Genomic DNA, 144179 nt, shown 5'->3' on the forward strand with positions numbered 1-144179 from the left:
AAACTTAATTCTTCAGTTTTTTCTGTTTCTGATATAATAACCGTCAGCTTTTCAGCTTTTATGAACATCTACATGATCAGCAAATCAAATATAGGAAAATAGCTGATTTTCACTGGAAAAATGCAAAATACAGAGGATAATATTATAATAAATGGTGATTAATCACTTAAGAAAAATTAAATATAGAGAAAAAAAATATTTTGGAACTGCCACAAAAGTAGCACTGGGTCTTTATGGATTAAAACAAGCAGTTAATTATTTACATTATGTACACATGCAATTTGTCCCCATAACTGAACCAAATTCTGTGAATGTGTATACATACACAACATGGCAACACACCCACACATTTTTTATTTATGATTTATTTCACTTTCCAGGTCACATTTGTTGGCCACTTGTGCACTTGGAGCCTGTATTTATTTTGTGTTTGATCTATTTTTGGATTGTGATAGGTCCCTGCTGCACTGCTCCAACTGGATTAAGTATTTTGTTTACTTCTACATGGAAGCATAAAGCTACCTGCACACAAAATTCTAAGAAGGAAACTGCAATCTGTATTAAGATATTGGATTTTAAATATGGTTCCTGGTCAAAGTAAACCTGAATTATATCTGTCATCTTTGGTTGTTAGGTAACTATCATACATAACATTTTTTTTGGTAAGATCTTCATATGTTTTAGTTAAAAATGTGAATCTAAAATGTCAATAACAGCTGCCAAATAGAGGGTTAAGGATAAAAGAGTATAACACATTCCCTTAAAAGTGTAAATGTGGCATAAAATGGAAAGACTCGAGTGAATCGGCTCCAAATAAAAAGAAAAATGACAGCATCTTTACTCACAACACGTGCATCATTTCACCACATGTTTGAGGAATGAAATGACAAATATGGAATTTGGATTAATTTAATTCCTGATGAATGCTTTGGCTGTGGATTAAAGAGCAGATTCACCATCAATAAGGAAGCGTTTATTTGGAATATGGCTTAGAAATATTAATGCCTTATGCTTATGAAACTACAAACTTTATTTTTAAGTTCGCCTCAGAAATTGGACAAATGAACCTGAGGGATATTCTTTGTTTTTATGCACGGTGTACTTTACCTAGAAGACTCTTTTTCAGGATTTAAAACAGACATAAATGTCACCAGTTAGTTTCACGCCCTGACATGCCATAAATGTTTGTACATCCTAGTAAAAGTCTACTGAACTCACCGGTAGTGCTGCATTTATTATCCACTGAAAGAAAGAAAGAACAAACTCCTCCTGCTTAAATATTTACATCTCAACATGTATATTTAAGGAGTGCAACAAGTATCATTTATTATCTCTGTAAACCTGAAAAGCACGCTTCATTCAACATCTATGTGGAGTTCAAACACTTCCTGTTTGTTGAGATATTTACAATCCAGTGTTGACTTCACTGCTTGTTGGTTGTTACAGTCTATCTATGGATCCTCTGCCACTTCTTAAAAAGTGAAAACAACTATCTCTCCGTGTAACTCCAAGCAAATCAAGAGCTTGTAGTATCTTGTGAGGTTTTATTGGTAGATTGCATTCATGGAAACTGCATTATGGGCCACCACAGTGAAGTCATTAAGAAGCTTACAGACGTTCTGGCAGATTAGGTTTTTCTCTTCTAATCCTACAGATTACCGATGCACAAGCCTGCTGGCTGAGTGTGCTTCGTCGCGCTGCACAGTTTCTTTACATTGACCATTTCTTTGTTTTTGACGCAGCAGTGGACTGACATAGACACGAAGGAGAGGGAGGTGGTCAAAGTGCAACAGATCTGCAGAAACTTCACAGCTACCGACGGGAAGATAACTTGGATAAAGCCAAGGTTTGGAGATGCATTCAGCCATGGAAAGACTGAAACACAACATGGATGCTGTGTTTTTGTAAATATTATATCATGGAGCTACTTCGTTTTTGCAAAAGGGTATAGGTGGCAGAAGCTGGTTCACAACAGAACATCTTATTTCCAGATTCAGTGAGTGGATCCTAGCTGGACGACGAGGATAGTCTCTATTGGAGACTAATGCAAATGGTGTCCATTGCTCTGCTTAGTGACATGGAGTCAAAGCCATATTGTGAAGAGAATACAGACACCGCAGTGGAGTCGACAGAGGTAAAAGAGGCCATGTCTGAGCTTCCTGACAGAGACAGTCCTACTGAGCAGTCTGCAGAGGAGCAGGAGGAGTTGTCTAAGAGTGGGCAGCCTGAAACAGAAAGCATCACAGGAGAGAATAAAAGCTCCGAGATAAAAAGCTCCTGTGATCCTGAGTGTAATGACACAGAGACAGAATGCAAACCAGAGAGGAAACTGAGGAAAACAAATAGCTGGAAGATGGTGCGATTCCAGGATCCATCAGAGGAAGATGATGTGTCGGAGAGGGACAGCTCAGTGGAGTGTCTGTTTCCACAGTATGTGATGCAGGAGTGGACTTCCCTGACCTTTGAGGAGTTGTTTATGGCAGAAGACTGGCAGGACATTACAGGTAGGATTGAGCAGCAGCAGCACAAACCACATCACTTGTTTCTACATTTACCTAAAAAGAAATCCCTCAGGACCAATAGTCACAAGAATTTGGTCCAGGTTGTTGTGTCTGTGATTGTTTGTGTACATATGTGCCAACAACCAGCAGATTAACCCTCTCCATGACCTTCTCCCATGTCCTCATGCAGAAGACCGGCTGTTGAGGAAGAAGGTTCTGGAGCCAGGTCCCCCCCTGGCACTTCGCCCCACATGGGGTCAAGAGGTGATGGTCAAGATGCAGTCTGTCCTGGAGGACCGCACAGTGGTGGAGAAGGACTGCAAGCTTGTGTTTGTGATTGGAGAGGGAGACGTAACCCAGGTGACAGCTCTTAACCCTTTGACCCCTGTTACAGGCAGGTTTCTCCTGTAGAGTGCAGGTCTTACACTTCATTAGTGACCAAATGAGAAAGTGGTCAGAAGGAAAAGCTGGTTCATATGATGGAAAATGATACAGCTGTAATGTTTTCATGGTTCCTATGCAGTTTGGAAAATTACGGAATTTAATTTGAGTAATTTCCAGGTCTGGAAAAGCACTGAAAAAGAAAGGGCATTATGGAAAGTATGTGTTTTCAGAATATTTGCACGTATTATGTTCATAAAATGTTCCATAAATATAAAATGATCAATAAGCCCAGTAGAATTCCAACAATTAATTGATTAGTTGTTAACTTTTAAATTAATCAACTACTAAATTTTTAGGGGAAAATAATCCATAATTTCAGATTTTTCTACGACTGTAAACTGAAGATCTTTGGGCTGTGGATAGAACAAGATATTTGATATCGTAATCTTTTAGAAACACCAACCAACCTTTTACATCATGATTTGACATTTTGCAGATTAAACAGCTAAGTGATTCATTCTGGCATCGAGAGAAACTGTGTAATGTGCATTTCCTTGGTGTTTAAGACCAGACAGCTATGACCAAAACCTAATCTTTTGGCAATGATTTAACAACATATTGGTATATATGAGGAAGATGTGGTGTGCATGTTAACTTCTGGAAATGTTATCTCTAAAAAAGAATGCAATTTTGAAGTGGGAAATGTGTAGGAACCCTGTGCTTCAGGCAGATTGGAGCATTTAAGTTATCCTTAAATCCACTTTGTGTTATTATGTTTAAAGCTGCAAACCTAAGTCAGTCATTTATAGTGGTTTTTGACCCCTGTAGGCCCTGGAGGAGTGCGTCTTATCCATGCAGAGGGGTGAGATCACATTACTGCTGGCAGATTCACAGTATGCCTATGGACTTCTGGGAAGGTAAGGATTTTCTGCTCATTGTCGTTTAATAGTAAACTTTATGATTCAAGAGCACCATAAAGTGGGTCTGTTCTATTTCTATAAAAGTGGTATCTACGTTCATATTGTCTCAGTAAAAAACCCAGGGCTCTTGTACCTGTTGCTGTGGGGGCAGCCTGGTTATCCAGGGTAGCGAAGTTAATCAACCATAAACAGGAGCAGATGGCTTCTTCCTAACACGCTTCAGAGGCGGCCTATCAATGGTGTGTTTCTAACCTCCCAACCTATGGGACTGCACCATTCATATTACGGCCAGTGGCTTAGGTTTATAACCTTTACACCATTAAAGAGCCAGTATAAACACAGACGAGATTGGTGTGTCACTGACAAAAACCCATTGTTTATGGATTGGTGTTTACTCGAGATAACCTGAACATGTGAGAAGAGACAGTAATGCTCAAGGCTGATATGATTAGACTATGTGGTCTAAATGTTTTTTGTCAAATCTGAGCGAAAGATTGATAGAAAATGTGTCTTATGTGATTTAATTTACTTACCAAACAATGTTCTGTGGTTCTTTTTGGAGATGAAGTAACATGCAGCATATTAAGCAATAAAACAGCAAAATTATGACCATTAACTTAATTGTGAAAGTAAAAGTGCCAATGTTCAAGCATTTTAAACAAGCACACACCCATTAGGACAAATTAAACATTATTACACAATTCTTTAAACACTCAAGCCATTGATGTGTGTGTTCTGTGAGTGGGCAGCTGTTCTCCATGTAGGTGGTGACAAGTGAAAAACAAAGTGTTGTTGATTTAAAAGTTTAATAAAAGCCAAAAATTAAGAGTTAGCCTGCAGCTGCTGTGATATTAAAATGGGCATTCAGCTACATGTCAGGCATATTGTACCATTAAAGAGAGTAGCTGTACGAAGGAGAAACAAACACATCCATGCACCTGAAAATATCATGTGGCGGTAAAAGCTTGTATCCATTTTTACAGGTAGTGGAGTATAGCATAGTCTGTCTGAATATTACAATATAATCTTTTGATAGGTGTTGTGAATGCATAAAAAGCAGTATTTGTTGTACTTGTGCATCTATGTGTTGTGTTTTTGCACCAGTATGTTATGTAGATACTGTCTCTGCCTCCTCTGTCAGTGAGGTCCTGGTTAATTTGGAGCTTTGTGAATTAGATGATGGGATACGGGGTTAGAGGTGTGAGAGATGAGTCTCTGAGGTGTTGTGGAGGGTCTCCCCCTTCCAATGAGGAGATGGAGGCAGAGAAAAGGGAGGGGGGTGGGGGGGGGCAACAGGAGGTTAGTAAATTATTGTTTTGATGCAGGGTTGTGAGCTGTGGAGTCAGATGACAATGACAATTAGAGCTTTGTGCAAACTCTTTAGACACGACTCACTCACTTCCCCATGCACCTCACTTAAATTACTTGATTATTTGATGTGGAATTAACGACATTGCTTAGTAAATTATGTTTCATCTCTATCTAAAGGTGTTCCGGCACAGTTGCATATTAGCAAAACATGTCAATATGTGGTGTTATTTACAAACCTGTCTTTGCACAAATATCAAAAACCTTTCTATTACATATAAAGATCCTGCAAAAGTATTCAATAAAAATAATGAAGAAATACATAAATGACAATCAGCAGTGACAGATATTATGTTTCAAGGTGGTCTTGATAAGCTCAGCATGTCTGTGCTGTCAATTGACAGAGACAATGAGGGAAAAATCTCATTAGCCTCTGTCTGTTTTCCGGCGGACGCATTGATTGAACTCTGTCAGTCGTCTGATGCAAACAGTGTCAGTAAGAGCACTTCACAGTTATTTATCAGAGCGCTGTGGCAAAGCTGGTCAGACAGTATGATTCAACACAGCAGAGTGGAGAGGCTCAGTGTGTGGGTGATGGGAACCTGGGAAATGAGCAGACCTGGAACTCCTCATACAAGGTGGATGTGAGGATAATGAAACTCCTGAAGTCTGGATGTAGCGATATTTGCCTGACTGATTACAACAGACTGGCGTGTCGAGAGCAAATCAATTGTAGAAACACTGACGTTTTTCCTGTGACGTATTAAAACCCTGAGTCAAATGATGAAATATGATCAAAGACCCCTTTGTTGTGCGTGTGCATGCGTCAAAACTGTTCCCCACTGAGATATATACGACATAATCAGAGGCACAGACTGCGTGTCCTCAGTCGCCAGGTCATTATCAGAGAGCAGAGGAAGTTAACATCTGTTGATCTCTGGACAGGCGCAACTCTAACACTCATAAAACCCTCCAGGGGTCGGGCAGTGTGCCTCATCAGCCCTAAAGTCAACAACATTAAGTGTCACCAGCAGCTGCTGGATTTTACTGCAAACATGAGTAAACTTACCAAACAACAAACCATATTAAATGAGGCTGAACTCACTGCTGTGTATAGAGCTCATACATTTCCAGATGTATAATAAACCCGGCACATTTAAAGCATTCTTCAGTGTCTTATAGTGCGCTGTAAGGTTATGTTGATGGGGAGAACATAATCCCTGCTCCTGGCATTGAAAGCGTTTGCATACTTTTACTCCTGGCACATCTGAGAACCTCTGTTACACATGCTGATGTGGAGTTAATTAGACCACTGGGATGTGTCGTAGTTAAATTAATAGTTTAATTCAAGTCCAGATGGACAGTGTCAGTCAGTTAATCTTTCAAGTGTTACATCCAAGGGATTGGGTTTTATTTATAATTACTGTTATTTAGGCTTATTTAGAGAATAAAAATAAACCAGGTTTATATGAAAGTTCATATTGTAAGAAGCATAAGATTTCATTCGCACATAGACTTACAAATATAACAGATAATAAACAGTGTGGAATAAATAATCTTGTTATTTTTTTAACAGATGAGGGTGCATTCATGTATTGCTGCATATTACAGTAGGAGCTGCAAAAATGATATACCATATTATGGACTAAACTGACCTGCTTTGGTTCAGAGGGACACTCTTCAACATCAGGGGATGTAAGTCTACTGTGAGAAGTACTGTGAATTTGTTAAAGAACAGGGAGTTGATGAAAGGAGGTGAGTGTTGAGGTAATAGGGCTTCTTTTACAATATTAGTTTCACTAGAGCAAATACTTGTTCAAGTGAAGTTACATTCAGTCATGCATGAAAAATTAACTCCAAGTCAGTTGTTGGAAGGAAGTACCTGATGTTATTGGAAGACACTAGAATCACCTCTTTTGTCTCTTTGTCAAACTTAAATATTAATTATTGCAGTTTTTAGTCTGATAAATAACTGGAGATGGGTTTGAACTTTTCAGCTCCAAAACCACTTGAACATTATTGCTTTATGAATAGGTATTTGTTCTTTCTTGACTTGGTGGAAAAAATCCAACTTATCTAATGCCTGAAGACATCTTTATCAGCATGGTGAGTTAATGAGCTGCTGGGATTATATTTGATTGCAATATAAACTTTGTTGTGGTGTTTTTCCCAGTGGAAGCATCTGAAGAGAAAAAAGAAAGGGGCCCAGAGTTAAACCCTGTGGAGACCCTTATGGAATAACACCTAATAAATTACCCGCAGACATGCTGAACCGCAACATGCTCGTGGATAATTACTTACTAAAGAGGTACTCTTTAAAGAAATGTTGAGACACTGTGGAGACACAGCAGATAGCTATCACTGGCAGTTTCTGAGGAGAGAAAAACAAACAAGTTCTACTGTGGGAAAAGGCAGAGAGGGAAAGGAATCTCCTTCACTTTGACTCCAGGGGAGGTGGAAGTGATGTGGATCAAGTCACAGTTGTGAGCTGTAGAGCACACAGTCCCAACTGAAAGTAATTGTTTAATAAAATATACGATCAATCTGAGTCTGTATGCAGGTGTTATGTTTGACATAAAGTGTTGAATGTTTGCCCAGAAATGATATATAACACACAATGACTGGTGGACCATCTTCTTGGAAATTTGCTCAAGAGGAATCTTTGTTGACACTCATGAGGAAGTTCGCAAGTGTGTAGAAGCTTTTCCCTGTAGCCTCTGAGGCACACCCACATCCAGCTGAGAGAATACACTTCAGAAAGGTAACAGTGACATTTCTCAGAGCTTAAAGGCGTGTAGACCAAGAGATTCACAGAACAAACTAGCAACATGAGAATGTGTCAACGCTGAGATGTGATCAGTGGACACTTGTAGGCGTAGCAGCCTTGACAACTTGCAGTGACCTATAACACATTCCTATTCTGACTTCCTCGTCAAAACAAGCATATAAAATAAAACACTGTTTAGCACTGCGCTCCTTACTCAAGTCAAAGTACGCATACTTGTGTAAGAACTACTCAGAGAAAAGTCTTAGTACTGATTATACTCTGAAACATGCACATATACTGTACTATTAAAAGTATTTGTACATTTCACAGAATCTTCATTTCACCTCATATCAGTAATGTTGACATGTCAACATGACACGTGTCTCCTGTCTGTTTTGTGTTTTTATGTCTTTTACGCTACAACTGTATTGCTTCGTATGCACTGATCTGTGCACAAATGGGTCATCTTTTCTTAAACATACTGTGAAACAGGTCCTCACTATGATGTAAAATAAAGAATAGTCAATAAGTTCCTTAAACTGCTTTAAAAACAATCAACATATTTGGAAAATGTCAGGATCAGAAAATACAGATATTTGTGTTAAAATATATAGAGCAGTGATTCTCAACCTTTTTTGAACAAACGCCCCCTTATGTCATCATAAGCCTCACACCCCCCCAAAAAATTGCAATTTTGGGGGTGGGTGGATGTTATATCACTCTGTAGGAAACGCCCCCCTCACCTCATCATTATCATCCTTGTCGCCCCCCCAACACCTATCACCCATTTTGAAACAAAGTGTCGGGGGTAGGTGGGTGGGGTGTACAGTAAAGTAAGTAATGCTACAGTTCTCAATCTGGAAGATCGGGGAGGGGTGCAGGAGACATACATTTGCCATTGAGATTGTTATCTGTTATTGCTGGTTGTAGGAAACAAAGGCATTGTGAGGCATAACACTAACGCCCTTCATTTGTGCCTCAGCGCCCCCCTTTCAACTTTCTCCTTCAAAACGCCCCCCAACGGTGTCCCAACACCCCCCGTTGAGAAACACTGATATAGAGGAACAGTTAAAATTCAAGAGAAAATTTAAAATCAGAATAAATGACAGACACGCAGAAAATGCCCTGCTGTTGGTTCGTTTGTTACTGTTATGCCTGTTCTTCCATTTTGTACTTTCATCATTAGCTGTAACATGAAACAGCCAAGAACTGGCAGTTCTGCTTTTCATTAGGTTAGGCGTTTATCTGCAGACAGGTACACTGAGTCACTCACCAGAGAGTTGCACTGCTGTCTGTCAGTTTGAACCACATGAGCCCTCCTCCCTTATGTTTGAGGTATGTAACAATGATGTCCACTCACAGAATATGTGCAGTGGAGTGTCTCTGTGTGCTGTAGGTGGTGTGAGTCACTTTGCAGACCCACCTGGATCAAATGAATAATGTGACCTTTGAGAGCCTCCTTTATGGAAAACAATGAATGTGACTATTCTTCTCCAAATTGGTATTTCCTTACAGAACATAAATAGTTAAGTAAACAAACGCCTCTCCTGTAACTGACCCAGTTAGACAAATGTTTTTGTTTATTTCTTTATTGTCAGTGATGCTTTAACCAGAGAACACCTAGGTTCTTGGCAGCGGGGTCACATGACTTAAACAAGTTTTACCAAAGCTTTTTGGCTGTGTGTGTGTATTTCCCAGGACAAAAAGCTACACTGACGAGAAACCACACCCAGACCTCACGCTCCAGGAGTAGGCCAGCAAGTAGCGACAGCTGTAGCACGCTCCAGATAAGATCAGGCCAACTCTCAATCAGCATGCACTGTTCTGTTGCTGTAACCACTGAATGTAGCTGTGACGAAATAACCCATAGCTGCAATGTATTGTATGAATAAAATCTGAAGAGAAAAGAGTTTTTGTTCTAACTCTGAAAGCTTGATTGGAGGTTGTTTTGTCACCACAGCAGTATTTTAGCACTCAGACCTGTGTTTGAACTGTGCATGTCCCTCATCTAATCTCTCTGGATGTTTACCTTTTTCCCCTGCTGCTCACATACTTATCTCACTCATCAGCACAGCCTTGGTTGTAATATAGCACTACCCTCAGTTATATCTACTTCTGCTTTCTGTAGTTGGAGGGGTATTTAGTGGGACAGTAAATCTACTCAACTAGAAATGTGGCTGTTATTGAATTTCAGGGCAGATAACACAAATATGGCTTAGTGTTGTATGAGCTGGTTTTGTCCAATTACTTCAAAAATTGATTTTTGCAGGTTTTTTTTTTTTTTTTTTTTTTCAACTGGTTTCCTGCTAGTTTGGAAAGCCCTTTTCCGTTTTCACAGTCCACCCCCCCACTTCTTGTGTGCTAAAGGGCAACAGATAACACAAATAGGGCTTAGTGTTGTATGAGCTGGTTTTGTCCAGTTACTTAAAAACACATTTTAGTAGGATTCTTTTTGTTTTGTTTTTTAACTGGTTGGAAAGCCCACTTCCAGTTTCCCAGCCCCCCCACTTCTTGTGTGCTAAAGGGCAACAGGTTTCACCAGAGGCCCTAAATGTGTGATTATTCGCTATATAATTAAAAACCCACAATTGTCCCCATTTACAGCAGTTAAACGTAAGAGTGCTTGGTACAACAATACATAATAGGACATTTGTCAACACAAAATGCACCAGTAGCCTGACACGAACACACAAAGAATAAAAAAACAAAGCCATGACATTTTGTTTTTCAAATTATAGCTTTAACAGGTTCACAGTCAAATACATCTAATTACATGTGTGCAGAATAAACGAACCATTATCGAATGATCATCTAAAAGTGCAGTGCATCATCATTTTCTGCATATTCTCATGTAAATATATATATATATACTCTGGATTTATTCTATTTTATTGCTTTTTGCACTATTGCTTTCTTTATGCTGCTTGCAAAATCTCTTTACCCTGCACTTTATCCTGTTGCTGCCTTAACCAGTGAAATTCCCCATTGTGGGATCAATAAAGTTTAATCTCAACTCATCTTATCTTCTGTTTTGGTGGTGATGCTGTGGTTTAAGGTCACCCACTCTTGTATTAAACCATAACTTTTTTCCCGCTTCCTCTTTTCTTCATAAATGCCTCCTTGATCCTCATTACCCCAGCTTTCTTTAGAAAAAAATATTTTCAGTGAACCTTACATCTGCTGTTTGTATCCTACCTTCATGTCTGACTAGTAATTCTCTTTGGCTGACGTCTAAACATGCTGCCTGTACGGGAACACTGACAACAACACAGTCACGCTCCACTGACATCACCTCTTGTCCGCTTTACCACTTGCTGCGCCGTGTTGTATAACCACAATATTGCGACAGAGTCTGTTTTCCAGAGCGTGGTGTGCAACAGGGACACACGGGATAAGCACATGTGAAATGGCACTACAGCATTACCAGCACCGGCACCTTTCCCACCCATGCCATTGGCTCTATTTAAATCATTCATGCCCCACTGTGCACAAAACACAGACACTAAGGGAAAACAATGGAAAGAGATAGATTAGTAAGGAACTACAAACAATGGACGGCTGCACAAAATTGGTTTCAAAAGTCATGTAATGTGCTTTGATTTACAGACAGGAGTGCAATGTAGTCTTTGTGTCTGTCTGTCTGTCTCAAACGTATCTTTTTAATAGAACCTCTTGAGACTCAGCCATGTATTTTTGTCCACTGTAGGGGATAAGAATTTCACAGCTTTATCTTGATTAACCCATAAAGACCCAAACATCCACCATCAACCAAAAGCATCTACTGATCTAAACTGTTTAAAACCTGTTGATTTACTAATCCTATCAATACATGTAAATAATTGGTGTAAAATACAGTTTGTCATCTTTTCATGGTCATCAGATATGAACCATTTGGACTTTCAGAGCCTCCGTAGTGAACGTGGAAACAGTCATCTTCTACAACATTGATTCACCAGTAAAACCCATGGAGTTGGATCAGTGACAGTGGGTGGAGACACTTGGTTTATCTTCAGTTAATGATAGATTTTCCTGAAAAAGTCATATTTTCCTCAGTTTTCTTTGTTTCTCATATACTAATCCTCAATTTTAATCTGAGTTTTTATGAACATCTATATGATTAATAAATGAAATATAAGAAGATACATGATTTTCTCGGAAAAACATGTGGAAAAAAGGGGGATAAAATTACAATAAATGGTGTTAATCACTTAAGAGTGGTCTACCACAAAAGTAGCACAAGGGTTTTATGGATTAAAAAAAAAAACAAACAAAACATACCATTAAAAAAAAATTCCATAAATGTATCTGAAAAAACTGTTGCATTATACAATTTCCAATCAGGACAGTTTTTGAAAGTAAAAAACCTAACATTTTTATTTTTCTGGAGGCTATCATCTAAGAGCATTTTATTGAAACTAAACTGCTCTTTTTTTTAAGTCTTTACATTATAAAACGATCTCTACACTCCAAACAAAGTGCTCCTCCTCACCACATCAATTAGTCAGTGGTTAAAAACTAGAATCATTCCCAATATGTACCACAGTTATGTAAGCACAACACAATCTACACTATACTTGTACGTATTTTTGTTTTAATCCCTGTTCTCTGTGACGGCAGACATTTCATCCAAGCTTCAATTACGGTTATTCAGAACATCTACAAACAACTTGCCTCTTTAAACCTCTGTTGTATGCGCTAGTTTGTTCCGAACATACCCCAGCCTAAACTCTCATATTTTCTGTCCTAGTGGGTTTGTATTCATAGCTGCTTCCAATCTCCCTTGTCATACCTTTCAAACGCAGACATTGTTTCTGGGATTCATTGACTTCTAGGACCACCCAGTCCCACTCGTCATTTGTGGCACAGAGAAATTGCCTTCTATTACAATTTTGCAATATTGCACAGACACATCAGACTACAAAGAAATGCAAGTTTTCGTGTAACATAAGCTCAAACAGGCTGTCTGGTGAAAGCAGACGCAGAGTTGCCGAGCAACTCATGAACCCACTTGAAGCGTTTTGCTCATTTGTTACTCCAGCAGAATGGAAGCAGATGGGATAGTGGAGCGGCAACCTGTCACATACTGACAATGACACGGTCACATTTGGTGTGTAAATGGACATCATGCAACCATTCAGTTTGTGGCTGGTCTTAATACAGTGTAACAGCTTAAATGTACATTTTGTGTTAGAAGTAAATCAGTCAGTGTATGCATGCGTTGGTTGTGTGTACAGTGATGTAAGGTGATGGGCACTGCCTGAAGGAAGGAGATGTGTGGCAGCGTGACAAGTAGCACTGGTGTGTTTGTGTGTGTGCATGTGTGTGTGTGTGTGTGTGTGTGTGTATTTGGGGATGAAGTGGTACCGTCAGTGGGGACGTGGAGTGTGAGTCATCTCTCTGAGTCTACGTCAGTACTACGTCATTGATCGTCTGCAGCAGTATATCATACACACACACGCACACACCTACACACACACACACACACACACACACACACACACGCCCCTGAAAGACTTCCACTGAAAGTTAACAGCTAGCAGACAATACTGTGACATCCTCATGGCAAAATCATAATCAGATGCAGTGTTTAATCTTAGGGATTAACTGAGATCTCATTATGAATGAAACAGACTCAGTTGTTTGATTCCACTGATGGGATTAGATGCAGTGTTGTCATTCCACACAGTGAAGGACAATACAACTGACCTCATATGCACCTAAAAACTTCATCCTCTGTGAAGCAAAACAGACCTGTTTTTCAATGTCATGAAAAAGAAGGAACAAATTCCTTTGCTTCATTTTGGTTTCAGACTCTCTAAGATGAGCCTGACCTATGCCATTGCCAGTGGCTTTGGTCAACAAAAGTCAAGCCCTTGCTTTTAAGAAACCCTGCGGTTTGACTCATGATTGATGCTTCACATCTCATACCTGTGCAGAGCCATCAAAGGGAGACTAAAGGTTGGTGCTAATGGTCTTCTACATTTGCTTTACTCAGCCAGGCAGCTCCTCCGTGACAACCTGACTAATAAGTCAGGAGTTCAGTGTACTGCTATTGATTCCCAGTCTAGGAGTGGGGGGGTGGGGGTAGAGCTGGCTGTTGCTGAAAGGAAGCTGCTTTATTGGTTAGATTACAGAGCACTTTCACCGGGGCTGTCATATTTCTCATAGACAGTGATATGATAGAGGGACGACAATGAATGATAATGACGGTGGTTTTGTTTGATTTACGCTTCACAACCACAGAAAAGTCAACATGTACACATAATGTATGTGCTTGTAAATTACTCTCCAGATGCAGTATGTCCAACTTTGAAGCTGTGAAGGTCAGGTGCAGATGTACGGGTGCACCATACTATCAGCTGGTGCTTTAAAGTTGCTTGCTCATTTAGTAATCAGTCAGGGAGTGTGATAACCGCTGTCTGTTTTTGTGTGCTCAATGAATTTGCAAAATGATATTGCAGAAATGGTGACATTTTCTCAGTGGGAGTTATCTGGTTGTAACACATGTGTGTGTGACAGCTTGGACTTAAAAGGGAAATTAATTTCTGATCAGTATCTGTTTATGACATTTATTCCCCTCCCAGAATGTCATACATAAAGCAGTGAGCAGCTTGTGTTCACAAACTGCATAATGCTCACAACGCTGTAGCTACACAGGGAGGCAAGCAGCCACTTCCCGCCATGTTTAATACCCAAACCACACTTTCCATAAAAATAAATCTTCTAATCTGAATGCAAATTAAATTGCTCAGTTCAACAGAAAGCATATAATACTCTTCAACTTTCAGGGATTCATTCATTCACGTTGACTGAAGTAGCAGACAGTTATGGAGTATAACAGTGAATGGAGGAGGAGGACTTTCATCTTTCACAGAGCAGGGTTTTTGGCTCATGGTTCAGAATTTGTCCCAACTTAGAGGGCTTTGAAGTTCAACAGTGAAATCCAAAACCGGCAGAGATTCGATTTATATAATAAGTAGACGTAACTGTCTGTGCAAAGAAAGAAGTGTGCTGTCATTGCCGTTAAACGCAGCTTCACATTTACCTCCCGGAGAATCCACTGAAACTAAACCTCAGTCCCCAGGGCTGCATGGGAAATTGCCACCTGACCTCACCGTGTACACCTCTGAGACGTCTGCTTGTTCACCGTGATTGATTATGGATTTAGAGTCAATCCAGGTCAGAGATATCTTTGACAGATCACACAGACGCTGTCATGCTTAATCACATAATGGCCTCTGGTGATACACGTGTCTGTTGCACAGATTGTTCTCATCCACACTTTTCCCTAATGAATACCAAAAGCCTTGAACTTTTTTTTCTCTTTTTTTAGAAATGATTCATCTTAGTGCTGCCACACGTCTGAATCCAAATGTTTGAGAGATTTCAGATTATTGCATAAGGTGGATGTGAAACTCTTCACCTGTGAGACAAAGAAACCATTGTCTGGATTGAAAGAATTGAGCCTTGGAAACTTCATTTATTTATTTATTCATTCATTCACTCACTTAATAATGGGTGCATCTAAAGTCAATACAATTGGCGCTCATGAAGATCTGGAGTTGGTTCCTAAATGGTAGTGATGTTTGATATAACAGATTTCTTTTCCGATCCGATATAGAGTAAAATTCAGGCTGGTATCGGCAATACTGATCCGATACTGATACTTTGTACAAATACACTTAATGTCTAGAAAATCTATTAAAAAAAAATAGTGTATTTCAAATCATAACTAATTAAGAATACAAGACACCAGAGTAATTATTGTTTAATCATTAAGAATTATTATAAAACTGAAAACTTGCATATGTTAACATGAAACATAAACGTACTGAACATGTAACACTTCAACAAAAACATCCAACATTGATACTTTCCCTCATACACACTTACCCAGGCGGAAGAAGAAGTAGTTCCCACCCATTATGTATCTTTTGGACAAGATCCCAATAGTTTCCACTGTGTTTCTGATATACAGTACATTACCTCAAATGACCGAAATATCAAAAGTATCGATATTTTGATTTGTGAATCGATTCTCGAGTGTAAAGATCTGGTATTGGAGATATAGATATTTCAGTATTGATCTGCACATCACTACTAAATGCCTTCAATGGCAACTCATTGCTTCTAATGCATGTGCTATTTGCTAATGCTAAAGCTAATGCTAATGCGAGGTACTGTGTATGTATGAAAATGGGTAAAATGCAGAGACAGACTTTGCCTACAGAGATAATAAAACGAGCTAACTTTTTTTTTCTAAGTGAGTGTATCATTGTGCATGACGGAATTGACTCCCAAAATTCAGTGTCACTGTCATTTACAATCTGTAGCTGACCATGGTGACGTTCCTCTCAGAGATACTATCAAAAGGAGACATGCATTATTAATGGAAAAACTTGGACTGAATTGCACCAACAGGATTTTCCAGTTTGAAACAAATATATTGCATGAGTAATCTTTGATCAGTAGATGATTCTGCACACCAGAGTATAAAAAAACTTTCAAGAGGGGATGCAAACACTGCATCTGTAATACAGACACAAACATCATCAAGATCCCAAATGTTTTAACAGATCAGTAAACACAGTCTTATCATGTGAAGCTGACCTGTAGGAGAGGATAGTACTGTAGAAATGCTTTGGAAAGGATCGAAGGCCAAAACCACTGGAAATTCAGGCCCAGCAAGTTTAAAATTAAAGGATATTTCATAGTTGCATGTAAGTTCTTGCAGCATTACTCCCACAGATACTTTGTTTTTTTGTTTGTTTATTTATTTTGAATATAACATTAAAACCAAACAACAAAAAGATTTCTATAAAAAGAAAGGAGAACATTCAAAAGGGAGTGGGATGAAGTTTAATTTATAATCTCCCGCCCCCTTGCCCCATCCTTCTACCAACCCTAAATAAGATTCCATAAGTAACTCAAAAATCCTACGCATAACAGACTAAATTGTGACTAAGCACAAAACACAAAAATGCTACATGTCAAGGGTAGACTGTCCATTTAGAAACAGCATTTCACATCAAAATACACTCTGATAAACTTTGATTAGAAGACTAGGACAATCAGGCCCTATTTTGCTGAGTATCTTTGTCACACATTGTTTTTGTAGTAGATTGGCTAAAAACACACTGATGGCATATGGTGGAAGTAGTATTTCAGTGGACAGATTTGAAACAATTAAAAAAAAAGGGCAGCTTTAGAGGAAACAGTGGATTTTCAGACACACTTTTATTTGTCATTAGGCTTGAAAATATATCCACTCAGTCAAAATGAAAACGATACGCTATGTGTGTTCAGTACAGAGTAATTCTGATATTAAAAAGCCTTCATTTGCTTTTTTTTCACAGCACTTAATTACCATTTTCCATTCATCCATTATTTGTGCATGTCATTGAGCTGCTGTGCACCTCCTAATGACCCGGGAAATTACTGTACCCTAATTTGGCACATGATGCAAGAACTGCGTCACAGTCCCGACTGTTGACCCGACTGACATTAAATTATGAGTCATCTGTGTTTTAGACAAGTGGGATGAGCAGCGAGTAAAAACAGATACAGGAATGTCTCTTGATGAAACGAACAGTCTTAACTGTTATCACAGAGTCCTAAAAATAACAGCTTTTAAAGGAGTGATATTTTGCTTTGTTAAATGGAATAATGCATTTTAAAACATTTCCCTGTGGTCTATATGCTTGGGTCTGAATTCTTCATTAATTCAACTCAACAGGTCCATCTTTAACCCTATTTCTGAATAATGACACCAAAAAGGTCGTTTTAAGCGCTGGCCCTTTAAATGCAAATAAGCCTCTTCATGTCCCGCCCCCTCCAGGTTGTTGACTGTGCTGCTCTGTCCCGTTCAACCAACAATGGAACATTTTAGGTAATCGGCTCGAAGTTTGGACATATTTCCAGTATGGACTACGACCACTACTGCTGACAAACAACTATGTTTGTCGGAAGTCTTGACCTTACATGTACAAATGTCGTGACGTGACAAGTTATAGACGTAACAAATTAAGAAGGAATTAAAACAAGTCGTAGAAATCCACTCAATTTTTGCCAAAATGAATATAAAGATAGCTTTGCAGCACCTGGAGTACGGTGGCCGACAAGGGTTAAACACCACAACGGTCCAACGCGTCTGTTAGAGAAAAAAACTGCAAGCACAGAAACGATGCAAACTGACAAACTCAAACACAAGTCTAAACAAGGTACAAAAAGAGGAACGTGGTGCAAATGAAAAAATGCACTGCAAGATCATCAATGCTCTGCGAATAAAAAAAACGATGCAAACCATGAAAACATCTGCAAATGAGAAACGCTGCATAATCAGTCACTACAACAGAAGTGCTCCAAACCTGCAGCCAGCCCACATTTATAGACAACAGACTCGTGTCAAATAGAATCAAATAAAAGTCACATTATCATGCTACGCCGTAACTTCAGTTTGTTCCCACTGTAGTTTGAAACAATCAGTCAGATGTTCTCCATCTCTCTCTCTCTCCATCCTGCGTGTCTCTGCATTGAGCTGTTCTGCTGACAGCACCCCCTACAGGTTTGGAGCACTTCCGTTGTAGTGACTGGTTATGCAGCGTTTTTCGTTTGCAGATATTTCCTTGGTTTGAGTCGTTTTGTGCTTTGCATCGTCTCTCTATTTGCAGAGCATTTGATGATTATGCATGTGTTCTTGTGTCTTGCGGCGCATTTTTTGGGCTGTTGCAATGTGTTTGGCCCTTGTCGGCCACCGTACTGGAGGGTTCAAATTCAAACTTTTGAACCATTAGGGTCCAAAAACACAAATAAATGTACCAAAGACTAATAAAAGTGGGTTTACCCAAATATGACCCCTTTAAAGTTAAAGGACACCTAATGTTTATTATGTCCAGGCTGAAAACGGCTGTGTTCAACTGTACATAAAACAGCTGAGAGTGTTTGATCTGCACTCTTCTCTTTTGCTATATTTTAATTGATTATTATTTATGTTTTTTCTGTTTTACTTGTAAGTTTTTAACTTGTCTCTTTTCCATTTTTGTAATTGCCCTAGGTATGAACTGTGCTATACAAATAAATTTGCCTTGCCTAATGTACTGTACTATGGGTGAGATGAGAAACAAAACTGATATAAAAAAAAACAACTGCATTTACAGAAAGATTGCCCAAAGTTCTTGTAATTATTTTCTTTATCCGTACCTTTCAAAGCTTTTTTTTTTTTTTTTTGCTGTGACACATCCTTGCTCCAGTAGATAACTACATTGGGCATTTTCTCTATTTTGCGCTTGCATAATGAAGTTGCGTAATCAAATGATCCTCACAAGTCCCTCAGAAATGGCTCAGCCTCTCCACACCCCTGTTATTAAAAAGCTCCCATGCCCTGCAGGTAGCCCAAGGCTGAGATTGGATTCATTTTAACTGGCTAAGGAAATCTGCCGGCGATTATATGGGGACTTTTGAGGAGCTCAACAACCAGGATGTTGCCAGTAGCTCCTCTTGATCCTCGTCAGCACAGTTTGATTGGGGCATTGCTGCGAGAGGAAACAAAAACAAATAAGAGAGGAAAGCACATGTTCAGGCAGCAGCTGAAAGGCCCATACACAGTCAGCTTCTAGATCTCTGACTGTAATAGGAGGCTGCTTTTCCTGCAAATTAACTAGTATGGCAGGAGGCGAGGAAAAACAGCTGTGACGTCTCACCACTGCCAGGATTAAAGCTAAGCTCCTTTGCACGGCTGTACTGGTGCCGTGTGTCAATCCAGGAGTCAAAACAGACACAACACTATAAACGACAACAGCAGCCGGCCTGCTTTTACTGCTGAAAAAGTAAACAACCTCGCATATCCTATTGGTTTTGGTATTATCATACAAGCTGCACACCACATTTATTATGGTGTATTAGTGTACTATCTGAGGTTGTCACCATAGAAACCAGTGCAAGGTACATTGCTGGCCTTTCCATCCTTTAAAATGGAGAGCATGACGTCAAAGTGACCACTGTTTTTCCTCTGAGGGAGTTTTTCCTTTCATTCAGAGGAGCGAGGGGTCTGCATGACAGATAACAGGGTGAGTCAGCAGCACTATCATACACCTTAATGAGGAAGTTTGCTCAGCCACGACACATGAATCAAATGTATCTGTAATGAATGCAGAACTTCCCATGACACAAGTGGGAAACCATATAACTTCATTCACACACACAGAGAAGGAAAGAACATGCCCTTGGAAACGTCTTCTTATTTAATGTGATCTGTTTAACATTACAATATAAGAAAGTAAAAGATAGCAACGTCTTAGAAATCACTGACAGACAAATGGAGAGTGAATCATTACATAAAGATAAGACATTATTTTTGTGTTTCATAACGTTTTGTCTTGTCTAAGTGCCTCTTTCTAAGGAACTATCACTGGGCATCATCACTGTTTCTGCACTACTGTCTGCTATAAAATAACAACAAAAAAAACATATCAAAGAACAACACGATAGAGCAAGGTGATGGTGAAGACGTGAAGTTACTATGACAATAAAAAATCCCCAGTCTCAACACTTTTTACCAGACACAAACAAACAGATCGATGTGAAATGTCTTCCACTGACATAATAAACATTAATTAAAATGCTACTAGCAACTGAAAATGATGCAGACGATACAGATGCAACTGTGACAGGCGCTAACATGGATGTCTGACTAAAAAATGAACGGGCACAAGATAACAGCTCGAGCACAGACACACCAGTGAATGAATAAATGAATAGTTAGAAAGAGAGGAGTTGCAGTAAAAGACCAGAATCCTGAATTACGTCAGTGGTGACGAGGCAGACCTATAGACATTTGTTCTCATTAAAAATATTAGTATCATTTGTGGATGATGATGTCATAAACTATTCATTATTAACCCTTAAAGACCTGGAACTACTTTTGTGGCAACTTCTAAATGATTTTTGTCTACATCTAAGTCATTTGTCACCATTTCATATAATAGTATACTGTGAATTTTTGTCTTTTTCAGTGAAAATCAAGTATTTTCATATATAAAATTTACGATCATGTAGATGTTCATAAGAGTTCAGAATAAACACAAAAGTCACTATATCAACATTTTTAAAAAAGAGAAAAACTGATTTTTCCTGATATATACTGTATATATACTGAATATAAAAACAAGCATCTAATCAGTTCTGTTTGCCAAACTACATGGGTTTTACTGGTGAACTGTTGTTGTGAAAGATGATGGTCTGAACGGTCAAATAAAGACAAAACTGATGCCACTGAAAAGATGAGAAACTGCATTTTACCTGAATTATTACCCCACCCCCCAAAGTGGAAGAAGGGGGTATTGTTTTTGGTTCAGTTTGTTTGTTTGTTCGTTTCTTTCTTTCTTTGTGGCAGCAAAACTTCTGGTTGAATTCATACCAAATTGGGTTTATAGATTGCCAGTGACATTGAATAGAACTGTTTACATTTTGAGAAAAGTAGGTAAAAGTTCAAATTTTTAAAGAATTTATTAATTATTTTTTCTCCCATTTGTGCAAAATTTCAAATGTCTGTTTTATTTCAATTTACTTCAAACTTGGCACATATACAGAGGCAGTTGATATGCTGACATCAGCACACACATAGACATGATGACATCGATGCCAAAATAAGCTACAACACATGAGAAGGGTGGGGTTTGTTGTGCCTGGAACCACTTGTTCAAAAGTATTAATAAGAATTAGTGGTTGAAAAATAATGAAGCATGTTAGATCAGTAGATGATTATGGTTGCTGGTGGCTGTTTAGGTCTTTGAGGGTGAAAATACATTTAACAGCTGTTTATCTAAACGTCTGTCAGTACATATTGTTAGTCACTGTCTCCATATTGACCTGCAGTAAAAGTTTCTGGAATTGTGGTCAGTTCCACTATACATGGTTGGTTTGACACCTGAGCCTGTCTGTCTGCCTGTCTATCTGTCTGTCTGTCTGCCTCTCTGTCTGTCTGTCTATCTGCCTCTCTGTCTGTCTGTCTATCTGTCTGCCTGCCTGCATGTCTGTCTGTCTGCCTGCCTGCATGTCTGTCTGCCTGCCTGTCTGTATGTCTGTCTGTCAGTCTGTCTGCCTGCCTGTCTATCTGTCTGTCTGTCTATCTGCCTGCCTGCCTGCCTGCCTGCTTGCCTGTCTGTCTGTCTGCCTGTCTGTATGTCTGTCTGTCAGTCTGTCTGCCTGCCTGTCTATCATTCTGCCCGCCAGCATGTCTGTCTGTCTGTCTACCTCTCTGTCTGTCTGTCTGCCTGTCTGTCTGTCTGTCTGTCTACCTCTCTGTCTGTCTGTCTGTCTGCCTGTCTGCCTGTCTGTCTGTCTGTCTGTCTGTCTACCTCTCTGTCTGTCTGTCTGCCTGTCTGTCTGTCTGTCTGTCTGTCTGTCTACCTCTCTGTCTGTCTGTCTGTCTGCCTGTCTGCCTGTCTGTCTGTCTGTCTGTCTGTCTACCTCTCTGTCTGTCTGTCTGTCTGCCTGTCTGTCTGTCTGTCTGCCTGTCTGTCTGTCTGTCTGTCTGTCTGCAATCGCTGAAGCCTTAGTGAATGCCTCTTGTGTTTAACTCTCTCCCTCTGCCTCAGGCTGCTCAAGGCCCTTCTACAGCCTTGAAAAAAAATCTGACTCCATTTTTGTAGCTTTTACTCTGCTCAGGGTCAGGTGACAACTAACCAGGTCATTTCTCTGCAAGATGGTTTAGAAGTCAGATAAGAATGACCTCCTACTCTCCACAAGAAACACTTCTGACATGCAGGAAAACTTCAGACCAACAAATGTCGACTTGAAGTTTCCAACAGTATCATCATAATAGATTTTAGACACACGGGTATGAAGCACAAAAAAACACTAAAAGGCAAAAATAAGACACATATCAACTATTTTAGCCTCTACAGAAATAGGTTGGGTGCGTATGGTTATCTGGCTTCAGGGCACCTGTTTTCCCAGACTGAGAGGCAAGCCAATAGTGCAATAGTGTAATAGACAAACAATTTGATAGCTCTAAACACATCACTATTGGACTGTTGACACTGTCTGACATGGCATTGTAGATCAACTTTCTCAACACTTTTCTCACAACTGGTGCTTCATGTTCCGACCTGTATTTGTTCTGTGTATTGAGTCAAATCTTTGTGAACCCATCATCTTTGAGCGGTGTATCAGGGCTGGTAGAGGGTAGGAGGAGGAGGCAGTGTAGTGCAGCTCAGTTTTAGGATGTGGACTTAGGCTAGAGTTGCAGTTTCAGGTTTCACTGGGATCTTGCAGAGGGATCTTACCCGCAGACCAGCCTCTGCTTCCTGTTTGCGCTAATAAGACCCTGGGGGCTCATTGGCTAAGCTCAGTGCCACATCACACTGGTGTGGCGCTAATCACCGATGACCCACATGACACCGTAAACCTTACAGATCTGTCAGGGCGCTGCTTTCTCAGATTACACTCGACAGCTCGTTGGTCCTGGTCATTTTGTTTAATGCTCATGATGACAACGGTGGAGGTTCAACTGGCAGCTATTCACTTTATGACTCAGTGTTTTAACATCAGCCCTTGGTGGGAGCTCTGTGTTCTGATGACTGATCGCTCATATTAGCTGTTAAAGCTTAATGGCATCTGCTTTGTCTTTGTCAGACAATGTGTGACTGAGATCCCCTCATAAAACAACATATCATTTGGGTTTCATTAAGTTTTGATGTGGCCCATTTAGTCTAAACACTTCACCGGGGCCACTGTACCTGCATGCGTTAATAAGAAATGACTCAAGACTTCTCATCTAATGTGTCTTCACCTGTGTGACTCGCAAGAAGCTAAAAGCAGAAGAACAGCATCAAATAACTGAATAAATATGGGTGTTTTATTTACAGTGTTCACTTTACTGTTTACATTTCATCTACTTATATTGGATGTTTCACATTTCACACCTTTCATGCATGAATTATGAGAACCTTAATCAAATTTTTTTTTTCCCTTAGTGTTTTTATTCCTCTTTAGGCATGAAAATAAGACAATGTGATTGAAATTTTTTTATGAACCTATTTTTCATGGAGTTACAAAAAATCCACTTAGCTGGACACCATGCATTTTAAATTTTTTTTATTTAACATTTATTTAACCTGGTACGTTAGTTGAGAACTGATTCTCATTTACAATAACGACCTGGCCAAGAGGGAGCACACAAACAGAATGAGTAGCAGAACAGGTTGTATGTACAAACAACAGAACATATTAAAAATGACATTTTTGAAGCACAGAAACATGCATTTACTGACATACTGCATGGAATCTATGAAAAAAAAAAAACATTTAGAATGCTGCTGCTGATGTTTTCTCACATTTTAACATATTATAATACTAGTTATTACTCATTCTGATAATATGCAAAAAAAAAAACACTTTGATTTAGTAACAAAAACCGTTAATTACAGTCTAATAACAACTAGCAATTGATTTACATTTAAACATGTTATTGCAGATCAGATTTATCAAGAACAGCAAGGTTACAGTAATTGTATGAATTACAATGTATGAGATGGTGTATAAGTGTCCACTGTGTTGGCTGATTTGCAAATAAAACAATAAAACCATGAATATACAAGAGAACAGCTGTAGAAAAGCTGTCCACTGTAGTGACCACTATGCACGAAAGGGTTAATATAGCCTGACAGTAAAACCTTTCTTTCCAAGTCACTGTAATGAGACATTAAATGGGCTTTTCTATTATTTATACACAGTAAGGTAATTTAAGTCGAAATAGTTCTTGAACGTATCGTCATCCTTCCTAAACTAAATGACAAAAATGACTTTTTGCTTAATTCATCAAATACTCAATTTCTGGTTAAGTTTTTTGTGTTTCCTGAAAAACCTGAAATAAGTTCTTAGGCAATTATTTTAATAATGGTGGTGATAGGCAGATAAGTTAGGATGATATTTTTGGGTAATATATACCCCTTGATTTATTATTTTTCAGGAACAGCTCATGTGTTGTCTCAAACTTTTGTTTTCTTTATTACTGCTTTCTAATTACTTATTCTTTTGCATTTGATGATGCATTTGACATAGATATAGTTCTACTGATTAATTGAGTATTTAATTTTTTCATTTACATTTACATTTATGCATTTGGCAAATGTTTTTTTCCAAAGCGACTGTTTATTTCCTTAGATGAGAAGGAAGTAGTGTAAATGATTTAGTCTGTAAAAATATCAAAGTTCATGAAAGAGGACTGCTTTATTTTTGTCAAACTGTTCTGAAAAAGAAACTACATGACTAACATAAGGACTGTTTGGCTGTATAGAGTTTCTGTGAACAGTTTGTCCAGTAACTTTTGTTGGAGGTGTCTTTCAGAGGTGAATTCATTGTCTTTTTAATCTCAAACCAGGTAATAGTAGGGCACGGTGTGTATACAGGGCATGGTGTGTATTATTGTTACAAGCTGCACAACGTTACATAATATAGTCTTCAGAATATTGTGCAATATTTTCAGATAAGCCTCGGGTGCATACAAGGACAGCAGGTTATTACAGTATGTTCATGTGCTGTACAGACTGTGCCATGAATCATTTGGTGACGGTTTCACATTTTTGGTACACCAGCAAAATGAATTAAATTAGCAGGAACGAAGGGTCAGATCTGTCTCCGTCTGCCAGATGCATGAGGCCTGTTGTAAAGGACTGGCATGAGACAAAAGTACTGTATGTACTTCATAAAATGAATCAGCTGTGTTTTTCTCTGTTGTTTGGATCCCTGTTATTCACAGACACAGATAAGTCTGCTCATCATAAACATGCAGTGGTATGCAAAACAAGCCCACAGTTCTAAACACTGCCATCAAAATAGTTCAAACTGGTTCCTAAAAGAACTCACCCTCCGTCTACCTGTTCATGGCATGGACTGATAACGTCTCTGAACGCCATTTCCTCCTCAGTCCTGAACACAGAGGTCCAGATCAGGTTTCTGAGGCCTCGGCTCAGCTGCAGGTTTCACACCCCCATGTCTCCTGTGACAGTGGACGTGGTCTCCGGAGAGGAGAGGTGAAAGGGTAATCTGATCCCACCTGCTGACACAGCCTCGCAGTAACTGAGGAAACACTAATTCTGTTAGACAGACATAAATTGTGTCATTGACAGTGCCAGTTTGAATAATTCATGACCCAACACAACTCCCAGTACTATCACTTTGCAGCCAACAGTCATTGGGTGCGGTTTGTGGGAAGTTGGACTTCCTTGTCTTGAGGCTTTGCTCCATTAAGTTTGTTAAATACTAAAGTTCATCTTCTAGAGAAAATGTGAAAGATGACTTTATATCAACTTTTTTCTATATTCTAATATTAAAAACAACTTAAAAACAACTTTTTAAACAGAAAAAATGCTCAAAATCTTCTTGATTTTTGTTTTCCTGTTTTTGGGCGGCCATGGCTCAGGAGGTACAGCGGGTTGTCCAATAACTGAGGGGTTGGCAGTTCGAATCCTGCACTGTCCTAGTCATGTCCTGTTGTGTCCTTGAGCAAGACACTTCACCCACCTTGCCTCCAGTGTCACTCACACTGGTGTATGAATGCGTGTGAATGTTCAGAGGGACTGTTTGGTGTGAATTGGCAGCCACACTTCCGTCAGTCTGGGCAGCTGTGGATACAAACGTATTTTACCACCACCAGAGTGGGAATGAGAGGGCCAATGAATAATGGATCAATAATGTAAAGCGCTTTGGGTGCCTTTAAAAGCACTATAGAAATCCAATCCATTATTATTACTATTATTATTATTATTATTTTTCACTCATCAAAAATACACTTTTCCAAATGTATTCAATACTGTCTTACATCCGTCATCCCTTTGCCTCTGTTTCACTCACACCTGTGGAGTCAGAGCTTCCACAGACTGATAATAGACTATTCAATCTAAAAAATAATTTTGTTTTTTTTCTTAAATTCACCATCACTCAGTTCAAGCATAACAATATGAGTCAGTCTAATCCAGTGCTTTTCAACCTTGGGGTCGGGACCCCACATGAGGTCGCCTGGAATTCAAATGGGGTTGTCTGAAATTTTTAGTAACTGATAAAAATAAAAATAAAAACTTACTAATAAACAATATATGGTGAGTTGAGAGAGACAATCACAATCCATAAAAGACATAATAAACTGTGAAGCTGAAACTGAAGCACTGTGGTTCTGTTTATCTTTCAAATGTTCGTTGTGGTCGGTTTCAGATGCTGCAGCTCTTTCATAATTCATAGTTTGAGTTCTTGTTTGTTCAGTATTAATTGTCAGCCTTGTGAATCCAAGCTGGACTGACTGTACATATCCTGACCAAGGAAAGTCAAATTCTCACTTTGTGCAGTAATCTACACCTGGCTTTTCTAGTTTCATCCATAATAATATACATTATATAGCATAAATGTCATCTAAAAATAATGTTTATTTGCAGCATAGTATAGGAAACTATTACATGATCAAAAACAAATTAATTTTAGCAAATTAATTTCAGCTGTTTTGAATGTCTGGGGTCGTCAAATTTGTGATGTTAAAATGGGGTCACGAGCCAAAAAAGGTTGGGAACCACTGGTCTAATCTGCAATATAACAGATAAACTCAATCACAGGTTTCTTATCAGTTCCTGAATTTAACCTTAAAACAGCAAAAAAAAAAAAAAAAAAAAAAAGCTTCATCCTCTTGTTGTTGCATCTGCTGTGGGTATCTTAAACTAAAACTGAATAAATCACTAGGAGGTTGATATCTTGCAAAACTCTCCTAAACATTAAGAAGTGATGATTCAGCACATTTCCAGTTTTATGTCAAGTTTAATCCTTCCCATCAGGATGTTCAAGTGACTAATAGAAACATTTTATTCCACATCAGAGCTGAATACTTGAGGTTTTAGGTCATGAAACCAGGCATTTTTTTATGTTTCAACACAATTTGGAAAAACCCAAAGGTAAACACAGTGTCTGAGAAGTACCAGAGTAGGTGTGTTTTTGATTGTACATTTGTGCTTTTAGTCCTCATCATTGATAGTTCTATTCCACGGCTCCACATTTTGTTCATTTCTGTTTTCCAGACATCAAAAATACAGTTTTCCAAATGTAATCAACAGTCTTGCATCTGTCATCTCTTTGCCTCTGCCTCACACACACCTGTGGAGTCAGAACCTCCGCAGACCGACTGATAATAGACCATTGTGCGCCATGTGGTCACAGGAGTCAGATGATTGAAAATCAAATTAACTTTCCTTCTGAGTGACTCTTGACTAAGCAGAGGCCGTCGCTGGCATACGAGTTCATACCAGTTTCAGATTCTCATTTGCTTAAATGAGCCGGAGTCAGCGTGACGTTGGTAAAGCTGCTGCGTGAGCCGTGGAATAGAACTATCAGCGATGAGAGCGGTGAATAAAAGCAGAAATGTATAATCAAAAACACATCTACTCAGACATTGTGTTTATCTTAACATACAAGAAGAGGTCATGACCTAAAACCTCAAGTATTCAGCACTGATGTGGAATAGAACATTTGTATTAGTCACTTAAACGCCCTGATGGGAAAGATTAAACTTGACATAAAACTGGAAAATAGCTGAATCATCACTTATTGTTTAGGAGAGTTTTCCAAGACATCGACCTCCTGAATGACATTATTTTATTTTTATTTTAAATACCCACAGCAGATGCAACAATATGAACATGAAACATTTTTTGCTGCTTTAACATAAAATTCAATAACCTGGAACTGAATTTAACTGTTATATTGCAGGTACTAGAAATAGACAATGATATGATATTGTTTTGCTTGCACTGAGTGATGGGGAATGTAAGAAAAAATCGAAAAAAATTTTTTAGATTTAATATTCTGTGGAAAATTCCCAAAGGTGCATTGAGGAATGTAAACTGCAATAAAGTGCAAGGGGAGTGAATGTGAATTAGAATAATTTGTTTCTATTTAGATACTGCTTGGTTTGAGCTGTTTTTGCATGAATTCTTTGCCAATTAATGTTTTTATTGTTTTCAACAAAATGATATTGGGTAATCTGAAAACTCATTGAAGAGAAACATTTACAAACTGAGTGGATGTGTAATTTATAACAACATATTTTTCACTAAAATTCTTGAACACTATAAGGACAAAAGTATTCGGACACATTGAATTCAGGTGTTTCTTTTCTAACAGGGGTCTGTGCTACAAAACAATAACGACAAATATTATAATATAATTTTATATTGTGATAAATATCATTGCATCGGTTAGTTTTGTTTAAATTCTTATCTTTGCATCCAAAATGCCTCAGAGATGGTTTTTACTTAACCCATAAAGACCCAGTGCTTTTGTGGCAATTACAAAAATGAATATTTCTCTTTATTATACCTTTCTTGAGTGTTTTAGCACTATGCATTATGATATTAACTTTTGAATTTTGCATTTTTTAAAGAGATAATCAGTCATTTTCCTATATTTAATTTACTGATGGTGTAGCTGTTCATTAAAGCTCTGATTAAAGTTGAAAGTTTAAGGTCAGAAATAGAGAAAACTGAAGAAAAAGTGACTTTTTCAGCAAATATATCATTAACTGAACATAAACCAAGTGTCTCCATCCACTGTCATTGATCCAACTCCATGGGTTTTACTGGTGAATCAATGCTGTAGAAGATGATGGTGTTTCCACGTTCACTACGGAGCCTCTAAAGATCCAAATGGGTCATATCTGATGACCATGAAAAGATGACAAACTGCATTTTACACCAATTATTTACATGTATTGATAGGATTAATGGATCAGCAGGTATTAAACATTTTAGGTCAGTAGATGGTTTTGGTTGCTGGTGGATGTTTGGGTCTTTATGGGTTAATTTCACTCAATATTGATTTTGTTTTACTATGATTTTAAATCTTCTATCACAAAATTTCTAAAATATTTGGTATGCTCTGACTGTTAATAATTTTCAACCTAAACTAACTCTCTTGTATCATCACATCTCACTCAGGAAGAAAACTCTGCCCTTAAACTTTGAGGAAATATTGATGTTAGTATCTCAGATGAGCATGAACAGGACATCCTACAAGCTGTAACCATGATGTATCCTGATATTTTTGTGCATATAGTTTAGATACAGGCATTTACACATAAAAACAGGTATAGTTTGTACATACCGTGAGTTATTCTTATCTCTTGTTGTTGGACTTGGTGATGACCTACTTTGCTGTTTGGACTATGTATTGTCATGATTGCACAACTATTTACCCTAAATAACTGTGATTGATTTTTTAAACTGATCAATGTGTAAATCTGAAGTTTGGAAATGAAGGGTGGCAAAATGGTATGAAAACATACTATATCTACTATATCTGTCCATTTTTGTGCCAGTCCAGAAACTGAACATTTGGTTTTGCTCTGGCTGAAGTTGTAGATACAGTTCTGTGTGCAGGGTTTTAAAGGGCATACTGATGCTTTTGTTGAAACTGACAGTGTTGATTCACTGTCTGATTGATTTACATCATTTATTAAACATCAAAGTGTCCTCCAGAGGATCTTAAAACACATTTGACTCAAGGTTTTACTGCTCAGTGTGCAGTGGTATTGATTATGTGTATTTGTTTGTGTGTTTATGTGCAGGGAGCCTGATATTCCAGCCTGGGCTCCTTTGTTGTCCCAGCTGCAGCTGCTGGACATCAGAGACAAACCAGACCCTCTAACGCTGCCCATAGCAGACCGCATCCGCATCGGCAACCAGAAACGAGAACGAGGAAACTTTCACTTCCAGAGAGAGGAGTACAGCATGGCTGCAAGATCCTACTCTATGTCTCTGGACATGCTAACCACATGCAGCGGAGGTAACCCAACATCTACTGTTTATTTATTTGGAGAAGATATCTCCACATGTTCAACTGTCAGAGAAGATGATCTGAGCAGGAAAAGGGGCAAATGAGATCATGCATGGAGTAGATAGAAATGTCCAAAAAGGAACACACATACACATACACACTTAATCTTACCTCGTAAATATCCTATATTGTCTGTATATGGGCCATTATACCGAACTGGTTCAAATTGCAGCCCCATACTAAAAAACAAGTGCTATCAGTTTGGATTAATCATGATTAAACATCATTAATTTTTAATCTATATTAATCGTGTTTCATTTTGCATGAGCAAACACTCAAGAAAGAAGGGAATATATATGCACTTAACGTGTTTATTAAACACCCGTCAGCAGTTTCAACAAAACAACTTGAAATAACTGTTCCGACTTGTTTTGGTTTTTTTTGTACTCAAATTTCCCATCCAGAGGGCCAACATGCTGTGTATGGGTTGGTTCTGCTGCCTGTCACTACCAGATCAACTGCCCATTTGCACATGCGTGACGCTAACTCTACTTGGACAAAATTCCGCACCGCAGATGGGTAAATTACGATTAATCATGATGATGGATTAATCTGCGTTAACATGTTAATTTTGACAGCCCTATAAAAACACATTTTAAAAAACAATTACATTTTCAGACCCTTGATGTTTATTAATGTCATGTTATAATCTATTTAATCCAAAAGCATTAGCTCAGATATTATTAAATTAAATATATAAAACATCCTCCTTTGTATGTGACTTTGTATTGGGAAGTGGTTGTCCTTCCCTCTCCTAAACTTCAATGGACGAAAATATTATTTAAATGTTTTTTTCTTTTCTTTTTTTTTTTTTTTTTTTTTTTTAACATTTTTCAAAAGTGTTCTTATTTATGTGGCTTTTTTATTCACTTTAAAGAGAAGCTGAAATATTAAAATTGATTTTATGATTTATTATTATTATTTTTTTTTAATTCAAGAAATATATGTCAAACTAAGCTGTTCTATTTTTTTGTCATCACTGAAACAAGATGAGTTATGGTGCATAGGGACAGCCTGTTTTCAACCACATACACTACATTTTCTCTAACATTAAAGACAGACTTCCTCTCTCTAATGGCCACATGGTGAGTATGATGAGAGATATGTACAACAAATAAGGATATATACTGTATATATCCTCATTTGTTGTAAATATCTCTCATCATAGCGGTAGCTTTTGTATATTTCAGTAGTTCTAATAGTACTTAAGCTGGGTATATGTGTATTTAATATGCTATTCTGGAGCTTTTTGCACATACCTAAAGTTTTTTTTTTTTTTAGTATTTTGTGTGTTTTTGCTGCTAAATAGAACAGAGCTGCTAAACTTATCTATTCTATTCTATTCTATTCTATTCTATTCTATTCTATTCTATTCTATTCTATTCTATACACACATGCAGCAGAAAAAATAAATCCCAGTGTTTGTTACTGACCTCAGCTAAAAGTTTTCCTCAGATTGACAAAACAGTTTAGTGCTCCCTACCAGTCTGCCATCGCACTAATCACAGCGTCTCCATGCAGAGCCACATCTATCTGAGCCGAGTGCCCTGATAAATGTTTTTGCTTAATTCTTTTGCATAATCAAAGCTAATCAACTTTCATATTATTTCCACCTTCTTAATCACTTTAATCATTGACGAGGCAGGGTGGGCCCGAGAGGGAAATGTGACTGAACGACTCAGTGAAGAGAAAAACATGAACTGCTTCATAATGTGTCAATGACAGGCGACGGGCGAGTGAACTCACCGGGGCACCGAGGAGAGGGGGTTTATCAGGGCATCGAGATCATGTCATTAGTGGATGGGAAGACGACCACAGACAATAAATGACACACATACACTTTTGGGTCATTTCAGTCCACTTGTGCTTATTTATTTATTTATTTGACAAGATTCAAGGCACATAATCGGACAAATTAGAGATGGTAAATCACTCTAATCGATTAACCTGTAATCACGTGCAACCACATAAACGTTGGAAATGATCACATTGATTCTGCTCCAGGTTTAGCACTAATTATACAGATCAATGTCATAAATAAAGGCTGCACAAATAATCTGCTTAATCGATTACTCATCAACAGGAAATTTAATACGGCACATTTCAGTGATAGTACTTTTTTATTCATCCTGTCTTTTAGCAGTTTTTATCGCTTCGTAGACTGAGCAGCAACCAAATAAAATGATAAAACCTGGGTTAAGCTGCAGCCCTAAATAAATCAGTGAACGCGGTAATGGAATGTAGTTGTATTTTATCAAATCTGAATCATATCGTCGTCAAACCAAGAAGGATTTCAGGTTCAGGTACTTTTTCAGCTTGTAAATGCTCTGGAAAATGATGAAAAATGATCAAATGTTGTCTGTCATTTTCCATAAAATGACTGAATGAATGTTACTGTTTAAGTAATTGTTTGTGATTAATAATTGACTAAATTGTTGTAATGGGAACGGTGTCACTTGTAGTAGTGACATACAGAACAGTCACCTGACTCTTCTTTTCCTTACATCTTTTTGTTAATTATTTATTTTTATGGCTCTGATATAGTTCAGCATTAGGCAGCAGATAAAGAATTATACGGCGAATGAAGCACTAAAAGAGTCAGAGGTTTCCTTCATTAGTTTGTTAAAAGCAACTGAATAATGAGTGTATATCCATCAGAGACAACAGCTTCATATCTGGATGTGTGAACATATGACTTAACCCTTTCATGCATAGTGGTCACTACAGTGGACAGCTGTTCTACAACTGTTCTCTTGTATGTTCATGGGTTTTGTTGTTTTATTTGCATATCAGCTAACACAGTGGACACTTATACACCATCTCATACATTGCAATTCATACAATTACTGTAACTTTGCTATTCTTGATAAATCTGATCTGCAATAACATGTTTAAATGGAAATCAATTGCCAGTTGTTATTAGACTGTAATTAACAGTTTTCTTAAACAAAAAGTTTATTTTTTTGCATGTTACCTCCATGAAATGAGTAATAATTAGTATTAGGGTTTGCTACAATGTGAGAAAACATCAGATTAGCTGCATTAAAAATGTTATTTCATAGTTTTCACACAGTATATCACTTTATGTTATTGTGTTTTAAATACATGATTCTTTGCTTCAAAAATAAACCCATAAGGACCCAGAGTGACTTTTGTGTCATTTCCCAAAGAATTTTTCTCTCTATTTAACCTTTCCTAAGTGATTTATCACCGTTTATTATAATATTATCCTCTGAATTTTGCATTTATTTTCTCAGTGAACATCATCTATTTTTGCTCTGTTTAACTGACTGATCATGTAGATGTTCATAAAAGCTCAGAGTAAAGTCAAAGGTTATTGTATCAAAAAAAAAAAAAAGAAGAAAAAGTATATTTTTCAGTAAAATATAACAATAACTGAACATAAACCCAGTGTCTCCATCCACTGTCATTGATCTAACTCCATGGGTTTTACTGGTGAATCAATGTTGTAGAAGATGACGATGTTTCCACATTCACTACTGAGCCTCTGAATGTCCAATTGGGTCATATCTGATGACCATGAAAACACGACAAACTGTATTTTACACCAATTATTTACATGTATTGATAGGATTAATGGATGAACAGTTTAGATCAGTAGATGCTTTTGGTTGATGGTGGATGTCTGGGCCTTTATAGGTTAAACACATGGTTTCCAGCTGAGTGGACATTTTTGTAACTCCATAAAAAAATAGGTTCATTAAAAAAATTTCAATTGCATTGGTTTTTTCATGCCTAAAGAGGAATAAAAACACTCAGGATAAAAAAAAAAAATCTTGACTAAGGGTCTCATAATTCATCCATCAAAGGGTTAACATGGTGAAAATATTCCATTGATGTTGTTTACAGGTTTTTCCACTGCCACTAAGTGGATAAAAATAATAGAGCTTTACAAAAACTGACACTAAAGTGGAGCAGTGTTTTAATGGAGTCAGCTACTGGAAATGGACCATAACCTTAATAAAAAGAGATGCATCTGCACAGATGTAATCCCTGAGCTGCTGACATTTATCACCCATCATGCTCTGGGCCATCTATACAAATTCCTCTGCTCATTAACTCAGGTCACTGCTATTGTCAGCAGGGCAGTTAGGATTTAATGATGAAACCATGCAGTTGTTACAGTAGAACTGTGATTGAATATCCAGCTGAATAAAAAAACAGACTCCTCGTAATGACACCCAGTGGGAGTTTCTTCTTGGAATTTTTTTTTTTTTTCTGTTTTATTCTGTAGAAACTCCTCTCCAAGATAAGCCAACTTAACCAACCAGCACTCCTCAGTCACAGCTTTGGTGGCTTTGTTGCCCACACAGACTTGAGTTCAAATGAGAAGTCCACAGAGCTTGTGTGTGTCTTTACATACAGATGGTGGCAGCAGCGGCGTGGCGGCAGAGGAGGAGGAGATGCGGGAATACCGGGTGAAGTGTTTGAACAACCTGGCAACGGCTCAACTCAAACTGGAGCAGACGGACGACGCGCTGCACACCAGCAGGGACGTCCTGACCCTGGAGCCAAACAACGTCAAGGCCCTGTTCAGGATGGGGAAGGTGAGGCCTCAACCTGTCACTGGTGGATCACTGAAACACAACGTCACTGTGTCCCTTTGGATCTGTGTCATTCTGAAACTGAAAACTGCAGTCACTGTTCCTGAAGTTACTTTAACCCAGTGTTTTTCAACTCCACATGGGGTCGCCTTGAATTCAAATGGGGTCACCTGAAATTTCTAGTAATTGATAAAAAAAAACCCACCAACTTACCAATAAAAAAAAATATGGTGAGTTGAAAGAGACAATCCCAATGCCAATCCCAAAGACATGACAAACTCTGAAGCTGAAACTGAAGCACTGTGGTACTGTTTATCTTTCAAATGTTCACTGTGGTCAGTTTCAGATGCTGCAGCTCTTTCATAATTCATAGTTTGAGTTATTGTTTGTTCAGTATTAATTGTCAGCCTTGTAAATCCAAGCTGGACTGACTGTACATATCCTGACCAAGGAAAATAAAATTCTCACTTTGTGCAGTAATCTACACCTGGCTTTTCTGCCTCCATCCATAATAATATACATTATATAGACTAAATGTCATTTAAAATTAACATTTATTTGCAACATAGTATAGCAAACTATTACATGATCAAAAACAAATTAATTTTAGCGAAAAAAAAAAAAAAAGGTGTTCGTTTTGAATGTCTGGGGTTGCCAAAAATTTGTGATGTTAAAATGAGGTCACGAACCAAAAAAGGTTGGGAACCACTGCTTTAATATGGGTCTTAGTTGTTATTAATTTGGCTGTCAGAATGTCCCCAAAGCAAAAGCACCTTCTAATCAAAAACGCATCAACTGGTCTAAAATATTCACTAACTGTTCAACTATTTATCCTATCTATACATTGAAATAATTTAGGTTAAATGCAGTTTAACTCTTCATTGTCATCAGATATGACCTATTTGTACGTTCAGAGGCTCTGAAGAAAATGTGGAAATAAAATCATTTTCAGCAACATTGACAATAAAACCCATGTAGTTTGACAAATGATAGTGTTGTAGATACTTCTTTTATAAGTTCCATCTATGACATTTTCTTTTTCTTCAGTTTTCCCTGCTCTGATAGAATAACACTTGAATTATCTCTGAGTTTAATGATCAGTGAATAAAATATGGGACAATACCTGATTTTCACTAAAAAATGCAAAATGCAGAGGATAATATAAAAATAAACAGTGATAAATCACTTAAGAAAGGTTAAACACACACACCCTCACACACACACACACACCCACACACCTACACACACACACACACACACACACACGCACACACACACACACACACACACACACACACACGTATGTATATAAGATAAATTATAATTGTCATAAAAATAGTTCTAAATTGTTAAACAACAAATGGATAATTTACAGTGACTTTCAGTTGGAATCATCAACCCAAAATTTCAGTTGAAAACTATTCAACTGAAATTTTTCTTTAATTTCTTAAAAGACAAAACTTTTATGCTCTAAAAGCACGGAATAAACTGCTGCCACATCCCTCTGTTAGAAAAAATCTGGACATATTCTGGACAATAAAAATAATTTTATTTAACTATATTGCTTTGTGAATATTTGTAGAGTGTTATTATAGATTTGCATACTGTTTGCCTTTTTTGGAAAGGATTTGGATTTTTCAAAACCAGAATCATGCCAATAAATACATTTTAATACATTTAACATATATGTTTTGTATAATGTATTATGTTAAGTTATATGCAATGTTTATTGTGCTATATATGGTATTTATATGCAAACATGGGCCCTTTTTTTGTAGCAAAGCACAATTTTCTTTCACTTATTTTATTGTTTTTTAGGTTAGTTTTGTATTTTTCTTTCCATTTATTTTGTCATTGAAAATTCCAAAAATGTGAACATTTGAGCAAAAAAAACCAAACCTATATTTCATACATTTTCGGACTAGTTGGAGAATCTTTGCCTCAGGCCCCAGAGACTAAGGTCAGCACAATCTGCTCTTTGCATCTGTAGACTCATGAGTCCTCTCACCTGGTAAGTTTTCCACTTTCTCTTTCAGCTCCTGTCAGACAAGGGTGAATACAAAGAGGCGATGGAGGTGCTAAAAAAGGCCTTGAAACTGGAGCCGACCACCAAGGTGAGATTATGTGGGTGATCCTGTCCATCCCTCCACTGAATCCCAACCATCCCTGGCAAACGGACCAAAGGTTACTCTAAAAATACTCTCCCAATATTATTAAAGACACAGGATCGCCCTGTCAATAGAAAACAAATGAAATGAAAGATGAAGTTTTTACTCCAGAAGACAAAAATCAAAGTGTTAGAATTATAGTTTAATACAGAGTTCCAGTATTTGAATCCACATAGTTCAGATACATACACTATTACCCATTAAATTGGAATAACGTTGTTTCAGACATATCCCTCTTTTTATTCTTATTTATACACTTTATCTATGAGAATAAATCACAATAATTTCATGAGAAGTGATATAAATGCAAAACAGTGGGAAACAGTGTAAACAAAACCCGCAAAAAACAAGTGGTGCCAGGGACAACAAACCCCGCCCCTCGCAGGTATTGTAGCTTATTTTGGCATGGGTCCAGCTGATGTCATCATGTCTATGTGTGTGCTGATGTCAGCATATCAATTCCCTCTATATATGTGCCAAGTTTGAAGTAAATTGAAACAAAATGGATGTTTTTATAGACATGTGAAATTTTGCCTATTATAAGTAAATGGGAAAAAAAGACTTTAAAAATTAATTTAAAAAATTTGAACTTTGACCTACTTTTCCCAAAATGTAATCACATCTATTCTGGGTCACTTGCGATCTATAAACCCAATTTGGTATGAATTCAATCAATAGTTTTGCTGCTAGAGTGTTAACAAGGAAACAAACAAACCAAACCAAAAACAATACCCCTTGCATCCCTAAAAAGTGATGTGTGTGTAATATTTCATTGGACACCTTTAGCTTTAACTACTGGACTCATTCACTGTTGCATCATTGATGCCACACAACACTTATGCAGTGGCACAGTATTGCTATATTATTTTACGTCCATAGTTGCATTAATATTTCATTGAGATTTTGAACTGAACTGATGATGGAGGTTCAGTGAAAATGACGTCGGATCATCCCAGAGCAATTCTTTCACAAATTGAACCACTGATGATTCCTTGTATTGTCAAACTGATGGTTATTTCAGAAATGTGAAGCTTCTCACTGCATCAGTTACAGTTAAAGAACCTGTTGCTGTTGAAACATATTAGTCACTGTACTAATTATCAGTGGAAGCATCTAACTATTGGCAACTTTATATTTGTCCAGCCTGAGTATATACTCTATACCAGGGGTGTCAAACATGCAGCGCCCGCCAAAGGGTCCAATCCGGCCCGCCAAAAAAGGGTCCAGTCCGGCCCGCGGGATGATCTTAGATAGTCTAAAAATTACACTGAAGATATAATCAACCAAGAGTGTTGAACTAGTTTTAGTTCAGGTTCCACATACAGACTATTGTGATCTCAAGTAAAATAATAACATAATAACCTATAAATAATGACTCCACATTTTTTTCTTGGTTTAATGTGGAAAAAATATCATGTTATGCCTATGAATAATGACAACTTCAAAATGTTCTCCTTGTTATAGTGCAGAAACTAACATTAAATTATGAAAATATTTACATGAACAAATTATCCTTTAACATTAAAATGACAATAACCTGAAATGTCTCAAGAAAATTGAGTGCAATTTTAACAATATTCTGCTTGTTACTAAATGTTTTGGGCATTTATAGAACTGATCCACAATGCATATGTATAAGTAGAGGCATAATATTGTTAAAATTGCACTTAATTTTGTTAAGAAATTTCAGTTTTTTTCAAATAATTCACATCTTTTTTGTTTGGATAGTTTGTAAATATTTTCAAAATTTAATGTTTTTGATTTTTTTGTTTTGTTTCTTTTGCAATAAAACAAAGAGGAAAAAATAGGAGTTGTCATTATTTATGAGTTATTATGCTATTATTTTTTTGGTCCGGCCCACTTGAGGTTAAATTGGGCTGAATGTGGCATCTGAACTACAATGAGTTTGACACCCCTGCTCTATACTATAAACAAAAAAAACCATAAATAAAATCTAGACTGATGTATATACTCATGGTTTTGTCTAGAGAGCACTTGTTCTATTTGATTTCTCTTACTCAAAAATACACAAGAAAGAGAACAAGGAACAAACAAACAATTGCAAAAATATTTTAAAAATTAAAGTTGCATTCTTAATCCATAGCTTTCACTGCATTTACAGGTTGTATAGATTTATAGAAATAGATTTTATTGTCACCTGCCTCCCCTGAATCATAAAAACCAAAATATTTGTTGTATTGCTTTATAGAAGGGATTCACAAACTTTTTCAGCTCAAAACCCAAAAGAGGAATTTGTCTCCTCAGGGCCCAGACTTCCAAAAATGCATCATGTATTGCCATAAATCTAATTTTTACCCAACTTTTTGCATTCAAAACACCATCTGAAGGTTGCAATTTTTGTCCTTTTCATATGTTTTTACATAATTTTAATCTTATACATCGACATTTAACACTTCCAGCAAATACTTTCTTCTGTTTTAATCAGTAATATGACATATGACATGAATTCACGTGTCATATTATTGTCATGTAAAACATTTCACTGTGCCTGTGATCTGATCAGCAGCTCCATGACCCATTTTGGGCCCCAACCCCAAGTTTGGGAAACACAGCTTTATACAGTAGTTACGAAAACTGCACCATCTGCCAGTGAGGGAGAATAAAGCCTCTGTGCTCAATATACAAGTTCTGGGAGTATTTTATATGTTCATAATTTGCCCGAAGAACAGATGCTCCAGGTTCCACCTCTGCTGAAGGTCTGCTCTGTCTTGTTTTTGTGGTTTGTCTAATTTGCCGAATCCTCCACAGAGGATCTGTCAAACTAAACATCTGGCAGTCTACAGATGTGACCACACTGCTCTGCTTTCTCTGTCGAAAGTTAGAAAAAAATAACTCATACATGAGCTAAATATTGTCACTCTGGAGTCTCAGAAGGTTGTAAAGACAGTGAGTCATCCTCAGAACTGTATAATTAAGAGAACTACTCAAGAGAACGGTCCTTAACAAACTGGACAATAACCTCCGTTTATAAGCGTTATTTTAGCAGATGACTGGATGTGAATAGAGTGAGAGGACGACGCTCCCTTTTGGCTGTTTACGCCACATTGTTGCCAGTACAATGACCTGACCTATAGGGCACGCTGCCACCGTCGCAAATTTGTCTGCTCCTGTCTAGACAAAACGAAAATATCTACTGCTTTTGGTAATTACACCCTTGTCTCAGTGCCGGATAAAATAGGTTGTAGAAACCTGATTCAACCACTCTGTGAGAAAGTTATAACACTGGGATGTGAAGCTAATGACAAAAAAATGTAATTTGTAAGAATGAACAGGAATACTTTAACCCTTTATCAGGCAGGTGACTATTTTTGGTCATTTCTGCTCACATTACAAGCAACAGTTACAGTGAAGACAGTGAGGTAACAATCTCAGGTCTGATGTGGTCTACAGGGTCTGTAAGGTCCACCTCTGCATGAACAGTGAGTGGACCTGCTTTGTTAGGTACCATGAAGTAATGGTACTAATGTAAGGAATGATGTTCAAAGGGAGAATGTGGACAGTTACAATGTTCTAAAAGTGATGTTCTAATGTTTAAAAATACATGTTCCTTTCACATTAGATGTTTTTCTTGTATTTTTTTATATTCACTTATTGGATTTTTAAATTTTTTTTCAACTTATGGGTAAGGAACCAAACATGGTAACTTAATTGACCTTGATTTTCCACATAACGCTAAAAAAATTTGTGAAAAAAAATGTGAAAAATTTTACAAAAGTAATAAAGTCTTATGTCCTCCAAGAACACACTAAGGTTGAAATTTGGGATTTCAGAGTATTTCTATGAGTGTCCTATAAAGGGTTAAACTAATCAAAAGGAAGCATAGAGAAAAAATAAAATGGAGCTTTTTAACATTCAAGCAAATTACATTAGAAGTCATTCATGCTCTCTGTGGGGTTTTAAATTTCAGACCTCTGCTCACATCTGCTGGATGTTTGTAAAACTGCAACTTGACCTTTTTCCTCAACATTAAAAGGTTCAGTTCCCTCTACAGCACAGGTGTCAAACATGCAGCCCGGGGGCCAAAACCGGCCTACCAAAGGTTCCAATCCGGCCCATGGGATGAATTTGCAAAGCGCAAGTTAGGGCATCAAACTCTAAAATAATATCATAATAACCTATAAATAGTGACAACACCAATTTTTTCTCTTTGATTTAGTGCAAAACACATTAAATTATGAAAATGCTTACATTAACAAACTATCCTTTAATAATAAAATATGAATAATCTGAACAAATATGAACAACCTGAGATTTCTAAAGAAAATTAAGCACAATTTTAACAATATTCTGCCTGTTTCTAAAAGTTTTGTGCCTTTGTAGATCTGATTTGTAATGCACATGTATAAATGATAAATCAAGGCATAATATTGATAAAATTGTCCTTATATTTCTTAACAAGTTTCATTTTATTCAGGTTATTCACATCCTTTTTGTTTGGATAGTTTGTAAACGTAAATATTGGTATAATCGAATGTCATTTTTTGCACTAAAACAGTTTGGGGTTGTCATTACTTATTGCCTATCATTTTATTATTTTACTGGTCCAGCCCACTTAAGATTAAATTGGACTGAATGTGGCCCCCCGGAAGAAAATGAGTTTGACACCCCTGCTCTACAGCAAGAGAGTCAAACTCATTTTCTTTCAGGGGCCATATTCAGCCTGATTTGATTTCCAGCGGGCCAGATTAGTAAAATAATAGCATAATAGCCTATAAATAATGACAACTCCAAATTTTTTAGTGCAAAAAATGACATTAAATGATGAAAACAAAAAAAGATGTGAATAACTGGAAAAAATGAAATTTCTGAAGAAAAATAAGTACAATTTTATCAATATTATGCCTCAACTTAGGATTTCTACATGTGTATTACAGATCAGATCTACCAAGGCACAAAATAGGCAGAATATTATTAAAATTGCACTTATTTTTCTTTAGACATTTCAGGTTGTTCATATTTGTTCAGGTTATTGACAATTTATTGTTAAAGTATGTCAGAATTTAATGTTCTTTGCAATATATCAAAGACAAAAATTGGTGTTGCAATTATTTATAGGGATGATGTCATATTATTTTTCTCACATTATCCAAGAAGAAAATGTGGAGTCATTATTTCTAGGTTATTATGCTGTTATTTTCAAGTTTGATGCCCTTGACTGTTAATATCCTTAGGGTAATTTTTGCATTTTGCACTTTGTCAATTCATCTCGTGGGCCAGACTGGAACCTTTGGTGGGCTAGTTTTGGCCCCTGGGCCACATGTTTGACACCTATGCTCTACAGAAAGCCACTTTTGACATTATTTTTCTTTGTAGGCGATCCACATCGAGTTATCGAAACTCGTCAAACGTCAGTCTGGAGGCCAAGCCACCCAGGAATGGAAAGCCAAACCTGCAGACATGTTCGGAGACAACATCACACCTTTTCTGCTTCCATCAAAGAAGAAGTCATCGGTAAGACTTCTCTAAAATATCACTCAAATATGCACGGCTATTGTTATGGCAATAACATCCACACATGGCGGTTTTAACTTTGTCGTATTTGCTGTGCTTTAGGGAATTTCCTGGAAGCTTTTACTGGGAGCTCTGGTGGTGGCCTTGGGCAGCTTAGTGACGTCCGTTATTCTGACGGCAAGAAACTGACCACATCTGCAGGAAGCACTCTGAACACTCTCAACCATTATCATCTTCATCATCTGTAGCATCAGCCTGCCCTTTAGCTATAGTCCAGCACAGAGGAGTTCTCTACTGTGAAGGCATGAGGAGATTTACAAAGACAGGAGACCAAATGATGAAGCGCTGACCCTTGTTTTTTTAGGAGCGTTTCATGATAGAATGTACAGTATTTGTTAAATATTGACCTTAGTTCTGCACTGGAGTGTCTACTGATCGATAAGACAGCTCTTAACAGTAACTCATCCTTCCAGCGTGGTCTGTTTTTGTGTTTTATTTGGAAAAGAGATTACATTCCTTTAAAAAAAAAAAAAAAAAAAGGGTTTGGAAAATGTTCTGTTATCACAGACACTCCAAATAAAAGATGATATGGACCTGGAACTTTCTGAAAGATTAAAACCAAAATCCAAAAAGCAATTTCTGTAAATGAACAATACTATTCTGTGAAATATTTGATCAGTGCTCAAACAGTGACAGTGCTGAAGTTGCTTCTACTGAGGCTTGAATATTAACTGTTATAAAAAACGTTTTTTCCTGTTTGGTTTTTAAAAGCCTGGTCTATATTAAAGACAAAACAAAAACAAAAACAGCATCCCTTATTTTCTTTTCCATTAAAATATTTGGCCAGAATCTAAATTATGGCCTTATAAACTCCATAAAGTTACATTTACTATCAAATAAATAAAAACAGCTCTAGGATAATTACAGAAAAAAGCATTACATACATTAGATATTTGTACATGTGCAAAATTTCAACCTTGATCAGATTTTACATTTATGAAAATATATTGAAGCTTGACATGTTAAATATTTTATGTTAAAACATGTAAGAAAATGTTCTGGCAAGAAAAATCATGCCGTTTGCTACTGAAAGAAAAGCCACTTGGTGTCCTGCATCACTCCACTGTATTCATCGATCCTATTGATCCCAGTGACCTCAGAGTCCACAGCAGCCGTTCAGAGTCTTCATCCGGTTGGTTTGATTCAGTCTGACCTGAGAATTTGACTGGCGCCTCAGTGTGACATTTTTCTTTACTTCTCTGCAGAAAAGGGAAAAAGTCGAAGTGTTGCCATGGTTTGTGAAGAAATAACACTTGAATTTCTCGCTCTCAGTGGCCTCCTACCTCGCTAGATGAAGCACAGCCTCAACAACATTGGTTCCCTCTTTGGCGCTGGTTTCACAGAACAAGGCGCTGTATGCCTGCAAGCAAAGCATCGACATAACTGACTGCACTCAGTTTATTTAGACACCTGGCAGGTCGGCCGTCTGCGTACACATTTTTTCTATCAGTTGGAATAAAACTTCCACACCTTGGCCAACTTCTCCCCGTGTGAACTGCTCACACAGCTTCCCTCTGGAAGCTCATCTCGGAGGTCCACCTTGTTTCCAATAACACACATGGGGATTTTTTCATCGCTTGATTCCTGTGCGAAAATAAAGACGGTGTAAATTTTATCTGTGCTGTTTGGAGGGGTCATGCTTTCATTTTACTATACAACAGAACAAGTGGTGCCAGACAAACCCCGCCCCTCACACGTCTTGTAGCCTATTTTGGCATCGATCCAACTGTCATCATTACACGTGTGCTGATGTCAGCATATCAATTGCCTCTATATATGTGCCAAGTCAGAAGTAGATTGAAACAAAATTAATGTTTTTATAGACATTTGAAATTTTGCCCATTATAAGTAAATGGGAGAAGAAAAAAAGAATTTAGAAATTCATACAATATTTGAACGTTGACCTGCTTTTCCCAAAATGTAACCATATCTAATCTGGGTCACTGGCAATCTATAAACTCAATTTGGTACGAATTAAACCAAAAGTTTTGCTGCTACAGACATATGAAATTTCACCCATTATAAGTAAATGGTGGGAAAAAAAGATTTAAAAAATTTACAGAAAATTGAAACTTTGACCTACTTTTCTCAAAATGTAGTGACATCTATTCTGGCTCACTGGCAATCTAGAAACCCAATTTGGTATGAATTCAACCAATAGTTTTGCTGCTAGAGACACTTGAAATTCCACCCATTATAAGGAAATGGGGAAAAAAAGATTTTAAAAATTCATAAAAAAATTTGAACTTTGACCTACTGTTCCCAAAATGTAATCAGATCTATTCTGGGTCACTGGTAATCCATAAACCCAATTTGGTATGAAATCAACTAAAAGATTTGCTGCTAGAGTGTTAACAGACAAACAAAAAAAAAAATAAAGAAAGACACAAACTGCACCAAAAACAATACCCCTTGCCTCCCCTTCGGGGGGGTGGGGCAAAAATCAAAACCACACTCACCTGAATCTGATCCACCCATGCTCTGACATTTAGGAAACTGCTTTCTGAGGTCACGTCATACAGAAGCAGGACTCCGTGAGCTTTACGGAAATAAGACCTGGCAATGCTGCGAAACCTGAAGACAAGGCAGATGGAAAGAAAAGACCATATTTTTCAGTAATTGCTCTTTTATTCTTTCTTCCTTGAGAGCTTCTGGACATCACTGCTCTACCTTTCCTGCCCAGCTGTGTCCCAGATCTGGAGGCTCGTCTTCTCCCCGTCCACCAGCATCCTCTTTATTTGGAAATCAACCCCTTAGAACCAAAAAAAAAAGCAGATTTAATCATCTGACAGCAAGAATGTATCTGTGTTTTATCAAGTGTGACATGTTTGCTGTGGCACCCACCCAGCGTTGTCTGAATATCTCCTCGGAACTCGTTGAGTGTCAGCCTCAGCAGGAAGCTGGACTTTCCAGCTCCTGCGTCTCCTGCTAAAACCAGACGGTACATCGGAGCAGGTTCCTCATTTTCTTCTATGACAGCGTCTGTTGGCTGTCAGAGGAAAAGGACATAATAAATAAGCAGTTACTAAAGGTGACTGAATGAATGAATGTTTATTTCAGACATATAAAAAGCACAATACACCAAAAAAAGCAAATTAACACAGACAACCAAAAAGAAATGTATACTATTATACAAAAGATAGTGTTAAGATCCCTGACTAACTACTTTTCAGCTGCATCTCAAATACTTTACCCTCATATAACACCCACATGTGTTCATAACCAGGTCATTAGGTCTGTATTTCCCACAATTCCTACGTACATAGGACAGATATACTAAACTTGCTTTACTTTGGGGCCTTTATTTTTCAAAACGATAATGATAAACTACATTTTGAACATACTGCAAGTAGGAATAAAATATAAAGGTGAACAAAAAGAAAAACAAAATCTAATCAAAATGACAAGAAGCCACACAAGGAGAGATACTGAACAAACAAACAAAAAATTATTGATCATATAAAATGGATGAAAATCAAAAGCCACATCACATAAAATGATCTAGTTCTAAATGCAGTGATTTATTAACTTTTTAATTTAAAAAATTAACACCTTGACTCAAGTTCAGTAATTACCATTGTATTTTAGTTGTAAATGTGTTGGTGATATTTAGAAGAGTTTTAAAAAGTACAAAATATCAAAGTCTCACTGTGAATCAATTAATCGCATTTAATGTCAGCCAAATTAGAACCCTGGACCATAAACTGAGTCTTCCTCACTTAGAATAATAGGAGGACTGAGGGTGTTTCACAGAAAAATTGCACAATCGTACTGTGACATTTGACTATTCATTCATTTTTTGTAACCGCTTAATTCTCTGGAGGGTCACAGTGGCTGCAGCTGACCCCACCTGTCACGGCCGAGGTTGGGTACATACTGGACATATTACCAGTTTATCACAGGGCTGACATCTGGGGACGAACAACCATTCAGTCTTAGAATGACCAATTAACCAGAGGATATGAACCCAAGACTGTGAGGTAAGACTAAAAGCTCTGAAAAAGCTTTTAATTGGCCACAATTGAAGCTCAAATCAGGAAATCTTTTTAGTATTGGCTATTTCAATATTTTAAGACGGGGTCTCTGAAGTTGCAACCACTGAATTTGGAGTTTAAAATCATAATGGACAATAGAAAGACAGATGAACAAAAGAGCAAATGTCTGCCAAAGACTGTATTTTACTTAAATCTGCACCATGATAAGATGTGGAAGTGGGTTAAAAAGATCCTAAACTACAGGGATGTCAAACATACAGTCCGTGGGCCAAAACTGGGCCTCCAGAGGTTCTAATCTGGCCTATGGGATGAATTTGCAAAGTGCATAAATTATATTAAAGGTATAATTCAAGAGTGTCAAACTTATTTTAGCCCAGTTTGATCTCAAGTGGGTAAGACCAGTCAAATAATAGACAAATAACCTATAAATAAACAAATAATGGCGACTCAAAATTCCACACTCTAAAACTGTAACACTACTATGCCTGTTATTAAATATTTTTGCCTTCCACTGTGATCTGTAAGTTGTAATGCACGTGTCTAAATGATGAGTTGAGGCCTAATATTGTTAAAATTGCACTTATTTTTCTACGGAAATTTCAAGTTGTTCAGGTTATTGAGAAAAGATAGTTTGTAAATATAACCACTTTCATAATTCAGTTGTACTTCTTTGCACTAAAACAGAGACAAAATCGGAGTTGTCATTATTTAGAGGCTATTATGCTATTTATTTTACTGGTCCAGCCCACTTGATATAAAATTAGGCTGTATGTGTATGTGTTAAAACCTGAGAAACCCTGTGTTTTCTAAAACACTAGCTTGTTTCTTATCGAGCGGTTCAGTTTACTCATTTTACCTTTGAGGAAAAAGCTGACAAACGCCTGCGTATAGATGATCTGATGGAACTCGCTCTGCTCGGAGCCCTTGATACCACAGCTTCAGATTTGATGTCTGACACCTGGAATAATAGAGGAAGTTCAGTTTTAAAGGAGTGATATTTTGCTCTTTTTGTTTTAATGGAATTATACATTTTAAAACATTTCCCTGTGGTCTACATAAACTGTAAATGCTATGCTTGGATCTGAATTCTTCATTAATTCAACTCCACAGGTCCATCTTCAACCCTATTTCAGAATAATGACACCAGAAAGGTCGTTTTGAGCGCTGGCCCTTTAAATGCATTTCCCACCCCACCCCTTTCAGGTTGTTGGCTGTGCTGCTCTGTCCCGTTCAACCACTTGTGCTCATTAATTCAACCAACAACGGAACATTTTAGGCAATCAGCTCAAAGTTTGGACATATTTTCAGTACCGCTGCTGCTGATAAACAATTATGTCGTACCTGGAGAAATGTTCGTCGAAAGTCTTGAACTTACATGTGCAAATGTCGTGATGCAACTAGTTATAGATGCAACAAATTAAGCAGGAATTAAAACAAGTTGTAGAAATCCACTTGATTTTGGCCAAAATTAATGTGAAGATAGCTTTGCAGCACCTGGAGAGTTCAAATTCAAACTTTTTGAACTATTACGGTCTAAATACACAAACAAGTGGTGCCAGGCACAACAAACTCCACCTCTCACACATATTATAGCTTATTTTGGCATTGATCCAGCTGATGTCATCATGTCTATGCATGTGCTGATGTCAGCATATCAATTGCCTCTATACATGTGCCAAGTCTGAAGTAAATAAAACAAAATTGATGTTTTTATAAACATTTGAAATTCCGCCCATTATAAGTAAATGGGGGAAAAAAGATTTTAAAAATTCATAAAAAAATTTGAACTTTGACCTACTTTTCCCAAAATGTAATGACATCTATTCTGGGTCACTGGTAATCTATAAACCCAAACTTAGTATGAATTTAACCAATAGTTTTGCTGCTACAGACATTTGAAATGTCACCCATTATAAGTAAATGGGAGAAAGAAAAGATTTTAAAATTCATAAAAAATTTGAACTTTGACATACTTTTCCCAAAATGTAATCAGATCTATTCTGGGTCAGTGGCTACCTATAAACCAAATTTGGTATGAATTCAACCAATACTTTTGATGCTAGAGTGTTAACAACAAACAAACTGAACCAAAAACAATACCAGGGGTAATAAATGTACCAGACTAATAAAAGTGGGTTTAGCTAAATATGACCCCTTTAAGACCTCCTGTTTTTTCTTTTAAGACTCTGACCGTCATGTGTATTCTGACCTCGACATCGGAGTAACTGCAGTGCACAGTTTCCACTGAGTTCCTACTGTCGTCGCTGTCGTAATCGCTGCCTGAGTTGTCGGCTGTGTCCATGGGCAGAGAGACGCCGCTGTCCAGGTACTTATCAGCCCATGTGGCGACGTGAGAGTAGTTCATCTTACTGGGATCCTGCTCTGAGCTGCACCAAAGCACATACAAACATAAGATGGCTTTAGCTGTGACAATTTAATTCCCCAATATCAATCCACGGACTCACAGAGGTGTGAAAAAACTTCATATACCTGCTGTGGTTGAGTGTGCTCTGTCGAAGGGGTTTCATCCTCCTGGCTGGGATCTCATTTTGGGGAGACAGCTGTGGAACAGATTAGGAATGTCAGGGAGGAAACTTTTTAACACTTCAACTAGTGGAAACAATTTACTGTCAGCGTCTATCTGATGTAGAGCCTGTGGGTATGAGGAAATATGTCACAGCAAACAAGGGACTTACCCGCCTTTTAGCTGCAACCACTTCACCCGCCAACGCAGTGCGCAGCCCGTCATTACTGTCATACAGCTTTTTGTTCATTTCCCTATTAATGTATGCAAGGAAACACAAGGCACAAACATTCACTGTCATGCTTCACAAGCGCAGCTGTAGTAAATGGTCTGTTAACGACTCTGCAGGTGAAAAACAGACTTACTGAAGGATCTGAATCTGATCGGAGTACGACTGGTATTCCATAACCATCCTCCTCAAATCGTCTGTTTCTCTGGGATGTTAGAACTGAACGTTAGATCACACTGTGCGTACATGAGATATGAGCTTCAACATGGTGAGTCATCATTTAGACCAGGAATGTCAAACTCATTTTAGTTCAGGGGCCAAAACACCCAACCTGACCTCGAGTGGGTCTATAGCAGAGTTTCTCAAACTGTGGGGCGGGCCCCCCAGGGATGCGTGAAGACTTTCCGGGGGGGGCATGGGATCACTCCTGGGTGTTTTTTTTTCTTCAGGTTAGCACATGTAGCAGGTAGAACTAATGTTTTTAGTGTTGGAGTACCCTGGACTCATTTTAGGGATGCACAACAAACAAATCTACTGTCATGGTGATCTGTCACTAGACTAAACAAAGAGTTTAGGTTTGGAGAATGGACAAGGATTTGACTGCAAGGTTTCTGTTTTTGCATAGTTTATACAGTTTGCACTTTAATGTTCTGAGATATGCACTGTAAATGGGCTCATTGCAGCCACTGATTGTTATTTGTTACCAAAATTAGTTTGTTGTTCTAAAAAAAGTTACTTTATTGTCATAATCGTAAGATAATTGCACATTTCCTATTTTTATTTGGAAAAATATGGCCTCAGGGAGCAGTCTTGTTTTGTTTATTTGTATTATTCAAGCAAAAATCTAAGTTATTTTTAATTTGCACAACAAATTATTCAAGGAAAGGCAAAAAGTATTTATACAATATTGATGTTTCTTTCAATAAAAGTTGTAATTGCACCATTGTTGCAATGTTGCTGGGGTTGAGGGGGGCCTGGAGATTTTTTGTCCTCCAAAGGGGGGCCCCAAAGAAAAAGATTAAGAGCCACTGGTCTATAGTGAATGAGTGCTGTATGAGTGTTGGCTGTTTTATGTCCTGTTCTGTCACCTGCCTAGGGACTGCAGATGAAAAGTAGTTATTTTTACCATTTCTGGCATATTTACATAGGTGTATTTTTTAAACAACAATGTTCATAAATATGCATGGTCCCTATTAAAGGTAGGGTAGGAGATCGGATCGAGCAAGATACATTTTGAAAATACACAATTCAGAAGTCCAAACCCCTTTCTACAGCCACACCTCCGAAGTACCGGAACATGCAATGCTTGTTCCCGAGGGTTCACGAGCGCTGTGCAGCATCAATTCACCCGGCCCCAGGGGGAGACGGGGAGGGACAAATGGCAGTTGAGTTTGATAGACATATCACCATTCAATCATTTCAAAGAGCCGGTTAAAATGATTGGATGGTGTTTTTTCAGTCCTGTCCGTTCCACAAGTAACTAAAATGTTTTATTTTTGTGTTAGAACATTTAATTAATTGGTTGCAATCGGGGTGTGAAGGAGATTTTAAGCAATATAGTAAAAAATGCTCCAGGAAAACATCTCCTACCCTATCTTTAAATAAACCAATAAATAAATAAAAAATCCCCCCCCAAAAAAAGATTGGTAAAATAGTAGTATAATAACTTAATATGAAATAATGGTAACTTGTTTTTTCTTTTTGTTTTAGTACAAAAACGTATTACATTTTCGAACTATCCTCAAACAAAATGTGAATAACCTGAACTTCCATGAACAACTGGAAATTTCTTAAGAAAAATAATTGCACATTTGACCATATTTCCCCAGGCAATGCAGACACTTAAACAATAATGCACTATACCTCGCTGCTACTTCCCTCCTCATGTGCAATAATATCTATTTATTCACCTAAATACCACCATTTATTTATGCTGTGTTTACGTCTGCCTCAGTGTTGTTAAGTGTTGATAGGTGTGTGTTTTTATTGTCTAGCCACTTTTATTTTGTCTTAGATACTTTTATAGTCTTAGCTGCTTTTAATTGTCTTTATTTTGGATATAGCATATGTTTTCTTTGATGTTAAGCTTGATTTGCACAGACTGGAAGAGCACCTTGAATTTCGTCATGTTGATGCCTTCTGCTAATATGACGACAATAAAGCTTCTTATCTTAAATTATGCCTCAGCCTATTATTTATTCATGTGCATCACAACTTACAGACCACAGTGGATCTACAAATACACAAAATTATTAGTTACAGGCATCTGGAATTGAAAAATATAGAATTTAGCTTTGTGATCAATACAACTTGATTGTCAGTGTCTTTGCAAATTCATCCTGGGGGCCGGATTGAAGCCTTTTTCTGTTCTATGATTTTGACTTTAACTGAAAGCAGATCTTACCTTTGGTGTTGAGTCTTCTGATCTGCATACATGTTCTTCAGTTTATCCAGCTCAGAGTGCAGGATGGCGATGTTTGTTTGTGCTTGTACCAAAGAGGCCCGCAGATGCTCATTTTCCTGATGGAGAGAACATGAATGAATGAATATAACACATACACACATTTGTTTTTGTTTGTTTTTTTAACTCAAAAGAACCACTCCCAGTTTAAGTTACCTGTGACAGATCGCTGATTTGTTCGTTCAGTTTGGAAACCTCCTCTTTGGAACTGTTAACTTCAGACTCCTCTTGGCTCTAAATGTTTAGATGAACAGTGTTTAGATTCTGGGATTAAATTTAAAGACACACACAGCATTAATGGAACAAACCAACCATAATCATTTCATTCCATGGAGACATAGACACAACATTCACTACAAATATGCTTGTATGTAAAGGTTTATATGAGTGTTTTTATGAGTGTTGCTTCTTGTACGACAAAACAATGAAGTAGTTTGTTTTTGGAGCAAAATGCAAACAAGAGATGGGATGTAGTACAACAAAAAAAGTTTGGTATTTTAATTATGGAAGAGGATTAGGGCTCCTGGAAAAAAATAAAACAAAACAAAACAAAACAAACAAACAAAAAACAATTAAAACCCAATATATTTTTTATTATTCTGAGAAAAAAAGTCAGAATTTAGACTCGTTTTCTTAGAATTCTGACTTTAATCTCATAACAATTTAAAAAAAAAAAAAAATTTAAAACAGACAGAATTCTGAGAAAAATGTCAATTCTGATGTTTTTCTCAAAATAACAATTAAAAAAAATATATTGGACTTTTTTTTTTCCAGTGGCACTAGTCCTCTTCTGTACTTGACAGTGTTTAACAATTCATAAGAAAAGAAAAGAAATTAACAAACATCTGCACAGAATACCATTTCTACTCAAAAACTACATGTTGAGGCCATTTTCTGTTATAAATCCTTAGAGGGAAGAGATAATAGTACAAACACTTTAGAACCTCATAAAAGATTCCAGTATTTCCTGATAATTTACTGTCCACTGGATGATAAAACAAGCTGCCCCGTTTCAACAACTACTGGATGGCTTAATGACCAACAGCTTTAAAATGTGACTAAACAGCATCCCCCTGTGGACAAATGGCTTCATAAATATGAACGATGCATTTTTCAGTCCAGTCACTTTAATGAGGTTCTCTGCATCAACATGTGGAGCTGAAAACAGGCCAGACCATTACTCTGTAAGACAGAAAATACATCTGGTGTCTGATTAGAGGGAACTTTTATCCTCACTTTCTGCATCATTCCACCTCTCTCATCTTTGTTTCTGTCATTTCATGTATATATTTAGAAAACATACAAGTAGCCATCACTGCGTATCCAAGTGTGTTTTTCAGTTTTCCTGTACTTTACATTATTCTGCATCTATTTTTTTATAAGCAGGGAGAAAAGAAATATGATCACGACGTCATTTGTGCAGACACATCTGATTGGCACTCTTAGACTATAAGTGAACTGTATGATACAGTAAACACAGGTCATATATAAGCTCCTTAAAGGTCATCTGAAAAAAAAATGGGCTTATCTGGTAGAGCAGGGGTTTCCCAGAGAGTAAAGGCGCAGTATACTATTTTTTTCCAAATGTATTTTAGTTTAGAAGTGTTGTGTGCTGACAAAGGATTCTGATTTCTGTACAGACAAATATCTGGCATCATTTCTGTGGGATTGATGAAATTGTAGCTTTGTTATTGTACTATAATGTAAATGTAGACAGGATCTTTACTTGGAGGTGAACAAGATGATGCAATTCCCTGCTAAATGATACTGATATTAAGTGATACTGAATGACAGAATTGTATTTACACAAGAGACATTTGACAGTTTAAAAGGGTTATTTTTCAAGTCAAAAAAGTCACAGTTTGATGTAAAACTGGGATTTTCATCTCTTTTAACACTTTTTCACCCTCCACATGAAGAACTAGAAGCACTCGGAGAGCGCAGACCTCCGCCAAGGCAGATCAGTGCCCCGGATTTGGATGAAAATTTCAGGGAATGTTGATACTGGCACAAGGAACAAATGATTAAATTTTGGTGGTGATCGGGGGTGGGGGGTGGGGCCACAGGGGCCCACAGATCGGCCTTGGCGGAGGTCTGCGCTCTACGAGTGCTTTTCTAGAAAAGACAGCGCAGACCTCCGCCAAGGCCGATCCGTGGGCCCCCGTAGCCCACCCCCCCACCAAAATTTAATCATTTGTTCCTTGTGCCAGTATCAACATTTCCTGAAATTTCATCCAAATCCGTCCATAACTTTTTGAGTTATCCTGCACACAAACAGACAAACCAATGCTGACAACAACATAACCTCCTTGGTGGAGGTAAAGATAAGTCAGTTGTAGTGTCTCACTCTATATATCATATGTACATATAGACAATAACTATACCTTAATTCTTGCACGTTAAAAACATATGCTTATACCATATCTATTATGACTGGAGTGTATTTTTCTGATCTTAGACTTTATTTGTGTTGTAATGAATTGTTTTGGTTTTTTGTAACCTGCTGCATGACTATAGATGCAATGTAACAGTTACACCACCTCTGGCATATTTACATCGGTATTATATACTATGTTCATTAATGTGCTATGTGCCGTCATTATAAATAAACAAGTGGCGCCAGGCACAACAAACCCCGCCCCTGCACATGTTTTGCCCATTATAAGTAAATGGGAAGAGTTAAAAAAAAAAAAAAAAAAAATCCTAAAACATTTTAACTTTGATCTACCTTTCTCAAAATATAATGACACCTATTCTGGGTCACTGGCAATCTATAAACTAAATATGGTATGAATTGAACCCATAGTTTTGCTGCTAAAGTGTTAACAAACAAAGAAATCAAACCAAAAAAACCCTTGTCTCCCTTCGGGTGGCGGGGTAATACAATGAAATAAACAAGGTGACATACACAAAAGTAATGATCATTTTGGTGCTGGTGACACATATCACATGCTACAAGAGAAGTAGTCCAATAAACTGCACATTTCTTGGCTTGTAAAATTATCTTTTAGTTGACCAAACATCATGTTTAATTATTTTATAAGTAAAAAAAAAATAAATGAATGAATGAATAAATGAATGAATGAACTTTAACTTTACCCGGGATTTTAAAAAAAAACCCAAAACCTTGGAGCATTTCCACCAAACTTTCCCTGAAAAAAGTTCCAAGTAGGGGGTAGGACTTTTCATATTCCACTGAATCCTTGTGGGCGGGGCTATGTGCTGAGGAGCACTGATTGGTGGAACACACTTGCATTATTCTGTTCTAACATTCATCCACTAGAGCCAGTGTGTGGCTGCAAACTAGTTCATTCCATTTGTACAAGCTTCAATTCATTTGTGTTTTGATCACACAGAAAATGGAGTAAAAGAAGAAATGTTACGAGAAGCGGACAGATGTCGAGGTCCATTTATTGAATACATTCTTATTGAGCGTTTAAAGTCACTCTTTTGAGAGTATTTGGCTCCTTCAACTCCCCTGCTATCATCTGTTTGTCCGTCAGAATATGCTGAAAAGAAATTCAGCGGGACTTCAAGTTGCAGATGCTGATTTGAATAAACTTCCAGGAACTTTGTGGTGTAAACACAATCCCCACTGATTACCAGGAATTCTTTAACCCAGGTAAATAAATTCCTGGTAATAAAAGTTTGAGTGAATATTGGTGGAAAAGGTGCTATTATCATCACTATCAGATAACGGTCTCAATTTAAAGCTGGCCCCATCTCCAGATATTATATACTGCAGCTTTAAGCACAAATTTTTTTACAAACGGGATCTTTAATGTTGTACTTCAGTAGTTTTTTGTTTTATTTTCCTGTTGCACAAACATGAACCTACCTTTAATAACCTGTCCAGCGCCGCGTGCAGGTCTGCTACCTCGTTCTTGTGCTTGGTCTGCATGGCCGCCACGATTCCCTCCATTTTCTTTCGCTCCTGCAAACATGAAACCAAAGCAGTCAGAGCGGCAGTGGCCACCGGTTCAGGCCTTGAGCAGGGCTTTCATCTGCCTTTACAGAGGCTCTTTGTGAGCAGTGGAACCTGCTGCCACAACACAAATACGCAGGTAGTGGAGACAAATCACTGAACACTGTACATCTACTCTTCACATCAGTACAATGAAGGGGAACTGTCTGTGAACTGCTACTGATTAAATGCATGTGTTTATACAGATACAGCTACTTGATGCATTTTTTTCCCCACTTTATAGTCAACTATAAACACAACAGATTTCCCACTCACCTCATCTCTCACCCTGTCTTCTGTTCTGGTAAGTTGTTGCTGTATATCATCCTCCAGTTCTGCCAGCTGACTGTTGTTCATCTCCTCAGCTCTGTTACAACAGGGACGTAGGTTTAAGTTTGCCTCAATCAAAGCGCGCTCTTCAACAGGAGTCCCGCAGGTGAATAAAGCCGCTGTTAAAATCAAAACGGGTTCACCTCGCAGCCCTATGTCAGCTGACTTGACTGCAGTTGCGAGCGCTCTGCTTTCGTCAGGCAGAAAAAAGGAGGGACGAGCGTTGAAAAGCAGATTCTACAGGTGAGGTTTCCCAAACACGTCTCACAAAGATTCCCTTTTAATAACAAAGTGGAAGGATCTCAGCGCTCGGTTTACTGAAGCACATGGGGAACGATCCAAGAAGAAAAGAACAGCCACGGAGGCACATTTAACTCGTTCTACTTCCTTGAATATGGAATGTCACCTTTCCTCAGAGTTACTGAAGCACAACGAAACACCTCAGACACAAAACAGAAACGGCTGAAACACACATTTCCTCCTTATGTGCCAGATTGAAATCCAATAGTTAATTCAACTGTGGATCGCTTTACTCATTGAAAGGAAACTATTAGCCTGCCAACAACTTTTAAAGACTCCAGAAAGTGAATCACATAACTAGTAATGGCAGCTGTAGGGCACAAATTACAGGGAATTCTTTCCGGGTTTATTATTGTGTCAAGATTTTCCTGCATGTCACCCTCAAATGCAGCTAATTTAGAGAAATAAGTTAAAAAAAAAACACAATATGAGAAGTGGAGGTTGGGTAACATGATGCAAGATACATACAAGACATACTGCTTTTTTTCATAAGGATCCACCTGTTTTTAATGGGTCTCCAGGGGTAGATTAAAAGACAAGATAATACTGTGATATGGGAATTCATTTTCATTTCACAAACTGGTCCAAAAATGGTCACTTGGATTTAACTAAGCAAACAAGTAAGTAATTAATGCAGAGATTTAGAGCTGCAACCGACTAATCGACTAGGTGTTTGAAGTCAATGCAAAAAGTCCTAATTCAATTAATCGATTCGAATTGATTGAAAGGAGATATTCCATTGCAGTTTTCCTGAACTGAAGCTTCTTTGTGCGTCACAATAAGCGTCCGTGTGAAACACAACAGTGGAACCAATGTTTAACAGCACAGAAATGAAGGAAACAAAGCTTTGATTCAGGAGAATTGTGGTTGAATGATTTGTTTGGATCACTTTGAGTCGATTAATCGGTTGCAGCTCTACTGAGATTTCTCAGATTCAGCTGGAAACCGCTTATTTAACCCTCAGAGATCTAAACAGCCACCAGCGACCAAAAGTGTCTACTGTTATACGATGGGGGGGGCTGAAAAGTTCATTGCCCGACTGAGAAGGAGTTATTGCACAGCACTGAAATGCGTCATACATTTAATTCAACCTTTCCTGATACTAACTGCATGGTGTCCTTCCATATAAACCCACATTGGATAAATAATTTAGGACTTTGAAAAGTAGTGCTACAGACATTTCATGAAAATGCTTGCTTTTCACCCCTCCCTCGTTCTCCCTACCCCTCTTGAATTCAGCTTCCCAGTTTTGCACAGTTGGTAAAGCTGGAGCATCATCCCCTATAGCAACCATGTCAGCATGAATGTCCTTGGGGGCTAACCCCTTTTTCTGCAGACATTTGATAAGACCACGGTGCCACGGATAGTTCTCTGGTTCTACTTTTCAAAGTCCTAAATTATTTATCCAATGTGGGTTTATCTGGAAGGAAACCGTAAAATTAGTATCAGGAGTGGTTGAATTTAATGTATGCCAAGTTTCATTGCTGTGGAATAACTCCTTCTTAGTCAGGCTATGAACTTTTCAGCCCCCCCCACTCGTATAATGTTTAATCACTTCAGAACCACTAACTCTATCAATATGTAAAAATAATTTAGATAAAATGCAGTTTCTCCGCCTTTCAGAGGTATCAGATATGACCCACTGGGACGTTCAGAGGCTCCGTAGCTAACATGGAAACACCGTCATGTTCCGCCACAGTGATTCGCCAGTAAAACCCATGGAGTTTGATATAAATGAGTGGTTATGAGGCTTGTTTTTATGCTCAAACATGATATTACTGAAAAAGAAACTTCTTCCTTCAGTTATAAATTTACTCCAAGCTTTTGTGAACATCTACATGATCAATAAATTCAATAAAGGAACATTTCATTTGATTTCACTGTAAAAAAAAAAAAAAAAAAAAAAAAAAAAAAGCAAAATGCAGAAGAAAATATTATAATAAAAGGTGATTAATTGATTTGGAAAGGTTAAAGGTAGAGGAAAACTCATTTTTAACCACTCATTCTCTCCATAAAATGAAAAGATCAAAGGTAAAAGCTACAATGTTGTTAAAAACTGCTAAGCAAATGATTAGAACCTGGAAGGATAATGTTAGAAAAGAATTTTAAATGATTATGACAGAAGAATTTTGGTAAAATCACAAGTCAGAAAAAAAAAAAAGAGTTTAATAGTGAAAGTATGTTTCTCCACAGAAACAATGTGAGGAAAACTCATGGGTCTAAACAGCTGTATATCCTTAAGGAAACCACAATCAGTGAAGCTAATCAAAAAAAAAAAGTCTTTGTTGTGCTAAAGAGCATAAATATTGGACTGTGTTTCAACGGAAAAAGGTCTGATGAGTCCAGATTGACCCTGTTCCAGAGCGAGTGGCCTAAAACGAATGCAATTATGGACCGGAATAAAAGTGACGTTGCATAAGCTTATCGAAGCGCTGCCACAGTGAATGAGTGCTGTACTCTAAGATAAATGAAATATTAAAGTCCAGGACTTTTTTTGGCCGAGCTGTGGAGAATCAATGTTCTATTCTGTTCCAACAAAGCCACAGAAAATCCAGAGGAGAACACTCGGTGTGTTTTATTCACCCAATAATGAAAACTGAAAGTGAAGCAATTGAACAGATTCTTCAAGTGAAACATTCTCAGTATCAGGCAAATTTAAAGAAGATTTTCCTGAACAAAGAATACACCTTAAAGGAAGAAGGTGTTTCAACACTGGAAAATTAAATCAGTTATGTGGTCGCAAACACATTTTTTCTGAGGTAGTAGTTAGTGGTGAGCGGCTACAATGCTCCTGTTACTGTGTTTCACATTCTGACATCCCCAAGATGCAGCAAAGTGAATTTATTTAACAATGTTTAACATCATAAGAGACAGTAAAAATGAAGTCCAGAAATGTTGAAATGAAATGTTCTTTTTGAGTCTCAATCTTAAAAGTTTGGGAACCCTTACTCTTACTGTAACCTTCCAGGTTTTTGCTGCATGGGCATGTCCTCCAGCCTAACTGTAATCCTGTGCTGCGTTCACTGTCCTCCAGCCTAACTGTAATCCTGTGCTGCATTCACTGTCCTCCAGCCTAACTGTAATCCTGTGCTGCGTTCACTGTCCTCCAGCCTAACTTTAACCTTGTGGTGCGTTCACTGTCCTCCAGCCAAACTTTAACCCTGTGCTGCGTTCACTGTCTTCCAGCTTAACTTCAACCTTGTGCTGCATTCATTGTCCTCCAGCCTAACTGTAATCCTGTGCTGTGTTCACTGTCCTCCAGCCTAACTTTAACCCTGTGTTGCGTTCACTGTCTTCCAGCCTAACTTTAACCCTTTGGTGTGTTCACTGTCCTCAAGCCTAACTTTAACCCTGAGTTGTGTTCACTGTCTTCCAGCCTAACTTCAACCTTGTGCTGCGTTCACTGTCCTCCAGCCTAACTTTAACCCTGTGTTGCGTTCACTGTCTTCCAGCCTAACTTTAACCCTTTGGTGTGTTCACCGTCCTCAAGCCTAACTTTAATCCTGTGTTGCGTTCACTGTCTTCCAGCCTAACTTTAACCCTTTGGTGTGTTCACTGTCCTCCAGCCTAACTTTAACCCTTTGGTGCGTTCACTGTCCCCCAGCCTAACTTAAACCCTGTGGTGCATCCACTGTCCACCAACCTAACTTTAACCCTGTGCTGCGTTCACTGTCCTCCACCCTAACTTCAACCTTGTGCTGCGTTCACTGTCCCCCAGCCTAACTTTAACCCTGTGCTGCATTCACTGTCCTCCAGCCTAACTTTAACCCTGTGGTACATTCACTGTCCTTGAGCCTAACTTTAACCCCGTGCTGCATTCACTGCCCTACAATTTAACTTTTACCCCGTGCTGCGTTCACTGTCCTCTAGCCTAAATTTAACCCCATGCTGAGTTCTTGTAGAACTGTAGTTCCTTTCTTTCTTTTGTATGTTTCTGTGCAAACTACTGGCCCAAAAATCAATAAATGCATTAAACAGTCAAACAGGTCATTCCGTTTTCTGCTGACGGTCATGGGTTTATTCACCGTTAAGTCACTTATCGTCTCAGGAGAAAATCTGTTAACTATTGTCCTAATGTCAGACCATCCTCATTCCCTCCAGTGATGACCACACCTTTGAAACAATAACGTTTCTCTGTGACTTCGTGGTTCACCTGCAGCGTTTCTTACCGTCTCAGACTGGTCTCCAGCTGCTCACACTCCAGTCTGCTGTCCACGCTCTGACTGATCAGAGAGCGGACCAGGTCCTCGTACTGCTGCAGCAGAGTCATGTTTGCAGAGGACTGAATGGACTGGTACAGGTCCTCCAGCTGCTCCCTCAGACTGTGGGAGGAGGAAAAGGAAAGCCATAATCCTCCCAAAAATCTGTCTGATCATACAACTACTAGCTCTCGGACATGGAGGGAATTTGCCTGGAAAAATCTTATAAGATTTTTTATTACACCCAAGTTACAGAGGCATCAGGAATGTTGGAGAGAATGCGGGAAGATGGATGTTGACCATTCTCATGTTTTTTGGAAATGTTCAAAACTTTCGGAATATTGGGAAATAATCTACAATGTCCTATGTCAAGTATTAGGATACACAATTCCAAAGAAACCTGAAATTCTTTATTTATGCAACTTTGGTGATGACACTATACATGAATACGATAAATATTTGGTAAAGGTGATGTTGATAGCTGCAAAAAAATGTATAACAAGGAATTGGGGGAAGATGAACGTACCATCAAAGGATCAATGGATAACTACGATCGAGGACATATTTCTAATGGAAAAACTAACACACACATTGAGACTACAAGAACCGCAAATGAACAAAAAGTGGAAAAAATGGACATTATAGAAGTAAAATAATTGATAAGACTGTGCTACCCAGACTTATTTATGCTGTTGTGTTTTCTTTTTGTTGTTGTTCTTTTAAAACTAATAAAACATAAGTTACAAAAAAAAAAAAATCTGTCTGGAAAACAAGTCCTCAGCTCTGATCATCAACCAAAAACACGGTATAGACATAGAGTGAAAGACTGTTTATTTTGAGTGAGTATTCCCAACTTCTCAAATTATATATTATTTCCTAAAATATAAACTATTTCTGGCATCTGTGGCTTTTTTAAGTTTCTCTGTGTGTGATAAACTATTTAGCCTATTTAGTCCACTGTATATGCAAATGTTGACACTTACCCAAATAAATAACATTCAACCATATTAAGTGCTAATTTAACATGTTTAAAGTAATGAGTAAATGGATCTGTAGACAAATTCTGTAGCTCTATATTGTTTTTCTTTCTTTTATATGTTCTAATGATGCCTGTATTTGGATTTGCAAGTGATTTTTCTTATGTGCTTCCATCTTTTTATCATCTTCTTGTATAAAACGTGCAAATAAACTTCACTAAACTAAACTCAACAGCAGTTTCGGACATCTGTTTGTCAGATCATTTATTTCTTGTTACTAATGAGCTGCTATATTAGATGATTCTCATATTGCATTAAAATAAAACTGGCTATTAGACAGGCTGTTTGTAAAGAGGACATATTTTACACACGAAGTTTCTAAACATATTCAACCCTGAAAACAACAATTTTCCATTTTCTCTGAATAAATAAGTGACTGACAACAAAGTAGACATAAAGTCTCACTTAGTTTCTCAAGTTAAAATAGTAAATCTTCTCTAATATGTGTATTTGTTAGTTTCAGATTAAGGACAAATGAATAATTAGCTTAAAGCGTCATATGTTTTTAATAATCGCTTTAACTGATGGTTTTGCATCTTGACTAAGTTTCACAGTGAATGTCTGTAAACATATTTTCATCCCTTGAGACATACACTATGTTCAGACTGCAGGCAAATGTGGCATATGTGACCTGTATCCGATCTGTTAAAGACAGTTTGAACAGCGCAAATCAGATTTTTTTCAAATCCGACCCAGGCCACTTTCATATGTAGTCCTAAATCTGATATGTATTTGATATTTTGCAATGCGACTTCAGACTGAACCGCCATGTCGCATTTATCCGACCTTTACGTCATTGAAATGGGACAAACGTCACAATTCTGTGTCCTAGGAGGAGGAACGGCGGGAAAAATACATTTACTTCTGTAAACATAGTGTGTGCCTGTGTAGTTATGTATTACGTCAGGACCTCTTTTGCACATGCAGGTCACTTCAGGGTCGCATTCAGTTCATACTCAAAACTGATACAAGTTGCATTTAATGTGTAATATGAATGAGCACCAAAAAAAAAAAAAAAAAAAAAATTGGATTTCACCAAAAAATCCAAATTGTGCATTAAGACCTGCTGTCTCAACATAGCCATAGTTTCAGGTTAATTATGTGGGTGTATCTGTTTCATTTTCATGCAGTCTACAAGAAATCACAACATCACTACATGATTTTCAGATTCCACTGTAGATGTTTTGAGTGTGTGTTCATTTAACTCTTTCGGTGTTGTTATAATGAACACTACATTGCCAAAAGTCACACATGTCCAACCAACATCTGTGAAAGAATGGGTCCACTCTCAGGAGCTCAGTGAATTGAAGCGTGGTACTGGGTTTAGTGGTTCCAGGAGAATGGTACTTGTCTGAGTGCACTGTGTCCAGTTTAACATTTACTGAAGGGGGGATTTATGGAGTGGGATTGATTTTCAAGGGTTGGGTTTGGCCCCTTAACTCCAGTGAAAAGAACTCTTAATACTTCAGCAGACCTAGACATTTTGGACAATTTCCTGCTCCCTGCTTTGTGTGAACAGTTTTGGGACATCCCCTTCCTGTTGGACCTGAGCACCAGTGCATAAAGACATGGATGAGTGTGTTTGGTGTGGCCTGCACAGAGTCCAGACCTCCACCTGATGGAACACCTTTGGACGAATTAGAGTGGAGACTGTGATCCAGACCTTCTCATCCAACATCAGTGTCTGACTTCACAAAAATACGTCTAACACAGGGGTCTCAAATATGCGGCCAAGGGGGCCAAATGCGACCCGCCAAACGTTCCAATCCGGCCCCTGGGATGAATTTACAAAATGCAAAAGTTCCACAGTCAAGGCTGTCGAACTCATTTTAGTTCAGGTTCCACAGACAGATCAATATGATCTCAAATAAAATAGCATAGTAACCAACAAAAAATAATGACTCCATATTTTCTTCTCAGTTTGATGTGAAAAAAAAACAAAAAACATTATGCCGATAAATATTGACAATTTAAAATTTGTCTTTGTTTTAGCGCAAAAAATAACATTAAATTATGAAAATATTTACATTTACTAACTGTCGTGTAACAATAAAATGTGAACAACCTGAACATATATAAACAACCTGAAATGTCTAAAGAAAATTAAGCACAATTTTAACAATTTTCTGCCTGTTATTAAGTGTTTAGTGTCTTTGTAGATCCGATCCATAATGCACACGTAGAAATAATAAGTTGAGGCATAATATTGTTAAAATTGTACTTTTTTTTCTTAAGAAATTTCTTTTTTTTCAGGTTATTCACATCTTTTTTGTTTAGATAGTTTATAAAAGTAAGTATTTTCATAATTTAATGGGGTTCTTTTGCACTAAAACAAAGACAAAAATTTGGAGTTGTCATTATTTATAAGTTATAATGCTATTATTTTACTGGTCTGGCCCACTGGAGATTAAATCGGGCTGAATGTGGCACCGGAAAGAAAATGAGTTTGAGTGCCCTGGTCTAACAGAATGGTTAAAAATTCCCATTAACATACTCCTAAACCTCATGGAAATCTTTCCCAGAAGAGTTGAAGCTGTTAAAGCTGCAAAGTGTGGGTCAACTCTATATTAACCCATAAAAACCCAAACATCCATCGGCAACCAAAATTATTTTCTGATATAATAAATTAAATCACTGTTGATCCACTAATCCTATCAATCCATGTAAATAATTAGTGTAAAATATAGTTTGTCGTCTTTTCATGGTCATCAGATATGACCCATTTGGACGTTCAGAGGCTCTGTAGTGAACATAAAAACACTGTCATCTTCTACAACATTGATTCAACAGTAAAACCTATGGAAGTCGGATCAATGATGATGGATGGACACACTTGGTTTATGTTCAGTTGATGATATATTTTTCTGAAAAAGTCACTTTTTTGGCAGTTAACTCTCAACTTTAATCTGAGCTTTTATGAACTTTTACATGATCAGTGAATTAAATACAGGAAAATACCTGATTTATACTGATAAAATGCAAAATACAGACGATAATATGATAACAAATGGTGACAAATCACTTCAGAAAGGTTAGAAATAGAGACAGTTTCCTTTGGGAACTGGGCCTTTAAGGGTTAATGTGATCTAAAGGTATACTTGGTAACTTCAGCTTTATTATAATTATGAAAAAAAAGCAAATAAAGACCCAAACATCCATCATTGACTAAAAGCATCTACTGATCTAAACTGTCTGTTTATCCACTAATCCTATCAATTCATGTAAATAATTAGTGTAAAATATAGTTTGTCATCTTTTCATGGTCATCAGATATGACCCATTTGGACGTTCAGAGGCTCTGTAGTGAACATAAAAACACCATCATCTTCTACAACATTGACTCTCCAGTAAAACCCATGGAGTTGGATGAATGACAGTACATGAAGACACTTGCTTTATGTTCAGTTAATGATATATTTTACTGAAAAAGTCACTTTTTCTATCATTTTCTCTGTTTTTTTTTTTATATAAACCCCTCAATTTTAATTTGAGTTTTTATGAATATCTACATGATCAATAAATTAAATATAGGAAAATACCTGACTTTCACTTAAGAATACAAAATACAGAGCATAATATAAGAATAAATGTTGATAAATCACTTAAGGAAGGTAAAAAAAATAGTGAAAAATCCATATGGGAACTGCCACAAAAGAAGCACTGGGTCTTTATGGGTTAAACCCCATGGATTAAGAATGTGATGTTATTAAAGATCGTGTGTGTAAAGTCATCTTATGTAGTTACATTTGTAAAGTTTATCTAGTTTATTTCATTATTCTAAGAGGTATTTTTAATATTCTGTGTATCTCTCTTCTTTAGGCAGTGGGTTCTGAATCATTGCCTCTAAGAGCAAATAAACTGTTAACACTACAGTAGTTCAACAAATAAAAAGTCTGGAGTGTTGCTCCTGTTGTCAAGGAGACGGCTCATTGACCACATGACCCAAACTTTGGACAAATCACAGAGCGTCTCGTGGGACAGATGGGACTGTTAAAGCTGAAGTTACCAAGTAAACCTTTAGATCACATTAACCCTTAAAGGCCCAGTTCCCAAATGAAACTGTCTCTATTTCTAACCTTTCTTAAGTGATTTAAGTATTTTGTATTTTATCAGTATAAATGAGGTATTTTCCTGTATTTAAATCACTCATCATGTAGCTGTTCGTAAAATATCAGATTAAAGTTGAGTTATTATATCAAAAACAGAGAAAACTGCCCAAAAAAAAGTGACTTTTTCAGTAAAATCTATCAGTAACTGAACATAAACCAAGCATTTCCATCCACTGTCATTGATCCAACTCCATGGGTTTTACTGATGAATAATGTTATAGAAGATGACGGTGTTTCCACATTCACTACGGAGCCCCAAATGAGTCATATCTGATGACCATGAAAAGATGACAAACTGTATTTTACACCAATTATTTACATGTATTGATAGAATTAGTGGATCAGCAGGTATTAAACAGTTTAGATCAGTAGATGTTTTTGGTCAGTGATGGATGTTTGGGTCTTTATTTGCTTTTTTTTTTTTTGCATAATTATAATAAAAGGCCAGCAAGTTTGGCACATAATCCCCTCATTTTGAAACTGTCCCTTCAGAGGATGAAATGCTGTGGGTTCTCCATAACTGTCACACCTGTAAGAGTAAATGTGACTCTGTGTGTTTATGACTTAACTCTCTTATTGACAGAACCTGCATGACTCAGGCGCTGTAAATTATATGTGAGCATTTGTGTCATGGTTTAAGAGCAACTGAATGTGGAGATGGCTCTATTTCCTCAGGTAAAACCAGATGATCAATGAGGAGGAAAGAAGAAAAATAGCTGAAAAGTTCTTATATATGAGCCTGTGTTGATTTACAATTTTTTCCTCAAATTTTCTGGGGTAAATGCAAGTATGTGAGAACTTTTACAGGCATAAATCACTATTTAATGGAGCTGATAATGACTCAAAGGAATCTGCGCAAAGGTTGGAAAATACTGTTTGTGTTTTAAAGCTTGTTCCATAATTCACTATGCAAACTCCTGTAAATATTTACCTTATTTGGAGAATTTTTAACCCATAAAGACCCAAACATCCAGTGGTGACCAAAATCATTCACTGACATAAAATGTTAAATACCTGTTGATCCACTAATCCTATCCATACATGTAAATAATTGGTGTAAAATGTAGTTTGTCATCTTTTAATGGTCATCAGATATGACATGGAACATGAACGTGGAAACACCATCATCTTCTACAACATTGATTCACCAGTAAAACCCATGGAGTTGGATCAATGACAGTGGATGGAGACACTTGGTTTATGTTCAATTCATGATAGATTTTGCTGAAAAAGTCACTTTTTATTCAGTTTTCTCTAGTTTTGATATAATAATCCTCAACTTTATGCTGAGCTTTTATGAACATCTACTTGATTAGTAAATTAAATGTAGGAAAATACCTGATTTCACTGAAAAAAAAACCCAACACAAAATACAGAAGATAATATTCCAATAAATTGTGATAAATCCCTTAAGGTTAATAGTAAAGGTAAATATGGAGGAAAATTCATTTGGGAGACACTTGGTTTATGTTTAGTTTACAATATATCTTTCGGAAAAAACAATCTTTTTCTTCAGTTTTTTCTGTTTTGGATATAACAATGTTGATGTTTAATGAACATCTACATAATCAGTACATTAAATACAGGAAAATACTTGATTTTCACTTAAAAAAGCTAAATACAGAGCATAATATTAGAGTAAATGATGATTAATCATTTAAGAAAGGTTAAAAAAAGAGAAGAAAAATAATTTGAGAACTGCCACAAAAATAGCACTGGGTCTTTATGGGTTAAATTAGGGGTTGTCAAACTCATTTTAGTTCAGGGGCCAAATTCAGCCAATATGATCTCAAGTGGGCCAGACCAGTAAAATAATAACAGTGAAAAAAGTAAAATTAAATTATGATAATGTTAGCATCTATAAAAATCTGAATAACATCAACAACTGGAAACGTCTTAAGAAAAACAACTGCAATTTTAACAATATAATGCCTCAGATTATCAGTTTATCATTTACACATGTACATAACAACTTAAATTATAATCACAAATACACAAAACATTCAATAACAGGCAGAATATTGGTAAAATTGCATTTACTTATCTTAAGACATTTCAGGCTATTCACATTTTTCATAAAACAAGAGTTTTTTAATATAAACATTTTCATGTAATTTTACTTTTTTTACACTAAAACCAAGAGAAAATTTGCTGTTTTCATAATTTATAGGTTTAATATGATAGTATTTCACTGATCTGACCCACTTGATATCTAATTAGTCTGCATGTGGAATCTGAATTAAAATGATTTTGCCATCCTCAATTGTTAATATCTTCGGTGTCCTTTTTGTATTTCACAAATCCATCCTACGGGCCAGATTGGACCCTTTGGCGGGCCAGTTTTGGTCCCCGGGCCGCATGTTTGACACCTGTGATCTACTTGATTAGTAAATTAAATGTACAAAAATACCTGATTTCAGTGAAAGAAAACACAAAATACAGAAGCTAATATTCCAATAAATTGTGATAAATCCCTTAAGGTAAATAGTAAAGGTAAATATGGAGGAAAATTCATTTGGGAGACACTTGGTGTATGTTTAGTTTACAATATATCTTGCAGAAAAAACAATCTTTCTCTTCAGCTTTCTCTGTTTTGGATGTAACAATGCTGATGTTTAATGAACATCTACATAATCAGTACATTAAATACAGGAAAATACCCGATTTTCACTTAAAATGCTAAATACAGAGCATATTATTAGAGTAAATGATGATTAATCACTTAAGAAAAGTTAAAAATAGAGAAAAAATAATTTGGGAACTGCCACAAAAAGAGCACTGGGTCTTTATGGGTTAAATCACAGGTGTCAAACATGCGGCCTGGGGCCAAAACCGGCCCTCCAAAGGGTCCAATCGGGCCTGTGGGATGAATTTGTGAAATACAAAAATTATACTAAACATATTAACAATCAAGGATTTTAAAATAATTTTAAGTCAATTCAATCTAAAGTGGGTCAGACCAGTAAAATCCAATCATAATAACCAATAAATAATGAAAAACGCAAATTTTTCTCTTTGTTTTAATGTAAGAAAGGAAACATTACACAAAAATATTTACTTTTACAGACTAACCTTCAACAGATATGAACAACCTGAAATGTCTTAAGAGAAGTATGTGGAATTTTACCAGTATTCTGACTGTTACTAAATGTTTTGTGTATTTGTAAATCCACTGTGATCTTTACATTAGAATACACATGTGTAAATAAATACACTAAAGCATAATATTGTTAAAACTGCACTTATTTTTCTTAAGAATTTCCAAGTTATTCATATTTGTTCATGTTATGTTCAAGCACAGTTTGTAAACATTTTCACAATGGAATTATACTTTTTCACTCAAAATCATAGAGAAAACTTTGGAGTTGACATTATTTATCAGTTCTTATGCTATTATTTGTATCCTTTTACAGTTCTGGCCCACTTCATATTATCTTAGGTTGTATGTGGCCCCTGAACTAAAATGAGTTTGACCCCCCTGGGATAAATGGAACTTCATGGAACCAAGTCTAACAGTATTTGCGTAAAAGTACAAGCCTCTGGATATTTAAGAAGGAAAAAAAAAAACCACCTTTATAGGACCAGTTTTCAGTGCAGGATGTGGATTTACCTTCCAGACAGGAGAGATGTCGCGTCTACTCTGCCCACCAACTCTTCCCACGGAAAGCCCTGAACGTGGGCCGACCCCGCACCTAAAGACGCCAGATCCAGAGTCTCTGAAACCTCCTGAAACCTGGAGGAAAACTTGCTGTAGTCGATGTATCCATCTTTACTGGGGTCGAACTTGTCGAAGAGACTTTGGATCTCAGTTTCGGGGACGTTCAGCTCTCGACACACAGCCGTGAAGTCGTCGTACTCGATGGCACCGGATTTGTTGACATCGCAGGCGGAAAACAGTCTCCTCAGGCCGGGTCGTTCCATGGTCGTGCGTAAAATGGCAAACACTGCGCGTAAAAGTCTAAACGGTTAAAATGTAACTCCTCTGACGCACTGTGCGCACTCTGCCTGCCAAAATAAAAGCCTATTAGGTTCAATTAGAGTCTCACGGAGCCTCTGATTGGTCCGGATCGGACTGTGGGCGGGCGTAATCCGGATCAATGGGGCCCAGTGTGTGCATCACTTCCACCTGGGAGTTCCAGCAGAATGTGGCTGCATGCTCGGATGTCATCTGTGCGGGCTGTAAAGCTGGAACACAATAGAAGTGCATCAGATAGGCTTTGTTTGTCTTTAAGGTGTGTGTGTGTGTGTGTGTGTGTGTGTGTGTGTGTGTGTGTGTGTGTGTGTGTGTGTGTGTGTGTGTGTGTGTGTAGCAGTGTGTGAGAGTTTATCAGACACTCCTGGGTTTGCAGTGTGCCTTTCTGACTCCACCCGGAGATTAAAACTGTTAAAAAAAAATACTCCTACTAGGGCTGGGTCTTTCAATCTAAATATCAGTAGTAATACCAAGGTGAGTATCGGTATCGGATTGATACTAGTTTGATGAGATCGATACTTTTGTTGCAGTTTCTCTTCTATAGGTCCAGCACATTGCATGAATTTCCTCACAGAGTTCATGTGAGCGCAGCTTCTTTCCAAATCTCTCTCTTTCTGATGTTCTCTCAGTCCCCCCCCCCCACTCTGCCAGAGTCAGAGCACTGACTGAGAGCAGCCTGTGATGGATGAGGGTCTCTTGCGGAGAGAAAGAGAAGCGCTGTGTGGAACTTATTCACTGCAGCTGACAGGAAGAGTTCCACATGTGATATGTGCAATAAAGTCATTCTCCACTGTGATAACACCACACATTTTAAAGGGGAATTATTTTATTATTTTTATACTCTTAAACTGTTTTATATTGTAGTTAGTTAATAGAAAAAAAACATGTTTATTTGCCTAAAATCTTTGTCCTGTGTTTTATCATAATCAACTAAAGGCAAAATCACAAAATTATTCAATGATCATGACATTTCAAGTATAACGTATCGGTATTGGTATTGGCGATACTAGCCCTGTGTCAGTGGCGGCTGCTCGTCTCTCAGACAAGGAAAGCTCATTGTCAGCTTACATTAAAAAAAAAAAGTCAATTTATTTAAACATAAATTCAGCCCTCTCTTCCTTTTTAAGAAAATGGTCAGTGACCTTATCGTACCAAGTAAACAAGAAAACGTTGAAATTATGTTAAATTGAAACAAGGAAGTACAATGAGTGTTTTATTTACAGTGCAAGAAATGAATAAGTAATTTCATAGTGGTTTCTCTCTCGATTTCACAGCAGAATGCGCAACGGTATTAAACTGAACTGTGTCAGTGAAGGAGTAGATCTCAAAATAGCTGTCAGTCAAATGGGATTCAGCCTTTCAGCTGATCCTCCAATCAGCACATGGAAGCTCAGCGTCCAGCCCAGCCGAGCTCCGCCCACAGCTCCATTCACCCCAAGACGCCGAGCGTCCCGGGGCGGGACAACATTGTGGCATTTATCCAATTACCATCCCGTTTTGAGGCAATGAAAAAAACTGTTAAATCAGTCCCATTGAAGTGCATGGATCTCGAGCGTATTCTGGCAAATGCACTGAGCAGAGATCGTATGAGAAAACAGAGACACGGGAATGTATGAGAACTGAACAACATCGAGTCTGTTGATTTGTGATAAAGCTGATTCTGAACGAACTCGTCTGTGAGATGAACGTGTTCTAACACATTTGTAGTCAATGAATTGTCAACACAACTGTACATATTTGACCATTTAATTTTCATCATTTTAGGGGAAGCCGAGCTTCCCTTGTAGTCTATGAGAAATCGCCTCTGCCCTGTATTTACTTGGTATCAGATCGATACCAAAATTCCCAGTATCGCCCATCCTCAACTCCTAAAGCTCTGAAAATCTGCAAGCACACTCTTCCTGCAGGAAATCATGAGGCATTAAAATAAAAAAGTATCCATTTGATTTTTATTTGGAAAATTAAAATAAAGTGCTTTTTTTATATACAATACAAAAAAGAAAAAAAAAACAGTAGTGATGTATGATACAAAAAATACAGTTCACAATATTTTTACATTGGCAGCTGAATTTACAAAACAATTTTACATAAAAACTCATTAATTACAATACATGTTGACAAGAGTCTGAGCAACCTGTACTGTCACGAAGAGGCCTGGCTATAGTGGTTCAGAAATAGAGCAGACGACGATACTTTAGGTTTCACTGTCAAGTTAGGAGTATTGTGAACCATGAAATAGTTTCGGCTTGTTATCAAATAGAAGCATGATCAGTACCTGCACATTTGACTAAATAACTGCCACTTTATATTTGTTCTGCACTCAGCAAATTTAATGTTCAGATGACAGCCACTTCACCAAAAGCTGCCATTTATTTAATGTGTGTGTGTGGTTGTTTTGTTTTTTGTTTTTTTTTGTTTTTTTTTAATTACACTTTTTTTTGTTTTATAATAACAGTCAAAGCGTGAGTCGTTCATACTGCATGATTGATTATAGCTGACCGGTCTTTAGAAAATTCACACAGAGCCATTGTTGCAGTGCCATTTACAAGAATGTAACATAATACTATACTTATCTATGTTTTAATATCTCAGAGTCAGCCAGTGGTTATTTATGTGCTACACTTTGAGGAATAACGTTAAGTCCCTGACTGAGGTTGAAACAAACGTAACAAAAATAAAATAGAAAAAACACCTCATGGGCACATACTGTACAACGCTGCTGACAGTATTGAATTACATGTATCCACTCCTGTTTCTGAGCGTGGCCAGTCCTTATAGCGTTTGACTCTACAGTACTACTACCTGGTTGGAGGCACGTCTCTTGATTTGTTTCCAAAGGCATGATCCACTTATCCCGAGGCGGATTTGTTATCAAATCCATAACCTGCATTATTCTAAGGCTTTTCAACATCATGTGCAAATCCTATGCATTCTGAGTCGAGCAGTGTGCCTTTCTGTGATTATTGTTTGTAGTGTTTTCAAAGTTCTTGGCTGCATTACAATAATTGTGCCGTACTCAAATAAGACTACAATACCAATATTGTAAGTTCAAGTTTCTCTGACACCCTGATGATAAAGTTTCATAAATTTGACTGATCAATTTTTTTTTTTTTTTTGTGAATATGAAGATGGGAAATTCTGTTAATTACAATGCATAATTCTTGTGTTTATTACTGAATGAACATGGAAATTATTGCTTTTATGGTAGCCTTTACACCATTTAAGCAAGCAGAGGGTTATTCTTCCATTCCTGAACACTCATAATTTTAATAAGCAGAGGTGTATGTTATTAAAATCAGATGATGAATAGATTAAGTGTTTTTTTTTTTTTTCTTTATCTCCCTTTGTAAACAGTTAAAGATAATTAAAATAAAACATCACAGAATGACAGTCTCTGTTAAAGAAACATCTGGACACATAATTATAATAAATATTAATGATCATTTATCATATTGAGATAAATCAGCAGCCCAAAAAAAATAACATTATCATACTGGACCCTCATGTCTTTTCATTTGTTTTAGTGATGCCAGACCTTCAGAGTTTCCCCCAATCCTACTCCATTAATGGCTAAAACTTCTTGCATACTTACAGTTTCAGTGATCGTGTGTGTGTGTGTGTTGGTGGGTGGGTGTGTATTTGCAGTGCCACAGATCCTATAGTAACTAACAGCGCCAACACCTTTGTGCTTACTCAGTGTCGAGGTGAGGTTTTCTCGGTGTTTGCCTCACTTCACATTATTTGCTTTGCATAGACTGCCTATCTCATGAAAAACAGTGTGATAATACCTGGAATGGGCCTTTTCCCTTTATCACATTTGGTGCAAGAAAACCCTTCCACAGAGGATCCACTATTAATACAGATACTGAATAACATCTATGTGTCACCCTGCATAATCATAATTGGTGTTTAGTGACTGAGTGGTAAGAGTTTCTACAATATCTGCCAAGGTGATTCCTCAGTTGTATTTTTCATAAATAATCGTCATTCTTTTTAATCTTAATGTAACTTTTCCTCTCTAAATCGTGTCTCTGTCCTTGCTGTGTTACATTTAATTACTGTGAATGCACTCTGGCTATCTACGCCTGCATGACAGGACATTTTTCCTTACTTGCCACTGAACCGTTGTGAGTGTTCACCTTGCTACAGTACAGTATATAGTGCATAGCCTCAGTGAAGGGTAGGTTCTTACCAGATGACAGAATATGAAAAAAAAAAAAAAACAGCAAACACTGTGTCAGCTGTTAGTGGGAACATGCCTGAACATCACTCTGCATTTCAAAGCATTACCAGTAAATTATATGGACGGACCGAATGGCAACGCTATGAAATTCAACAACTGAATCGTCGAAGCAACTTCTAAGCTTTCCATCCGCGAATGTGAAAGCGTCAAAAGTCTGAAGGCAAACCGAAAATTCAGTTTGCTTCGAATGCACTTGAATAAGAGGGAGTGACAGGAAAATAAAATGAAATGTACATGGACTACAGGGAAAGAACAAAAAGGAAAAAAAAAAGTGCAAAATCTGTGTTATGTTTCTCCACAAAGAGTCAGATACTCCTCTGTTTTTTTTTTTTGTTTTTTTTCTCCCTCTCATAGAGTTTTGTCTTTCTCAGTAAGTGCACTCTTTCCCCCTCGGTTTAAAACAAGTCACTCCACATAACATTAAGTCGGCCTCACACTATAGAGTCCTTAATCTCCGAACCCAGTCTCACTCGTGGCCGTGGGCATGAGGGAGAAATCTCTACATGACTTTCTCTGAAGTTCAGAGGTCTCTTTTCTGTCTCTGAGAAGCTCTTGCTGTTGTCGGGCGATGAGCACTCGTGTGGCGGAGTGCTGCAGATGTAGTTGTCATTAAGGGTCTGGTAGCCCTTATGATCTGACGCAGATGCAGTCACTGTGTTGCCATTGAGCGGTAAGTTCTCTGCAGGTTTCCCCCCTATTCTGGGTTTCTTCTGTTGGATGTTAGGGCATTCTCCCTCCTTGAGCATGGATTTCATGTGGTCGCGGTTCCTGTAGACCACAAATAAAGAGAAAACCACCAGGGAAAACGCCAGCAGGGCACACACCACGATCAGCTCGTTCCAGTAGGTCTTAGTGTTGATCTGCGGCGAGAGGGCCTTCCCAGGTAAAATGATGAACTCCTCCTGGGAGATCTGCGGCGTATGTGAGCGGCCTGTCAGAGTGGTGCTCTCCTGCTTGGCCTCTCCCCTCACGCAGTAGTTCGCCAAAAGCTGCCTGAAGCCTTCTTCCACCGACCAGCACTCGTAGGTTTCCTGCCTGTCAGCCTGAGCTACCACTACGAGCCCCCCCTCCGGACTGGGGTAATGAAAGTGACCTGCACTCTCACTGAATTCCCACTTCCTTTCAGCTAAATTGGAGCGCAGCTTGCAAGGCAGGACTTTGAAGGTGTTGGCTGGTATAATGATCACCTGGCATGAAGACATTCCTGCAGAAAGGAAGAGCAAAGACATAGTTAGTGGTACACGTACAGTCACGGAAAAATTATTACACTATCAAAAGTCATCAGAAAACAATGGTTATGCAATGAAGAACTAACTCCTGTGTGTATCATGTGACTAAAACAGACAGAAAAGAAAACATGGAATGCCTAAAAGCACTGTTTTTGTCAGTACAATGCCATAGCTATTGATGTGAGAACTGAAGTGATTTTGGTTATTATCAAGAAAACATGGAAAATGACTAGATATCAGCTCTGAAAATTAAAATCTTATGAGCTATTTTTGTTGTTATCATTATATTTGTCCAAACAACTGTACCTTTAGTTGTACCAGGCATTAAAATGAACAAGAAATTGGAGAAAACAAGGGTGGTCTAATAATTTTTTCCACAACTATAGTATTATATGAACATTAGCTGCCGGATATACAGGATATGTGCATCTAAACTGATTTTCAACATTTGCGGAGTTCATTTTAACATGTATTTCAGTACTGATTATGGAATTTAATTTAATTTGAGTCACTCCGAATACATATTACATGTACAATAAGTATAAAAACAAAAACAGTATGCTGCTTTTTCTGGTGAAAAGAATAAAAGCTATGTTTTTTTTGCCTGTATGTTTTATTTTTCACGGCATCAAGTTAGAGTGAAAACTGGTAAATAAAATGTGAATTTATAGCTCCATAGTAGAACACTTTGTTTTGTGAAGTGCATTCTGTAGATTTGCACCTAACTCTCTAAAATGCCACCAGGATGGGATGTTTGCACCTTTTCTGTTTCATACAACATTTAAAAAAAAATAGTTAAAGATTTAGTATATAACCATTGACCATTACTGATCAATTGAACGCGCAGCTTTATTGCCCATCATGTCAAATGTTATTATATCATAAAATAGTATCTGCAGGTTTGAGGAAGCTGAATTTCTAACTTTTTAAGATATTTTCCTCCTCTATTATCTTACTAAATAAAAATAACCTATTTTCTAATTTATGGTTAGCCGTCTTCCCATAAGGTGCTTAATTTGTGGTGATTTACATATTTATTATTATTTTAATATTGAAATTGATATTGCTATTTATATTGGACCACTTAATCTATGCTTATTTTGTGTGTCTGTAAGCTCATGGGGTGAGAAGCTCTTGTGTGTCTGTTGTACTGGTTGTGAAGTCTTATGTAATAATTTGTTATATGTTTGTATGTTTTTATGGGGCCCAAGATAAATTTCTACAATGTGGACAATAAAGATCTTTAGTCTCTATTTTTCAAGCCATTTTTGGTCAAATTTAAATTCACAAAACTAACAGTACAACAGGCCTCACAGTTATAGTAAATCTATGAAAAGTGGAGTTTACTTACGTGTAGGTGGAGGTTTAGCAAACCGTGGGCTAGGCACTGTTTTGTTGCAAATAGCTAATGTGTCTGCTTCATCCACATCCTGCTGCATCCTGTTGGTACACATTTAATCAGAAGAGGTAGAATATATTAATGTCAACCTTATCATTGTGTGTTTACAGAAAACTATTTGGATATTATTTCCCTGGGAGGTACATACTTGCTTGATGGAGACTGTCTGATATCCACACACTGCCTCCCGTTCCAGGCACAGTAAGGATCCCTGGAGAGGATGCACTCCCCACAGCTCTGATAATTACTGCAGTTAGCTACTGGGACCTCCACGAGTTCAGAGAAAGAGGAAACATAGAGCCGACCCTGTGGAGGAGAAAAGAGAAAGCAAAGACAGGAAGGAAATGCCCTAAATACAGTTAGTGGGTTACTATTTTCATCCAAAATCTTCCTTGTCTGACCCTGATCTAAATACAGCAAAGTTTGCTTTTCTTTACGTTGGTGAATAGGAATTTATTTAAGCTATGTAACAAAAGAAATGACCAACATTCAAGCTATGAAGCACCTCTAAACTGCTAATAAACTTGTCTCTTTTTACCTTCTCAGAGTCCAGTTCAATGTGTTGCACTGGTTGGGCGTCACGGAAAAGCACCATCTCCTCAATGATGTGCATCTTGTTTTTAACATTAATGGCTTTATGAAGTCTCCCATCATCTGCAAAAAATCCCAAAAAACAGTATTTGATGTTACAAAAAAACCATACCGGTGCATGTTTCCACCTTAATGTTGAGAAAAAGAAGATAAAAGAAGCTGATGGGTGTAAATGGGTGCACTGTGCCCCACCTGTGCCGATGAAGAGCACATTATAGGCCTTCTTCGCTGCCTGGACTCGATGGACGGCGATCTGAGTGTAGCGAACATTACGCTTCAGAAGGAGAGGCTGGCTACGGATCACATTGTCCATCAGGAAGTGGTCTTTGACAAAATTCAGCACCTTGTCCGGCATGTGCAGTGAAGAGGAGATTCCTTCCTCCCTTGCAGCATTGTTTATGCACTGAAAAAGCAACATGCTAATTTTACACAACTGATTTGCATATGTTTACTCACCGCACATGACAACACCATCTACAGCTCTACCTCTTTGTTTTACTGTTTTTTTTTTGGTTTCTACTGATTCCACTCTCATAAGTCTGCTAGGAAATGAAAGTGACAGTCCTGTGTAGGAAGAGAGGTGTGGAGTAACACTAGCTCATTAGATATCTGCTTCAGCCTTGATCTTCAATCAAAAATGAGGGTTGGATCCGGTGGCAGACAGAATCGTATGAAACCCTTCATGTAGCTGACATGACATGCTGTGCGCTGTCATATATGTGTCTCCTGGTTCTCTGGCTAATGGCAGCAGGCAGGTACTCACCGCTCCAGGCCGAGGCTCAGGGACCTGATGGTTGTAGGTGTACCACTGCTGGGTTTCTCTGTTGACCTCTCGGTATCGGCCATTAAACGCCTTCTCAACCTGGTCCATAGTAAAGGAACACACTGCAGAGCTTCCTGAAGCACCCTTGTACCTAATAAGACATAAACAAACACATCAACAACACTGACAGACTGATCAATACAATTTTATCCACATGAGGGGACAATTCAGGGCTACAGCAACAATAATATAACATCTAATAAATATACTGTATATAATAGAGTGGGTAGATGTCTGCAGGTGACACACGCATTTATTTAAAGCTTTTTGAGATAATGTTTGACTCTTCATGACAGCACTTCAGGTAACTATAAATGTAAATTGCTTATATACAATATAATAAGTGGTATATGACATGCTGTTGTGTGGCGGTATAGTTTTTATAACAACGTGATTAAGACACATCTTACATACATCTAGAACTTTCCATTCCCTGCTGTTCTGAAATATTACCATGATAAAAATGTTCACATCAGTGATTGACAATAATCATGATAAATGTCTAAAGGCTGTTTAAAGGTTAATGTTCTTGCTCCTGAATTAGAGTTGAAAAAACAAGATGATTATGTGTAGTTTACAGTGGTTATTTATGGTGAGATCATGGCAAATTATACAAAATAATATTGATTTCCCCAAATTTTATGACAGAAATGTGGATTTTTGACACATTAAAGCTTGATTCACACTTTGGAAAAAAAGAAGTTAAAACAGGATAAATTAATTTAGGTAAAAATGTTTAAGTTAAAATGTTAACAATTAGCATTAGAGCCAATTTGAATAATTTCTTAAGCTATTTCAGTTTAGTAATAACAATGAAAAGAGAGGAGACAGTATCCTTGCACGAATAAAATAAAAATTCAGGTTATTTTATACTAGAAACCAAAAAAGCTGAATAAAGACACAACATTTTAATGGTTTAACTACAAACAAGTAGCTTAATCTGAGTCCTTCTTGTTTTGAGATTCACATGTTTTGTCCTTAACCCATAAGGACCCAGTGTGACGGTTGTGGCAGTTCCCAAATGAATTTTCCTCCATATTTACCTTTACTATTTATCTTAAGCGATTTATCATAATTTATTGGAATATCATCTTCTGTATTTTGTGTTTTTTTTCAGCGCAATCAGGTATTTTTCTACATTTAATTTACTAATCAAATAGATGTTCATAAAAGCTCAGCATTAAGTTGAGGGTTATTATATCAAAACTAGAGAAAACTGAAGAAAAAGTGACTTTTTCACCAAAATATATCATTAACTGAATGTAAACCCAGTGTCTCCATCCACTGTCATTGATCCAACTCCATGGGTTTTACTGGTGAATCAGTGTTGTAGGAGAAGATGGTGTTTCCACATTCACTACAGAGTCTCTGAATGTCCAAATGGGTCATATCTGATGACCATGAAAAAATGACAAACTGTATTTTACACAAACTATTTACATGGATAAGTGGATCAACAGGGATTGAACAGTTTATATCAGTAGATGATTTTGGTAGATGGTGGATGTTTGCGTCTTTATGGGTTAAAATCAATTTAACATTTTGCTCTAAAATAATTCAGATGAATCCCACAAATAAGGAAAACTCTGTAAGATTACTGCAAACCATTATTTTTAAATACTCCAACATTAAAAATCCAATCATTTCCTTGTGAACTAGACTTGTGTGCTATAAGACCTATTGTCATATATATATTTAATGTTTAATTCTTATGTGCTCCGTGTAAAGCATATGTTGAGGTATCACAGCAGTCATTGTTGGTGTCTTGATAAGTCATAAGTTCTCACCACTGAGATGTGAAAACTCCATAAAACACTGTATTCTTCCAGTCCTCGGGGCTTGGAGTCAGCACAAACATGTCCTGGATAATGTTGAAGGGGAAGCCATCATCAGGCAGAGAACACAAGAGCTGGGCCTTCAGGAATGTTGTCCATTTCTTCTGCAGGACCCTCTCTCCTCCCATGTCACCCTGCAACAGAAAAAAAGTAGGTTTGGAGCTGTTTAACATATGGCCAGTAGAGGGCGCACCAACATAAGGCTTACACTGGCTGCTGTGGCAACTAATGCAGATGCTTTTACATGCACTGTTTGATACACAAGTGTGATATAATGGGATCTGACACGGTATGAAATAATAATGAACACAATATGGTATGTTTTTATTACGCTTCACATGTAGCATATCATACGGTTGTGATACCACAGCAGGAAAAGGATTCAGCTATATTTACCTTTTTCATGAGTAATAAGAACAGATAATACACGGTGCCCAAAGGTGGTGCTGTTTGAATTGACATAAATGAAACGCATTAACCTCCTATAGTCAGACCATAATGAGCTAAATCAATTGTGCCAACACAGATTTAGCCTGAGGCGGTGGACTCACAGGTCATTAAAACAATATACATCATCACAAGTGTGTGAGATAAAAAACACTTTGGGAGTTTTAAGGAGGAAATGCTTTTAGATCAAAAAGGTAAAAAGGTTTCCATCTTCACTGACAGGACTATTGGGATTTGATAGCCTTTGGCAGTGGACCTCCTTTACATGCAAACTAATTTGGTTACATAGATTGAACCTGAGGATTCCTGTGCAAATTGAAGCGTTAACGTCTTTAAAGCATATTGTGAAAGTGATGTGTGGACTGGACCCACAGTGTACACATGTGAGTTACAGGACTTATTCTGTGAAGGTGAATATAGAGGTTACCTACATCCAACACGAGCCTTTTCCTTTTTTTTTGTGTCAAGACCTGATATTAAAAGGGAGGATAATCTATAACTCTGACTACGCTGTCGACTTTTATCCATTATTCAAAATTTTAACAAAGATCTGATAAGGTCGGGCTTAGTTGTTAGTAATTTTTTAAGTATACAAAGTAGATGACAAGAGCGATATACTAAATGAGCTAAACATCATACACAAGGCTTCAGCCGGGCTTGCATTAGTATTACATGAATCAGAGGAAACAGCAGCATTGGATAGGGAGGGAAATGACACATGACCACCAGTGAGTTTCTGAAGCAATTACCTACAGTAGTAACCCCAGCAGATAATGAGCAACATACAGTATATTCTCTGGTTCTCCTGGTAGAAACTAGTCTTTAATTTAATTCCATTCTGTGCTTTAACTGATTTCTGAATAATTGAAGCAAATGCATCCTATTCATTAATCCTTTGTAAAAGCATCTCTTTCAAGGGCGGCTCAAAAAGCCACGGACACGGCAGGCAGTAATGGCTTCTTTCTAGGAAACCGAACAACCCTGCAAATGAGAACAAGTTTTGTTGTGTTTGATTTAAGGAAAACATTGTTTATCATTCCATAGCTAGCCTCAATGAATGATCTGTATACTAAACACCTGAAGAGACAACAAAGAAGAAGGCAGCACCAATATAACGAGTCAGATAAAGGCTTTAAAGAGGTTGGGGTAGGATTAGACTGAACATATTCATGCATAATCAGTTAAACTGACGCATCATTGAATTGTTTTTTTTCTTTATATTATATATTACACACACTTAGGCTTTTTACTTTTTATTTTCAGCTCCATATCAAAACACAACAGACTGATATTTTTTTTTCTCTTTTAACTGCTTTATCAGAAATATTGCAAGAACATAAAAAAATAAATAAATAGCAGGCAATGACTGGCTGAAAACCAACCCTGTGATTTAAAGCAGGAGTTCCTGGTTTCCTGAATTAAAGTATGTATGCGGAAGAATGAATGAAGTATGAACAAAAGAATGATACTGGCTCTCTCTTGAGAAACCTAAAAGTTGGCGATTAGCAAGAACATTTAACCAAAGTATGCATTTGCAAGTTTAAAATGATTTTTAAAATCCTCGCTGCCCTCAGACTACAGCTTTAACTTGTCATATTTTGTCTGAGGTGAACATCAAACTGTCAACTGGCGTTTCTCTTTTTCTTTGAACTCTGATAAATGCGATTCTCTTGACACAGAGACAGGCTGAAGTCTGATCTGCAGAGCTTCTTAGTAACCTTAATGATGGTTACAGAACTCAGATGACCCTAAAAGTGTGTATTTTACTTCGAAAGCACAGAGTTAAGCATTTCAGCAGGTGATAATCCCCTTCTGTGCACGGATCTTGTGGTACAGTAATCCTAATTTTTTTTCAGCTGGCTACTGAGCGCTGTCTTAACACAAATATTTGGAGAAACACGATAAGAATTGAGGGACATGAGGGTCTAGAGAAAAAGAATCAAACATAGGGAAATATGCCAGAGGAATGTTTTTCTGTAACTAGAGCTTCAGCGTCACTGCCCAGAAGGACTTTGAGCTATACTCGTCATATTTAAGCTGTAAGCAGCTTTCAGAAAAGAACGTATACGTCTGTACAGCAGCACATACTGTACACAATACGCATGTGAAATGCCCAAAAACAAACAAACCCCCTTTTGGTCTGACAGATTCTTATCACAGGGGAGGGGGCGTCAGGATGTGTTGCTGAGGGGTGAACTGCCCCTTTAGACCGACTATCTGCCTTCAAGCATCACTCACCTTACACACGCGAGCGATACGTGACACAATGGTGTTGTCAAAGAAATCAAACTCCTTTCCCGCTTCACTGAAGAAGAAGTAAATCTTATCATCATCGCCCACAAGGTTGCCCTTAGGCAGGCTCTCCTGTATGTAGGCAGAGCCAACAAAGGCTGGGTCTGGAAAGAAAAGCAACACAAACTTGAGTCCTGACATCCAGGGATTGACAGCCCCATTTTAGCTGTCATGTGCACACCAAAAGGAAAATCTAATTGCAGCAGAAAAACATTTTTTTTTTTTTTTATCTACATTATTATTGTGACAGTGTCCAATATTAGATTCTTCCTTTATTATATCTAGCACAAATGTTTAAGAGTGTCATGATAACTGGTTCTGGCTGATGTATCAGATGAGCAGGTACACCAATTTTATTTTCCTGTAAGTTATGAATTCTTCACATGCTGCCATACTGTAGCAATGCAGAAACAACAGTTGCAGACAGACATTTCCTCTGTTTGAGCTTCTCATACATGTGTAGACAGTGTTTTATCTCACAAAAAACAATTGTTAAAAATGGTTTCTGAAGAGAAGATTTGTAAAAACTCCACGTATATGTCTCCATGTATACAAGGAAAATGAAATTAGATTAAAAACAATAACATCACACTCCAATTTATTTTGGAATGTGCATCTGAAAGGTCAAATATGTCATATCAAATCAAATCAAATATATACATTCATATCGTAGCATATCATAACAAAAGTTAACTCATGACACTTTTTTATTTAGAGCTGGTCTAAACCAGACTCGTAATAAGCCAATTCATGTGTCATTTAGGAGTAAAAGTCACTGGAAAGACACATTTCAGGACATGGTGAAATTTACATAATATAAAAAATATAATTCTATAACCCAAGATAACACTTTCTGAATGTTTGTACCAATGTATAGTTGTTTTTTTGTTGTAGAGTGGAGATGATTTGTAAAAAGAAAGTCATGTGGATAAAAATTGTTTTAAAAGAATGGTGTGGGAAAAATATCCATATTAGTGTGGATAGGGATTAAGTTCTGTTTTAAATTCCAGTTTACACAATAAAATTGATTCCATGCAGTTTCTTTATACTTCATACATTGCATCATATTGTAGAGAACCAAATGAATAATGCAACAAATACAAATTAAACACAATATTCTACTAGAATCTTAGAAAAACAGTGATAACAAGTTGTGTTCATACCACCCAGCACTACTAGTATATGTCATTCTTATTAAATGAAAATATTTTATCAGCTGGTGGACTGTACCTTGAAGCCAGTTCAGGGAGTTTTCTGTTTTGAGAGCAGTTCCTTGGCTTAGAGTCTTGTAAATGATGGGTTCGTTTCCTTGGAAATTACTCACTGTACCAGCGTACAGCTCTCCATCTGCAACACAGTGAAGAGGACCCACATAATCAGTGTTTACCACAAGAAAAATGGGCTTCTGCGTCATAACCACTAATGAAATCCAGAGATTTTGCCCCGATTTGTCTCCATATCAAACATGAGGATCTACTTATGTTATAGGTTCCAGTGATCGTTCTGACAAAGCTTGGTTTTATCAGACCTACCAGCCATGATGGCCGTGGACTTGTACTCAGGGTTGAAAGGGCAGCGGCTTCGGCCATCCTCTGTTACAATTTCACCGTTGTCACTCTTGACGAGGGAGAAATCTACAGTGTTCTGAAGGAAACAAACACACCAGAAAATCTCAGGTTTAAAAGAACACTGCAGCAGGGACCTGCTCTCACAGTGACCGATGTCGGTCCCTCAGTGAAAATGTTCGTCAGTCATTCTGCGGTGAAAGTTGAAGCACAGGTCATCTCAGTATGTTTGTTTTGGGCTGTTCCAACAGGCTTTAAAGCATCAGGAGAAGAGGACTGAAAAAGGGATATGTTCTTCCTATAATCTCATTACATACATTAAATATTTTGATCCATCTCCTCTTCACTGCAGGAGATAATAAAATAATGTACATCATATTATATCTATATGGATAGCATCAGCCAGACTGCTAAGTGGGTTGAGAGGCAGGAAGCAGCCGCACCTTAGATTTCAGACGCTTTTTCTCCAGAATCTAATAAATAAACACCACATATAAATTCATGCACCGGGGGAAATCACCTGGTCTGAAAAAGTGATGTGCGCTGAATGATAAAATAAAGACACAGCCTTTTTTGATTCTCATTAAACAAGACATACGCGGGTTGGGCTGGAGACCACACATCCTGTCGTTGTAAGATATATACACTTACTATGTATGCACAGATGGGGCTGAAGGCATACGTTCCACACACGTACAGATGAGTGCTGTTCATACGAAGTAGAATCTTGATGTAGTTGAAGCAATCAGTCTGTATCAGAAATACAAAGAGCATAAAAACCGTGCACATGTACAAGAATATTTCACTTTCAGTACGAATGCAAAGTAAGACAGTCAATTTTATCTTTATATTTAAAGCTGATCATTACAGGTGGTTTTATTTCTATTTTACAAATAGCTTTATAAAAAGTCAAGACATTAACTGGACAGAAATGACAAATTATGTGCAGAATAAACACAACAGTCTAACTAAAAGTTCCAAAAGATTTAGCTGTTCCACCACTATTTTAAATCACGGTAATATTTCTAATTAAACAGACATTTCTCTTGGTAGTGTTTTTCCTCATGGGCTGAAGCTGAATTAATAATTGTGCCTGTGTGTTTGGATCTTAAAGTGGCAGTGGAGAAGGCTATTAAAAGAAAGTGAGGAATAGGGGATGAGTTTGTCTGAAGGGAAGGGAAAAATCCATTGTTGAAGTGGAAAGTTACAACTTCACAGGAAGTTTCCACGGTTCTGCCCTGGGTCTTTTTCCGAGGCGCCAATGAACAATGGTCAACTTCACCAGCGAGGCAAACCTGCAGTCATGTAAATAATGTTTGAGCCATCTGAGTTTAGCGATGAGCTGTGCAGCTTTTCGCTCACCTTCAGGTCTTTGCCTTTGAAACTGCACTCGTCTCTTTTTCTGTCAGGAGTGCTCCATGTGAGCTGTGGGAAAGAAACACAGTCAGATCCAGTAGGTGTTTTACATTCACTTCAGGGATCATATATTTATATATTTATATTCATATTGTGCCCCTGGGATCCCATTAAAACTACATTCATTTCAACAGAGTATAGTGTATAAGGGACTATAGTTTATGGATATGTATTGGCTCTTACATTTCTTTGTAACTTGACTGCGCTGATATCACTGAGGTTCAGAGCAAAGAGAGTTTCTCGAGCACCGACATACAGCTTGTTGTCTTCTTTACTGAGCAGGAGAGAGGTAAAGTTGAAAACCCCGTCGACTGAGAAACTCCTGGTTGTCCTCTCCTTCGCATCTTGACAGAAACAGATACAAACAAAGAGGAGAAAAAAGGTGTAATTCATTATTTAATCTGTCCATGTTGCATATAAAGTCAATATCCCACAGGGTATTATGACCACTGAAAGCCATTACATGCTGCTGTAGATAGAAAATGCATCAAGGCACTTGACTATGCAAATGAATGCATGCTTTTTTTTTTGAGTGTCACAAAATATAATGTACACCACAGACATTTTGTCTTAATTAGAAACACAAGCACGTTGACTCTCTCCTGACAAGAGTTCGTTTCCGATTTTTGATGAGAACTACACAGCCCAGAAGCCTTTCATGTTTTAATACTGATTAAAACTGATGCTCATGACTTTAAATTCTGCGCATTACTCAAGTCTAACTCATTTGACTTTGCAGGACTGTATACCTGCTGCACTAGATCAGTCTTAAACAGCAAAAATTAAAAAGGAGTAAAAACTGATTACATGAGAGAAGCAAAACCAGAAGAAAAACCGACACAAGAGGGAAACATCTCTTAAAATTTCTGCAGAAAGTACAGAGATTTGCTCCGACCACATTAACACCTCCTTACTGAAGTCAAGGGTTAAATCATCAGCTCTCCAAAACACTGCTCGGATTCGCAGTAACCTGGAGGTCCTTACTCCTGGCCCAGTTTGAGCAGCGTGCCTTAATTGCATGCCAGTATAAACAGAAGGCAGGGAACTGATGGAAACTTAAAGTGGCTGAAGCGTTGATACAGGACCTTTGCCCCTGTAATTTGACGAACGCAGAGTGGAGAAGTGAATAACAGTTGAAAGAACTAATTTTAATACACTGCGGCACTCTTATGTTGTTTTTTAATAATGTGATTTCACATTTGTAAAGCAATGATGTTCTCTATGATTTATTTATTAACCTTAAAAATATAAAAGTCACAGTCAGACGAGGCAATCTGCAATAAAAATAAGGTAATGCATTATTATATTATGGCACAGTTGATTCAGTCTTATTATTGTTAGTAGACCTCACAAGGCAAATTGTACTTTTTTTTTTCATTTAACACACAAGTTTGGTGGATTGGTGCTGGATTAAAAGCATGGATAATAATTACAATCATAGCACTTTTCTGCATAAAACTAATCCAGTCCAGACAGAGAAGGATGTCATTAAGTTATAGTGATAATAAGCACTATACTATGTGGAATGTATCTTGCAGGACTTGTGACCTGATATAACCTCACCTCGGTGGGTAGGTAGAGGAGGTTAAGAGACTTCCTCTCCCCTGGGAAAACAACATGTTAATAGCCGCCCATCGCCACGGCAACAGAGAGCCGTATTGTAGTTAAATCTGTCCGTAAAACCACAGGAGGCTTTGCTCTGCGTACTGTACATGAACCCATCGGGGCTGTTCTCTTTCCTTTTCTCTATCATTGTGGGATAAATGCAGTGCTGCTCTGTGCCGGTACCATTTCTCCACCCCCTCCTCTTTTTTTTCCCCTCCCAAAAGAGCCATGAGCAAGTTTAACTATGATTTACAGAGAGAAAGACAAAGGCCAAAGCCCAAACCAAAACAAAAGCTTTGAAGGATTTTCACAGCGGAGGATATCTACACAATTATTCTCTGGAGTCAGATCAACACTGTCATACTTAGCGACCACAGTTGATGCAGAAAAACAATAGGGCCCCTAATTGAGTATCATTAAAGAGATCCAGGAGGGTTTGCAACTGTACAAAGCTTTAATTTATAATTTCCAGAAAACATTAATCATCAAGCATACACTAGACCTATTCGTTTACAATTTTTCACTCCCTGAGGGGAATAAAACTGAAAAATGATGCATTTGAACACTAAGTTATATTTTATCCATGTTCTTAAGAAATCAAGAGGTCAGTCTTAAAAAAGCAGTTCAGACTGCAGCAAAATACTTAAAGCTAATTAACAGTGGAAAAATCTTTAGCTCTGCCAATAAAGATGTGTTTTTATTTGTGTGTGTCTGCTTGTAGGATAGACATTACAAATGCTGCAGATGAACTTGGATCAAAGCAGAAAAAAAGATGGCGATCGGCCTAGTTTTATGGAGAAGAAATGAAAAGCATTAAAAAGTGCTTAAAACTCATGTAGGACTATGCCAAGAAAAGAAAAGCTCTATGTGTATGTATACAGTATCTCACTGGGAGGATGCAATAATAAATTATAAGCATGCACATTGGGATATGTGATGTCAAACTTGTGCTGGTTCGATGACAAGGTTTCTGTGTAAACTTTTTTACACGTGTTACAGAAATGTAATATATTTTGATATTTGATTTGTCTTTTTTTTGTTTTTGAAGAAAATGGTACAATTTCCACAAGTAGCAACTTGGGAAAATGTGTTGAAGGGAAAATTTCATTCTTTCTGACATTTTATCAAAGAATTGTTAATAAACTATGTACAAACTGTAGTTGTACATTGATAAAATACCCATTAAACACTAAGTAATCTGCAAATAAAGTGACAGCAGTTATGGTGCAGTTGAACCGACTTTCAGGACATGAGTGGAGAGCCACACAGCACTGAGACCACAAAACCAGGATTAGACAACTTGTAGAGGTCAAACCTTGCTCAGACCGTTACCTCAAAACAACATTACAAGCTAATGGGTGCACCCTACTTGAACTTGTCCTCCTTTCCACTAACACCACAGTCTCTTCAAGAACCCCCTCTTTTGTTGTTTGACTGTCTGAGGTTGACTCCCGAGGGGCCATTTCATGACAATGCAGCCCCACAAACATTGTGGTAGTGCATCAGAAAGAGAACCAGACGGATCAGAGGAAGCATTGAGAGGGAGGGAGCAGCTGGTATCTGCTGAAGCCACAGAGACAGTGTCAGAGAGGGCAGCCAAGTGGCCATCATGTCACTGCTGAAGAGATACAACAAACAGTAACACTACACTGCGGAGCATCCTTGCTGCGTTAGGCCACTTGTCTGCTTTAGCTGTCTGGTCTACTTTTACTCTTAAAAGAGAAAAGAAAAGAGCTGATACTCAATACTTTAGAGTGTATCAGTTTACTGGAGAGGCTTTCGGTCTATTTTTATTCATGTGTCAAATGCATATTATTGCACAAAATGACTATTTAGAGGGTAGACTACAAAATGACATGCAAGTGTGTAAGCAGTTAGAGAGAAAAAAATCAGAGCTGGATGTTTCCATAGAGGAAATGAGGGGTCACTAAACTGCTGGTATGGAAATTATATCAACTCTATATTATAGCATTCACAGTAACAAGATCTTAACCTAACTGAATTCTATTTTAGACTGGTGTGGTAGACAGCAACTTGATTATCATCACCATAATCGTCATCATCGTAATCAAAATACTAAATACGATCATTTATTTTTGAAGAATGATGCTCCATTTCTCTGTACCCCACTTGTATGTTTGTTTTATCTGTTCAGGTCTAAAATATCAACATTTAAAAACTTGAATTAACTCCCTTTCAGTTGTTTCTTTCCAGAGACAATTCAGTACTGTTATATATTGTATGTAGCTACTGCTTCCCACAAAAAAAAAAAAAAAAAAAATTAGAATGTATAGAAACTTTTCACACAAACAATTAGGAAATGTGGAAACTGAAACAGATAAAAAAGCAAATTATGTGGATGGAGGGGCATAACAGTGAATAGGGCATTCATTTTTTTGTATTGTGTGTGAATCCATCCTTTCAATATTTGTTCATTTTCACATTATGCAACAAAGACAAGTGGGAATGATGATGGAAACAGTGGGCAAAAAGGGTAATGACCCCCCATGTCCATGTGCAATCATACAATAAAGCTGGAGGGCTGTCACACCTCACTGTATCACTATTACCAGACCTCTGATCCAGAGAGAGCAGCTTTGTCTGCTTCAGAGCACTTCATCCATGACCCTTTTCAGAAGTGCATGAAAGCACACTCAGTAGTTCAACCTCTGGCAGCTGTAAGCAATATGAGATCATTGCCATTATTATGTAATTAAAAGTCATTTCTGCAAATGACACTGCTAAATGGATTGAAATCCTTGCCTAGACAGGCTTGTTAATCTATTTAGAGGGGGAATTAATTATATTGGGCTTAAAGGAATCCTTCTACATTTTTGTAGCTGATTTCCTGATGGGTCTGTGTCCAAAAAAAGTACAAGGATAATTAAAAGCGTGGAACATCCCCTCTGGAGGGGAATTGTAATGTAATTTGTCCTTTGGTGACAGAGATCTAAGTGCCCTCTTTTGTAGGGCAACGGTAGAAGTCTGATTCAATCAATGCTCTCCCTTAAGAGGGGGCTGCCTTTATCAGCTCTTATAGCTGTATGCAAAAAAAATCAGACTATTACATACTTCTTTAAAATCATGTACAGAAGTGCAAGAAATTACAAGCAATCACTGAATGTAGCAACAGAATCTCAGACTCACTATAATGGTCAAAACCTGCTTGGTATGACTTGAATGACTTTGTGTTAACAAACAAGATGAAAAAAAAGGACATAAAAATTCCACGCAGCTCCATATTTTTGAGCTAATATAATATCATAGCAGCCTTTAATTTCATAAAGATTAGTGCTGGTCATGACGCACCAGTAGATGACCTGGAAAGAATGGCATCCCTTCTTTATAGATCATGAGCAAGTAATATTATTGTGATGGGTCATCTTTAAGGGACGTCACATGTCCTATTTCTATTCATCTGACCATAAACATGACCTACATTTCTTAACTTGAAGAAAAAAGGAGGATGCTGGCAAGTAAGCAGGGTCAAATCCACACGAGAAGGTGAATAAATGACACCGGTGTTGTATGATTATTTTTTTAAAAAAATCTATAATAATATTAATCAAGAAACCCGTGACATGAAGATATGTAATGTAACAGCACTTGTCTATGTCTACTGGCTATTAGTGATCTGTAATCGCTGGCAAAACATACAAAATTATCCAAAACAGAAATTCCATCAGAAAAACACTAATCTAAGATGGAAAAAGTAGACGGTAGGTTAGCTGTGAGAAAGAACGTACTGTGACACAATAAAGAGACTCCAGGGGTAAAGATCTCTCTTCTTTGTCTTCATCTGTGCACTGTACTTGTTCAAGGACTTTGCTTAGGACAGAACAGATGACGAACCCTCGTAAATCCAATTGCTTTGTCAAAAAGTGATTAAGACCCTCTGCTGAGAGTGAAGCAATGACCGCCGCAACAGGAAGCCACAGTGCCAACAGGAATCCCATTGGGTCCGTGCCAGAACTCCCACTATAGTGTCGCATTGTGTGGTGACATCCAGACAGAAAACAGGACGCATTGAGCCCTAACTAAATTATCCCCAGTAAATCTAAACTAGCTATTAGGACTGGAGAATGGGTAATTGTGTGGGAGAGTAGACCTGGAAATCTGAAGGACAGAGACCGAAACATCTGGAATGCATTAAGACAACAGGCCAGGAGATTCATTAGACAAGCTGTGAGCCTGCTGCGTGTATTGTTAACTTGCGGAGCTGCGTCTTGTTAGCAGGATATTGTCTCCGCTGCACCATGCTGATGCTGAGATTGGTGGCAATTTTGAACACAGCTTCAGGAGCTTCAGAGGTTGGAGAGTCATATTTTAAATTCTCCAAATACTGCAAGTGCAAGGAAAGCTGAAAAGCCACAAAGTCTGTGCATTACGCATTCTCACAGCAGGGAAGAGCAATAATAGGCTTTGGGGGTTTGAAGCCAATTCATCTGTTTACATTTAAATAAAACACTTTATTAAATCTATTAGGCCTGTAAAAACACTACCTGAAGCTCAGCTCTGACAAATCTTTGATAGGCATCTGTTGGGCAGACAGCAACAAGAGCTGAACCCTCAGTAATCTGAACCAGCTGCTGCTTCATCAGGAACTCACCATGACCCTTTCCTCCAGTGTGAACAAGGCTAAAGCATTAGAAATATTCTGGAGGGACTGTGCTTCCCCTGACAAGTCAAAGTCTACCCTACAGTGGTGACACACACAACTGGGTTGTCCTCGCAAGATTTTGGAAAGTAAAGCGTTTTAACAGGGTCTGTTGAGTTTGATCTATGTCCCAGAAAGAAATATCAGGATTAAGTAATGGCATAGTGAGTGATCACATGTAATTCATTACTCAGTAAAGGTATTAAAGCATCATAAACTCACCACATAAATCCAAGAAAAATCACCAAATATGAAATATTAGTCCAATACAAGGCTATAGATAGATAGATAGATAGATAGATAGATAGATAGAGAGATAGTGTTGTAGGTTACAGAAATATTTTGTACCTTAAAGCCCCCTTTCCATTTTTTAGCTTATTGATAATACTGTAGCTGCACTTATCTTCTTAACCAAATAAATAACTCTTTGCCTCACAAAAATAAATAAAATAAAACAAAATATTAAAGGCTTAGAGTTTTCCATAGCCCAAACTAATGCATATGACACATTCTCTTAAAATCACTTTGTGCACTGATAAATTTTGATTACTATAGTGTATACCGTCAATAGCTACAAGATTAATTACTCAAAACTATGCCATGACTTTCCAATTTTGCAGGCTCCACTGGACGATTCTTTAATGTGCGATTTACTGGAGTGTGATCAAACATTGAAGGACTACTGTTCAGCTATGTGGCACCAACATTATACTGAAAAGCTGTTATCTCACTTGACACTGCTGTCATTCTTAATTACTTGAGAGTGCTTGGTTTAAGTGGTCTAGACACAGCAGCTTTTAAATAATTAATAAAGTTTTACTCCCAGTGAAACTAGGAGCACAGGTCCTAAGCTAAATTCTAGTACAATGGTCCACATCATGATGTGATTGAGGTTGAGCAGATCAACAGGCAAACACAGGCAACGTAAATAGCTCATAGGTGTGTCTTTAATTAGTGTTGTTACACGCTAAGCTATTCAGTCTGGTCTGCATTAAAGCCTGGAACAAAAGCAGAGGGAAAAGCAGATGCAGGCTCGACACTCTGAACCCATGATCCGTCCTGATAGGCGCATAATGAGAACCAGACAAGTGTTCACACCATAACACATACAAATCCCCTTCATTATTCATGGCAGATTACGCTCTTCATTAAAGAAGAGGCAGGAACCAGGGGACAGGGAGATGGAGCAAGACAGGAGGGGAGGGGATGTCGGTCAAATATAACGTTACCAGATAACGAGCAGTGAAGCAAGCTCCTGGTCCGTTTACACCGCTCAGTTAAACCACACATGCTGTCACATTAACTGGCATTCGCATAGGAGAGATCAGGCACCAAACCATGACGAGGCCAGGCGGTTTCTGCTGTGTAAAGTTCAGGTCTCGGTGGCCCACAACTCTGCATTCTGCTTTGATACTGGAAACACAATGTGACAAAGCCCTTCTGTGGGAGGCTGTGAAATGTCAGTGAAGCGGAACAAGTGTGACCAGGCTAAGACAACGTCTAGCACCAGGACCCACTAACCTTAATCAGCAACAATGGAGCCTCACTCAATATCCAAAACAGGTTACTTCAACCAATATACCTTAAAAAATCTCTTCTCATATCCCATGGAATTCCCAATCACTAGATCAGACTCAGTACATAGACCTCGTTGTAAATTTTAAGAGAGAAACCAAGTCAAAATGGGTCATCAGGTCCTGATAAAACACCTCCTTGTTGAGCTTTATAGGGTACTGTAACTACCTCTGTTGTTAAAGCTGTGTTATTTCCTGCATGACCAGGCATGGAAAGGTCAGGCCTTATCAGTGGTTAAAGCCACAGTAACATGACCTCAGTGGATCAATGCAGAACAAGCTGATGACTGGAGCCAAGCATGGTCTGCTCCAATTACTAAAATAGAAAACAATAACATTTTGGTGCTTTGCCTTTGCTGAACTGAGAAACTTTACACATACAGCATATTCTTCTAGGTCTCTGACATGTGGGGCTTTGTATGTTTTATGGTGGTGTTAAACATTGGCTGCACGCCCTAAAAGCAAATCCCTCCATCAGAAGAGGGAGAAGTGTGAACGTGAAGCATCTTTTCAGTGAGTGATTGATGATGTGTGTTGTTGTGAAACGCTCCGCCAGGGTCGAGCTGTGGGCTTTGTTGAAGCTGGCAGGTGAGAGAGATTACCTGTTGCTCAGGAGGTCCAACATGAGGGAAGGTTCAAGCTCAGACAGGTCAGGTGGCTGATCTATTTGAAAGCTCACTCAGCTCAATGTTAACTGAAAATTTCATCCACGTCTATAACAGATCTATCAACACAATCTTCCCTGACATTAAGACTAATGATGCCTGCACATGAGTCATTTAACCGTAGCGCAGTCACTGAAATCTTGCATTGATCTCATGATCCATCACTTTGTTAAATTTTCCATGCAGATACTAAAGCGCATTAAGTGTTTAAATCCAACTTGTCATCCTGAGTGCATTTGAATAATTACATCAGTGATGATAAAATCACTACTTGGCAATAGTGGCTGTGGCTGTACTGTATCTATGAAGAGAGAGTAATCATGCTGCACTGAAACAGCACTATGGGGCTTATTCAACAAACTCCCAACATATTTGAAGGCTGAAATATGAGACGCATACTGTATTTGTTGTATTATTACTGAGCCTATGTCATTCTGCAAGCAATCCAAAAATCACAGATTATATAAGCGCAATACCTTTCAGTGCTTGTGGGAGTGTGTCAGACTGTCCTTGGTAAGTCGCAGCACAATAGGCTCGTTCATTTTGTAATTATGTCTGACCTGTAGGTATTCGACAGAGACACCCTGATGGAGCTGCCATTCACTGCACGGATTTACATGGATTTTAAATCATTCTGCTGTAGACAAACACCATTTCAGCCCATCTAAATCCCTTTTAGCTCTTACAATGGACACATATGAAGTGTATTGATTTGTTTTCAGTGGACCGACTTAATGAACAGGGACGCAACGGGGAATTACATAATCAGCCTTGTGGGAAGCATGTGGGAGGAGAAAACCTAGGTACACTTTGTTCAGATCAACAATATGTAAACAGTTTGACATAAACAGCTGCTGTTTCTGTTGACTGCAAGTATTATACAAATTATGCTTACCCAATCATAGGGAGGATCCACACACTTTTGTTTAAAGTTTTACCTCTGGCCAGCTGTGAGCATGCAACAGCTTGACTACACAGAGCAAAGAAAGTGCCCTGCACACTCTGCCAAGTACTAATGTTCATGTAAAGATTTTCACAAAGCCCCAAGTGGAGCCACAGGCATCCCTAAAGATCACATCACCCTGTGTGAGTGGGACCTTTTTATATCTGCACTTGCTTAACAGGTAACAGCACAATAAGCCTGCTAACCTCAAAACCACTAAATGGATGATGTATACATGTGATGACAGATAAGCTGCAGACTCAAAACTCTATGCAACCTTAAAGAAACACCATGTATAACTTAATACATTACTGTAACAAAGAGGTAGGGAAATCTTACTGTAGGGGAAGGTGAGGCGTGGAGTGACGTCACTTTCTGTGGCAGTTGAATGAATGCAGCCAACAAGAAGGGCAGTGTAGGCTAGGACACAGAGCCAAGCCATACTCATTGTCCACATGCCTCCTCGGGACCGCCAGCCAACTTGCAGTATTTGCCTTTCAGGTTTTTGGAGAATTCATGAAGAGGGTCTTTTAAAGTCGTGTTTATTTTCTCTCTCTTGGTTTTTTTTTCTCCGGCAGCTCCAAGCTCCCTGAATGCAGGGCCTATGCGCTGTTGTGAAGTTATGGCGCTCCTTCAGAGGACACTGAGTTTTGGGTGATGATCTTCTCTCAGAACCAGAAAAGAAAAGACTCCACTGATCAGCCTCCTACACAGCACAGCAGGGTCTCAGCTGTGATCTGTGGAGATGTAGAGAGTGAAGTTTAAATTAGTGCATTGTATTAAGCAAACATAACATGCTAATACCACTCGGCCAGAATGGACAGACAGACAGACAGACAGACAAGAAAACGATTACAATAGGCTACCCCTCGCCCGAAGTTGGCCAAGGGGTAAAAATGACATGGACTTGTGCCGATATGGTCACAAATAAACATCTTCACCATCAAGTCACATTAGAAAACTGTCAACTCAAAAATTAAAAATCTTTCTACTTTACTGATTCTCACTAAATTTCCTTTTTTTTTTCTTTATAGTTAAAACTATTTGTTCAATGATTTATTCCACACAATAAATGGAGGAAATGGTTTCAGAAAACTTTGTAAATTAATTTAAAGCTGCAATGTTTGATAGTTTCTTAGCATTAGTGGGCTAAAATACCTTTCAAGTCAAATCGAGTATTCTGAGAATTAACAATAATGAAGTATTTTAGTTATGATCACCTTTCAATAATCTAAGGACACCTTACAAGGCAAAGTTAAAAACAGCAATAGAGAATAATTTACCAAAACAATAAAGCAGTTATACACAAGCAGTAAAATTAGAACTGATGGGTCAAAATTCTAACCGTTACAGGAGGTTTCGGGCACTTGGAGGTGTTTTCAGACATATATTGGGGTTGAATACATGACTGGCAGCTGTAATTACAGATTTCAGTTCCGATTTCATCATATTTAATTCTTTTGCTCTAGAACATGGCCTGAAACAGAAGCTCAGCAAAGCGGCTTCACTTTTCCACAGCAGTGTGAAACAGCATCAGGTCATCTATACATAGATTGAGTGTTTTGATTTGGGCAGAAAGGAGAGAGCTGCAGAAGGTAGGTGTGTCTTTCCAAGAAACTAAAACACATAATGTTACTGTTTTCAGTTTGTCAGTGATGGAGCTGGAATTACAAAATGTGAAGAAGTTGTACAAGACAAAAGAAAAGTGACTGAGGCTCAGATTGACTGACAACGGATGTGCTACAGTATCACTTTCAGATTCTGTTCATAGGAGTGAGCAACTGATATCAGTGTAGTGAACATTAACAGAATACTACACGAAGGAGCTGTACACTGCAGGGCGTGTTTGTCTGCACACAATGCTCAGGTCAGGTTAATTTGATAGTCTCTGCTCCTGACAAACAAAATAACATTTTCAAAGTCTCAATCTCTGTATCTGAACAGTTTGTACAGTACCTGCTCCAGTGTGGGCTGCACTAAACTGAAAAGAAAGCAGGAATTTCTTGGAAATGTTTGATAAAGCTCAAATACAATGAAAAGGTGTGTCACCCAGATTAATGCTCATATTACAGGAATCACAGGAGTTGTTGTCCCACAGTTTTCGGTTGCTGGACTTTGGATTTACTTGTGAGTCATAATCACTGATGTAAAAAAAACTGTTTTGATTCCCACAGGTTGCACGAAGCTTTGGTCTTGCTTTTTCTGAGCTGTGATAAAAGATTTCTGAAGAAACTGACTTGATTAAATATTAATAAACGCTTACTATTCTCTTTAAATCAATTCTGGTCACTGCTTTTGATTTAAGCTGTTCTTGCTGTTTGAGAGCTAGCCCTGGCATGAATATACCCAAATAAAACCACATGACAACTAATCTACCAATAATGGATTCATGGGGCAATTCACTAATGCATATTAGCTCAATGGAAAAAGATGTGTAGGGAAATTCAATACAGACATCCCAGTTACAACTGCAAACACTCCATTACAGTTGCCACAGGGAACACCTCATTAAAAGAAACCAACAGGAGATTCAGTTTCATGTGAGGGATGGCAATCAATAGCAAAAGGTAGAGAGTGAAGCTATTCTTGGTTTCTATCAAGAGGCTTCTGACTCTTAGTCAATAAACAGTCTGAGCCTACTTCCCAAACACAGACGTCTCCAAATCTGAGCTGGGAAGATGACATTTGGAGGAGCAGGAAGGCAGTGATAAAGGCCAGAGAAGGAGACACAAAGAGAGGTTTTCCTTCTGGAATAATCATGCCTACAGTCTAAAATTCGCATATTGAAAAGGGACAAAATAAGCCTTGAGTGTGTCAGAATCACAAAAGGACTTCATAAAAGAGGGAGCTACAGTAAGAGATCAAAATCTGTCATACTTCTACACCATTAGTACTCTGTCCAGATTTATAAAAGCTATAAAAGGAAAAATAATCAGGAGTGTCTGGATACTAAAGAATGTAGGTCTACAGCAGCGTGACTGTGACTCTTTATGATCCTGATGACAAAAGCAGATGAGGTTATGGAAGGCTTCTGCTTTTAAAACTCCAGGCTGGGTCACTGTCTGAAGTTTTTGGGCAAAGCTCCCCGCCAGGAGCCAACATGATGTCAGTGGACTGTATCCTTTACAGTAATAGACAAGCAGGGTGGCCAAAAGAGCCATTAGCGTCCTTTGTGTGGGACAATTTGAAGTGAGACACCACTTGACCAACACCTACTGAAGCTAACATCAATTCTGGGTTTGTGTGACAGTCAGAAAAAGAGACCCGCATGCATCAAGCTGAATCTGACTGAGGTACGTAGAGGAAGTTCGACTCAGCGTCAGTGAGAGAACAAGGGCCCCTCTGACAGCAAAGAAATCTATATGCAACTCTGCACTTCACTGCTCTCTCCTGCATGATGCATAAACTGAATCATCCCTTTCACTCCCTACACAGACGTGATAGTGTGCTCTGGCTCTAGATGATACTTGCCAAGTTCTATGTCTATGATCTTCTCCTAAATCTAGAGTTCCTTTCGAATATCAGCCCCCAGTTTTACATAATCACTGCATACATCACACTTTTTCCTGAAAATACATACAGCTAGTGATTAATGAACTTAAATCTGTAAACTTTTTGGTTAAAGTGACAATATGTAATAAAATAAAAGTATAAGTAGAGTGTTTAAAATTAAGACCTATGAAGTTCATGAAGACAAAGATGCCAATGTATTGGTATGTATTTCCACACTGATGGTCTGGGGGATTTACCTGGCCACTAGAGGGAGTAGTGAGTCACTCTGCCGGTCTCCCATGGTGTGAAAAACTAATAGCATGGAGCCAAAGTGTCAGTACGACGGCATATTAGTGCCACATAAGACAATAAAGATGCTTGTCAATACGAGAATAAAGGTATAATATTTTGAGAGTTGAGCCATAATATAATAAGAATAAAGTCGTAAAATAATGTTGTACTTTTTTTGAGATTTAAGTCGTAATATTTTGAAAATAAATTCGACAGAGTTTCCAGTTACAAGCAGCAACTTTCACTTCTGTTGGACCTGACGAAACCCAAATAAAAGTATAACCTCACAAAATGTTCCAAGTTCTCCATGATGCAACGGGTGAGTACAACTTTATTCTCCTAAATTATGATATTTTTCCCACCTTTACCGTAATATTATGGCTTTATTCTCGAAATACTATGATTTTAATCTCATAGAAGCACAACATTATTTTCGTTAAATAATGTTTTTTTTAAAAAGTACGGCTTTATTCTCATTATATTATGACTTTATTATTGAAATATTATGACTTTATTCTCGTAGTGACAAGCGTTTTTATTTTCTTATATGGCCCTAATACGCTGTCATATGTCAGTAAGTGATAATATGGGATGAATACTGCAAAGAAACAACTTGAGTTTCGAGTTAATGAAATGACAAAGTGATAAAAGCTGGAAGCAATGTATTGTTTTTACCACTGGATGCAGCTCAAAATGAAAAAATGGAGTTTGATACTGAAATAGCAGCGTTTCTTCTACACGGGTTTGATTAGGTTTATGAAGGTATAACGTTATTATGTGATGTTATGATCTTTGCTAAGTTGCCTTTTGTTGATCCATGGTTCAGACTAAACTCTGACAGTTCTGACCTTGTTTGGACAATTCCAAACAGATCTTTAGTGCAACTATTGACATCACAAAACGTACAGAAAGCAGAGGTGATTTGTGATTTTACAGACCTTAACAGAGCTACAATATGAACTACTAGTTCAGATACAGCGACCAACTATCAAAATAACTGGCTGTAAGTTTTGTCCAAACAAGAAAACTTGATGATTGCACAACATAGATATGGGTACACAATGAGCTTTAAACTTGGGTTGGTGAGTAGTGTTGATTCATTGGAGGTTTTAGTAGTCGTGTGTGTTGTGGTACATAACTTGCTCCTGCTGTTGAGAGTTTGGAATATCAATGAAACAAATACCCCTTTAAAATCAGTTCATATACAGTGAGAACTTCACATATGATAAACGAATTGCAATTTCTGCCAATAAGGTTCTCTCAATGAAAACAATAGCAAAAAAGCCGTATGACGACATCATGGCATGAGATCACTAATCTAATTGTTTTCATCAAAACATAGATGGAAATTTGATTCATTCATATAAATTTTAGGGACAAATTTTTATTTAATTTTAGTGAAACAGCAGAAGTAAAATGAGCTAATATGAGATGTGGCCAAATAAAACAAACCATCATTTCAGCAAATCACCTGAAATAATGAATTTCTCTGAAATCATTACAATATTGGAAGTATTAAGTACAATCTATATACACAAGCCAATAAATATATAATATCAGCCAAGTCAGATTTAGGTATGTCAATATGGAAATGTTACATATTACACCTTTAAAAACTGATTCATTACAGACAGTTGCTGTAAAAGGTGAGTCTGACAACATGAAACTGAAAGATTACCATAACAGGTCCACCTACAATAAAAAGTGGACTTTGGTACAGTAACCTATAAAACAACCTCATAAAAGAGCTATGCAAAATACATAACAGTACAGTATTTCACAAAAGAGGAAGAATATTTTATATCTAACCAAACAGGGAAGTTCCCAGAGCTCTTTACCAGTCATTTCCTGTAATTCAACCCCTGGTTTACAGTCAAACTATAAATTACAACATGGCAAAGTGTGGCCAATGACAGCACTACTTATAAAACTCTGTATTATAAATAGCAGCGCTGCTTACACTGCTGAAACAGGTGGCACCACCATTAGCATTTGCCATTCAAGTAGAGAAGGGTTCAAGGCTCTCTGGATTCCACACACAGACTGTTGACTGGAAAAGTTTGGACACATAAATACGACCTCTTGGTATGCCTGTCATCTCAGAAAGCCACCTGTACACACACATGCGGGCCGCCTACGTCACGCTGCTCGAACAACCCAGGTCAGACGCTCCCTGATGCGGCCTTCAACCTGTGATCAGCACTTCCCCTTGTGCCCCCTCGACACCTCTGCTCTCCTGAAGGGCTTTCAGATGTGTGACGGAGCAGATGTGAGATGTGGAGGATATCATCTGTCAGGAGAGGCTTTAATGGAGGAGCACGCCTGCACATATGGACAGAGTGGCTGATTCACCGGGTGGGCAGTGTGGGAGTGCAGTGTTGACATAGTCTTATACCGGTCCTACTGCCTCTCAGGTTATTTTGCAACTACTCATCCTGATCCAGAGATTTTTATCTATGAGTAAGATGTGACGTCAGAGAAGTTAGTGCACTCAAGTATCGGGCCAGAGTGACTAGTGACCAAGAAGTCACAAGTGTTTCACAATATTCTCACATTGTTCTTATTAAGATAACTAAATTAGTCTTTCCTCTTAAGTGTGACTCGCTCTCTTGGGTAACATTTGGTATATGTGCTTAGGTGAATGAAGAAATACCCAGTTTTTCCTGCTCGACCCATTTTAAGTCCAATCCCCAGACCTGACTAAGAGTAATTAATGACTCATTCATCCCTGAGTGAACCATACAGCAGTAATTATGACCATATGCTATTCCGAAAGACTTTTAATTGCCTAATTAAAGTCTTATTAAACTATTGAACAGAGATAGGGGACATTCTGAACTTAAGGTTCAGGGGAGTTAAATTCATCAAGCTTGCTTAGCCGCTGGGGATTGCGACACATGGTCAGAGGTTGTGAATTTTATCACAAGTGCTGACTTCTTCAAACATCCCAAATTGGAAGCTATCAGGCGCTAAGAATGTATTGATAGATTAATGTAATATATGGCTGTGAAAGTGGATGAGCATATTTCATCACCTCTGTCTTTGAAACCTATACAAGTGCCTAAATCAACCAGGTCTCAGAAGTGAAAATATTTGAAATGATATTCCATTTCGTTCCATTTCCCCTTTGCGCAAATTTCCATAACAGATGTGGAGCCAGCAGAAGCAGCTTGCTGATGAAATGTAAAGTAGCTGTGCAAGGTCTGTCGTCGGGCCTGCTATCACTATCAGCGTCGAAGTGGGTGAAAGAAGACCAGCAGGGGCTCCGCGACAGACAGAAAAGCACATTAATATTGAGAAAGGGAAAAGGACGAAAAGAATCAAATGAAAGGGCAAAGACAACTTTTTTTCTCGTCTACAAGTGGTAATAAGTGAAAATATTCTCATTACTGTTCATCTCCTCAAACTCAAATTTCTTTAATGTTACTTGTATGCAGATTATAATCACTCAAGTGTAACTAATCTCACAAGACAAATAGTAGATTCAATGAGATCCCCACTACTGTATGGGAATCATTTCCCTCTCTTGGCTTTGTGCCCTCTTTTTCCTGGCACTCAAGCTTAATCTCCCAGTCAAAACACATCAGACAGGGTATAAATCAGGATTAAAACTGTTCATGTGCTGTCATTAATAAACTCTTATAACATGTGCACCAAGACCTTCAGGAGAAAGGCTCGTTATTATCTTTCTGTTTGCTCGGTTTTTGTTTTGTTTTTTAGTTTTCAACAATCCAAAGTAAGCTGATCCACTTTTAGAAAGCACCCTTCCCTGTTGATATTGCTTGAAATGACCTATTTCTTTTCTACAGTCTGTTTTGATGTGTTCACACCTTTTGTGGAGGAAGGGAACACCTACATCTTTGAGAGTATTAAATTTTATCACTTGATACTCCTTTCACACTCCATGTGGCAGGCCATTTTAACAAGCAAGTAATCAGTTGTTGGCATTCAGAAACTGCATCTGTAATTAATCTGCACCCAGCTGAAAAAAACACTTCTTTTCTGTGTTAAATTATATATCTTGACATTTGCAGCAATATTAGTGCAAGAAAGAAAATTCTACTACTGCTGCTGCTGCTAGCACCAAAATGGTACAATACTTTAAACAGATGCAAGTTGAATCTCGCAGTCTAATTAGTTGCTGCGACAAAAATCAAGTCACCGCTTTGAGCAGAACTAAATCTCTCAGAACTCGATGCAATCCTGGACATTTGCAAACTGAACAATCAAGGCCTCCTGCTGAAAGAGAAATAGTACCTTCAGGGTGGTCACTGATGAGATGCACATAAGAAGCTGTCTTGGTAATATTTCAGTGTGGAAATATAATTTCTGTTCTCTTTTCCATTACACAATGAGCAGACACTTTGAGTATGGGTAGTAGGTTCACTGACTGCACAGTTCTTTCAAGACAAAACGTTAAAAATACATCAAGGTTCCAGATTTTGTTGGACAATTCTCTAATGATACTAAATTATTAAGTAAGAAAAGTGTATTTTCTAATATATTGCAAAATATCGTACGCTCTGGTACTCTGACCTTTTACCTAACCCCAGTCGACTTGAGATCCAGCTTTAATCTTACTTTACCTCATCTACTGCAAACACACTGACTGGTTCTTATTTTATTAGCATCAGTTGAGGCAAAAAAAAAAGGTTCTAGTGTCACATACAGTAGTCACTCAACAGTAAATCAAGCATCAGATTCAGACAAGTCAAAAAAATATCAAGGGCAGTAAAAGCAACCGATTAGTCACTACTTTATGACAGAAATAAAAATATATGGCACGTGTTTTTCAGTGCTCTGTTTAAGATATCAAGGGTCTGTGTTTTTTATGAGGAGCCTTGGCATCTGACTGACACAGGTGAGGAGCTGTTTCAGCCATGGCTGCTGTAAGTAGGTCAGGCCTGTTGAAACACTCACTCCTACTCTAAATGTCTCCGCTCGTTTGCCGTATAATTGTTTCTGCATTTACTGGAGTGAAATGTTGACCCTGATAGAGTGAGTGCTGATAACGTGCCATCGACCTGGGGGGCTTTATCATGTTCGCTCTTGTTTACCTTCACTAACATGATTTGTTATTATAGATAAGTCTAAGCCACACAACTACAGTATGCAGACATTTAAATACGCTACAGCTTTCCATATCTAAATTATTAGAACATTTCAGAACTAAATAAAAATTTACATATGAGACATTGTTTTTTTATGCACTTTTTAACTGTTGTCTATAAAGTTGGAATAAAATATTTTTAGTTTTTCTCATGAAATGATTGCAACAATGTGATTTATTCTTGATAGATAAACTGTAACTGGGACTCAGTATGCATGCTATCATCACACCTGGTCAAAGGTGAACACTGATGTGTATAAATAAGGAATAAAAAGAGGAATATGTCTGAAATGAAAATGATTCTAACTTTATGGGCAACAGCGTAGTATTTGGACATTTCAGTGAGAAAAAGAAATATGCTCCATTTATATTTCCTGTCCTTGTAAATTCACGGCCCATTCAATCAGCAATGATGCATTGAAATATTTATGCACTTCGAAATTGATTAGGCTGGTGTGGCATCCATGAAAGGCTGTAAACAAAGCGGCGTGGCTGTTCCCCCTTGATGTCCACAGCAAGAAGCTGCACGCATTCCAGTAGCTTAGAGGCTTAGACAGAAGCTCAGGCTATAGGCCATTGGGCAAAGAGCTGAACACATCCATCACTGTGTAAGACCGATAAAAGGCTCAGAATGTCCACTTCTCTACATGCTTATCATTGACACAAACCACAGACCCGCCTTCAGTGCGAGTCAGGAGTTTTTTCGAGTCTGTTAGACACATCGTAGCATTTAAGATGAAGTGAGTAGCATCATGCACAAGGTTAGCCATGTCATACGCTGCTGTAAAATCACACTCTTAGAGTCCAAAGGTTTATTATTAAATGCTTTACTGCACAGAAAATGATCTAACAAAGCCCAACAACAGCCAGAAGCACATTTAATTTCAGGAACGAAAGGTTTTCATGTAAAATATTAATCCACTTCCACAATTAAATGACTCAGGCAGTGGAGAACTGTGTAGGAGTGGTTAAGATGCCATTAATGTTGATGTGACTAGATGCCAAATAAAATGACACATGATGAAAACTAGAGTTGGATGATATGATGGTATCGTGTGACAAAAGAAATGTGTAATATCAGCAGCGATTTGGCAATGCCATTTCTACTTGCAGGATCTTGCATAAGTTTAGTAATCCAGCTACCCTGTGTAAGGTGATATTTGAACTGCTTAGCACTTTAAAAGGAATGAAATTTGCAAATATTGGCCTCATTGTGTTGACAGTAGACTCACAAATTTGCATGCAGTATTATATTTTGACAGTGTCATTGTTCTTAATTCCATTCTCTTGAATTTTTTTTTCCTTTTTGGTTTCTGTTATGTTGTCTCAAATGAGGTGGTTGTTCTATGTAATATAATCTAAAATTATATATGCCTTAATAGAAGATTTTCACCCCATTATCCACCACTAAAACTATACTTAGACATACAAAAGAGCAAAAAAAAACCAAAAAACACAAATAAGAACAGCAGGTTGAAAATGAAATGTAAGACCACCCCAGGGTTTCTGTGTTCATCCATCCAGGATTAATCAGGGACATGTTCACTTTACAATCATCTATTATACAGCCTACCTAATATGACACCTGTGAAAACTGGTTAAATACTGTTCCAGTTACAAGCCATTATATTGATTTATGATGCCTCAAGCCAAAGCAAACAAGTGTCTTCCTTCTTTGGGTTTGGATATGTAGACAACTGTTTCACATGTATTTACAACTCTGCAGTCACATTGTTCATAAAATTCTCTATTAAAACTAGTCATAATTATTGTTATTGTTAGTTATTATTATTATTATTATTATTATTATTATTATTATTATTAATGATTGATTGATGATTTATATATACTGCTCTGTTGTGGGAACTTCAAATCAGCTCAATATAAAAATGTTACACACAGCTGAGTCGCTTCATTTGTCATCCCTAGCTGCCATCCTAATCAGGTTTTTAGAGTTCAGATCATAGCCTCCACATTAGACCACATTATAATATGCTTGTGGGGGTAGCCAGACCCCTTTATGTGGGGTCTGAGAGTGGGGCAGCTGCCCCCCACACGCAATGACCTCACTTAGTAAAGATCAATAGTTAGCTGCACATTCCTTACTCTGAGTCTTCAGGAGTCACTTAGGCATTGGTATCCCAGTCATCTGAGCCATCTTGTGAATCCTTTAGCACACTTATATTTGGGCTAAATTCCAATCATTGATATCCAACATCCTAGACGACCAGATTTGACCTATGAGGGCAGCGTATCAGGGAAACCATACGGGGGAGATGAGCGCTTGTCACTCAAGCGTATTGGCCAAGTTAATGCATTCACTCAAGGGCTAATTTGTCAAACTGGAACTGCTTAGTTCATCACTAATTCTGCATGTTTATACTTTACATTTTTTTTCCTTGGGGCTGTTTTCATTTCCCTTTTCAATCACACTGTACACAGCCTGGCACACAACAAAATTATGGGGCCCACATTGATCCCTAGGCTGGATGATTTAATGGCTGACTGGCTGTTCTATTTAACCAGACAAGCATAATAAGGGGATTAGCAACTTATCAGATGACAGAGTTCAGTGAGCTTGGCTGCAGGTATAAGGGCAGATATCCTATATCACATGATTTGTTAATCACTGAGCAGAAAGTAAATTCAGTCAAGTTTAGCTGGAAATAATAATAAAAAGTGTGACGAATGATCTAGAAAAACTGTATGAAAGATCACCTCAGTTAAGACAGAAATGAGTGTGACCTTCAAAATGATGTTTGTGGTGTTAGAGGTTAATGTACCTCTTTGCTCACAGTGAAAAAGCTGCATTTGTGTGTGTATGAGATCTAATCAGAGTCCTAACACGTTCATACAACGCCCAGGCCCCCACAGCTGGATGTGTGTAGGTGGGAGCTGATGTCATGGAGAGATGGAGGTGAAATGACCTGTTACTAGAAAGCTGAGCCTCTTCATGCTGATATCAGAGCACGTATCAGGTCCGCAGACATCTTCACCTACTTTCTCAACTTAGAGGTAAGGTGCTGACCAGATATTTTACAACAAAACGACTACCTAAAACTGACATTCTGTGCATAATACAGTAAATAATATATATATTAGTTCTCACTTTAATGTCAGCAGATTCAATTTAAGTACAGAAACGCAGACTAGAAATGTTGAACTCTCAGTCACAAACACGTCTTCTGTTTTAGTCTACCAGTCACAAACTTTCCATAAAGCCACAGGGATACTCTGTTTATATCATGTACTTATGTCACTGTGATGTAAGACGTTCACATTATTTATAAACTACAGGATGTACTGTAAGGATGCTAACAAGACAAATGATCATGGCCTGAAAAGAACAGACTTGTTTGTTTGCATCAAAAACTAAACATAAGACAAACAGGCAGTAAGTACATGTTTCTGTACAAACAGCAAATGTAACACTTCTTCACAAAGTACACTTAGTACTACTTAGATAAGAAAGGATGATAGGATTACTGAGACAACTGTGTATCACTGCAAAGTCTTGTTCACTAAAAATATTTACTGGGGTTTCTGGAATTGTTCCAACTGAACAAGCTCTAGTTTATCTATTACATAAAAGGACACTTTATACTTCCTGTAAAACACTTATTTCCTCTGGTAAAGATGGATAAGATGACAAGCATTGTGATATTGGGAAGTATCTATCTACTATCTGTGTCACCTACACCTGAGGGTCACTGGCCACAGTCGTAGAAAACAAAGGAAATGAGCAGTGTTGGTTCACATAAGCTTGAACTGCACCTGTATGCTGAACGGCTTCATCCCCTCCAGATGTCTGGAGGCCTCGCTCGACCTGGAGCCAACACATCTATAACTGTCTCCTCCAGTGCCCAGACTCTGGTGGATAACTGCCAGAACGAAAGCAGAGATGCAGGGATCGGAGCCCTGCAGCCACTCACGCTGCACAAAAAGTGCTGAAAGAGGCCATAAGATGGCTTGTGCTGTGTCTTAATATATCACATCTTCAATCCAATCTGATGAATTATTCAGACGGTGCTATCTACTGTGCCTCTCACCTAAAACATCTGCCCTGCCAGCCTGTCTGCCAGCTCTGGCTTACACTCTGTTCTGCCACAGGAAGCTTTTAGTCTGCTGCTGTCCTGTGGTCTCCTTTCCATTTAAACCTCTTCTCTATCTCTATTCCCATCTCGGACCAGGGGCATAAAGCACAGAGGAAAAGAGATTGTGTTACTGTGTCACGAAAAAATCTGTCTGCACATAGACTGGGAAAAGAAAACAATATATTTTTGCTACAACTGTGCAAATCTCTGTGGTTATGTCAAACAGATACCTAACACGTCGTTAGCTTAAGTCAGATTTTGCGTGCATAAACAAAAAATGTCAGATCTTGCAAATCCTTTGGCTTTGAGACGACCAATATACAGTAAAGAAAATACAAACTGGGGCAGGTGGCACAGTATGCAGACTTCTAAAGTTATAATGGAGAAATGCATTGTTTTATTAGCCTTGACTGAACATGAAGTAACTAAATACCATCATCACTCCTCCTACCTGTCCTCTCTTTCCCACATTTCTCATTCAGAATTTTCTACGAGGATGCCTGACAGAAAACATGTGACCCTCCCTGCACTATTTGTGTCCAAGGTCAGGGAAGCTGTCAGCCAAAAGAATGAAAATAAAGTGTTAACAAGAAGTCAATGTGCATTAAAATCTTGCTGGATCATCCTTTTTAGTAAAGAACAGTATAGTACATTAGTATTTAAAGACAGTACAGGTTGTTTACAGTGAGGCAATTAGATGTCTGTGATGAGAGAATTAGAGCAGGAATGTCTGAAAGGGTCAGCAACACCATTAACAGAGTAAAGGGCACAACCTGGAATGCTCAGAGATATCAAATCACTCTAGTGGGGGAGGGACAAGCTGCTAAACAAGGCTCAGTTGGAGGCTGATTCCATTAATCAGACCTACTCTAGTACCCCTGTCAGGAAGAACACAACTTATCCAACTGCTAACAATAACTCAGCAATAAAAACATTATTATGCTGTGTAACACCTTACAGTTGTCACTTTGCTCTAGTATCACCATATTAGTAATCCACGTAGCCTAAGGGACTAAAATAGAACTTTATAATTAAACATATAACGAAGGAGTAACAGGTGTGAGGTGAAAGGTGATGGAAACACATCCTGACAAGACAAGTTGGCGGTTTTCACACCAGCACATGAGAAACGCTGACAGACGTGTAAACACACTCCACATGGCTTCTCAAAGCTTGTGTATACTTTAAATAAGGCCCTGGAGCATTTCGTATGTACGTGACGTGTTTTGGAGCACATTTCATACGGGTTAAAAGGCTGATCTGAGTGTCTCTGAGACATTCAAGCAAACACAGTGATCTGGCCTTGGTCCATGTCCACAGTCATTTCCCACATCGTGGCACAGTGCTGGACTGGGAATAAACAGAGAAGCCTGCTGTGCTCCCAGAATGCATGTTTGCAGAGTTCCCATCAGTGAGTACACAGTAATAGGACTCCCTGAAGACCCGTATTTAACCTTTGGGTTACAAGTGGCTGGCCACTCAACAGCCCACCCCTCCTGTGCCTCAGCTATTAACCCCTTTGTAACTCATTTTATTCAAAACAAACAAAACATTAAAGATAAATTAACACAAACCTATAAATATATACCGTGTATGTCAGTCATCTTCCAGAATACATGTATTTATTTACATAAATTTTAACCTGTAACTGACCACATGCTGTTATTATTCACATTTTTATGGCCATGACATTTCAACTTATATTTACTTCACCAAAACATATGAAGGAGCAAACAGAATTCTCTGTATCTATCCCTCTCCCTCTATCTAGTTATCTCTCGCTCCCTCTTTCTCTCGCTCTCCCTTTCAACCTGACTATATAAACAGATGAAGAAGGAGGATCAGAGTAGCCTAATGCTGAGAAAATGCCCTTGGGATATGCTGACAAAATGGAAACATGTGCATATGGGGCTAACATAGGGGGATTACGCTGTGATAAAACTGTGATGCAGTATGATTTATTTCTTCTTTGTCTTTTTCCCTCTGAACAGATTTAGTAATCTGCAACAGGTTGCTCACTGCTTTGAGCAGCTTCACAAAACAGAGGCATAATTTTATACTCACTTATATTCCTCCTCAGAAGACTTGATCTGCAACCACATTGCACGAAATAAATGTTCGCTTCATTTTCAGAATATTTAATACTTTCCAGTGAAACTCTGCGACAGTTATATTCAGGGTTTCTTTGCAGTGTGAACAAAGCTTACACATAACAGTCAAAATGCTTATGACATAGTAAAACTTCGGCACATGTCATGAAATATTTTTGTACCCATCTACACAAAATATTAATAAACATGATAAGTCTGGGTTTGAGATATTGGTTTAACAGGCACCGTGCTTTACCAATGAGTCAAAGCTTTTCTGACAGCATCATACAGACAGTTCATTGTCAAGGCCTCCGGTATCCAGAATGCAACTGCCAGCTGTTTTCTTTGTGGATCAAACCAAAAGAAAACAGGAGGCCAAGGTCAGCACAGACAGGCTTTTCTCCTACAGCACATGGATGAATCTCCAAAAACGCAGCCATAAAATAAAACTCTCTCTGTTGCAAACAAGACAGCACGTCTGATTATTCCACCCTCTTGTGGAATAATCTTCCATTCTCAAAAATTCATGAAAGGTCCCATTTATTCCACTTCGCCGAGGTTTTGTTTGTGGACAATTTGCGGATCTGTATCTGTGTGAAAGCTTGATTTATGACAGTTATCATGTCCAGCTGCATAGATTTTAAACAGACTATGATACACTGGATTTTAAAGGGGGCATCAGGCTGTCTGGACGCCATATGAAGTGGCGCTGATGCTAAATTTCCTCTTAGGAAACCAAAAGGAACCCAAGAACCTTGTTGCTTCACAAAACACTTGGCTTTGTCACACAGCTGAAGGCACTTCAGAGCTTTTCAAGTTAAAGATACTTGGCAGTGCACACTTGACAGTAAGCAACAGGAGTAAATAAAACTCTTGGGTTGACCTTTTCATTGACTTTTGACAAACTTTTCCATTTATGGTTTCTATCCATTAACTACCACCCACACGTCTAATGATTCTCCATTAGTCTCCATAGAGCTGCTGGCAGTGTGTGGGTGAATTTCACACAATAACACCTGATGCTTCTGTCTTGCAGCCTCCAGCATCACATCATAAACATTGAGCCAGTATTACTACACACAAACCTCTGCTGAAACGGTACAATTGTGTATTGATATATTTTTTATTTTTTTGTTTATGTTCTTGGCCATTAACTTCACACCAGACTTTTCCACACTCCTCTGAGTTTACACAAGGTTTCCTGGCTGGAAAAGGGATGTGTGTGCCCCGGCTGCCATAGTCACAAACTCAGATGAGTGGAAAAGAGGCCCCAATCACAGCCACAGGCTCGCTGTTGATGAGTTGTACCTTTGCTTAAAAACCTGGAGTCATCCTCGTTTTTTTTCTACATTATCAAAAAGACTTACACATAAACCAGCGAACCTTAAAATATGAACACACCCAGGTAAATAGCAGTGACTCTAAAGAATATAAGTCTAAAACCAACATCTCTTAATACAAGGGTAGCTCCCACAATCATCCTCAAGTACTGTACAAGACGGAGACACACATACACACACACACACACGAGTTTGTCTTGCTCTCAGACTGGGTCTTTAATGACCCCCTTGCCCTGCTATCACCTTGTGATAAAGACCTACTGTAGAGGGTGGAGGGCTGTTTCATGTCAGCTCACACCCACTTTTTTCTGTAAGTAGAGAAACTAACAACAAACGCCACACAGACCGAGTCATAAAAACTTAATGATTCTTCTGTTCATGATCAGGGAAATGACAGAATATCCACGCATCATCTCAAAAGGTAACCAGAAACGCAGCGCATTCTCATCAATGATTCATGAAGCCAAGGCACCGCACAGTTAATAATGAACACAAGAGTAGCCTCTGTAACAGCAGTACTTACGTTCTGTCCCACTCAAATGTGAAACCAAAACTCTCCTCAGACTTAATACAGCTTCCCTTCAGGTGATACAGACGCACCGATTCCTCCTCCGGGAAGCTGTCAGAAGATTATCCACAAGTGAGGCAGCAGAGTTTAAAGCTCTGTAGTAGATGACTGCTGTGAGTCCGCAGGTCTACACTCTCCCTCTCCTTGACACGGTGTCGTACTACAGCCTGCCTCCAGCCACTCCACACACTGTGGCTCCTCCCATTACACACTGTCAGAGGCTGGGAGGGAGGGAACGAGGGACGGGTGAGGAGGAAGGAGGAAGGTACACAACTACAATGTGATCTTTACACCTTTCAGATGTTCTGCTGATACTCTGAAGACACTTTGAGATGGTGTTTGAAGTTGTACAGCAAAGTACTTCTAAGACAAAACACTGACAAAGATAAAGGTTTCAGGTCACAACAGCGAACGCACAACAGACCTGATGCAACAAAATACAGAAATGGGCCACAGAGCACTGCAGAAATGTCAAAAACTGAGTCCGATTTTTTTTTATAAAGAAAAATAACCTTGTAAAGCGCAGTTTTCTTCTAAAAAATGTACTGAAATGAGTGCGTATAAGTAAATGTAAATATGTTTGGCTGCATATATAATCCTTGTTTCTATTCGTGTTATTGTTCAACATAGTGGGATGACCACGAAAAGCATTGATCTTCACAAATCACTCTTCTGTTGTGTTTCACACTGCAAAGTCTAAGTCTGTATCACATTATTCATGTAACAAAGAATCACAAATTATTATCATTATTGTTTATTTTTTAAATTAATTTATGTTATATTTTTCCTTTCAGTGAGCAATACTGATACCCTTATTTTTATAAAAGAAAAAAAAAAAAAGAGAGAGAGAACAGTGTACTTTGTTCCAGTGATGTCCAGTGTAATGTGTTGTGAGACTGTTCTGAATAAAAATTTTAATTAAAAAAAAATTAAAAATTAAAATATATAATCTAATGCTGAACTAAACCAAGTTAAAACAATGGTGTACATAATATCCTGGCAGGGGAACAATACAATATGTTTCAATACTGCATATTCAGAGAGACCACTTCCACAGCATCTAATTTTAAGAGTATTAAGTTTATCTTTAACATGTGTGTTTTATTTGCTCATAATAAGGATGAGTCTTGTTTATTTTCTAGAGGAGATAATATTGTGGTAGTTTTCCAAAATCTAGCCAGTTTTGATTGGCAAGAAAATTGTCTTTGTTTTTCTTTCACACAGACACTGATTTCAAATGAACCACATGTCATATGATTAAATTTCACTGTTTTATTATTAGGGTTTTAATTAAATTTTCCAATGAACGTCACAAGCCAAAAATGTCAACTTGTTGTACAGAAAAGTGCGTGTAATATTTGTACCGATATTATGACAGTCGAGGCACAAAGTGTTTTAAAAGAATTGTAAAAGTGAAGTGTTACCAAATAACTTCACATGCCTTCTCCAAAAATATTTCCCGGGTAAACAGAGAGAAGTGTAAGATAGCTGGTTGGTGAGACGGGGACGCCTGTTTCTAAAATAGCAGATGCTAATTATACACTTTAGGCAACTGCTAAGGAGGGAGACGCGATGCCAAGTTTGAGGTGTTGGGATCTGAATGTCAGCTCAGAGTTGCTGAGCAGAGGCATGATCCCACACAGTCACCTGAGACGCACACCACCCCACAGCAGGGATACTCGCTGGATGTCTTATTTACAGCCTATTTCAGTCACACACTGCCGTCCCTATACCAGATGCCTTACAGTGGTAACACACCTCTGGTTGAGTGGGGCCACCTGCCACTGCCACGCACGCTGTCCTTTGTAAACAATCCATCGGACATTAAGTAGTCCTCCAGCAGACGTCTAAACACGTGGTGCGGACCAGTCAAACAGACGAGGACTGGCCTTTTTCAACGCTTGTGACCCTGTTAATGTAACTGTTCTCAAAATGTCGCTTTTCATCGCCTCAGCTCTGCTTGACTTGAACATTAAGTGCACCCCACCAGTTACAGTCAGAAAACGCAGTAAAGTTCAGTGGTTTGAAGTGGTTGACAAACATGTGACAAACCATCAGACTTGATGGTTCCTGTGTGTGGAAACTTAAGTTTGATCATCAGCGTGTTTCCCACAGAGCCAACAGAAACGCTGACAGGTCATTTTAAATAAATGAATAACAGTCCAGGAATTACAGCTCTGCGATAAGCCCTCGTGTTTCACATATTAGCTTAATGGAAACACACCAGATACAGCACTAGGCTACTTAGAGTCACTGAAGCTGACAGAGGCAGTGAGCACAACTGAGCAACAGGGATTACAGTTGATGAGGTTTTATGCCCTCATTGATTCCGCTTAGTGGTCGGATTCTTTAGTGATTCCTTATTGATACCTGATCAGTTTTCTGTGTGGAAAAACTAGGCCTATACAGGTTTAACAGGAGCTATATGTAGTATTTCTACTATACAATATTCAAATATGACCTGATAGAATCATTAAAGTGTTTAAAATAACTCATGAATTTATACCAAAAGATGCCAATGTACTGGATTATAGATAGATGCACTTAATCTATTCATATTCACAGGGTATGTCAGATTTTTGTGACCACTAGAGGAAGTAGTGAGTCACTCTGCTAGTCTCCCGTGGTGAGGACAATTAATGCAATGAGGTTTTTGACAAAAATCTCAGAAAGAGATGAAATGGGATGAGAACTGCTAAGAAATAACTTCTCTGACAATGAAATTCACTAAATAATGAGAGCTAATTAAGGAACATACCTTCATAAAGCACTGGAGAAAATGATTGGAGTATAAATAAAACAATGCATAACTAGAAAAGTACTCAGAGAGCACAGACCTCCGCCAAGGCAGATCAGTGCTCCCCCCGATGTCTGTCTGTCTGTCTGTTTGTCTGTCCGTGTGCAAGATAACTCAAGAAGTTATGGACGGATTTGGATGAAAATTTCAGGAAATGTTGATACTGGCACAAGTAACAAATGATTAAATTTTGGTGGTGATTGGGGGTGGAGGGGTGGGGGGTGGGGCCACTGATCTGCCTTAGTAGAGGTCTGCGCTCTCTTTTCTAGAAAAGCACTCATAGAGCGCAGACCTCCGCCAAGGCAGATCAGTGCTGCAACCCCCCCCCCCCCCCCCCCCCATCACCACCAAATTTTAATCATTTATTCCTTGTGCCAGTATCAACATTTCCTGAAATTTTCATCCAAATCCATCCATAACTTTTTGAGTTATCTTGCACAAGGACAGACAGACAGACAGACAGACAGACAGACAAACCAACGCTGGCAAAAACATAACCTCCTTGGCGGAGATAATTACTACTGTCTGTCATTTAAATGTTTTGTGTTCAACCAGTGACCCCTAGTTTCTGTGTTGTATTGTCTGTTGATAAAACAAGTAAAAATAAAGTATAAAAAAATAATAATAATAAATAATAATAATAATAATAATAATAAAATAATGAAAGTTAGTAGCACTTAATACTCAACACAGCTCTAAACCAAAAGAATGGAGTTTGAACTCACAGCGTTCCTTCTGTATGGGTGAGTTTGGTTATGATGCTTATGAGGGTATAAAGTTATTTTGTGATGTTATTATCTTTGCTAAATTCACAGTTTTTTGATTTATGGGTCAGACTAAACTCTGACAGTTGTGACCTTATTTGGATAATTCCAAACGGATCTTTAGTGCAGCTACTGACAACACATATATACAGAAAACATAGGTGATTTGTGGTTTTACTGTAGCTGTTTACTGTAAAAACACATATAAGCTAATAGAGCTTTAATGTGAGGTTTATACACTTTATTCACTTTACTTGTGTATATCAGCATCAGTGAGTGATACAGTCTGTGGATACATAGCACTGATTTTGTTGGTGGTTTTGGCGGCTGTAAGTACGATCTGGTACACAACTTCCAAGCACTGTTGATAATTTGGAATATCAGTACAACATATAACCCCTTTAAAAGTCAACACAACTGTTTTATTACGTCTAAGTCTGTACTGAACTAAAGCTGAGGACTAGCTGTAGCCACGGTCCATCTGTCATTATTTAAAATGGATGAAATGACAGAACATTTGTACAGCATTTGTTTTCAGTTGGTTTTTTTTAGTTAAATAAAAATCTGCTAAGCCTGCCTGCAGTGTAGCACTAATATTATTACAACATAGGATATTTAATGGTAACAGACTTGCTGCTCTGTTGGAAAGCAGGGACACTTGGCTTAAGTGACAAATACATTCCTAGAATTTAAGCCAATGTTAAATAGAGAGATATTTCAGCATCTTGTTTGTGTTTCCACCCATACATGAAACTACAGAATAATTTTACAAACATTACAACTACTGCTTTCTTCATGAGCCACATGTTCTTCCAGTTGATGCATCGGACAACTGGTTTTCAATTTCCTATCCCTATTGAGCGGCCCTGTTACCTAACACTCATCACACTGTTATCACTTCTATGTTAAGGAGTTGCACTATATGAATATGTCATCAAGATGAATCACATCTTCATTACAGTCATGTGTTCATTTACACATTGTCTGCACTAGACAAGACTTTACCAGCACTTAAATCCCTGTGAACATGAAATTAAATATATTTCACCTTTTGGACAAACGTAGCTGTGCATTTTACAGGTTGTCAGTAGTTGCCTGGAAACAACACGGCCGTGGTCAGCATTTCCTTAGAGCATCTATCCGCACTACCATCTAACCAGAGAATCCAAGTAAACAAACTCAATCTGAGCTTTAAACCTAAAGTGCTACAGAAGTCCAAACAACAGTGTGGAGCTTTTAACATTTACCCACTATTGCTGTTTGGCTTTAGATTGTATTTCTCTTAATGTAAAAACTGAAAATTGTAAAATACTGAAGCATACATGTCATTACTTGACATACATTTTGCTGCATTTTGAGTTACAGTAAAACCCCTTAAGCTCTTTATTCAAGGTACAGCGTCTGATTGATAGTTTGAGTTTTAATTAATTAGAAATGTTTTCATAATTTTGCACTAATTTCCCACAAAATTAAGCATCTTGACAACTGGTGCTATACTTTTGAAAAATCTGAGAAGTCTGCTCAAAATGAATGCTTAAAAATGTCCCCACAATCTGATATTCAGGTGAACTATGGTGTTGAATTAAGAAGACATGATGAATTATCTGTAAACTAGAAACACATTTCACAATGACTTAAAATAAATATTCCCTTACTTTCAACTTCCCAAATGTATCTGCTCATTATTTTTTAGGCATTAAAGCTTGAACTCGGGAAACATGGTGGTGCAGTGGATAGTGCTGTCGCCTCACAGCAAGAAGGTCCGGGGTTCAAGTCCAACCAGGAACCTTTCTGAGTTTGCATGTTCTCCCACTGTTTGCGTCGGTTCTCTTCAGGTGCTCCGGCTTCCTCCCACCATCCACTAATAGGTTAATTGGTTAATCTAAATTGCCCATAGGTGTGAAAAGGACAGTGATTGGTTGTTCGTCTCTATGTATCGGCCCTGCGATGAAATGGCGACTCGTCCAGGGTGTACCCCGCCTTCACCCATAGGTAGCTGAGATAGGCTCCAACACAACCCGCGACTCTAGTGAGGATAAAATGTGTTCAGAAGATGAATGAATGAATGAGACTGTACTCAAGACTGAGACTTAATGGCGTTTTGTGACTTGTTAATCAACCAAGGTAATAATAATAATAATAATAATAATAATAATAATAATAATAATAATAATAATGTTTATCAAAGCAAAATTGTCAAGTAATTTTATTAAACTAAAATTACTTTTGAAAAACATACATTTCAATCCTATGTATTAGTAGTGATGGTGAGTGAGCTGTTGGGAGACGGACCAGCTGCATTGGCACACTCCGACCCACAATTGAGGTGAGTGATTCATTTTGGCATAGAGTGTGACTGGTTCAGCACATCGAAGGGTGTAGAGTACCTAGCATATGATCAATCACGCTCCTCTCAGATGTTCCGGTGCATGTGTTTGTCTCTGTTTGGAAAAACCAAAGTTGCGATGGCTCAGCATGACAAAACCACAGGTATTACTCCACCACCTCTGCCACTGGAGCTCCCCTGGTAGGAGGAGTTTGTGGGATGAGTGCCCTCTAGCTTGGAGCTGATGCCAATGAACAACCCTGTGTGTGTTTGTGTGTCAGCTCTTCACCCATATACAGTATCTGACTCACCCCTGGTCCTTTGATTACGCTACTACAGATCCGTTCATTTTCTATATGTCATCTGTCCGGTCTATTACTCACCAGACTGAAACCACTGGAGTTCCCGACATTGCTGGTCACAAGTCAGTCGATCAATCAGCACACATGACTTATCACATCATGCTTTTTCATGTGTCCTCACTGACTACGTTTCTTTTTCCTCAATTGCTTTCTAATACGTCTGTTTCTTCTAAAAACGGGGAAAATGTTTGCAGCGCACGGTAGGTTAGGCAGCCAAACTATTTATTGGATTAACAACTTGTCAGATCAGAGCCAATGGCACTTCTCCAAAGAAAGTCGAACTGCTTGAAATGCAACAGACAGAGCAAGAGGAACAGCTCGGATGCTCCTCAGGTGGCCCGCCATGTCCGTGGCAGCAGCTCAACTTTCCTGTGCTTTCGACTGCAGACCCCCTCCCCCCACCCATATACACCCCACAACCACATAACAACCATGTCCTCCTCCATCCAACAGGGGCGAAATTTAATCAAGCAATTTTTCTGTGTTCTCATGGCAAGAAATTTGATTCAGCCCGCAAACAATATCTATATGATTTCTCAGAGCTGGTGTCATGGATTTCTCCACTGAAAATGTAATTATAGTTGGGTTAAGCAACACAAACATATGTACTACAGGATGATATAAAGTGCTACTATAAAAAAATACATCCCCCTGCAACTTTAATCATTTAATTTATATGAAGTTGTAGCATAAAAATGCAGGTTTTTAATTCACTAGATAACCCAAAAAACTGACATAATCATCTAGTTACTTTGAAATGTGTAATATATTATGATAATAGAAATAAATACATTAATCAACGTGAACTAGTATTATTTTAAATGCTGAGCACATAATCCATAGACTGCAGCCAGGAGAAATTCTACAGCTGCTTGGATCGCTAAAGGTCAGAGATGATAAAAGAACAGATGCATAATATCAGTCATCGGGTTATTTACAAAAAAGGAAGTATTTCTAAAAAGAGAACAAGAGAAATTAAGCAATGCTAAACGATTTTTAATTACACACCATGCCTGCTGCCATTTATTACCCTGAAGGTAATAGTTTAAAGTGAAACACAAAGATAAATATCTGTCGCTATCACTTAATGATATTTAACAGCCCAAATGGTTTTATTACACCCAAAGGTTCCTTGTAATACTTAATTTGTGACATTCAGGGTTATAACAACCAAGGTGAAAATGACAAGTAGGACATTTGTTTTCAGTTTCAGCTGTCTATTAATTACATACATGCTGAGGCTTGATAGCCTACTTTCCATCAAATGCAGGCGAAAACTGTAATTGCCTCAAGGATAATATGATCTATGTCTGCTGAGCCTCAAAGAACAATTACCTTCACTGTACACATGACCTCTACCCCATGGGGAAATCAAACAATGACCCTAAATATACAAGAGGGTTTCCCCAGACTTCATCTGAGCCAGGACTCTTCACAAGAATACACCGTCATCCCCAACAGCGATGAGACTGTGACTTCGAAATATATTACTTTATGACGCTATTTATAAAAAAGTATAGTACTCATTATTTATTGCGTACAATATAAAACGGCACTTTTTATCTAATGGGATACATTAATTCCAATTTAAAAAAAAAAAGAAAATGGACTGAGTAAAGACACAAACACAGAGAAAATCCTATGGATGAATAAGTTATAAACCCATCTACATGTGGAGCAGACGACGCATGAAATATTAAGAGTTAAGGTTAAGCAACTACTGAAAATCACCTACACTGTACATTTACAGCCAAAGCATTGAGGTGCTGTGCTCAAACTATGCATCCTATAAAAAGACGACGGCGAGGGAAAAGTGTCTGGCTGAGCATCTACGTAATGCACCGTAAAGCAGTGTTAATTTCTGAGGCACTCAAAAATCTGCATGCAGATGACACCCACCGCATCATTCATCTCGGCTACATGACTCTCATAGTACACGCCCAGTTTTTGTAGAGCAGGAAGAAAAAAAAATCAAAGTGAGACATACGTTCCAAGTAAGACAAAACGATAATTGCCTGATCTATTTTTGCAAACCCCTAAAAGTGCAGCAGAGTTGTGGTATTTCAACCAGTCTCCTAGGTGAACAATTAAACATTAATAAAACACGCATTAGAGAGGAGAAATCACTTTACGCTCAAGGTAATTGTAGCTTTCTATAAGACATGCTGATGTGCCTCGGAGGCGGCACAGCGATCTGTCTCATCTTTACCATGGAAACCAACACCATACTACAATAAATGCACACACTAAGGGAGCAATTACCATGGCATCCAGCGCCACAGCGACAAGAAGCTTTCAGCAAGCAGACCAATTTACTCAGCAGCTAACTGGACACTCAGTCAACCTTCTGTCTCTCACTCCCCACATTACTCACTCTCATTTCCTCTACTCCCCTTTTCTTCTCTTTTACAGAAAATGTATTTTGTCATGAACCAAAAGAATTACCTTTTATCAGCAGAGGACAAGGTCTTGCATTGCTCAGTAGGAGCGGCTCTCGGTCGAGTGGTGACAGAGGAAAAGAGGCTCTGCAGGGATCCCGAGAGATGCCCAGGGATGCAGCTGAACCGGCACCGCACGCACGCATCCACCACCACTATTACCACCAGCGAGAGCAGCAGCGGCAGTAGCAAATCGGAAGGGGAGGGGAAAAAATATAAAAAAAAAAAAAAAACAGGAGAGGGGGCTGCTCTATCAGCAGCAGAAACATTACATCATAGGCTGCCTCTGTGGAAGGGTGGGAGAGGAGTGGACAGAGGAAGGGAGGTGTTCCTTGTAGCAGCACTCTCTCTGTCATTGCTGAGCTCTTTTCACTGCAAGCACAGTCAGAATGTATTATTTATTATCTGTTAAGTGTAAAATTCCCTCAGTGGTTAGATTCAGACATATGAAATAATTAGATCATCACTCTTTAATCAGTATCATTATTTTGTTTTGCTGTCAAAATGGATATAATATGATGGACAGTATAATTCGACTTATAGCTTTGAGGCAAAGGCTGTGTATGCAAGTGTGTGTTTGTGTGTGCAGGGCATGGCAGTCTATTGTGTGTGCTAATTCAATTGCGTGACCAGTGCCTGCTTACCAGTGCTCACACAGCATGCTGATATTTACCCTCTGGAAAAGGTCATCTGAGACTCCTTGAGGCAGTTTTGTGTAGAAAGGTACAATTGTTAGGACTTAACATCTGCTCACAATGATTATATTTAAACTTGGCTGTCACAACAAATTTGTCAGGAAAGCCTCTATGAACACGCCTACGCTTTGAGCACATCTGGGCTGCACTCGGACAATGATGGGACGGATGTCATGGTCAGTCTTTACACCACAGGCCGCTGACAACAATACTCACAGAAATGGTTTGTCAGAAGTGCATGATAGTTAGATTTTCTTTCAGATAAAAACAGATGTTCACAGGTGCATGGTGTTGAAAGAACACTGACTTCACAAGATACTAAGTTATACTTCAGAAAATAACACACAAGTGCTAATGAAACAACCCTACTCGACCACATGATTATAATCAACATACATAATCAATCATCAACAAGCAAAAGACTATAGCTTTTTTTCTGCAACGACAGTCAAAACTTCTGTTTAATACTCGCAAATTAAACATGGTAAGTGAAGAAATTTAAGTATGGAACAGACACAGAGATCAGTATTTGCTTCACCAACTGTTTACCAACAGATTACTTGACCATTTGTTCATCTTCATTGTGTTTTTTTTAATTAATTCAACAATTTCTGTAAAGCTCTGTGAGGCAACTTTGTTGTGATATTGGGCTCTATAAATTAAAAAAAAATTGAATTGAATTGAATTGAATCAGTAACTGTACAAATCTAATTCAGTGTCCATTATGAAAATCTAAAATATTATATTCAAACAAAACAATGTATACATCTGAACTGATTTTCATTGTTCCTATGATAGTGACAATAAAGATCGATTCTATTCTATTCTAAAAACTTGTTTTTCCTTGGTTCAAAGTGAGATGGAGGTGGTTTCACCCTGATCAATACAAGCTAAAGCAGCATATTTTGTTCAAATAATCTGTTTTAAATATGTGTATGATTGAGGAAAATGAATTAGCATGGACTAAACAAACACTTCAAATACAGAGCCAAAGTCTTGCTCCATGGGACCTAACTTTGGTCATCTTATCTTATCGCGCCAATGCTGAATCCATTCCTGGGCAGTGCTATTTTTCGCATTTTCCCATTTTTCCGACATCTGCTAATATTCCCTCCACTCTTTCACCACAGCATGAGCACACTCACAGCACGTTGCATTCCAAGTATCCGGTGTTGTGACTTCATGTATTGGCCGTAAACAATAGCCAATTAAAGGGTTCCGCCTGTCAATCATCACACTATACTTCCGATCAAAATTTTTAAATGTTTATAAAATCAAAATAAATTGTGAATAACAATGCTTTTTTACCATCAAGTGTATTTCATTTTGTAATGCTTCTAGACATTGAATTTAATGCTTTTAATGCCATTTAAGGCCTTAATTTTCACAAAATCTATTTAATGACTTTTAATGCTTTTTAATGAGCAACAGAAACCCTGTACAACTTGGACATACAACAGACATAGGAGTCCTTCAGAACAAATACATCAATGGTAAACCCAATAGAAAACAATAAATCAGAATACTTACCGATGACAAATTAAGTGATTGCAGTGAATGTTACTAAATAGTGTTGAGAGCCGGATGTGGTTATCTCATAATTCTATACACAAGAAACACCCTAAACAAGTTTTAAGAGGAACTATAAAGTAAACAGAAATAGTGAAAATATAATGTAAATTAAATCCAGTACAAAAATGGGGTAGTGTTTTGTGTCTGCATGTGGCAGTGTTAGCCGCTTGTTAATACATTCCATCTGTAATGTGCAGCGTATAAAGAGCCCCAGCGGTTATTAAGTAAAACAGACTTTAATGCATTAAGTAAATGGACATCAGCTGTGTTTTCTCATAGTCTGACATCTGTCAACCAAACAATTTAGATAAAATGTTAAATGACTGGACCACACAAAATGAAGAAGGTGTTTATACTGCAGGAGACAAGCGTTTCAGTCAATACTAAACTATCTGTGATGTTTAATGATGAAGACCTAATAACTACACATTTGCCTTGTTTTTTTAAATGATGAAGTCACTTTTGAATATACATATATATTTTCATCTAAAGGAAAAAGGTGGCTTCTTTATGAATAATATAATGATGCACAAAATCTTCAATCTTTTATGGGTCAAAAAGCTGGTTCTGGACAAGGCATCTCTAATAAAGTCATCAAAATTATCCTGCTTCACTTGAAATCTTTAAATCCCAGTGCATTTGAGCTGACTTCTTGCAACCATCAACTCTAGACTCTAAACTAAATCTGACAGATTCAGTTTACGACTGGCGCCCACAAACTGAGGATGTACTGTAACTGTGCGAGCTAGTTAATCAGCATTATCTTTTAAAGAACTTCTTAAATGTATTTTATTGCTGAAGCGCTTGGAATCTTAAAAGAAAAGAAACAGAGATGTTAGCGTGAGTTTGAAGGCCAGTTGTCACAGCATGTTTTGGCAGTCAAGTCCACTGCAGTGACAATGACACAGCTTGGCCTGGAGGGCAGAAATGACAGACCACAGAGACCTTTAATTTAAGGCCTGTTTTAGAACTACAGCCTTGCTCTTATGATGTCCATGCACTGCTTATTTCCGCAATCTGTAATCTGCACTCCATCATGTACCGCAGAGGAAAGAAAATTCAAAAACAGCACTGTTCGTTAGAGATATTATTATCCTATCATTAGATTAGATTATATTGATTATGTTGTATTGTATTGTTTTTACTCCAGAGAAAAGCTCCAGCAGCATAACTTGCAGATGTGGCCTTCAGAAAGACAGGAACAATATCATCACAGTTAGAAAGTACACCCAAACACAGACAGAGGAGATAAAGGAGTACTGTATATGCAGCAAAGATCTTAATAAGTGTGACAGTGAAAGCAGAAAAATCAGTCCAACTGCTCTTTTGTCTGTTTGAATCCTTTTTAAAATGGAGAGTACAACATTCCTCACATGCCAAGTATTGTAGGTTGTGTGGAATGTGGACTGTACTCAACCAAGGCTGTGTGATTTCGAGTGTGCGTGACACTGTTCAGTGGATGACACTGAATAGGGAGGAAGGAGGGTACCCCAGAATGTAAACAGCACTCCAGATGGACCTGACCTTTGCTAACACAAATTGGCTGAACTTCTTATGACCGCAGGGGACAACCGCCTTGAAATATTATTGCGGCAGCACAGAGATGATCATTCTACACTCCAGTGAAAAGCCTCTTTCCTAAGGACCTCTTCTGTTTCAGAGTTACAAAGTACTTCATTGCCACAAGGATTTAAAGAATAAATATGATAATATAAATAGACAAAAGGATGACCTTGACATAAGACTATTGTTCCAACTGGAAATGCAATAAATCATTTCTGTGTGCTCAGACTAAAGTGACCACAGACATGCTAATATAAGATGACCAACCTAGTATAAGACAGATGACACAGATGGGGCAACACTTTGATTTATGTAGTCAATAAACATGCCTGAAAAACTCTCTATTATGAGATGCTTAGAGGATGTTTTTATTATGTTCAATTCACAGCTTCCTTAAGGTGTTTGTGTCGTGTGAAAACGTCAGTTGTAAGTTCAAATTCTAAAAACTTTAACTATGCTCTACTCAATTTAATCTGTGTAACATGTTTACACTCAAAAAATACAGAGTAAATTTGAAAGCTGTGAAATAATTTACATTTGGCTTATGAATTAAGTAAATGAAATTAATAAAACTGAAGCAGATCTGAATAACTACATTGAGTGCCATGAAACAGGCATTGTTGGGCCTACGGCTTTCACTTATGGTGCACCTCAACAAAAATAAAAAATAGGACCAATGGCCCTGTAGCTTACCGGCCAAATTAAAAGCTTTGGGAAATGTATCCAGATGCCATTTATTATCACCCAGTTATGTGTATTTATTATCTTACAGAAATAGCCCATGATTTGGTCATATTCCAATCAGATCTGTAAAAAATTCAAATTCCAACTTGACATCATTGATATTTACTGATTTATTGGATCAATCCACTTTCTATCTCTTATAATGGGAACATTTTTCAAAGTCACACCAAATCCAGAATCAGATCCGGATTGAAATAATTTCAATACCTTGTGTTGACATCATCATAAAGAAGCTGTATACCAAGTTTGAAATCAATCAGAACTGTAGTTTCAGAGAAGAAGACGATTGAAATTTTTTCTCCATAAGAGCCCATGTTAAATTTTCCATAAGTTCCCGGATCCAGAAGAAGATCCTGATCAGCATGTGGCCATTATGTTTTGGTTATCTCCCCATCAGGGCTGTACTGTAGAAATTTCACCTTGATATCATTTATATTTACTGAGTTATTGCATCAATCCACTTCCTATCTCTTATAATGAGGAAATTTTTCAAAGTTGCACCAAATCCAGAATCAGATCCGGATCCAATTAATTTCACTAACTTTTGTTGACATCATCATAAAGAAGCTGTACACCAAGTTTGAAGTCAATCGGAATTGTAGTTTCAGAGAAGATGACGATTGAAATTTTTGTAACGGACGACAGACGACGACAAACGACAACAGACGACAACAGATGCTGCCGCTGGATGCTGCATGACGACAATAGCTTACGGCCTGTCGGCCGGTAAGCTAAAAACAAACACAAAAAGGCCAATATTTCCATAGATACATTAACCCCAAATTCACACTAACACCCCAACCCTGCTGAAACCCCGCACATAAAAACAGCACATAATCAGGCAACATGCCCAATTCCCACAATGCAATGCCGCAAACACAATATATTACATTAACTTAATATTTTAGAATGCATTTACGCTTTAATCCAGGAGTACTTCAGGTCAGTATATATGGGTAATGGATTAGTTTTGCGTAAGACTTTCTTGATGCCCCCACCCCCCGCCTGATCTGACTGGCCAGACACTTTAAAGCAGAAGAAGCCAAAGGCAAAGCACTGGCCGGCGCACATCAGTCTGCAACTCCCAAAATGTACTCACTTTCTTAAGTTGTTGTTAGAGATGAAGACTATTGAGTTAGAAAGAGTAATAACTGAAGTTCTTGAAACTGATCTGTGTAAGTGCTCCATACTCAAATATTCTCACTGGTATTTACAGAAAATATTATTGATGTCTTAGAAATATGATTGGTTACTCAAATACTCACTTCGTTTTGTGAAATAAACTTAAAAAATAGATGTAAATATAAGACAAAATGAACTGTTGGATTTTTAAGCATTTATTTTGGTACATCCAACTCAAATAAGCACTTAATTGATTTTCAGACATGTTACTAAAGTAGTATACCTTTTTATTATTGTGATATTTACTAAGGCCCTGAATTATTTTTTAGAGTGCGCCAGCCAAATAAGCATAGTACAATCCATAGCACTAATACCATAAATATTCATAATTTATTTACTTTGCTATAAAGAGATAAAGATAAAGAGAAGGGCGGATGTGTTAAATATAAAGTATACATTACCAGGTCCGTACACGCTCACAAAATCCACAAAGCAATCTATTTGCATAATCCAATTTGAAAAAATATCCCCTTAAGGGTTATGTGTCAATGAATTATTCAGATTTCACACATTCAGGAGGAGGTGGTCAAATGTGATACATGGTGTTGATTGATCACACTTAGTAGCACCATCTTCAATCTCCTTCCCCTCCCACGGCTTTGCAGAAATTAAAAAGGTCAAAGGTCAGAGGCACTCTCTACTCAGTCAACCATTGAACAACAGTAGGAACATACATTCATTACCATTTTGTCACATAAGCATTAGTAGCCTATAGCAAAACAGCAGGAGATAGCAATGGTATTTAAAACGATATGTTTAATGTGAAACAACAGTATTTACATGAGATTAGGCCTATGGAGAGTTTTATATTTTATATAAGAGCTGTCAAAGACACTGTTGCATTTAGTCATCACATACTTCATGTTTTACGTAATTATGATGGTTTTGTAAAACATTCAAATATTCATCAAGTTAAATTTAAGCTTTTGAATGCAGATGCAATACGCAGATGCAATATTAATGCAGAATAAAATATGTAGAATAAAAAAATAATGGATGATGCCAGATTTTTGCTGATGGATTTCTATTTTTTACATAAAAAATTTGAGTACTTTACTTATTTTATTTTATTTTATTTTTTTCAACAAGCTTTAATCAAGCACTGAATCAAATTCATTTTTTAAAACCTATGACAATTTGAAGACATCATTTTAAAACATTTTCAACTGGTTTTGTAAGCATGGATTAGCCCAGTCAGATAAAGAGTTTTAGTCTACACTTAATCCATGATTGGGAAACTGAGCCTTTAGACTTTTTATGGAACCACATTAATCTGGTTCTTTAAAATGCAGACATGATAAACTGATGCAGTTATGGATGCGAAAAATTCAAGGTCAAAAAGAAAAACAACCAGCAAATCATACCAAATGTCTCATGATAAATTGAGTGACTTGTGAATATTGATTTTTAGCTGCTCTTTAGTTTAATAGACTTGTTTGACCATCCACAGCTGTTTTAACAAGTGATTGATTTATTATCAAATGTTGCTTTATGGAGCTCTATTCCTAACACGCAGTATACACTTCTGTATATGGAAGTGCAGTCTGTGCAGATGCCGCTGTCAGTAAAAAGATGAAAAGCAGCAGTTGCATCTTATCTTATTACTGTGTCTTGGAATAGTGATCTTAATCCTTAGCGTATAGAAGATAACAGAGCCCCGTCGCTGGCACCCTTCTGCAGGATCTCAGGGGCAATGGTACAGCTGCTTCGATAAAGCTCCAGCAGTACAATGTGGGGCATTCACAGTCACATTTCGCCGCTCTTTGGTATTTGACCATGCACTTGTAAGTAAGGCAAACTAAAGAGGCAAACTATAAACATGCATATTTTACTATCTTTAAACAACAAGAGATGAAGTTAGTGATGGATGTTGCTGCTGTTTAAATACCCAGATATGGTCATAGTTTGTCACAGACATACATTTGGCAAAGCAGGTGTACCATGTCACAAAATGCGGAGCTATAAGAGGGAATGTCGCACTTCCAGGGCTCTTGACCTTGGGATTTTATAATCTAAGCAGGTCATTTACAGGAATACATTTAGATTTTTAAGAACATTCCCGTGAAGACATGGGAACTTTTCTTTTTCCTTCATTACAAATACGCTGACTGCAGTGACATGTGACACAATTCTTTGTCTGTAAAGATGCCACGTACATTAAATAATGGACCTGAAAGTAGCTGTGATACTACTTGGAAATCCCTGATATTAGAGTGGCTTCCACAGTGAACACCTTAGCTACTTATAGGCCACAGGTAACTACTCTGGGCTCGTCTGCTACGCTGCCTAACCAGTCACCTTGTTTACTGACTCTCACTGCAGTATCATGTTCTATGTTGCCTCGGCAACACTGCGATTATGTTCGCCTCTCCATTCACATCCCACTCTCGTCCCCCCAAGAAACACTCTTCTTGTCACCACATTGAGTTGACAAAGCAGGCATATTACAATAAGTATTGTTTGGCTGGTCTAAAGAAAGCTAAGAGCCCCTCGGCGAGGTGAAACAGGCTACATCAAACACTTCAGGTCTGTGTTTTCTGAAGAAGGAGCAGACATTAAAATTATTTTTCAAAAACTATGAAATTCAGCAGAGTATGGATTCATAAAAACAATTAGAATGTATATGTAAGTATAATAATGGTTCTTTAACAAAAGATTTGTATTGGCAAATACAGCAACAAATAACAATTATTGTAAGTCTGGATTTTTCTTTTGATTATTTTCTTCAATAACTGTTCCATTGTTTTATCTATGTAATGTGAGAAAAAGATGAAAAGATATTTCCCAAAACTCCTCAAATGTCTTATTTGGTCCAAAACCACAAGAGATTCTGTTTACTGTCATAAACAAGGAAAAAAACAGACAATGTCACACTAAAGAATCATCTTAATTAACCTTTTTTTTTTTTCAATTATTCAAACCAATAATCATTTCTCAAAACAGTTGATGATTATTTTACAGACCCAACACAAATATTATATTTTTACAACAATGAATATTAGTTGTCAAATTGAATATGCACAATATAAATATAAGCAACTAAATAAATGAAGCTCATTCTTATAACCTTTAATACAATGGTTGAAATGCTATAGTTAGGTATAGTTCTGTTATTATAAATTATCTGTTTGATTGAGTAGACGGTATTATTATTATTATTATTATTATTATTATTATTATTATTATTATTAATTTACAGTTGTCAACAACATGTAAGTACAGTAGGACATTAAACTAAATATTATCTAAGCTTAAAAGCCCTAGTCTGCATTCAGAGAAAACCTCCCCTACACTTTTCAATGATAAATCCGTCAGTGTAAACATTATTCATGTTTTCTGTCTCAGTGTGAACCTGGCCATTTGAAAATGGTAATTTCAGGTCTCCACTTAAAAAGCAGGTATGTCAAGAGCACACTGAACTGTAAGCACACTGATAGTCTGTTCATTTGCTGCAAGCATCTGTCTGCCGCTCTTCTAATGAAAAGGTGGGATTCCAATAAAAAGCAAATCAGTCACTTTGATTTAAAACTGAATATCACAGGGCTCATGCTTCTGATTAACACCTATCATGAAAAGTGTCATCTCTGTTTTATCTGAGCAGGTACAGCATTGCCTTAAGTCCTGAGAACCATAAACAGTAAGATGCTGTTTGATTGGTTACACATAACTTCATTACAAACACCTCCTCTATGATACTAAATATTAAGCGACACCTCCTGGTGCACCTCTACAACAGTTAGTTGATCAACTGAGGACATAATTACGATTTTCACGCTTAGCGAACTCTGCTACAAATGATTAACTATGGCAATAAATGCTGGGGCTTTTCGTCTCGTGAGCAGGTTAAAGCAATTTGACTTTCAAATGAAGCAGGTGAAGTCGTCTTTCTACACTTCCATTTCATGCTTTTATGTTGAATTATACATGTTAGTCAATTCTAGCAATATATATTAAATGTCCACAACCAGTGCAGGATATCAAAATGTTCCACAAAGAGTATAATTATAATAGGTGTGTTAAAATGCAGAAATACTCAGGCTTCAGGACGTGCAATCAGTTGAGACATAAAATCATAATAACACCGTACAGTACAGAAGCAGAGAGCTGGAGAACTGTGCAGAGGGCGTCAATAAGCCTTAAAGTGGCTTCGTCATCAATCCACCAAGAGTCATTTCATGAAATATTTAGGATATGATGCAGGCACAAGTACATACTTCAGTAACATTAGGTAGGAGACTCATTTTCAGAGAAGTAAGTAGTAGGTAGTAGGTTGAACATTACTGGATTCTATTGACTGGCACAGTACTGTTTTCAAGTCAAGAATTAAAGAAGTTGAACAAAAGCTCTTACTCATATATGTACAATCAAATAATAACAAGAGAAATGCTTCATATGTTTGGGACCAATTGTGTCAATAGTTATAGAAATTATTAAAAAAAACTTTGCATTATATTATTTTAGTGTGCAAACCTGATACAATCTTAGCTGTGTAAAGGGAATAAAAAGAAAATCACATAAAAGAAATACAACTCTATTTAAAGACTGCCCTTCAAGAAAATGAACAAATACTAAGAATAACACAATGTGAGACATTTTTCTGTGATAAATGTATCCTTTTGTTGTATTAAAACTGTGCGACTGAGTAAAAGACACTATGGAAAAATAGCACATGTCACTGTCACTACAGACCATAGCTTTATAAATATGTGAGAAAATTTGAACATTTGTTACATTACTCTTTAAAAGACAGCATTTAGCTATGATTTAATCGTAATTGGCTACATCAAAGCTTCAAAAATACACAATTTGCCTTTACAGCTCTCTCCTCTCCGCCCAAATCAAAATATTAAATATAAGTATTGATGATCTGATGCTATTTTATACAGCTGTAGAAAAGTGAGGACATTTTTCCAAGTTTCTGTCTCCAGCCATAGTGCAGCGCAAGTAAACCTCAACATGAAAACGTAAATTTGTGCACATCATTTATCAAGTGGGCTCATTTTTTAGCTACAGATCTTTTATGGAACTGTTATCCTTTTTAAAATACCACTTGTAGAAAAAAGGTCTCCTAAAGCTGACCGCCGCAGACTTCAAAACAGTACAGGAGAAGTTCTACAACCTTCTGCTAGGCTGTGTTAAATTAACAAAAAGACATGCAAAAGACTGTCTATTAGTTTGTGAAATTAAAATTCTGAATGGTGAAGTTTGTGAATTCATACACTGGTCACATTTAGAAAGACTATTTGTGAACAGTTACCGAGAAATTACTCTTTATTTGTAATTTAGTCCACGTTACCGAGCAGTAATTTGACATTTTTCACCTAAAAATTTTATCTCCCCAAATTTTGTTATACATAATGTTGAAGTGCTTATAAATACCTACTCAAATATGTATAATACATGCATATAAGTTACTCTGCTTACATGACAGAGACTATTGAACACGAAATGTGTCCACGTGTTACCACTTGATCGGACCCAGATGTCAAACAGCATACAGGGTGGGGAAGCAAAATTTACAATATTTTGAGGCAGGGACTGAAAGAGTGTACGACCAATTAGTTTATTGAAAGTCATGAGAATTTATTTGCCACAAGAAAATTTACATAATAGAAAATGTTTTTATTCTATGTGTCCTCCTTCTTTCTCAATAACTGCCTTCACACGCTTCCTGAAACTTGCGCAAGTGTTCCTCAAATATTCGGGTGACAACTTCTCCCATTCTTCTTTAATAGTATCTTCCAGACTTTCTCGTAATAGTTTTGCTCATAGTCATTCTCTTCTTTCCATTATAAACAGTCTTTATGGACACTCCAACTATTTTTGAAATCTCCTTTGGTGTGACGAGTGCATTCAGCAAATCACACACTCTTTGACGTTTGCTTTCCTGATTACTCATATGGGCAAAAGTTTCTGAAAAGGTATGGATAATAGTGTTAGGTATGATTATGACATCAATATATGTTTGGTTTCAAAACAATTGACGTAGTGCCTGCTGAGAAAAAACAACTAAATGTTCATTGTAAATTTTGCTTCCCCACCCTGTAACTTTTATAGTTCTGGCTTTTAAGTATGATTCACCAAACTCTGCATCACAAGGTAGATTTCTTGTTTTCTTTGAGATCAATTCAATTATAAAATGCTGTAATTATTCCTAAGCACAGCATCTTTACTTCAAATGACTTCTAGTTTTCTGAAACAGAAGTTTTAATAATGCTGCCTGGACCCGTTGTACTATAAACCCTAGGGAAGGACAAACATGATTCTGATGCAGAAGAGTGAAGTATTACACATCATGAGAATATTCAGTGTAAGATAAACAGCAGCAGAAGTTATTGAAAAGTTATTCTTGCAAAACTTGAACACTTATTTCATTCCACAGTATAAGATTAAAGATAAAAGTCATGAAAACAACACTATCATAATCAAACCGCTAACATAATGTTTTGACATGTGTGAAATTGTTAACATGACTTTCAGAAACATTACAGAAGTTTGACTCTTCTGATTATTTGAGGTCATATACAGTACAAACCAACAGCGGTCCTCATTTTCCTGACGTTTAGCCAAACACTAAGTTAAATTATGCAGTGTATGCAAACTTTAGATCCACGCCAGGCCTAATAATACACTGACCAGAGCATTCAGGGCATCGCCACTACAGCAGTTGAGGCCTAAATACTGTGCCTCACCCAGAAATCCTCTCAGGTCACCCCTCTCTACAGGCCGCTAAACTTAGCTCGGCCCAGAAACAGACCAGATCAGAGGATGTCTGCCTGCTGGGTCGCGTGGCAATCCCTCAAAGGGTGCAAAGATATGTGACAACTGCTCACATTCTCAGGCACACTGTGGACGACATGGAACCACAACAACAGCTTAAATCCCCAAAGTATGATCCGTAGCCAAGACCTGCAGATCACAGGAAACAGGAAGGCACAGTCTGATACTTTGAAGGGCTAACAAACGGTACAATTAAATATGATTTTTAACCCTATAACCAATGCCAAAACATTGGATTTTTCAACAGCCAATGTAGATCAGTTGCTAAAACTCCATTACTCAAACTTGAGCACTGCTAATAGCAAGATGAAATGCATCAGTGTCTGTCTGATTCATCTCAGCGGGTAATTTATTGACAGCTTTCATTGTATTGCTTTGCAGTAATTAATCAGAGCACGTTACACTGTCTTTGAGCTTTGAGCCATTGTCAGTGCTAACTCTCTGAGGTCACTTCCATGTCATAGGGCCCAAACCAGCAGATGAATGTCCATATGTATATTCACAAAGTGGTGCTTCACACTGATCCTGTCATTCTAATTAATAAAGAATCATGCAACCAGCTGCAGGGAGTTGTGTTGAGCAGAATTGATGACTCTGTAGTAGAGTGGACAGATTTTTTGGCACATGACAGAGGACGGGCAAATGTTGCACTGCATAAAGAATGGGCTGGAATATCAATTGTGTTAACCCAGTGATGAGCATCTGGCAGCTGTGCGGAGCTCTAAGATCAATTTATGTGCAGCAACAAATAGGACTGCCATTTCAATGGGAGTTCAGGATGATTACAACTATACATTTACAAATACAAAGGTGTAATAATAATGATATGCTGTTGTGTCTGCCTTTTCTTAGCACTTTATGATTGTAATATTCATAATATTTGGGTGTTAAGAGTGGAGTAAATGATGATACCAAACAAAGACAACAACATTGCTGGGAAATCCATATGTAAAGGCCCCAGGGATGTAAAAGAAAAATCAATTAGGCTAATTGGTTAGTAGGTGAGAGGTCATTTATGTTTTACTTCATAGAGATGTGAAACTAATGGTTATAGCACTGTTTCTGCCTGATGTCTGGATATGTTATTTGAAGCCTGGAAAGCTTTTTGTGCTTTATATTATATTAATATCAAATGGAGTACTTGTGGTTTACCTAACACTTGGTTGGACACTCTTCTTATTATTACTGCTATTACTAAGATAAGATAAGATAAGATAAGATAAGATAAGATAAGATAAGATAAGATAAGATAAGATAAGATAAGATAAGATAAGATAAGACATTCCTTTATTAGTCCCACAAGGGGAAATTCCAGATTTACAGCAGCAATAGTGGAGCGCCAACAAAGCACACAAGAGCAAAAAAGAGTAAAATCAAAAAGACAAAGACAAATCAAAAAAGCTATAAATACTATTTACAGCTGTGCATATGCTGATCATGCCACAGGTTGGATAGGGGAGATACTCATACGTTCGCCTATTATTATTATTATTATTATTATTATTATTATTATTATTATTATGATGATGATGTTAACAACATTACGACTAATCCATTAATTGATTTAAACTGACCTGATTATTGACTGCAAAGTAATTAATTGGCTTAGAGTCTGGTTTTGACCAACTCTTTCTATAAAGTGTCATGAGATAACTTTTCTGTTGTGATCTGGCGCTATATAAATAAAATTTGATTGATTGAGTGATTTGATTGGTTTTCCCCTGTAAGTCGCTTTGGAAAAAAGCGTCTGCCAAATGCATAAATATAAATGTAAATGTAAAATTCCCATCTACACTATGTGCATGTATATAGTCATGGTTTAAGACAGTAAAGGAGCCTAGTGGCAATAATTATAGACAGACATACTGTGAAGTATGGAAGTAGGCTGGGCAATACAATGAACTGATTAGATTAATTAAGGTTTTGCTTTGATTTATCTGAATATTATGAAAAATGCCTAAATAGCAAAAAAAAAAAAAAAAAAAAGATTCCGTTAGAGACCATTCTTGCTTTTTTTTTTTTTTTTTTTTTTTTTATAAATGCCTCTTTCCTTCTTGAAATATGTTAATTGTGAAAGTGTTTTATAGATGAAGCTTTGGCTTGTTTTGTGGACACAAAACAATCATAAATCCTAAAATAATTTAGGATAAAAAAACCTACATTTAATTAAAAGGTACTATATTAAAACCATAACGATAATAATTAACCAGTGTAACATCAAACTTCATGAAATAATTTTGACAACGAATTCCAACTGAAGTGTTCAATTTAACTGGCGCTAAATTAAGCGATCTAAAAAGATTTATTTAAGCGTGCTTCAAGCATTTAATCAGAATAAAACTTTTTGATGTGCACACTGGTTCCACTGCCTCTGAAGAGATTAATCCACTGGAAATATGACAAAGGAGAGACTTTGATTTCAGCTTTACTGAGTTGAAATGTTCACCAATGATCTGATATGATGTGCATTTACATGCCTCTCTGGTAATGCTCCCATTAGCTTATGCATAAGACCATAAAATAGAACACTGGCGGAACTATTTTTTGGTGCACTGACTTTTAGCTTTGTAATAGGTGGCTTTCAAGGATTTGGCTTATGGTTTATTGAATTCATCTTTTTGCTTCATTCCTCTTTTCAAGCACTTGGTTGAGTCTTTTGACCATCAAGATGCTCAACTATTAAATATTTTAAGGCTGCAGACAACTTCTGTTTTGGTACCGTCACATCAACTAATGTTACTCCTGTAACATGAGGCAAACATACACTAAGAATGTATTTATTAGTATTAAATAGTGTTAAATAATTGGATTAGTATTGGTTAATAGGTGCTAATATTTTCCGGTTGAACTGTTTATCAAAGGCTTGGTTACTCTTAACAACCCGACCATCAATTCCTTCCCTTCTAGTCACAGTTATTACAGTTATTAGAGGAATATTATGATGTCAAGTCATGACATACACAGAATGTATTTCATAAAAAGGTAGAATCATCCCAGTGCTATTGTGCTTGATTTGCTTCCTCACATAATACTAGAGTATTTGAAGCAGAGACAGAGAAAGCTGAGAGCAGGTGCATGCTGTGATGTGGTCATTCTAGGTTCTGACCATCTGTTGTAGAGGGCCCTTATATTAGCATCATTTCCTGGTAGAACCTCTAGTGTTTACGAAATCACTGTTAGGATGCAACCTTTGAAAATAAATATATTTTGACAACACAGGGCTCAACCCACAAGGACTATCAGTCTGCAGAGAAGATGTCACAAAGTTTCAGGTTGTTTGTTTTTTTTCTTTTTTTTTTTTTTTTCAGTTTTTTTGTTTTGGCATCATACTCACTCAGCCCTTAGAGGCAGATAGATGCTGTGGCAGCAGAGCAAATTATAGATCCATACATAATGTGCATACGCCAATTCTCTTTTCTGCAGTGTAACAAATCTAAAAGGGAAAGACAAAAAACTAAATATAAGTTGCTGGCAAAGAGGTTTTGTGTGTGTGTGTGTGTGTGTGTGTGTGTGTGTGTGTGTGTGTGTGTGTGTGCGTGCGTGCGTGCATGCGTGCGTGCATGTCTGTTGCAATAACTACAACACCAATTTTCAGGAAACATAGTGGAAATAGTCATGGATGGACAGCCCATTATATTATTGAGCTGAGTGTGGAATTTTCTATTGCTTTTTCTAACATGGTGAGATAGAGCATTTGATTAAATTAATATTGTGAGGCCTTGGCAGAAGTATTTGTTCTCTGAGTGGCCTTCTAGATATACAAACATTAATTTTCTTTTTGGAGCATATTTACTGGCAAAATGCTAATCTGAGGAGGCGTAAGACATTATTGTAGGAGGAGGCAGTTATAGTTAAAGGCAGGCATGCAATGAAGTCCATAAAGCCATTCTCTTTTTTTTTTTTTTTTCTTTTTTTTGTCATATTATTTCTTATATCTCATGTTTACTATTTTATCTCAGGATGAATTATTTTTCCTGTTCTTTTTACCCTTATTTCTGTTACATTCTGATTCAGATTAACCTTACTGATTGATTTATAGTCGTGGAAAAAATTATTAGACCACCCTTGTTTTCTTCAATTTCTCGTTCATTTTAATGCCTGGACAAATATAATGATAACAACAAAAATAGCTCATGAGAGTTTAATTTCAGACCTGATATCTATCCATTTTCCATGTTTTCTTGATAATAACCAAAATCACTTCAGTTCTTACATCAATAACTATGGCATTGTACTGCCAAAAACAGTGCTTTTAGTCATTCCATGTTTTCTTTTTCAGTGTGTTTAAGTCACAAGATACACACAGGAGTTAGTACCCGCAACCATTGTTTCTGATGACTTTTGATGGTCTAATAATCTTTTTCATAACTGTATTTATGATAATTCCTTTTCCCGTCAGTTTAAGAAAAGATAGAAAAAAAAAAATTAAGTTTAAACCAATAGTCAGTGAATTATTTACAGAATAGTCAGACTCCTCAGTCTGTCTTCAGAGACGGGTCAATGTTTTGTCTATTTTAGCTGAATTACCACATGCTGGGAAACTTTTATTACACTTACAGTGATGTAACAAGTTGTCAAGTCAAGTAACATCATCTTGTCTTCACCTGTTTCTCTTCTGTTCCACTCTACTCTGTAAAGCTCATGCCTACAAGCAGTTTTTAGTTTTTGTCCCTTTTTTTCTTACAGTTTCTTGGAGGGGGGGGGGGCTAGGGATTCCCGTAGGCAGTAGCAGGGAAAACACAGGTCTCTTATCAAAAGGTCAAAAACAGGTGGAACATATGTTCAATAGATCTGGGTGAAAACTCAAATATCAAAGTGCCACGCATTGTGTGAGTGTGTGTTTCTTCATGTGTCTTTAGGCAACTTGTACAAAGTCAAAAGATTGATCTGATATGTAAAGGAAAGCTAAAGTAACTCAAATGTCACTCTTATATCTTAATATCATGACATGACAAAAGACCAAAGTCAGTTTTAAGAACACAGTGGATGAAAAACAATGACTATAATAAAAAAAAAAGAGAGAAAAAGGGGACTTTACTCAGGATTTATGCATGACAAAAAGAAACTGATATGTTTGGAGGTAACTGAACACTTTATCAAAGCCAGGAATTAGGCCTCCAGCACAACATCACACATAGCACTGAGGCCTATTGACTATCAGGACCCTGAAGGGGGCTTGTACTGGAGTTTCACTCAGAATCACAGAGCAAACTACAAGTACAAGTCAAGTACAAGACATGAGAGCACGTCTGAGTCCTTTGTGTGAATTTCAGACACGGAAAAATATACTACATCATACAATACAGTATTCAAATAAAATACAATATTTGCTTAACAAAATTGCTTGCACACTCAATCTGGATAAGTAAAATGAGTGAAAATATATCTTTATAAAGGTTAAGTGGTTGTCTTCTACAAATGTTAAAGCTGGAACATTTCAATCACATCATTATTCTCCGACTGCTGAATGTATTTTCTTTTTTTCCGTTGCTGCCCTAGCAAAAAGCATTAGGTGACATGAACTGCCACAGACGTTTAATATAAATGAGAAACACTACAGGCAGAATTATAGTATGAAATAATGATAAGTCTTTTTAATTCCCTCTAACTGTGGACCTTTTTGATTTACTGGCATAATGTTGGCCTCATTTTACAACCTCTAAACTGAATTAAGAACCTTTCACCTTTTTAATCTTTTAAATAAATATTATATACTAGAAATTTATCTGTAAATCCTAAGTGATACCAGTGACAGTGTGCTTGTAGTGGCTGTTAAATGTTTTGTCAATAGCAACTGAGGCACAGTAGAGTCGCAATAAACATTCAACTATGAGCCAAGTGCACATACACAGATACTGTATGTACTTGATATATTGCAGTTGGTTGCTTTGGGTGTTTATCAGATTTTCTTTATTATCTTACAGCAACTTTTTTGATAATGGCTATGCGCTGTCTCAGAACATCTGGGTCAGATTATAGCAATGTGAAGTGAATCAAATAGCAAAGTCTGTTAATACATACATACAGTTTTGAAATATTTTGAATTAATTTAACTTTCTTTCCTTACTCTCATCTTTATGTGGAAAATTCACGCTGAGTTTTATTATTTATTCTTTTCAGCTTGTGGTCTGAATAGCACAGAGGCTTAACTGGAACTGACTTGTTTGATCCGGTTAAGAGTCTTGCGTATCGTTATTGTATACTATCTTTAGGAATAAACATACACAGTCAAAGACTTGTGGCCACCCTTGGAGCATGGATTACTGGGTGTATATAAGTGATAGCATCAGATTTTGCATCAGAGTATCGGAGCCACACACGTGCACACACTTACACACACCCCTTATATCAAAGAGCCCTTCTTGAGGCTTTGCATAGCAAACAGGTGCTAGATTAAATCAGAGGGGTAGAGACAAAAGCTCAGTGTCTGTTACTTGGCTTGTTACCACAGAAGTCAAGTCGAAGCCTGAAATGATAAAGCTAGCCCCGTGTCTGAAATTTAAGAGTTTAAGACTCATTTAAATGCCAAATAAATCAAATACATCCTCATTAAGTCTAGAAACCTATAGTAGTGATGGTGATTTCCAGCATTTGATCTATGTACTGTATGTTCACTAATTACTCACAAACTTACACAAACAAAATGAAGACACAGTAATTAGGGAACTAAAAAGGACACATTGTACGTATAAATTGCAGTGTTCTGGAAACTCCAAGCTTTAAATTTGTCATTGTGACAAAACTGCTGAATAATTAACGAAGCACCATCATTACTAGTGACACTTAGACATGTAGAAACCACTTTCTCAGACTAAAATTTATTTAATTTTTTGTGCAGCTAATACACATTGAGTTGGGGAGTAAGAGACAGATCCACAAAGGGACAGCACATAATATGAAGTACTTGCAAAGGCTGTAATTCTCAGCTGGTTCACGGTGCATTTACTCTAGGTAATCACAAAATTATCTCTTTTCAATGCAAGTCTCACTGCAAAACTCAATTCACAAACTAGAAGCACTCGGAGAGCGCAGACCTCCGCCAAGGCTGATCAGTGGCCCCCCCGTGGGCCCCCCCACGCCACGGAGGTTATGTTTTTGCCAGGGTTTGTTTGTTTGTCTTTCTGTCTGTTTGTCTGTCCGTTAGTGTGCAACATAACTCAAAAAGTTATGGACAGATTTTGATGAAATTTTCAGGGTTTGTTGGAAATGGGCCCCCTCGTGGCCCCCCCCACCACCAAAATTTAATCATTTCTTCCTTATCCCATTTCCAACAAACCCTGAAAATTTCATCAAAATCTGTCCATAACTTTTTGAGTTTTGTTGCACACTAACGGACAGACAAACAGACAGACAGACAGACAGACAAACAAACAAACAAACCCTGGCAAAAACATAACCTCCTTGGCGGAGGTAACTATAATTGTAATATAATTCTAAAACAGGAGCAGATTCACGATGCTATTAGCAGGTGGGTCCGATCTAGTAAAAGTGAACATCAACATGAGAAAGTAAATTTGCACACATCATTTACCAAGTAGGCTCATTTTTTAGCTGAAGATCTCTATTTTATGAAAACTGCTGTCCCATTTAAAATAGCCTACCACTTGTAGAAAAAAATTTACAACCAATTTTATCTATTGTATTTTTTACAACATAACCATAGCTCGAATTTGACACTAAAAATTGTATCTAAAAAAATTTAAAATGTATTCAGTCTGTTGATTATATAGATAATTGTCAACTTTCAAGTATTAGCGTTTCATTACTTTGTGAATATTAGTGAGTTTGAACATTTGTGAGTTGTTTAAAAGGCCCTGTCCACGTGTTACCACAAAAACACCAATTTCAAGTTACTTATAATTCAGATATTTGAGTGAAACTTTCAGAAAGTAATGATCTTTTGATACAGACTTTTCAATAGTTTACTCCAAAATGTATTTTCAGCATCGTTGAACATAATATCTAAAAGGTTTTGTCCTACTTGATATCAATTTCTATTGAGAACCACATGTTTTGAATGTTTGAGTAAAAGCTTAAAAAAATTGATGTCCATTTCAAGTCCACTATACCGAGCAGTAATTTGACATTTTTCACCTACTTTACGTGTTGCAGTTTTGCAGTAACTAGCTGGTAGATGACCTCAGCACAATGATTATTAGTGAAATATAATGTGACATCATAATAACCTTTGCTCTTTTGTCTTAGGGTTTAATTCATTTACACTTTCAGCTAAAACAAAAACCATTTCAAAGCATGTGACAACCACGTTACTTAATTTCTGGAGCTAATTATACAACATAATGGCAGTGTTAATGACTTGTTCTTTCCAATGGGTAAAAAAAGTCTTCTAATCACCTTTTTGGTGTAATAAAACACCAAACCCAGAAAGTGCAACCAAACTCAACCGTAACAAACCTCAATAGTGACACAAAACTGACACATTGTGAGACAGCAGGCTTTGTAACAGCATCCAGTTTCAGTGGTTTTGGACGTCATCATGTCCTTAATGCTTAACTAGGCTACGTCTGCGAAGTCTGTGAGGTCATTGTGTGGTCATTGTGGTTATGATGTCCTGGTTTATCCATTCTTAACAGTGTTTTTAAAAGCTTATAATTTGGGGAAAAGAAATGTTAAATGTAGATTAAAAGCTACAATATAATATAAAACAGGTGATGGAGTGTGGTCATGGTGTAATAGTGTAATAAAAACTTGCAGGTGAGTTCAGAGCCTATAGTGTGTAGCTGAAGTATCTGACACCGTGATCATAAATACTGCATTAAGCTTTCAGGCATCAGCTCTTCTGAGAACAAAAGGAGTAAATCAACAACAAAGTCACAGTCAGGACAGGCCTGCACCTGTAGAGCTGGGTGCTGCAGGCTATGTCATCATGCAGGGTAAAACAATCCCCCCAACAACATGAGCTCAAAGGGGCATGTTTCACAGCACTAACACCAAATGAAATGCTCCTATTTTCATATAAAACAGTTGAATCTCCTTTCACATGTTGAACTTCATTTAGCTCTATATTTTCCAGGAGTCAGACAAAAATGTCAGCTGTCCAGTATTTTTTTGTCAAGGATGCGTCACATTGCACAGAGCTGCATCTTGAGAGCCCAGTGAATTTTCTACTTCCATCCTGCCTCGTCTGTTCAGCGTCAGCCTCAGCACTGTTTAAAGCCTCCCTAAACACATCAGTCATTGAGGCACATAGAGGTCCTCTATCTGTCTCTAAATGTTTCGATGTGACTATTAAACATTTTTTCCAAGTCACATGACAAAGACACATTAAGGTTGAAGAAATATCATTAGAAATTGTAATGCAACCTGGTGAAAGCAATCACTACAACCACATTGATAAACAAAAGAGAACATTTTGCAGACAAAAGCTGAAAAAAATTAGAAGACCATGTCTGAGAATCAGGAATGGACTTAGTGACTGAATTATTGTTTTGTCCCCAGGGTGAATAGATCACTGGTAAAATAATCATGAAGATAAATTGATGCCAGTCAAACCCCACTTCAAAAGACTCCAGAAAGGTAGTATGCATTGCAGGGCTATTGTGCAAGATTTTATTGTTAAATAATTGCTTGTATTGTGTCTATCCCTGCGAGATACAATCTTGTGCACCCACACTTCAAAATAGATTGCGGTATAATATTACAACACAAGATGATGGACTGGGTTCCCCCTAGTGGCCTCCTGAACACCTCTGACATTACCTCTGTTTTTCCGCTTTTGTCATTTTTTCTGGGCTATTTCCAACTATTTCGACACAACAATGGCGAACAGTAAAATACAGATGAAAAAAAAATAAATTAAAAAAAAAAAAATTGCACTTTAAAATTAACCCATAAAGACCCAAACAGACACTGGCAACCAAAGTCATCCACTGATCTAAAATGTTTATTAACTTCTGAACCAATAAACCTAGCAATATGGTGAAGTAATTAAGGTAAAATACAGTTTGTCACCTTTTCATGGTTATCAAATATGACCCATTTGGACAATCAGAGGCTCCGTAGTTACCATGGAAACACCATCATCTTCTACAACATTGATTCACCAGCAAAACCCATGTTTTTTTGGTTTTTTTTTTATAACTGACAGTAGTTAGAGATGCTTGTTTTTACATTCTGTCATTGATATCTTTGCTAAAAAAGTCTCTTTTTCTTCAAATTTCTCTGTTAATAATTGTTAATAATAATGCTGTTAATAATAACCCTCAACTTTAATTGGAGCTTCTATGAGCATCTACATGACGAGTGAATTAAATATAGGAAAATACGTGATTTTCACTGAAAAAAAAAAAAGAAAAAGCAAAATACAGAGGATAGTATTATAATAATTGATGACATATCACTTAAGAAAGGTTAAATAGAGAGAAAAAATCATTTAGGAGCTGCTAAAAAAGTAGCACTGGGTATTTATAGGTTAAAGTAGTAATGTTGGATACTGTAGGTTGAAGTGCCCTTGAATTATGTTTATTATACTGAAAGATGTAATATTTGAAGCTGACAAGAGACATAAAAGAGGACATTACAAAAAACAAAA

General features: G+C 37.6%; 3 protein-coding genes across 4 annotated transcripts; 1 reads left to right on the forward strand and 2 right to left on the reverse strand.

The window, feature by feature from the left end:
- The first annotated feature begins 1646 nt into the window (after nucleotides 1-1646).
- fkbp16 (FKBP prolyl isomerase 16) lies at nucleotides 1647-43493 on the forward strand. 2 transcript variants are annotated; one of them, XM_030136006.1, is made up of 8 exons: nucleotides 1647-2504; nucleotides 2692-2861; nucleotides 3714-3802; nucleotides 30481-30698; nucleotides 35136-35317; nucleotides 37351-37428; nucleotides 42817-42954; nucleotides 43057-43493. In XM_030136006.1, exons 1-8 carry the CDS (start codon nucleotides 2045-2047, stop codon nucleotides 43141-43143), a joined length of 1422 nt encoding a protein of 473 aa, XP_029991866.1. In that variant the 5' UTR covers nucleotides 1647-2044; the 3' UTR covers nucleotides 43144-43493. The 2 variants fall into 2 exon arrangements, with proteins under 2 accessions (XP_029991866.1, XP_029991867.1); XM_030136007.1 differs by having other exon boundaries at nucleotides 30481-30694; nucleotides 35132-35317.
- On the reverse strand, nucleotides 43450-70083 carry rasef2 (RAS and EF-hand domain containing 2). Its single transcript, XM_030136005.1, has 17 exons — nucleotides 69773-70083; nucleotides 60987-61139; nucleotides 56464-56554; nucleotides 56062-56157; nucleotides 52380-52457; nucleotides 52167-52282; nucleotides 49899-49967; nucleotides 49706-49787; nucleotides 49500-49570; nucleotides 49219-49396; nucleotides 47866-47967; nucleotides 45859-46003; nucleotides 45685-45766; nucleotides 45474-45588; nucleotides 44485-44598; nucleotides 44298-44374; nucleotides 43450-44213 (listed from the first exon to the last, which is right to left on the reverse strand). Exons 1-17 carry the CDS (start codon nucleotides 70081-70083, stop codon nucleotides 44111-44113), a joined length of 1983 nt encoding a protein of 660 aa, XP_029991865.1. The 3' UTR covers nucleotides 43450-44110.
- Nucleotides 70084-72525: 2442 nt separating this feature from the next.
- sema4ba (sema domain, immunoglobulin domain (Ig), transmembrane domain (TM) and short cytoplasmic domain, (semaphorin) 4Ba) lies at nucleotides 72526-112542 on the reverse strand. Its single transcript, XM_030137185.1, has 15 exons — nucleotides 112360-112542; nucleotides 95759-96156; nucleotides 86159-86319; nucleotides 85922-85984; nucleotides 85211-85309; nucleotides 84527-84638; nucleotides 84225-84341; nucleotides 82941-83098; nucleotides 80208-80389; nucleotides 78361-78511; nucleotides 77790-78000; nucleotides 77545-77660; nucleotides 77155-77312; nucleotides 76959-77047; nucleotides 72526-75582 (listed from the first exon to the last, which is right to left on the reverse strand). Exons 2-15 carry the CDS (start codon nucleotides 95874-95876, stop codon nucleotides 74810-74812), a joined length of 2508 nt encoding a protein of 835 aa, XP_029993045.1. The 5' UTR covers nucleotides 95877-96156; nucleotides 112360-112542; the 3' UTR covers nucleotides 72526-74809.
- Between the last annotated feature and the right edge of the window lie 31637 nt (nucleotides 112543-144179).

Source organism: Sphaeramia orbicularis, chromosome 6 (genome assembly GCF_902148855.1).
Source record: "Sphaeramia orbicularis chromosome 6, fSphaOr1.1, whole genome shotgun sequence".
In the NCBI taxonomy this organism is placed as follows: Eukaryota; Metazoa; Chordata; class Actinopteri; order Kurtiformes; family Apogonidae; genus Sphaeramia; species Sphaeramia orbicularis.

What these genes read in the sequence shown, in the direction of transcription:
- sema4ba (XM_030137185.1), bottom strand. Translation starts at nt 95,876, where the DNA reads ATGTGGACAATGAGTATGGCTTGGCTCTGTGTCCTAGCCTACACTGCC. An exon ending in TCAAAGGCAAAGACCTGAAG is followed by an intron (nt 85,310 to 85,921) that starts GTGAGCGAAAAG and finishes TTTCTGATACAG; the next exon opens with ACTGATTGCTTCAACTACAT. An exon ending in TGCTAAACCTCCACCTACAC is followed by an intron (nt 75,583 to 76,958) that starts GTAAGTAAACTC and finishes TCCTTTCTGCAG; the next exon opens with GAATGTCTTCATGCCAGGTG.
- rasef2 (XM_030136005.1), bottom strand. Translation starts at nt 70,083, where the DNA reads ATGGAACGACCCGGCCTGAGGAGACTGTTTTCCGCCTGCGATGTCAAC. An exon ending in AAGACAGGGTGAGAGATGAG is followed by an intron (nt 56,158 to 56,463) that starts GTGAGTGGGAAA and finishes TCATGTTTGCAG; the next exon opens with GAGCGAAAGAAAATGGAGGG. An exon ending in GCTGTGCTTCATCTAGCGAG is followed by an intron (nt 44,214 to 44,297) that starts GTAGGAGGCCAC and finishes CCTTTTCTGCAG; the next exon opens with AGAAGTAAAGAAAAATGTCA.
- fkbp16 (XM_030136006.1), top strand. Translation starts at nt 2,045, where the DNA reads ATGCAAATGGTGTCCATTGCTCTGCTTAGTGACATGGAGTCAAAGCCA. An exon ending in AGACTGGCAGGACATTACAG is followed by an intron (nt 2,505 to 2,691) that starts GTAGGATTGAGC and finishes GTCCTCATGCAG; the next exon opens with AAGACCGGCTGTTGAGGAAG. An exon ending in CATCAAAGAAGAAGTCATCG is followed by an intron (nt 42,955 to 43,056) that starts GTAAGACTTCTC and finishes GCTGTGCTTTAG; the next exon opens with GGAATTTCCTGGAAGCTTTT.